Here is a 121,896-nt window from a genome sequence, read left to right as displayed (position 1 = left end):
TAGCTGTGTGACCCCGGGCAAGTCGCTTAACCCCCATTGCCCTGCAAAAAACAAAAAACAAAAAACAAAACAAACAAACAAAAAAAATGTTGAGTTCTGAATTTTCTCCCTCCTTCCCTTACATCCCTCCTCCCTGTGGTGGTAAGCAATTCGATATAGGTTATACATGTTCAAACATGCAAAACATGTTGGGATATCAGTTACATGTTGTTGTTGTTTGTCCTTTGTTTTTTTTTTTGGTTTTTTGGTGGGGCAGTGAGGGTTAAGTGACTTGCCCAGGGTCACACAGCTAGTAAGTGTCAAGTGTCTGAGGTCAAATTTGAACTCAGGTCCTCGTGAATCCAGGGCTGGTGCTTTATTCATTGTGCCACCTAGCCGCCCCCTGTCCTTTGTTTTCAAAGAGGACCATGACATCAGGTTGATGCCTTGACTGGCACTGAATTGGATTTTTTAAGTGAGGGAGGGCTGTGCAAGGTCATCAGCTTCACTCTCTCCTCTCCAAAGCCATCTGGGTCCAGTGGCAAAATATATATCAGGACAACTAGAGCTGACCCTAGATGTTTAAGGCAATTGGGATTAAGTGACTTTCCCAGGGTCACACAGCTAGCGTCTAAGGTGATATTTGAACTCAGATCCTCCCCACTTCCAGGCCAGTGCTATATCCACTGCACCACCTAGCTGCCCCAGTCACATGTTATACTTTTTTTTCCTTTTTTTTTTTTTTTTTTAGTGAGGCAATTGGGGTTAAGTGACTTGCCCAGGATCATACAGCTAGTAAGTGTTAAGTGCCTGAGGCTGGATTTGAACTCAGGTACTCCTGACTCTAGGGCTTGTGCTCTATCCACTGCGCCACCTAGCTGCCCCAGGTGTTATACTTTTAAGGAAAGAAATGTGCTCTCAAGACTTAATTGGCCCTAGGGGCTAAGGCTTGAGCCATTGATGGGCTTCTTAGTCACCTGAAGCATAAAAAGGCCAGCCAATGAAAAATCAGTGCCCTTCACACTTGACAAATTTTTCACTACCATGTGAGATGACCGGGAACAACCTTCCTGAACCTGGAGTGTATATGTGAGAGAGTGGGCTCCTCTACATACTGGCATAGGGTCATCTTAACCATAAGTATGGGCTGAATTCTATTGTCCAGGCTAAAAAGGGTACTTTTCAAGCATCCTTTCCCTGGAACAGAGAGGAGGCCCCCACTGATCCAATGGGATTAGTCCAGTGGTTACTGTAGATCAGGGATTCTTGACTGGGAGTTCGTAAACTTGTTTGTGGGTTGGGTTCTTTAATTTATTTGTTTTTTTAGTGAGGCAATTGGGGTTAAGTGACTTGTCCAGGGTCACACAGCTAGTAAGTGTTAAGTGTCTGAGGTCGGATTTGAACTCAGGTCCTCCTGAATCCAGGGCCAGTGCTCTATCCACTGCGCCACCTAGCTGCCCCTGGGTTTTTTTTAATATTTTAAAAACTATTTTAATATAATTGTTTTCCTTTGGGTTTTATTTTATTATGTGTTTTACTTTATGTGTTTTACATTATGTATTATGTATTATGTGTTTTACATTATTCTGAAAAGGCATCCATAGGTTTGTAAAAGGTACCCATGACAAACAAAAAAATTGAAAACCTCAGACGTAGAGGATAAAGATACCTTGCACTGGCCCTGGATTCAGGAGGACCTGAGTTCAAACCAGCCTCAGACACTTGACACTTACTAGCTGTGTGACCCTGGGCAAGTCACTTAACCCTCATTGCCCTGCAAAAAAAAAAAAAAAGATACCATGCCCTTAGCACAGTACATAGCATATAGTAAGTGATTAATAAGTGCTAGTTGACTGACCGAAGAGGGAGAGTTCCCTGTTTGTTTGGTTTTTGTTGTTGTTTTTGTTTTTCTATTATGAACTTAATAACATACATACATTTCCAGATACCAAGTGGAGTAGAAAAGAAGATTGTACATTTTCTCTAGTTATTTTTAATGGTTTTAGAAAAGCTAGATCATTCCACTCCTTGGGATCTACCCCATCAGGGTACTGAGGTCTTCCAACCTCACATGGGCATCCCCAGGCAGGTTCCTGTAGGTCTCCTGCCCTCCAGGGTCAAGGTATTATGGTCCTCTAGCACCCGTCTGGTATCCCCAGTCAGAGTATTCCTGTAGGCTTCAGGTGTGTTTACCTGAGCTCCTGCTAGCTTCCCTGGTAAGAGCCCTCTTCCAGTGCCAGTGGCCTCTGGCTGTCTTTTTATGCAGTCCTGGCCTGAGGGAAGGAGTCTCCTGGATTTCTCCTTGGATTTCTAGATTACTATTCAAGCTGGTGCTCTTTTTTGTTTTTGTTTTTTTGGTGAGGCAATTGGGGTCAAGTGACTTGCCTAGGGTCACACAGCTAGTAAGTGTTAAGTGTCTGAGGTCAAATTTGAACTCAGGTCCTCTTGACTCCAGGGCCGGTGCTCTATCCACTGCACCACCTAGCTGCCCCCTGGTGCTCTTTTTAGATCTCTTCTGGAGTACATTTGGAAGAGCTGGGCCTCTCTGTAACTGTTCACATTTCCTTTTTAACCTGAAGTTCTAGTAGACTCCTTTCAGACATAATTCCAGTTGACTCTTCCCAGCCCTTCCTTATTCTGTCCCCTGAGTGGAGTCACCTGAAGTCTTGAGGTCTCAGCCCCCTCAGTGGGCTCCATAAACCCCAGGGAAATTATTCAGGGGACAGGTCTTCTTTTCCCAGAATGACCTGGAAAACTCCTCAGAAAGGGCTGGGGGGGGGGGGGGCAGCTAGGTAGTACAGTGGATAAAGCACCGGCCCTGGAGTCAGGAGTTCAAATCCGGCCTCCAACACTAAACGCTTACTAGCTGTGTGACCCTGGGCAAGTTACTTAACCCCAATTGCCTCAAAAAAAAAAAGGCTTGGGGGACTGAGGGGGAAACTGTTTAGAAGTGTGATGCTTTCTTTTTTGAATTTATTTTTATTCTCAAGTTAACAAACACCCAATCAAACAGGCATTTTTATCTATAAAAAAAAAACAGAAAAAGAAGATTATACATCAAACCTCAGGTCTCTGTTACATACAATTAGTTGACTTCATTTTTTAAGTCTATAGATAAATTCAACTTGTAGCTTTCAAAACTGTCCTTATTTGTATTGGTAGCTTCCTTTCTAATGACACAGGAGTAGCAAATCAGTCTCTGCATATAACTTTGAGTTCAATGAGTGGGCTGAGTTCAAATCTAGTCTCAGACACTTATTATCTCTGAGACTGTAGGCAAGTCACTTAACCTCTGTCAGCCTCAGTTTCCTTATCCATAAAATGGGGATAATACTAGCACCTACCTTCCAAAGTTGGTATGAGAATAAAATTAGATATTTGTAAACCTTAAAGCCCTGTATTATTACTAGTTTGTTGTTGTTCAATTGTTGTTTTTTTTTCAGTCATATCCAACTCTTCATGATCCCATTTGGGGTTATCTTGGCAGAGATCCTGGGGTGGTTTTGCTATTTCCTTCTCCAGCTCATTTGACAGATGAGGAAACTAAGGCAAACAGGGTTAAGCAACTTGCCCAGGGTCACACAGCTAGTAAGTGTCTGAGGCCAGATTTGAATTCAGGAAGATGAGTCTTCCAGACTCTATGATCAGTGCTCTAACCACTGCACCGCCAGCTACGATCTTACTGCTGTCGCTGCTCTTGTTGGATTTTTTTGTTTTGTTGTTGTTGTTATATCACCCTCCTGTACTTCCCTATCGTTGTACTCCCTTTTGGCTGGTGGGTTGGGAAACATCTACCCAAGGAGAAGGATCAGTGTCAGTGTCAAGCCAGACAGAAAATGATAAGGCAAGAAGGTGATAATCCCCTAGCTGCCTTACTACCAAAGACTCTGACCTGTGATGAGGATTGGTGACTGTACCAGTAGTGTCATCAATCATGCTATGGCCCTGACAACCTTTTGTCATTCTCAAAACAGGCCCCCCCCAAAGTATTCTTGTTATTGTTAGTTCTGAACATTAGATATTCCTGATGCTGTTATTACTAATTTCACCAATTTACCATTGGAAATTGCCCCCTGACATCACCGACCACATACACCAGGTTGTTAAGATCTGAGACTCAGTCTTCCCAAAATAAGGGAGGCAAAGCCTAAGATTTCTGGTCTTCATTCTCTTCCATATTTGGTCAGTTCGGTACTGTGCTCCATCAGGAGGTCATTACATTGCTTATTGTCTTTTTTGCTATCTTTCTGGTTTTGTTATTCTTTTACCTACACTAAGCTCCTCTGCCAATGCTGCCTATGTCAGGCTTCTCACATCCCCCAGTTCGGGGTTGATTAGTAATGGCCCTATAGCCATTTACGTGATGGAAAATTCCCTAGAAGAATTTTAACCTCTTATCACCAAGGGGTGAGATGTGATAGGCACGGCATCTATTCCACATAGGCTAGGCTAGTTTTCCCCTAAGGAGCCAATGAAATTATCTTTGACACTTAATTGATTCTAGGAACTAAGGTTTGAACCCTTGACATAGCTTCCTGGTTGCTTGTATCTAAAAGCCCAGCACACAAGGAGTTGGATACTCCTCTGACTTGGTAGACTTTCCAAGTCAAGACATACAACATACCCTTCTGACTGGACATGTCACTTGTGGCAAATGTGGAGAGATGTGTCTGTTTGTACCAGTGCTTCGCCCTTGCTGAATATTCTTTCTAATCCTGAGTGTAAAACACTGGACCAGCCTGAATAAGGTCTGGTCCAGAATATCCTACTACTAGAATACCCGATCCTAAAGGAGCAGGTAGAATTTCCCCACGGTGCCCAGCATAGTTCTCTGCATAGGAATAAAGCATTTAAATGGTTGGTGCTGGGAGTAGAACAAACAGGACCCTAAGCTGTGGGGAATTAAAAGTGTATGGGGGGGAGGGAATTGTGAAGGAATACTCCCACCTCCCCAAACTAATCTGGGGCACTGGGAGGTACTAGAGACATAAAAACTCAGGGTAGCAAAAGCTGGGGACCATCTGTAAATGTTGTTCCCTTCCAGCCCGAACTGTTCTCTCACATGTAGCCTGGAGATTGTTCTGGACTTTGCCAGCAGTCAGCAAAGCATCATCAGAGAAAGGGAAAAGAGAAAGGAGGTGACCCGGAGTTACTAGGAAGGCCAGAGTTGATCCTGGTTGGACAGAGACTAAATTGGGGCCTTTGTCCCACTAAAGCCATTCACACAATGGGGTTATGTTGGTATGCTGAGTAGGCATCCCATGGGCCCAGAGCTGAGCTGCAGATCACAGGGGAGGGAACCTGGTATGGGCAGAGTGTCCCTACGCTCAAGAGCAATGTCCATCCCACTGGCTCCAGCTCCCATCTCTAGCTTCTCTGAAGGATATAAATTGTCCTCCTTGCTGTGACATTCAGTCTTAATGAGGCAGCCGCCTCAGGTAGAATCTCCTACCTTTTGAAGCCAGTGGGGTCATTGGCATAAAGTGGGATAACCTGTACTTTGAGGGATATCCTGTACCACCTTATCAAGCAACCTAATGGAAATGTTCCTTAATCGCTTGGTGGATATAGTATGACCAACTTACACATTCACTCTCACATACTTATACGCCCCATACTAACTCCTAAAACATAAATAAATAGGCTATTAGAGATTTTTAAAGGGTCTTTTAGAAAACATTTTGTTCAATCCTCTTATCTTAGAGATGAGGAAACTAATGGCCAGAGAGGCCCAAGGTTGTCCATCTCTGAAGTGATGGAAGCAGAATTCAAACTCTGGTCTTTTGGCTCCACATCCAGCACTCTTGCCATGATGGGATCAGTTCATGCTTGCTCTGCATCATTTAAAGTCTGCTAGGGAGCGTAACTGAATCATGGAATCAAAAGATCTGGGTTCAGATCTTGCCTCTGCCACTTGATACAATCACATTAACCTTCCTGAACCTCGGTATTCTTTGTTGTTGTTTGTTTGTTTGTCTGTTTGTTTTGCAGGGCAATGAGGGTTAAGTGACTTGCCCAGGGTCACACAGCTAGTAAGTATCAAGTGTCTGAGGCCAGATTTGAACTCAGGTCCTCCTGAATCCAGGGCTGGTGCTTTATCTACTGTACCACCTAGCTGCCCAAACCTCAGTATTCTTAACTATTAAAAAAGGAATGATAGGGCAGCTGGGTGGCACAGTGGATAGAGTGCCTGCCCTGAAATCAGGAGAACCTGAGTTCAAATCCAGCCTTAAACATGTATTAGCTGTGTGACACCGGGCAAGTCAGTTAACCCTAACTGCATACCCTCCAAAAAGGAATGATAGTACTTGTACAACCTACCTAATCAAATAAGACAATGAACACATCAAGTTATTTGGAAACTTTGAAGTGCTATGCATATATTTTAAGTTCTTATAATCACACAGTTGGGTACTGGGGTGGGGGTTCACACAAACAGACACACTACTTATCTCTCTTTTATTCTCTACTTCTGCAATGGTTTTTCAGTCTTTTATGGGATGGAAAAGAAATTACTTTGGCAACCTTTATAGGCTGTCCTGTATGTATGACCTCTACTGCTTTTGAAATTTTTATACTTTTAGATTCAGGTAGCTAGTTCAGTCACCAGTGTGGCCCAGGGACCCACTCAGGTCCAGGTTGTTCAATTGCTGGAAATGGATGGCCTTCCAAGGACTATATTCTATATGTTCCTTTCCAGGGCCTTGGATTATAGGACACTGGGAATATAACTGAACTCTTTTTTCTGCTGTTTGGGCTGAGATCTGTTCTCCTGAAACACAAACCTGGAGAGGAGATTGAGGAGTGAGGGACTTTGTCCCTGTCTCCAAATCTCTAAGTTACTAGAAGCCAGAAGCCTTGCTCAAAGTTTGTTGCACTTAAAAGGTTCATTGGATTGAATTGAATAAGCAAATAATCGGCCTCAAAAAAAGATGATTAGGTAGGGTTCCCTTTTCAATCCTCTCCTAGAGCTCTTACCCTAAATTCACCCAGGAGAATCTGGGGCTGGGAGGGCAAAGAAGAAGGGAGCAGGTAGGATTTGTGGAGAAAGGAGCAATAGTTTCCTTGGGGAGTAACAAAATTGAAGCCAGGGCAGCTAGGTGGTGCAGTGGCTAAAGCACCGGCCCTGGATTCAGGAGGACCTGAGTTCAAATCTGGCCTCAGACACTTGACACTTACTAGCTGTGTGACCCTGGGCAAGTCACTTAACCCCCATTGCCCTGCAAAAAAAAAAAAATTGAAGCCAGGGGCAAGGGGAGGGGGCTAGGAGGTGTTAGTGAAGAGAATGAGGCTGCTTTCCATTGGCTGAAGAAAGGAGGATGAATTAGTGTCAGAGGAGATGTATAGTTCAGACTTGTCTCCTCTCTCCCTCTGACTGTGGTATCTGAACTACTTGGCTTCCAACTTCACCAGTCACTGATCTCTAATCCATCTAGACCTAAAAGAAGATACTTTGATCTGGAGAGGGGAGATCCACAGAGATGCCAAACCACAAGGGCAGAATGGGAATCTGGGAGGTAGGATGAGTGTGTTGGGGAGAGTGAAATAAATGTGAAGGGAGAGAAATGTGACTTCCAGTCTTTTCCCAGTGGTTCTCTCCTTCTCATAGAGCAAAGGTTCTTAACCTAGAGTCTGCAAACTTGTTGTTTTAATATTTTGATAACTATATTTTAATATAGTTGGTTTCCTTTGTCATTCTGTGCATTTTATTTTATAGATTTAAAAACATTATACTGGGCAGGGGTCCATAGAGTTCATTAGACAGCAAACAAACAAACCAAAAAAGGCTTGCTTTAGAGAGCCCAAACTTCTCTGGTTTTCTCCATTTCTAAGTCTGGGTGGTATTCCTTTCTTCAACCACTATAAGGCACCAGCTGTATACTGAGCCTCTAATCTCTTTCCCAGGATCTGAGGAGCCAGCAGTTCTGGAAGGCACTGTTTGCTGAGGGCCTGGGCACCCTGATCTTTGTAGGGGTGGTGCTTGGGGCCTCTTGCCCTAACTGGGGCTCTGTTCCAGGCATAACCCTAGAGCCCCTACAGCCAGCCCTGGCAGGAGGGTTGGCAGTAGTGGCCCTGGTGCAGGTTATGGGGGAGGTCAGTGGAGCCCAAACCAACCCAGCTCTGACCTTGGCACTCCTTTGTGCTCAACGACTCGATCTGCTCCGGGGAGCTGCCTTCATTCTGGCCCAAAGCACAGGCGCCATTCTGGCCTCTTCCATTTTCTACCTGGCACTGCCCCAGACTGCTCTAGTTCAGCTCGTGACCAGGGTGAGTAACAGCCTCTTCCTTGTGCCACTCCCCATTGGCTGGTAACAAGCAGGACAGAAGGGATGGGCAAGGCCTGAGAGACCTAGAGGAGAAAAGGAAAGAGGGAAAGAAATAAGAAGAGATCTTGTTCTCATTGTTGATAAACAGCATGTTAATGTGCAAATAAATAAATATTTCTCTAAATAAATGATTTATGGAGTCAACATCTTTGACAAATTATCTTCAGGTTCTCTCCCCAAGGTCATGATCAAGAAGGATCACACACATTCTCTGTCTCTGTGTGTGTGTCTCTGTCTGTCTCTGTTTCTTTCTTTCTTTTTTTTTGACTTTTTTGTTTGTTTGTTTGTTTGGTTTTGGCCGGGCAATGGAGGTTAAGTGACTTGCCCAGGGTCACACAGCTAGTAAGTGTCAAGTGTCTGAGGCCGGATTTGAACTCAGGTCCTCCTGAATCCAGGGCCAGTGCTTTATCCACTGTGCCACCCAGCTGCCCTCTCTCTTTCTTTCACATACACACAAGTCCCAGTCTCCTAACCCTGAGCATTCTCCGTCTCCTCCAGGTAATCAGTGGAGGTCATGCAGGCCAAGCCCTGGGGATGGAGTTTTTCTCCACCTTCCAGCTAATTCTCACTCTTTGCCAATACTGATCAGCAGGAACAGAAAAAGACAGGTGGGCTGGGCAGTTTGGCTGCGGGCTTTTAGATTTTGAGCACAGCTCAATGTGAGAGAAAGTTGGTTTCATTTTTAATAGACTGAGTTAACCTGTGAAAAACAATAAAATGCAAACAACATGCAAATATATGCAATCATTTCAAATGAGCACCTGGGCAAGCTATATGATCTATTGTTTTATTGATCTTTATCACCCTCATTTCCCGCCCCCCATTCCAGTAAGCCATCCTTTGTAATTGACTTCAAAGGAAAGACAAAAAAGCATTTCAGTAAAAGCAGGCAACACATCAACCACTCTGACAGCATATTCAGCATTACACACACCTGATCTTCCACCTTGATAAAGAGGAGAGGGAAGGTTTTTGTTTAGGGGTTTTTTGTTTCTTTTTTTTCCCCCATTTCTTTCTAAGGCCAAGCTTGGTCATTATCTGATACCTTTTGAAAAGAACACTTAGATGGAGGGAGAGGCTGATGTGAGAAGGAGTGGCTTTTGGATTCAGTGATCAGACTCTAGGGTTCTTGCTAAGACTTGACCAGGAATCAAAAGGGAGAGGCTGATGACACATGTACAAATCGACCCATTCTACTCTGGGGCCAGATGGCCTTGAGTCCCCAGCCCCCTCCGTATACTTTTGTCATGGTGGGATGGAATTTGGATGGATCTGGGGGCATGGGTTTATATCTCCCTGTAATTTGTTTCATGCAGGGCACTTTCTCTGGAGGTAGTATGAATCCTGCCTGGTCCCTGGGACCTGCTGTAGTGACTGGCATCTGGGACCATCAATGGGTGAGAAGGCCTAAGAGGATGAGTGCTTGGGGGCAGCTAGGTGGTGCAGTGAATAAAGCACCAGCCCTAGATTCAGGAGGACCTGAGTTCAAATCCTACTTCAGACACTTGACACTTACTAGCTGTGTGACCCTGGGCAAGTCACTTAACCCTTACTGCCCCACCAAAAAAAAAAAAAGAGGATGAGTGCTTGAAGCTGAGCGCTGGACAAAATTAGGGTTTGTGCGGGGGGGGGGGGGGTTGTCCCTTGGAGAGGTCCCGAGTTGGGACCTTCAGAAAGTCACTTTACTTCATGTAGAACCATAGGGTCACACACTTAGAACTGGCAGGGACCTTAGATGTCATCTAATCCATTTTCCCCATTTTTCAGATGAAACCTAGAGAAGTCAAGGCACCTGTTTAAGGTAGTAACACAATGGATAGAGCATTGGGTACTGGAGTCAGGAAGACCTGAGTTCAAATGTTGCCCAAGACATTTACTAGCTGTGGGATCATGGGCAAATCACTTAACCTCTGTCTGCCTCAGTTTCCTCACCTGTAAAATGGGGATAATAATAGCACCTACCTCACAAGGTTGTTGTAAGGATCAAATGAGATATTTGTAAAGCACTTAGCACAGTGCCTGGCACATAGTAGGCACTATATAAATGTTTATTCCCTTCCCTTCCTGATGTCTAAGCTCACGCTTTTTTCATTGCATCATTGCCTCTCTAGTCCTCAAACTAAATAATCCTTTTCATCTTACAGAATGATTCTGTGATCTTTGAGCTCCTTCTCTTAGAATTCCCTATTCCTGCTCCACCCCGCATCTGAGTGTATTAATTTACCTTAGAGCCTTTGTGTCTCATTCCTGTATCATTCTTGACTACTCCCTTTCCCCACAGGGGATTAAATTAGATTGATCCTGACCTCCCTGTATCAAGTTAGAAGAATGTATTAGTGTCTACTAGTACCAGGCACTGAACTAAGAGTGGGGGATGGGAAGAAAGGCCCAAACCAGCCCTGCCCTCAAGGAGCTCCCAATTCAACATGATTGTGTAAATCCCAGTCCAGATTCTGACTCCTAGCTCTTCTCTCCTGACAGGTGTACTGGATGGGGCCCACCCTCGATGCCATTCTTTTTTTTTTTTTTGCGGGACAATGGGGGTTCCAGGGTCACACAGCTAGTAAGTGTCAAGAGTCTGAGGGCGGATTTGAACTCAGGTCCTCCTAAATCCAGGGCCGATGCTTTATCCACTGCGCCACCTAGCCGCTCCCTCGGTACCATTCTGGCCGGCCTCTCCTTTGAGTTTCTCTTCTCATGGGGGCTTCACAGAAAAAGCTTATCGTCTGTGTAACCTGTCCTGATATGGAAATGGTGGAGGCCGCCAATGTGTCGCACTCCTCTATCTCCACTGCGACACAGCACCCAACACCTCGCCCCAAGCCTGAGCACAACTGAGCCCCATTCCCACCAGTCTCTCCCTATCTCCTCTCTCTCCCTGCTCCCCCAAACCACCCCCAAAGCCTTTCTCTGGGATGGAGGCAGTATGGCCCTGCTTGGATCTGCGATTCAGAATTTGGTGTCTCTCTAGGTGTCTTCTAGACCCCCTACAATCCGGTGACTCAGTTTCACTCCCCCTTCTACCTTGTGTTATTGAAGTCTTGAGTTAGGATAGCGGAAAATGTGTGTTGATTTTAAGGTAAAATTGCCAACATCTCACCTCTACCACCTCCCTGTCCTGGCTCGACTTCCTCCCCCCCTGAAAAGCACCCCATGGTGCAGGAGGCCAGGCTGGGGCTTGGAATGGAGGGGGCAGAGGGAGACCAGGGCTCAGAGAAAGGCCAGACGCAGCAAAAATCATTCCACCCCAGGCCTGCAGGGTTCACAGATTCCAGCCCCGGGCCAGCCAATAACAGTGGATCCGCTAATCCTCCTGGATGGGGCAATTCACTCCTTTACGCACTCTCCCTGCCATCCCCCAATTCCCACCCCCAATTCCTGAAGCTGGCTGACTCAGAGTAGCCCGAGGCCCCCAAGAACACTGCCTTTGACCCCAAAGACTTTCCCTGAGCCTGACTTCCCTATCCCAAGCAGAACTGAGCAGTGTTCCTCTATCTATGACATCGGTTCAGGACCCTGGACCGATTCAAGCCACAAAGCTCCCCTCTTCCCTCCCCTTCCCAGAATCTCCCCAATGTTCAACCCTTCTCTGTTGATTCTGCTCATCCCTCAACTGGGAGGAGGGAGGGGGGATGGGAGAGGGAGGGAAGCAGCTTTATAAGGTGTGGACAGTGGGCCCATCCCTCCTCAGCAGTGATGGGGTTAAGAGGCTGGGCCATGGTAGCCTTTTGTCTGCCCCTCCCCGTGGATTAAGGGCTCTTCTATAAAGGAAGCTGTCCAGTGGGGCCAGGCCAGGGGGGTAGCAGGGACCCAGGAACTGTGTCCACCTCCCCTGTTGCCCCCATTCCCCCCTTTGCAATGTGGGAACTCCGCTCGGCCTCCTTTTGGAGGGCCATTTTTGCCGAGTTTTTTGCTACCCTTTTTTATGTCTTCTTTGGGCTGGGGGCCTCGCTACGCTGGTCACCGGGCCCCGTACACGTCCTGCAGGTGGCCGTGGCTTTCGGACTAGCCTTGGCCACATTGGTGCAGGCAGTAGGCCATGTCAGCGGGGCCCACGTCAACCCAGCTGTCACCTTCGCTTTCCTCGTGGGCTCCCAGATGTCCCTGCTACGGGCCCTCTGCTACATTGTAGCCCAGTTGCTGGGGGCCGTTGCCGGGGCTGCAGTGCTGTATAGTGTTACCCCCCCAGCTGTCCGTGGGAACCTGGCGCTCAACACGGTAATGGCCACCGGGAGCTGTAGGGGAACCTAGACATCCATATTCCTTGCCCCAGGCTGGGGGAGCGGGGTGTGCATCAGAGTGGGGAAGTTGGGAGGGGGATTCGGAGAGGAGAGGAACGTTTCTTCCCCAGCAGCTAGGGCAGAGGATCTAGGAACCGTGGACTGAGAGTCGAGACGTTTGGGGTCACGTGACTCCTAGCTTATTGTGTAGCTTTGGAGAATTTAACATCTCTGGACTTCGGTTATAAGTGGGCATAATTATACTCATGCATCCCCTCTGGAGTATTACTGAAGCTAAAATAAAATAATGAATACTAGTATCTGAGTGGTTCATAGCCTCCATCTCCCCCTGGGAGGATGCAAACTATTATTCATGTTCTTTCTGAGGAGGGGGTGGGGGTTGAGGGATGGGGCAGTGCTGCTGGACCCTTCACAAGTGGATCTCCTCTCCTCTCTTCTCCCTGCCCAGCTACACCCCGGGGTGAGCGTGGGTCAGGCCACAATCGTGGAGATCTTCTTGACCCTTCAGTTTGTGCTCTGCATCTTTGCCACGTTTGATGAAAGGAGGAATGGACGCTTGGGTTCTGTGGCATTAGCTATTGGTGTCTCTCTCACCCTGGGGCACCTGTTTGGGGTAAGCTGTGGGTGGGTGGGGTAAGGGAAACCCCATATGGGCTTGAGGGATGCCAGGGCCCTGAAACCTTTCCCAGTCCCCAGAAGAACTTTCTGCATTCTGAAATCTCCTACAAATCTATATATTGATTTCTTGCCCTTTGGAGCAGGGAGAGCAGGGAGGAGAGGAGGGAACAGTTTGTGTGTGTGTGTGTGTGTGTGTGTGTGTGTGTGTGTGTGTGTGTGTGTGTGTGTGAGTGCACGCACACACCTACCCCTTCTTACATCTAAGGTAGAGGTCCACTAAACAGGGGCAATGGAGGTATGATTACTTTCAGGTTAGGAGTGACTGGTTTGGCTCCAATGACCTACACCCCATCCCTCTCAATTCCCTCACAACAGCTGCCTTGCCCATGTACCTTACCCTTGTTTTGCCAACTACATGGAAATTGGGTCATCTCTGGCTGGGCCCAAATGGTGCTGGTGATGGTGGGGGGGGGGGGCGGGAGGGGGTGGTAGGGGGGTTGTGGGGGCTTCCATTACAGCCGTGTCTCTTGCAGATGTATTACACGGGTGCAGGCATGAATCCTGCTCGATCCTTTGCTCCTGCTATCCTCACCAGGAACTTCAGCAACCACTGGGTAAGGGAAAGGGGCAGACCAGTGAAGTACACAGAATTGGTGGTGGTGGGGACCCAGGCATCCAGGGATTCCAGCAGAAGCTCTTAGCTACCCTCCAGTGGCCTCTCCTGAGTGGGCCTCTGAGAAGGACTGTCCATTTGCAAATAGCACAAACCTAATCTTGATCTCAAAACAAGTTTTATTTACATGGATTCTTTTTTTTTTTTTAGTGAGGCAATTGGGGTTAAGTGACTTGCCCAGGGTCACACAGCTAGTAAGTGTTAAGTGTCTGAGGTCTGATTTTGAACTCAGGTCCTCCTGACTCCAGGACCGGTGCTCTATCCACTGCCGCCACCTAGCTGCCCCTTCATGCATTCTTTTACTGTTCAAATCCATACTCCTCCAGTTCATAGATTTGGCATCTTTAGTCCAAACTCCCTCATTTCACTGACAAGGCCACTAAAGTGGAGAAGACACGCTCTGTACCTAAAGTTATGTAAGTATTCGTGGCAAAGTCAAGGAAATGAATCTAGGGTCTGACTCTAAATTCCTCACGTTTTTCACTTATCACTTAAAAGCTGCTTCTCAGACCCACTGTGTGCTGAGAAACTATGACAGACATACGACTAAAGTTGAAGAGAATGTTCCCTTATCCTCAAAGAATTAGTAGTCTTGTTGGGAAGACAGTGCACAGAAACCTGAAAAAAAGAAATGTTTTAAATGACATGAACATATGACTTCACAAATATGCAAATATGCTGAGACCATGTGGCTTCAAGAATTAATAAAAGTAGGAAAGCCACCAGGAAAGGAAACATTGTCCCTCTGGACTCAGTTTCTCTATCTGAATAAGTGGATATGGTCACTTCTACACTCCCCCCCTACAGCTATCAGCTTGCTCATATCCTCTTCTTTCCCCAGAGAGTGGGACAATTGGAGGGGTGGCGAGTTGCTAGTGAAGCAGCTTAAGCTGGGTTTGGTTTGGTTTTATTTTAGTGAGGCAATTGGGGTTAAGTGACTTGCCCAGGGTCACATAGCTAGTAAGTGTGAAGTGTCTGAGGCCAGATTTGAACTCAGGTACTCCTGGCTCCAGGGTCAGTGCTCTATCCACTGCGCCACCTAGCTGCCCCTTAAACTGGGTTTTGAAGGAGAAAGGAGTGGTTCTGTCTAGGGGAAGAAAAAAAAAAGAGGTTCCATTTTGGGTCCTGTCCAGTTCCACACCCTAATCCCAGACTTTCTATGTTCCAGAATGTCTGTTGGGGGGCAGCTAGGTGGTGGATTGGATGGAGCACTGGCCCTGGAGTCAAGAGGATCTGAGTTCAAATCCAGCCTCAGACACTTTACACTTACTAGCTGTGTGACCCTGGGCAAGTCACTTAAACCCAAATGCCTCACCAAAAACAAACAAACAAAAACAACAACCAGAATATCTGTTGGGCTGGGGGTTGAACAGTGAGTGGTCTTTCTTCTGTACTCTCCTCCCCTTCCCTAGCTCAAACTTCCTTTCCTCTGCTTCTAGGTGTACTGGGTAGGCCCGATCATCGGGGGATCTCTGGGTGGCCTCCTCTATGACTTCCTCCTCTTTCCCCGGATCAAGAGTGTCTCGGAGAGACTAACTATCCTCAAGGGGATCAGGCCCAATGACTCTGATGGGCAACCAGAGGTCACTGGGGAGCCTGTTGAGCTAAAGACCCAAGCCCTATAGGGGCCTTGATAGGACTGAGGTGGGCAGAGGCTGTTTTGTTTTGGTGGCAGGGGGAAAGCCGGTCCCCAGGGGGATGGGGGGCATGTACCTCTTTATTTTTTTATTTATTTGTGGGGGAAAGGTGTTTGTTTTTTTGCTGTGTGAGATCTGGTTAGTGCAGATACCACCCCCCACCATGCCATGGTGACATGCTTGTGCATATGTATGTGGATGTGTGTGGCCATGTATCTGCTTGTGTTTAGGGGCATGAAAGTTGGGGGAAGGAAAAGGGGCCGGGTTCGTGTGTCACCCTATGCTTTTCTTGCCTCTCCCCACAACCCACTCAGGGTGTGCAAAGGGTAAGGGCAGACCTAGCACCCGAAATTTCCCCTCTTCATTGTTCCGCCAGCTGTGTGTGACCCTTGATTTCCAACTACAGGGGTGGGGGGGGCTGCTCCCAAAGGTGAAAGGCAACTAAGGACCAGTGCATTCCAACGGGGAGACAGCTATTTAGCCTAGCAGGGAATTTTGGGGTGGAGAAGCTCAGCATCTCTATAGGAATGAGGCTGAGACTTTTGCCGATGAGAGGAATTCCAGGAAGAGGATGCAACAGAAGCTTCAGACCAAGTCGTAGCTGGACCATGTAGAGCTAGAGAGACATGATAGGTGAAGACAATGAATTCTCCCCAACTCAGAGCTGCTTGCCTGGTGGGTAGGCTGGCTGCTTGGGATGAGGGCATATTCGTCAGGTTTGGGTTATTTTGTAAAGCAGCATAAACCCCTCTACACAAAATGGCTGGGTTGCGTTTTCATTCTGGGCAGGGGTGGGCGGATGCCAGGGCTAGCTCTCCACTTTGGTCATAGGAACCTAAACACGTCCAACACCCCCTGTCCCCCCATCCTGTGGCAAACGGCGTGTGTATCTCAACACAGAAAGCCTAGGCCCTGGTCAAGGCGGGGGGCCAGTCAGTGGAATGGGAGCAAAAGGAGGAGCTGTTTTAGGGGTTCAGCCTACCCAAGTTAGAGGAACCCCTATCATCCTTCAAATGGTACCTTTCTCTCCCTTTGGTTTCCTGCTTTCACTTCTATCCCTCTTTTCTCTTTTCTTTCCCTCTATTCTTTCAAATAAATCTTACCCTTTTTTTTTGCCTCCTGACTCCAACACCAACTTCTCATCCCCTCTACTTAAATGTCTTAATTATGACCAACATTTATACAATACCATAAGACCTGTGCAATCTATTTCAACAAATCCTCCCAACAATCCTGGTGTCATAATCCCCATTTTACAGGTGAAGAAAGATGAGAGGTGAAATTACCCAAGGTCATATAGTTAGCAAGTGGCTAAGCTAGAACCCAAAGCTCTTCTACCTTCGAATTCAGGAGTCTTACCAATACATGAAAACTACTTTCTAAGAGCCAAAGAATTCAAGCCAAACTTAAAAAAAATTTTTTTCTTCCACTTTATTCTTTGTTTTTTGTTTTTTTTTTTAAATAAACTCAACAGGAACAGGTCCCTTAAAAATGTTATTGATCAAAAAAAAATGTTATTGATCCCTTCTTTTGTGAGCCTTGTCACATCCATATGCCCAGATTTAGATCGGAAACTACGAACTCCAAACTCATTTTACCAATGAGGAAACTGAGGAATAGACACTAGGGTTTTCTTCCACACCAGAGAGATTAAGTGACTTGTCCAGGGTCCTGGGGTCAGTCACTCAATAAACAGCTATTAAGCAACTATTATTATGTTCCAGGCACTGTGCTAATCGATGGGAATACAAAGGTAAAAGAGTCTCTCTTCTCAAGGAGCTAACAGTTGAATGGAGAAAACATGAAAACAACTATGCACAAGCAAGATAAAATGGACATAATCAGCAGAGGAAAAACACTAGAATTAAGAAAGATGGGGGGAAGAAGATGGGGAAAGACTTCTTGTAGAAGGTGGGATTTTAGCTGGAATTTGAAGGAAGCTAGGGAAGTCAGGAAGCTGTGATGAGAAGGGAGAGAATATCATGCACGGAGGACAGTCAGTGAAAACTCCCTGACCCAGGACAGGGAGTTTCTTGATAGCAAGACCAACAGTCACTGGATCGCATATTTGAGGAATGGAAGGTAAGAAGGGAGACGATGGCAGAGTAAGGTATAAGAAGCCTAAAGGTTAAGTGACTTGCTGAGGGTCACATAGACCATGTAACGTTCCAAGGTAGAATTCGCACTCAGGTCTTCCAGACAAGTCCTGGACTCTGTCCACTACGCCACCTAGCGACAGCTCGTATAACATCTCATTTTACCACTTGAGGTATTTAAGCCAATGATTCTACTTCCCCCCACCCCAAACAAACAAAAAACCAAGGGTGAATAAATCTTGGAAAACTTCACTCTACGTGGGGAAGTCCCCCGAGGACTGACAGTCACTTTCGTGAGTCAGTTTCAGCCCCGCACAGAGGCGCAGCAGCAGCTCGCGCTGGACCAAACCACTCTTCCGACGCGATAGACTAGTCTGGCCCCGCCCCTTCCCCCCTCCAGTAAATGGATGGTCCCACCTAGTCTAGTGGCGGGAAAGAGCGCCGGCCCAGCGGGCTCCGGGAGCCGGCTCCTTCTCGGGAGCTGGGGGACCCGAGGCGGAGTGGTGAGTGCGTACAGCGGAGGAGGTGGGCACTCGACAGGAGTGTGCTTGGCCCCTGGTCTTGTCGATGCCCTTCCTGCGACTGGGGGGTGCAGGGGGAACTCACCCTAAACTATTGCTTTTCTACTATTTCTCTACTTAACCGGGGCGGGGGGGGGGGGTTCACGCATGCGTAGCAGCGTGTGGTTGCTCCAGCTGGAGCGCTATAGAATGGGGGCGGAGATTCGCGCTTGCGCAGAAGCCTGTGGTTCCTCCTGCTGGCGCTCTGGTTTCTTTCCTGCCAGTATTTCTCTGCTGAGGGGTGGTGGGAGAAACCCCTGAAGAGGGGGAGGGGCGGGGGAGGAGGGCAAAAGAATTCACTCTTGGCCTTGGTGGGAAAAGGTTTGGAAGAGCAGAAATGAACCCCAGGAAGCCAGAGCCTGTCTTCTCGCGTCCTTGGAGCTTGTTAAAGCGCCTGCCGCTCGCTAGATAGGGTCCTGGGACAGAGAAGTGTCACGGCACAATAAGCACCTACTATGTGCTGCGAACTGTGCTAAGCCCTGGGAATTCAAAGAAAGACAAAAGTCAGCCCCTGCGCCGAAGGAGCTCACAGTCAACAAACAAGAGCTAGATAGGATAAATTGCCTGTTCACTCGACTTTGCCCACTTCATTCAGATTAAGGCTTGATAGACCTTGTGGAGGGGGTCGGGGTGGGGTGACTCTGTGTTTCTGTCACTGTCTGTGTGTGTGTGTCAGAGTCTGTCGGGAAGACCTGAGTTGGAATTCAGCCTCAGACATTCATTAACTATGTGACCCCTGAGCAAGTCACTTAACCTCTCTCAGCTTCAAATTCCTCATCTGTAAAATGTTGGTTAAATAACAGCATCTCCCTGGCAGTGTTATTGTAAGGTTAAAATGAGATAATAATTGTAAAGTGCTTTGCGAACTTTAAAGTGCAGTGCTACATAAATGCTAGTTTATTATTATACTGTACAAATTGCTATATAAATGTTGGTTATTATATGACTGTAAGGGAATATGATTATGCTGTAAGACATGACCAAAGGGATGGATTCAGAAAAATCTGGAAAATTTGTAGGAACTTATTCAAGTGAAATAAAAAGAACTAGAATTATTACTATTATCATCTATGGAGAGGTTATGGGGAAAGTATATTGTAAACTTTAAATCAGTGTGTTTAAACTTTGAAACAGTTATATCAGTGTGAGTTCTGTGAATTAGACAATCATTTAATTATCTTGTTCTCCATTTCTGTCCCTGTCATTTCAGATTTGAGGTGCCCCCAGCAGATGAAATTGTTACCCCAGTTGAAAGGTCATTATAAAGAATGCCTTTACTAAGCACTGAATGTGTGTGGGCCTCAACCAACAGATTCCCATGTTAATTTTTTTTTCACATTGATTTCCAAATATGTCCTTTCTCTTTACCCTAGTCAACAAGTCATTCAATTACTCCTGGATAAACAACAACAACAAAAAATCAAAACAGAGAAAGTTGTCAGTTTCTTAAATGTTTCTAACCTTTGCTGGTATAGACACATTAGCTCTGTAGACCGGAGGGCCAAAGGCAATTTTTGTCCAGATACAGAGCTGGATCTTTAGAGTAATTAATGCTTAGGTAGTGAGCAGACTTCTCATTTTTCCATCATCAGAAACTCTCCCTCTCCTCTAAGAATAGACCATTATTTTAGGACTCGTACCTCTAGTTGCACTCCTTCCTGTTTCAGTCCTCATCCTCCTTCTAAACTCTTTCCTGCTCTCCCCAGAGCATTCCTGTTAACTAGTGTATAAGTACAACCTAGCCTTGATTATTCCATTCCCCTGCTCAAAAATTTTTAGTGGATCCACAATCCAAACTCCTTAACCTAGTATTGGAGGAGGAAACATTGTGGAGTGGAAGGGGTGGTGAATTTACAGTCAGAGAATCTGGATTTCCCTCCTCGCTCTGTCATTTATTCCCTATCCCTGGAGCTAGTAACTTAATCCCTCTGTGCCTCTATTTCCTCAACTGTAAAGTTTTCGGTTAGATTAGATGACCTCTAACATCCTTTCCTGCTCTAAATCAGTGATTTTTATGAGGAACCTCCATAATCTGGCTCAAAATTACTTTCTTATGTTCTTCTGTTTCCCTATGTTTATCCCCTGCCCCAAGCCCCCCTCCCCCAATAATTTTATCATTAAAAATTCTCTTCAATTGTTCATATCTGGCCTTGCTCAAAACCTACCTCCTATATAAAGGCCCCCTTGATCATTTCAGTTGGAAGTAACCTCTCCCTCCTGAATTCCTATATCAACTATTGTCAAAAACACTCATTTTTGCCTTTATGATTGTCTTAGTTATCTTTTCATGTTTGTTTTCTGGTTTTTGTTTGTTTGTTTTTTGTGGGGCAGTGAGGGATAAGTGACTTGCCCAGGGTCACACAGCTAGTAAGTGTCAAGTGTCTGAGTCCAAGTTTGAACTCAGGTCTTCCCGAATCCAGGGCCAGTGCTTTATCTATTGTGCCACCTAGCTGCCCTTTATGTTTGTATATGTTTTATCCTCCCAACTAGGCAAAAATAAATCTCTATTCACTATTAACAGTGGAGTCCCTGTAGTCTTGGAAATGGGTTATATTTAAAACACTAGCCAGGATCTCATTGCTGTAAATTTGGTTTTCCTAACTTCTATCTCGAAGAGTTGGGAGGGTAGGGTGCAAGAGTCCTCCTCGCATGAAAATTGTTGCTTAGGAACCGTAAATTTTCCCTGTTGGGCAAATGGGGCCTGGGTATCTGTAGAAAGATTGGTGGAGAGGTGTAATACTTAAGTAAGTAGACTGGAAAAGTAAGAAGGGTCTTGAAATGCTTTAAATGCCAAGCAGAGGAGTTGATATTTGATCCCAGAGAAAATAGAGAACCCCTGGCGTTTATTGAGTTAGGGGAGAGGGAGGGGCATGATAATATAGTCAGACCTGCATTTTAGGAAAAATCACTATGGTACAGAGAATGGATCAGAATGTGTAAGCAGGGAGGCTACATCAATAATCCAGGCATATATGATTACGACCTGAACTAGGGCACTAGTTATGTGAATGGAGAGGAGGGGATGTATCCCAGAGATGTTATGGAGGTAGAAGCAAGATTTGGCAACTGATTGGGTATGTGGGGTGAGTGAATGTGTGAAGTCAAAGATGATGCCAAGCTTGTGAACCTGGGAGACTAGAAGGGTGGTGGTATCCTCAAGAGTAATAGGCAAAACAAACAAACAAAAAACATAAGAAGGGGGCAGCTAGGTGGCCCAGTGGATAAAGTACTGGCCCTGGATTCAGGAGGACCTGAGTTAAAATTGTAATGATTGGAATGACGCCACCTACTGGAGACTTGCTGTGGGAAAGCTCCACCATGAGGAAAATGCCTCAGAGGCATTGTGGCTTTTCCTTGGTGTCAGGAAATGACGTTTACTCATGGGTGCTGTCTATCAAGGCTACCAGCCAATCAACTTGAGGAGCCTCCTATGGTCTGGGAGGAGACAGGAAGGAGGAAAGGGAGCCTGCGCAGAGAGCGCTGGGCCTTTTGGCTTCCTGACTTGATGGTGGTGGCGGCAGAGGACTTCACAGGAAATTTGAGGAAAGATAGGAATGCCAGGCTGTTAGAATTCTGTTCTCAATCTTTTTCTTTCTATTTTCCAATAAACCCTTAAAAACCTAAACTCGTTTTATCAGTGATTTTTAGTCAGTTTCCCCCAAACTGGGGGAACAGATTAGAATCCACATTTAGAATCTTATATTACACAAAATCCATCTTCAGACACTTGACACTAGTTGTGTGACCCTGGGCAAGTCACTTAACCTTCATTGCCCCACAAAAAAACAAACAAAAAAGAGTAATAGGCAAGTGTGGGATCAGGGTGGACTTTGGGGGTAAGATAACGAGCTAATTTTGAGTTTGAGATGTCTACAGGACATCTAGTTTGGAATATTTAACGAGCAGTTCCTCTGGAAGCTCAGGAGAGAAACTGAACAGAGATTTGGGAGCTGTCTGTAAAGGTAATTGAAGCTTTGAGAGCTGGTGAGGTCGCTGAGAGCATAGAGACAAAAGAGGTGGAGGAGCCTTAGAGTACAGGGATGCTTAGTAGGTGTGACACGGATCCCGCAAAGGTGACTGAAACAAGGAGGGGGAGAACCAGGAGGGAGTGGTACCGTGGAAATCCAAAGAGGGAAGAGTATCAAGGAGCAGAGGGGGCGGAGTGGGGTTAGATGCTACCAAGAAGTCCACCAGGAGAAGGCTAATAGGTCTGGCAGTTAAGAGATCTTTGCTAATGATGGAAAGGGCAGTTTCAGTTGTGATGAGGTTGGAAACCAGACTGCACAGGGTAAAGAAGAGAGTGAGAGGAAAAGTAGAGACTGGAAAATGGAGGAGAGATCTGGGGTGATGGCTAGTGGGGATGGTAGAGAGTTTTTTTTTTTTAACTCAACAAGCATTTGTTAAATGCCTATGGTTTGCTCGGTGAAATACAGAGCTGCAGTGCAATACTTGAGGTCTCTGCCTTCAAGGAACTTACATTTTACAGGCAATACGACATATACACATAATACAACATGTTTACAAGGTAAATTACAAGGTGATTTGGGGGGAGAGGAGGTGGCTGCAGCTGTGGACATCAGCAAAGATCTCTCTCTTTTTTTGGGGGGGGGGTATTGGGGGCTAAGTGACTTGCCCAGGGTCACACAGCTAGTGTCAAGTGTCTGAGGCCGGATTTGAACTCAGGTACTCCTGAATTCAGGGCTGGTGCTTTATCCACTGTGCCTCCTAGCTGCCCCCAAAGATCTCCTTTTTTAAGGTCAGGGGAGACGAGCCTGTTTGTGGGCCACAAGGAAAGAGCCAGTAAAAAGGCCGAAATGGATGATATCAAGGGCATTCTACTGGAGAAGGTGGGAAAGGATGAAATCAAACCGGGGTTGGGGTCAGAGAATGGAGTTTTCAAGGATGAGTATTTTATTGTAAAGACAATGAGTAGCCACGAAAGGTTGGAGACAGGTTGAAAATAGTCACTGATCCCCTCCAAAAGATGGCAACTCTGGACTTTGGCATACTCACTGAGAAGGAAGCTGGGAGATGGAAACCCTGCTTAGCATCCCGGAAAGGTTCAGTTGTGAAGCTCCAAGTGTGGAGAGCAATGTGGATTCTTAGGTTAGAGCAGAAAGAAACTGCAGATGTGTGCATTTCTTCTGGAGAGGCAGACACACATGATGGGGGGGGGGGTCTGCATGTGGGAAGTCTCATTCTCCTCTGGTGTCCATCCAGTACCTAAACACCAAAGGGAACCTCTGATCTTCATGAGAACTCTGAAGGGTTGGATTATTTCAAAAGCTTTCATTTACATTGATAAAAGTGATACTAAAGATGAAAGGCCTAGAGTCTAGTAAAACACTAAAGCTTAGATCATAGGCTTTTTTTTTTTTTTAGTGAGGCAATTGGGGTTAAGTGACTTGCCCAAGGTCACACAGCTAGTAAGTGTTAAGTGTCTGAGGCTGGATTTGAACTCAGGTACTCCTCACTCCAGGGCCGGTGCTCTATCCACTGTGCCACCTAGCTGCCCCTAGATCATAGGCTTTTAAAGAGAGGGATGAGGGACGATGAGGATTCATCTACACTTGAATTGGTAGAATTATGTCTGGGAAGAGAGTAATTGTTGCCTGCCTGTCTGATTATACCGTGCCCCTCATGTCTCCTATATCCTTACTGTTCTTGCATAGAGGGATTTGTAAAAGACTAAATGTTTGGAGCCCAAAGGAAAAACGTCCAGAGACTTGCAACAATGATATTCATTCAATGAGGGGCAGCTAGTGGCACAAGGGATAAAATGCTGGACCTGGGCCTGTTTCCTCACCTGCAAGATGGGTATGAATCATAGCACCTGCCTCACAGGGTGGTTGTGAAGATCAAATGAGATACTTTTTTGTGTGTCATATAAATGTTTATCGCTTCTCCCTTCCTCCTACCCTTTCTCTGGATCTATGATCCGTTCAGTGAATCAGAATGTGAGCTTGAGAGTAGTGATTATTTCATTAAAAAACAAAATATCGGGGTGGCTAGGTGGCGCAGTGGATAAAGCACCCGCCCTGGATTCAGGAGTACCTGAGTTCAAATCTGATCTCAAACACTTAACAATTACTAGCTGTGTGACCTTGGGCAAGTCACTTAACCCCCATTGCCCCACCAAAAAAACCAAAACAAAAAAAAACAAAATACCACCTAACCCCCCCCCCCCCCCCCCCGCCCAGCACATGGTGGTGCTTAATAAATGCTCTTTGGTTGATGATAGCATGCCAAGAAGGGACTTTGCACTGAGGGTGATCTCAAGGCAGTGTTGCATAGTAGGTAGAGCTCTACACTCTGAAGAAAGGGCAAATCACTTGTTCACTCTGACCCTCAGTTTCCTTGTCTGTGAAATGAGGGAGCTGGACTTCTTAAGGTCCTTTCCACCCCCTAAAATTAATAATAGCTAATACTTCTATAGTGTTTATTATATGACAGGTACTGTATTGAGGGCTTTATACACGTCTCATTTGATCCTCACAACAACCCTAGGAAATAGGTGCTATGATTATATCCATTTTATAGTTGAGAAAACTGAGTCAAAAAGAAATTAAGTGACTTGCCCAGGGTCACCCAGATAGTAAGTATCTGAAGCTTTGGGTTTTTATGACTCTAGGCCTGGCTCTCTATCTGCTGTACCACCCAGCTGTCACTACAGTTTATGATCAGAAACTAAAGTGGCTTTAATTCTTTTTCACCATTGGATTCAGGAGGACCTGAGTTCAAATCCGGCCTCAGACACTTAACACTTACTAGCTGTGTGACCCTGGGCAAGTCACTTAACCCCAATTGCCTCACCAAAAAAAATAAAAATAAAATTCTTTTTCACCAGAGAAGATTGTGAAGATAAGCGCTCACACTTATGTAGTGTATTACAGTTCCCCATAAACAAGGTAGGGAGTACAAGTAGTATTATCTACATTTTGCCAGTGAGGACATTAGGACCCAGTAACTTGTTTGTGGTTACTCAGCAAATAAATGGCAGGGCCAGGACCCAGCCTCAGTATTCTGACTCGGGGAGCCGGTCTGGCCCAGGTGGGGAGGCAAGCACTCCAGGAACTGAAGGCTAAAAGGCTGGAGGGGCAGCAGTTGCTGACCCCCTCCCCCCAGTCGGTGGGGGCTGGGGGGTCTCCTGTCTCTAAGGCCTAGTTCCTTGGCAGTGTGCTTGTGTGGGGGCTGGAAGGCTGTAGCTACTTTCCTGCCCCTTCTAATGAATGGGGCCCAGATGTTTGAGCCGCCTCAGACTCTGTGGCCTGGAAGCTACACAATAGGCCTCATGACCCATTTCTTCCCCTATCTTTTGTTCCACAGCCTGGATTTGAAGGCACGGCAGGGGGTCAAGAGCCCATGTACTGACTTCTTACATAACCTCTTCCCAAGGCTACATTCTCCCTCCCTCCCTTCCTTTTGCTCCTCTTTGCTTCCCTCCCCCAACCCCCATCATGCAAAGTACATCTAGGGCTGCTAGGGTGGGAAGAGGTGTTGGGCACCTGAGAATTAGGGGCTGAAGTGGGGTTTATTCTGAACCCGTGATCTGTTTGAGACATTGAGTTATACAGCAGCTTGAAGGGTAAAAAGCAAAAAGTGGAATAAATATGGCTAGAAGAGAGGAAAATGCCAAATATGCGCCTCTGTTCTGGCCTTGTCCAAGGTGCTGTGAACATCTAGAGGAGTGCCTTACTGTTAATAGCTGTCCCTTGGTGATACCACTAGTAGATAGTTCTGTCCACATATATAACCTCTTCTGTCTTGGGGAGAGGGGAGGGAAGAGAGGGAGGGAGGGAGAAAAATCTGGAAGTCAAAATCTTATAAAAACAAGTGTTGAAAACTATCTTTTCATGTAACTGGAAGATAAAAAGATACCTTTATGGTAGCTCTGTCCAGCTCAATGGATAAAGCACTGACCCTGGAGGCAGGAAGACCTGAGTGCAAATTTGACCTCAGGCTTGAACTAGCTGTGTGACCCTGGGCAAGTCACTTAACTTCTGTGTGCCTCAGTTTCCTCATTTGTAAAATGGGGATAATAGTAGCCCCTGCCTCTCAGGGTTGTTGTGAGGATCAAATGAGATAATATTTGTAAAGCGTTTAGCCCAGTACCTGGCACAGAGTAGCTTCATAAATGCTTGTTTCCTTACTTTTCCACCTTCCCTATTTCCCATCCCCTGAATGCCTCAGTATCCCAGGTCTCGTTCTAAGGGAAATGAACTGCTTAAGCAACCATTCAACTGGCTCTGGTTGTGTCCTGCTTTGGGAGGAGAGAGCAGATATGGGAAGGAAACTTCTCTCTGTGAGTCTGTGAGGAGAGCCAGTGGGCCCCAGTGTCTCCAGGGCTCTGGGGTGTGGGACATACATGAGAGGAGGCGTTCATCTTTTATGTGTCTCCAGCGAATGACCCTCTTTGCTAGCTGTACAACCCAGTGGAGCAGAGCCCAAAAGTAGGTTACCACTGGGTGGGGGCAGGGGGCAGGGGGCTAGCCTAGGAAAGTAGACCAATTATATAAATGCAGGAAGATAGCATCAGGATTAATCTAGGTCCTTCTGCTACTGCCTATTTCCCTAAGGAAGTAGGTGGAGTCTGAGGCCCGAGATGGGGACAGCAGAGGGTAAAAAAAGTCTTTAGGGGACACCACTGGAAGCTGGGAGCAGAGTGACTGAAGGTGCTGAGGGGGGATGATCTACAGGTATTTCTAACTACCTCCACAGGCAAGGTAGGGAACAGGCTGGGTATATCAATGTATTTATGGTGCTGGTTACATGTTCTGAGATGTCCACAAGTCCTGATGGGTACCTGTGGATAGCCAGTGAGGTTTGGGGGACATTAGTAACAAGGGGAATCCTTCTGAAAGGGGAGATTGTCTATCTCCAACTCCCCCTGACTTTGTCTTGGGATTCCCAAGGTCTGGGAGACTAGACAAAAGATGTCTGGATTAGCTTTTGCCCTTTTTTTTTGCCCCCGAGGCAATTGGGGTTAAGTGACTTGTCCAGGGTCACACATAGCTAGTAAGTGTCAAGAGTCTGAGACTAGATTTGAACTCAGGTCTTCCTGACTAGAACTGGTGCTCTATGCACTGCACCACCTAGTTGCCCCAGCTCTGTCTTTCCAAAATAGGAGTGAAGGACCTTTCCCCATGTATCTTGCCTGCTATATTCTCTGCCCTGGCCTCCTCCATGAAGAAGGTGCTGGTACTCTATAACTCTGCCCTCTGGCCCCCAGGACACGACTAGAATGTGGTAGAGTCTCAAAGCTGAGCCTCCTGCCTAGCGTTGGGTGGCAGGTGGCAGAGTGGATTTCCCAGATGTGATAGTGAACTAGAATTTCTTACAGGGAAAGAAAACATTTTGTGATATATAACATTGATGTCTTCCCATCTTTGTCTCACAGATGCGTCTCTCTCTTAACCCAAAGAGCTTTTCTTGCCATTAAGTAGTGGTGGCTCCTGCACCTCATACCCATCTCTTCAGAGCTTGAGTTAGTTGTCAGTGAGAGTCAGGGCAAGATGCTTACTCAGTTCTTTGGTGGGGAGCCTCTTTAAACTGGACCACAAAGAGAGCCTAGGCCTAAGACTTTAGCAAGGTGCTTCTAACTCTGGCAGGTGAAGCTTTGATCACACTGGAAGGATGGATGGGGATTTGGGGGGGGGGGCAGGGCAATGAGGGTTAAGTGACTTGCCCAGGGTCACACAGCTAGTAAGTGTCAAGTGTCTAAGGCCGGATTTGAACTCAGGTCCTCCTGAATCCAGGGCCAGTGTTCTATCCACTGCGCCACCTAGCTGCCCTGATTTTTTTTTTTTTTTTATGGATGGGGATTTTAAGGCTGATTTGGGGCTTTTCTTAACCTTTCTCTGGGCCTCTGTTTCCAGTCTCTTTATTTTTTGTTTTGTTTTGTTTTTGTTTTTGCAGGGCAATGAGGGTTAAGTGACTTCCCCAGGGTCACACAGCTAGTTAAGTGTCAAGTGTCTGAGGCTGGATTTGAACTCAGGTCCTCCTGAATCCAAGGCCAGTGCTTTATCCACTGCGCCATCTAGGTGCCCCCCAGTCTCTTTCAAATGGGAACAATAACACTTGTACTACTTAGCTCATAGGATTGTTGTGAGTAAAACTCTTTGGAAACTTTAATAACTTTTGAAATATTAATAACTTTAATAATAAAATATGAATATGAGGTGCTGTGATGGTGGTACCACCGAAAAGACTTGAGTGTCTGAGTCCCAGGTATCCATCCCCCTTAGATGAGAAGGATTCTTCAGAAGCTATCTTTTTTCTCTATTCAGGCCTCCCCATTTCAGTTGGTTCTTTTGTCAACTGACCTCCTCTCTCTCCTGGCTGAGCTAGTGATTTATGGACTTGTACATGATGAACTGTGAACTTCTAGCTACGTGCAGTGCCCTTGGGTACCTTGAAGGAGACATTTACCACAAAGAGCCAGATTGCTTAGGTAAGAACCCTTAGGTATTAAGTAAGTTGCAGGGGGAGCGGGGGAGACACTTTTTTTTTTTGGTGAGGCAATTGGGGTTAAGTGACTTGCCCAGGGTCACACAGCTTGTAAGTGTCAAGCGTCTGAGGCCAGATTTGAACTCAGGTACTCCTGATTCCAGGGCCGGTGCTCTATCCACTGCGCCATCTAGCTGCCCCTGGGGGTGAATCTTTAATTCCTCTACTTGTCTTAGATGGGAAACAGGTGTGGGTTTCAGTGGAATCCTTGCTCTCAGTTCCCAGGGAGGTGTTTTTACTCCCCCTGCAGAGAGCGTGAAGGATTTGATCCGCTACCTGAAGTATGAGGATGAGACGCGTGATGTGCGGCAGCAGCTTGGGGCAGCCCAGATTCTCCAAGGAGACCTCCTGCCCATCCTCATCCAGCACCGCCAGGACAAGCCACTCTTCGATGCCGTTATCAGGTTGGTTCCCCACTACCCTTTTGTCCCCAGCCTGTGGCTTCCCCATGGGAGGGTTAGCATGGGTGTGAGCTAGTGGTCCCTGTTTTGGTGGGGGAGGGAGCCTCATAGACATTCTCTCACTTCCCTTATCAGGCTGATGGTGAACCTGACACAGCCAGCCCTGCTCTGCTTTGGCAAAGTTCCTCAGGATCCGAGCTTCCGGCATCATTTCCTGCAAGTGTTAAGCTACCTGCAAGCCTACAAAGAAGTGAGGCTGTTCTTCGGGGACTCTTGGGAATTGTTGGATTGTGCTTAATGTGGGTAGGATAAAGGGTTTGTTCTATGCCATGTGGCTCACATCTGTGCCTCTTCCCTTCTCGCCTAGGCCTTTGCCAATGAGAAGACCTTTGGGGTCCTCAGTGAGACACTCTATGAGCTGTTGCAGCTGGTAAGTGGTGTCCTGAATCTCTGCTGTTCAGAGTCCCAAACTGGGCATTGTTAGAAGATATAAGGACCAGAAGTGTGATCCTTGCCTTTAGGGATAGTATAGTCTAATCCCCTAAATTTAGCTCTTCCAAGTCTTGTGCTTCTTGGAATCCTTTGTTCAGTCGTGTCCAACTCTTTGTGACCCCATCTGGTGTTTTTTTGGCAGAGATGCTGGAGTGGTTTGCCATTTCCTCCTCCAGCTAATTTTCCAGATGAGGAAACCGGGGGCAAACAGGGTTAAGTGATTTACCCAAGGTCACACAGCTAGTAAGTGTCTGAGGCCAGATTTGAACTCAGGAATATGAGTCTTCCTGACTCCAGGCTCAGTGCTCTCTCCACTACACTGCCTAGCTGCCTCTAGAATCCTTTTCCATCTCCTTAACCCTTATGATGCCAACTGACATTTATGCCTTGTTTTAAGACTTGCCAAGCACTTTACACATTAACTCATTTGAGCATCACAAAAACCCTACTCTACTGGTATGATTACACCTATTTTATAGATAAGGAAGCTCAGAAATAGAAAGTGACTTGTCCATGGTCATACAGCTAGTAGGTGTCAGAAGCGGGATACATACCCAGGTTTTCTCCCAACCTCCCAAGCTGCTCTTAACCTGCCAAATAAGGTGAGACGCACAAAGTGACCAGGCCACCTTCCTTGTGTGTTTACAGGGCTGGGAAGAGCGTCAGGAAGAAGACAACTTGCTAATTGAGCGTATTCTTCTGCTAGTTAGAAACATTCTCCATGTCCCAGCTGACCCTGATCAAGAAAAGGTGAGTGAGGGGCGGCTAGGTGGCGCAGTGGATAGAGCACCGGCCCTGGATTCAGGAGTACCTGAATTCAAATCCGGCCTCAGACACTTAACACTTATTAGCTGTGTGACCCTGGGCAAGTCACTTAACCTCAATTGCCTCACTAAAAAAGAAAAGAAAAAGAAAAAAAAAAAAGAAAAGGTGAGTGAGGGGGGGCGGCTAGGTGATGCAGTGGATAAAGCACCAGCCCTGGATTTGGGAGGACCTGAGTTCAAATCCGGCCTCCAGACACTTGACACTTACTAGCTGTGTGACCCTGGGCAAGTCACTTAACCCTCACTGCCCCGCCCCCCCCCCCCCCCCCAAAAGGCAGCCGTGAGAGAAAAAGGGAAAAAGGATGCGCTGCTGCCCACCACCTCCTCCCCGCCTCTCCTGCCTGGGAGACAGAACATTCAGGTGAAGAGACAAACTCCAGTTTTGACCCTGTTTCTCCTGACCATGCCTGCCAAGGCTAGAGCAAGGCGTAGGTATTTTCTGGGATGAAGAAGCATGGGAGCAGGGCTGAGGGGCTCTCTCATGACTCTGAATGCCTTCTCTTGTGCAGAACGTCGATGATGAAGCCAGCGTCCATGACCGACTGCTCTGGGCCTTGCACCTCAGTGGCCTTGATGACCTGCTGCTCTTCTTGGCCAGCTCTGCAGCTGAACAGCAGTGGAGTCTACACGTGCTAGAAATCATTTCCCTCATGTTTCGGGACCAGGTGAGGCCCTAGCCCTGCCCAGTGGTCTGGATAGTTCTGCCACTGTGATCTGACTTGGGTGCCACACTGGCCGCCTATTCTGAGGCCGGAACCCTGCCTCAAGAGGAGTGGTGTGAGAGAGGGGTAAACAACCTTAGAAATCCTTTTGACTGCCCCCAGAATCCTGAGCAGCTTGCGGTGGTGGGGCAGGCACGCTCAGCGCGTGAGCAGGGCGCTGATGTGGCAGAGCTGGAAGTTCTTCGACAGAGGGAGACAGCGGAAAAGAAGAGCCGGGCCCTTCAGCGGAGCAGCAGGTGAGCTGGGGTCTCCTGTCCATCGTGGGGTTCAGGCTCGGCCTCACAGGCTGAGAACATCTGTGGTCAGACAAAGTACAATTCATACCACTGGGGTCATTTTATTTTTCAAAATGCTGGAGACAGAGTAATGTTTAGGAGGTATGAGATGGGAGGAAAGGTTTCAGAGAAAAGGAAAAGTCATCCTGAAATGTCTGTTCTCCACAGACATTCTCGCTTTGGGGGATCCTACGTCATCCAAGGGCTGAAATCCATTGGAGACAGGGATGTTGTCTTTCACAAAAGTCTACACAATGTGAGTAGAGGTGTGGTAAGTTCTCTGTGCAGCTGCAGCTGGTGTATGGTCTTAGTGGAGGGGACCAAGAGAAAGCTTTGCTAGAAGGGAAATGCTAGGACAGGGGTGTCTCCTCCGGCCTAGGAACTAAGATGCTGTATCCTGCTCCTCTAAAAGCCCAGCACCAGGGGGAGCAAAATAGCCCCAGAGAACATGCAGAAGGAGCTGGAGAGTGAGGCACCATGAATGACACCGAGGTCCCTTCCAGCGCCACATTCATTATGATTTCTTAACTCTCTCCTAACTCCTCTAGTTTCAAACCTACAGCCCAGATGTGGGGAAAGATGCTCGCTACGTGCCCCGGCGACGTCAGCTTGCCCAGGAGCCCACCCTTCAGCGCCGTTCAGCCCTTAATGTGCGCCTTTTCCTCCGTGACTTTTGCTCTGAGTTCCTGGAGAACTGTTATAACCGCCTCATGGGCCTGGTCAAGGTGAACTTTGGAAAGAGTTTGTACAGGGGTTAGTGAGAGACTGAAGGGATGGAATGAAAACCTAGGTAGAGAGGTCAAGAAAATACAGGGGGAGGGTGGAGAGGAAATGAGTATTGGGGGGGGGGCAGCTAGGTGGCACAGTGGATAGAGCACCAGCCCTGGATTCAGGAGGACCTGAGTTCAAATCCAGCCTCATGGGGCAGCTAGGTGGCGCAGTGGATAGAGCACTGGCCCTGAATTCAAGAGGACCTGAGTTCAAATCCAGCCTTCGACACTTGACACTTACTAGCTGTATGACCCTAGGCAAGTCACTTAACCCCAATTGCCTCACCAAAAAAAGAAAAAGAAAAAATCTGGCCTCAGACACATAACACTTACTAGCTGTGTGACTCTGGGCAAGTCACTTGACCCCAATTGCCTCACCAAAAAAAAAAAATGAGTATTAGGAACTTGGGCAGCTAGGCAATGCAGCAGATAGAGCGCTGGGCCTGGTGTTAGGGAGACTCCTCTTCCTGAGTTCAAATCTGGCCTTAGACACTTACTAGCTGTGTGCCTCTGGGTAAGTTGCTTCACCCCGTTTGCCTTATTTTCCTCATCTGTAAAATGGCAAACCACTCTAGTGTCTCTTCCAGGAAGACCCCAAATGGGGTCATGATCCAGACACAACTGAAAATGACTGAACAACAACACACCTAGGAACTCATGGGGATTTGCTTTAAGGATATGGACTTAGATGAAAAAAAGCCCTGAGAATATCTCTGACGTGAGAGAGGGGTTGGCAGGAGATGATAGGACATTATGAGTAGAAATGACTAGAAGGAAGAAACAGTGATGAAAGGACAGGAAGATGTGGAAGGGTGACCCTAGTACATGTATAAGGAGGTATGAAGGGACCTCAGAAGACCAAGAGAGTCAGGACCCTGGGTGCTCTCAGTTATTTGTATTGGGTGCAGAACAGGCTGGTACAGTGACGGCTATTTTCTCGTGATGGGGTTTCCTTTTTCCTGGCTTTAGGACCACCTGCTCCGGGAGAAGGCTCAGCAACATGATGAGACGTACTATCTGTGGGCCCTGGCCTTCTTCATGACCTTCAACCGTGCCTCCAATTTTCGGCCTGGCTTGGTTTCTGAGACTCTCAGTGTCCGAACTTTCCACTTCATTGAACAGAACCTCACCAATTACTATGAGATGATGCTAACTGATCGGAAGGAAGCTGTCTCCTGGGGTCGCCGGTGAGTTACACAGAGAGAATTTCTTCCTGATCGTCCTAGATTGCTAGGCTCTGGCTGTGTGACCTGCAGGATAGCACTCCATCTTTGCTCAGGATTCTGGTCATCAGAATGAGGAGGTTAGGGGTAAGGTCAGGGCAGCTTACTGCTGGTCTTCCAGCCTCTAATTGTGAGAAGTTTGTTGCCAGATTCCTACGTTTTCTCCTCTTCATTTTGTGCCCTTCCTCTCAAACCCTTCAGGATGCACCTAGCCTTGAAGGCCTATCAGGAACTTCTGGCCACAGTGAACAAGATGGACACGCACGCAGATGAAGCAGTGAGGGAAAGTAGCCGCATCATCAAGAGTAAGCAGGCCTTGGTCCCTGAGTCCTCTCCCTGTCACCTTAGCAGCATCTTGCTCTGTCATCTCTATTTCTTACCCTTCCTTCTTTAGCTCTGTAGAAGTCTTTAGACCAGTCCTCCTTATCTCTGTGTTATTTAAATTATTGTGGGACTAAACTGGGTTTCCTAAAATATTGCTACTTAGAAATTAATGGTTATTGCACCAGTTTGGCAGTAAACATTATTAATATCACACATTAATAAAGTATTGACCATGTGTCTCCCTGACTTCCCCATTAGTCACAGGCTTACAGGCCTAAAAATTACATACCCAGCATGGAGAATAAAAGAGAGTCCTGGGAAGAAGAGAGCCAAGAGACAAGAGAGAGACCCTGTCATGACCGGGGATTTTATCTTCTCTTTGGTAGAGGCGGGTCATCACACACTGGTCCAAGCTAATTGATTAGCATCATTCAGCTCCATTGATTGACATGACTTGGGAGGTGGTCTAGAGATCAAATTGTAACTATCTAGGTGTGCCTCTTACCCTAGCTAATCCAAAGGATCAATCTGCATTCCTTTTGTTAAACTGAAGGCTCAACCCTGCTGGTTTCTGGTGAGGGGAAGAGAGCAGCTAACACTAAACACATCTGGGTTTCTCCTAGAAATTCATTATTAATAATTATTTTCTCATATCTCTTTGCTTCTTTCTAGACAATGTCTTCTACATAATGGAGTACAGAGAACTATTCCTGACTCTCTTTCGGAAATTTGATGAAACCCGTCAGCCCCGCTCCTATCTTTGTGACCTGGTGGAGACAACGCATCTCTTCCTTAAGATGCTAGAGCGTTTCTGCCGAAACCGTGGAAATCTAATGGTTCAGGTATTAGGGGTTGGGAGGGCAGTGGTTTAGAGGAAGGAGATCATCCTTTTTCACTTTTTTTTTCCTCCAAAAAAAGTTTTAAAATTATAAATTAGAAAATCATCACAAACAGGAACATTTCCATATATGAAGAAAACTAGGAAATAGGGATTATACATGAAAATGTGAATCTACTACCTGTAGCATCTTCTTTTTTTCTCTCTTTCTTTTTTTTTGCGGGGCAGTGAGAGTTAAGTGACTTGGCAAAGGTCACATAGCTAGTAAGTGTCAAGTATCTACAGCCGGATTTGAACTCAGGTCCTCCTGAATCCAGGGCCAGTACTCTATCCACTGCACCACCTAGCTGCCCCCTCATCTTCTTTTTAATATGTTATGAATTGAATGGTAGTCCCAACGTTAGTAGTACCTGCTTGTGTGTGACCTCCACTTTGGTCTCCTCTCTATTTTTTCAGTGCTTCATGGATGTTTCTTTTTTCCTCTCTTCCTTTTTTTTTAGCATGATTCGTACTCTCCTCTACCCCTTGCCTTTTTCTCCTCCATCTTCCCTTGTAATAAAAGTATAGTCAAGAGGGCAGCTAGGTGGCACAGTGGATAAAGCACTGGCCTTGGATTCAGGAGGACCTGAGTTCAAATCTGGCCTCAGACACTTAATACTTACCAGCTGTGTGACCCTGGGCAAGTCACTTAACCCCAATTGCCTCACACACACACACACACACACACACACACACACACAAAAAAGTATAGTCAAACGAAACAGGTTTGTGTTGTAATGGAAATATATATATATATATCTCATTCTGCACCTACACTAGAAGCTATCACCTCTGCTGCTAGAAGTGCTTGGCATACTTCATCAGTCTTCTGGAGTTGGGATTGATTGTTCCATTAATCAAAATTCTTTTCTTTCACAGTTGTTCTCCTTTAAAATGTTGTGGTTATTATGTAGTTAGTTCTCTTGGTTCTGCTTACTTTATACTCTGTATTAGTTCATATAAGTCTTCCCAGGTTTCTCTGAATCTCTCTCTTTCATAGGGAGCTCATCCTTCTTACTTTCTCTAACAATCCAAATCCAACCAATCCAGAACTCTGCACCTTCTCTCTCTCTGAGTGAATGTGGCAAGGACTTGTTAGTGTTCCAAATCACACCAAACTTGCCACACTGTTCCCTCCCTCCTGCCCTACCCCACCTAATTCTGGCTAACCCAGTCCAAACATACTACTGAAATTTTATAATTAGATTATAGGGGGCAGCTAGGTGGCGCAGTGGATAGAGCACCAGCCCTGGAGTCAGGAGGACCTGAGTTCAAATCCAGCCTCAGACACTTAACACTTACTAGCCGTGTGACCCTGGGCAAGTCACTTAACCCCAACTGCCTCACCAAAAAACAAACAAAAAATAATTAGATTATAATGTTTCTATGATTTGTCTCTTGGGAGGCAGCACAGTCTAGTGGAGGGAGTGCGTTGTTCCCAACCTTGCTGCGCCTGGAAAACTTTTTTAATATCAAAATTTTTTTGTGTGAACTTCCCCATGATAGTAGTTGTACTAAGTATCCTATGCTATGTATTCAGTAATGCATACAAATGAATGTGTATGTTATTAATCACAGCAGCTTCTCCAGAGACATTTTTTAAAAAAAGAACAGTATAGGGGCAGCTAGGGGGCGCAGTGGATAGAGCACCGGCCCTGGAGTCAGGAGGACCTGAGTTCAAATCCAGCCTCAGACACTTAACATCCCTGAGGGTCAGTTTCTTCATCCATCAAATGAAGGCATTGAACTTATTGACCCTTCTATCTATTGTACCTGAGACTTTAACAGAAGAGTAAGCTGAGGCAGATCTCCACGCCAGATTACTTTTAATAGCAGGGGCATGCTACTTGTTAATAAATGGGCCAATGGCTTGTCCCCATTAATGGTGAGGAGAAGGACAGTTCCCCTTTAATAGGGTTTGGGGGGGGGGTCCAGATCAAAGAACAGAGCAGGGTAGGTGACATCATGGGATTAAGGGCAACATGATTGGTTATAGAGCTGAGGCACAGGGAACAACATGATTGGTTGAAAATTTCATAATGAGCTAGCAATGACCCCATTTCTCTCATAAGACTAAGAAGTGCTCTTGTTTGAATCCAGGTGTGAGATAGCAGCCTAGACTATTGGACAGCAAACCAGACATCCTTGAAGTATAGCTTGGTGCCCTAAAGACAGGAGGCCTAAACCCCCTTGCTCTCTCACACATTCTCTAAGGTCAGCTACATTCTTTAGGCAGGAGAGCTGTATTTTTTTTTTCCTGATAAAAGTATTTTATTATTTTCCAGTTACATGTAGAGATAGTTTTCAACATTTATTTATATATATAAGATTTCCAATTTCAAATTTTTCTCCCTCCCTCCCCTAGAGAGCAGGTAATATGATACAGGTTTTATATATATGTATAATAACATTAAATATATTTCTGCATTAGTCATGTTATAAGAGAAGAATAAGAGCAAAAAGGGAAAACCTCAAAAAAGAAAAACAACAGCATCAAAAACAGAAGAAGTAGTATGGTCCAATCAGCATCCATATTCCGCAGGTTTTTGGTTTTTTTTTCTAGATTTGGAGAGCCTTTTCCATCATGAGTCCTTTGGAACTTTCTTGTACCATTGGATTGGTGAGATGAATCTAGTCTATCATAGTTGATCAACACATAATGTTGATGATACTGTGTATAATGTTCTGGTTCTGCTCATCTCACTCATTATCAGTTCATGCAAGTCCTTCCAGGTTTCTCTGAATGCCTCCTGCTCATCGTTTCTTAAAGCACAATAGAATTCCATTACATTCATATACCACAACTTGATCAGCCATTCTCCAATTGATGGGCACCCCCTCAACTTCCAATTCCTTGCCACACAAAAAGAGCAGCTATAAATATTTTTGTACATGTGGGTCCTTTTTCCTTTTTTATGATCTCTTTGGGAAAAGACTCAAAAGTGGTATTGCTGGGTCAAAGGGTATGCACAGCTTTATAGCCCTGTGGGCATAATTCCAAATTGCTCTCCAGAATGGTTGGATCAGTTCACAGCTCCACCAACAATGCATTAGTGTTCCAATTTTCCCACAGCTTCTCCAACATTTATTATTTTCCTTTTTTTCTCATATTACCCAATCTGATAGGTGTTAGATGATACCTCAGAGTTATTTTAATTTGCATCAGGAGAGCTGTATTTTTAAACTTAACCCATTTCAGGCCAGATGAAATGTGAACTAAGTTCAGAGACAAAGAACCATGATTTAAGCAGTTAGAGGACAAAAGAATTTACAGGGCAAAATCAATTACTTGTAAATAGGATCAACAAGAAAATTGTATGGTTCTTTTCCTGGTGGCAAATTGAGGGAGTGCCTATCAGCTGGGGCATGGCTGAACAAGCTGTGGTATATGAATATAATGGAATACTATTGTGCTGTAAGAAATAATGAGGGGAGGGCAGCTAGGTGGCGCAGTGAATAAAGCAACAGCCCTGGATTCAGGAGGACCTGAGTTCAAGTCCGGCCTCAGACACTTGACACTTACTAGCTGTGTGACCCTGGGCAAGCCACTTAACCCCCATTGCCCCGCAAAAAAAAAAAATAATAATAATGAGGGGGCAGCTAGGTGGTGCAGTGGATAAAGCAACAGCCCTGGATTCAGGAGGACCTGAGTTCAAATCCAACCTCAGGCACATGACACTTACTAGCTATGTGACCCTGGGCAAGTCACTTAATCCTCATTGCCCTGCAGAAGGAAGGAAAAGAGAAGTAATGAGCAAGCAGATTTCAGAAAACCTGAAAAGACTTGTATGAACTAATGCAAAGTAAAATGAGCAGAACCAGGAGAACATTGTACACAGTGACAGCAACATTGTGTAATGATCAACTATGAATGACTTAGCTCTTCTCAGCAATACAGTGATCTAAGACAATTCAGAAGGGCTCATGATGCAAAATGCAGAGAAAAAACTGATGGATTCTAAATGAAGATCAAAACATACTATGTTCACTCTTTTTTTTCTTTTGCTTTGTTCTTTCATGACTATAACTAATATGGAAATATGTTTTAACATGATTGCACATATATAACCTATATCAAATTACTGTTTTAGGAAGAGGGGAGGGAGAAAATTTGGAACTCCAAATTTTGTAAAAAATGAATGTTAAAAATTGCCCCCAGACACTTGACACTTACTAGCTGTGTGACCCTGGGCAAGTCACTTAACCCCAATTGCCTCACCCCCCCCCAAAAAAAAAAATTTGTCCTCACATATAATTGGGGGAAATAATAAAATATTATTAAAAAAGTAAAATAAAGGACAAACAACAACAGAATGATACAAGATCAATTTTAATCTTCTCAGCTCTAAATCTGATCCTCTTGTGCACTTCCTATCTATCAAGGTATTCTGATAGGCACTGAGGGTGATACAAAATAAATAATATGCATGCCCTCAGGGAACTCACAGTATAGTAGGAGAACCATAAAGAATTATGACACGGAAAGGAGCTGTGATTTCATCAGTTTCTTGTAGGCACTGAGACAAATCATAAGCTTTCTATGACTTAGTAGATAAGACCCAGTGGGTGTTTTGAGACATAGATGGCAAGTGACTAGTCAAAGGTCAAAGAACTTGTTTTCAGTCATGTCCAACTCTTTGTGACCTCATTTGGATTTTTCTTGGCAGATACTGGAGTGGTTTGCCCGTTATCTCATTCTTTGATTTATATCAGTGCCACAATTTAGGTAGTACAGAGGTGGCATTATCTTCAAGTGGCTTGCCTGTGTCACCCCACTAGTAAATATCAGAAGTAAGATTCACATCCAGGCCTTCCTAACTGAGCCTCACCCTCTAGTCATGATGAACTTCTGCCCCCTCAAATGGAAAAGAGGAGATGGATAGATAGGTGATATACTGGGATGTTCAATCCATTGGATTTAGAAATTGATTGGATGGTTAAGTGGGGTTGCAAAAGAGCAGTATCAAAAAGGACCCCATGGTTTGAAGCACGTGAGTGATGCTCATGTGACAGTGATGCCTATAACAGGAATAGGGATGTTCAAAGGAAGAGCAGATCCTAGGCTAAAGATGTTCAGGTGTGGAAGCACAGGGAGCTTGAGGTACCTACCAGGTAAACTGGTAGAACTGTGTGGAAATGCACTGAAGCAGGAGAGAGAGAGCCTCGCATCAGCCTCAGGTTAGCAGCTGAAGACTGTAGGTAAGGGAGCCACAGAGAAGAGGGCAGAGCCCAGGACAATAGTTACATTTTATTTTTGGATTGTTGTTGTTGTTGTTGTTGTTGTTATAGTTAGGCTTTAGAGCATGAGAAAAGAGAATGGATACCATAAGTGCAAGCTTTTTGCTGTAACGTTTTTTTGCAGTGTGACACTCTGTCAGGAAGACCTTGTTAGAAGGGCTGTCAGGAGGGGCAGCTAGGTGGCACAGTGGATAGAGCACCGGCCCTGGAGTCAGGAGGACCTGAGTTCAAATTCGACCTCAGACACTTGACACTTACTAGCTGTGTGACCCTGGGCAAGTCACTTAACCCCAATTGTCTCACTTAAAAAAAAAAAAAAAGGAAGGGCTGTCATGACTGAAGACTCAAAGGAACCTGTAAATGAGGCTATTTTCCTGATAGGGCTCTAGGCGTGTTGTCAGTCACCCAACTCGTCTGTCAGTTCAAGCAGAGACTTCTTTTTGGAGTGACTCCTTAGTTGTGTTGGCACACAGAATTCCCATTGAGGAAATTCCCTTCACTTAGGCAGATTGGCACCTTTCCTGCAACTTAGTTGTAGAATTATCCAGACCAGGCTCACACAAACAGTATGCGTATGTGACAGAGGTGAGACTTGAACCCAGGTCTTCCCGATTCCATGGCTGGCTGTCAATCCATTGTACCACATTATCTCTTGATATTATAATAAACAAACAAAATGCATATAGCACTTTAGGTTTACAAAGCTCTTTGTACAAGTATCTGATTTGCTCACATCAACCCAATTAAGGTAAGTGCTAATATTATCCTTATTTTACACATGAGGAAACTGAGTCTCAGGTTATATGACTTGCCCGGGATCTCATAGCTAACAAGTGTCAGGTGAGATTTGAGCCCAGCCCTTCCTGACTCCAGTCTAGCAAGCCACTCACTATACCATGCTTCCTCTATTCAATGTGAACTCCAGGCAGCTAGTACATATTATGTCCCATTTGTATGTACCCCATAAAGGGACGGGGGACGAATGATGAGGAGAGACTTTCAGGCATTGCCCTGAGAGGGGAGGATTGGCCACCCTGGGTGTCCTGCCAACTATGATAGAACTAATGCTTCCACCTCCAACACCAACTTTATGCTCAAAGCATTGCCTCCCCAACAGAACAAAAGAAGGAGAAAGAAGAAGAAAAAGAGGGCACGCACGCAGGCCCCAGCCTCTGCTGGAAATGTTCCCCACCATCCAGAGGAGATGGAGGCCATGTGGCCTGCCCTGGCTGAGCAGCTGAAGCACTGTGCCCAGGTGGGTGTCTACACAGACTACAACTGGGGTAAGAGCCAGAAAACATTCTCCTTCTCGCCTTCACAAGCCTGTCCTTCCCTAGAATTCTGAACTCTTGCTGGACTCCGTGGTTCCCTTTGACGCAGCTTCAGAGGTGCCCGTGGAAGAACAGCGGACAGAAGCTATGGTGCGGATCCAAGACAGTCTTCTGGCTGGTCAGGCTCCTGAGGCGCTAACCCTCCTTCGGTCAGCCAGGTTAGAGCCCTGCCCGTTTATCTTCCTGGGCCTCCATGGAGAGACACTCCTTCGGCTATAGTGGTGGTAGTCTTTTCTGGTCTGCTGCAGGCCAAAAACCAAGTCAGATTCTCTGAAGCTGTGTCCTGAGTACAGGGGCCCCTAGCGTTTGAATTTTTTTTTTTTTTGGTGGGGCAATGAGGGTTAAGTCACTTGCCCAGGATCACACAGCTAGTAAATGTCAAGGGTCTGAGGCAGGATTTGAACTCAGGTCTTCCTGAATCCAGAGCTGGTGCTTTATCCACTGTGCCATCTAGCTCCCCCTAGCATTTGAACTTTAATTCTCAAAGGTACCTAGGCCTTATTGCTTTCATGGCCAACAAAGGGAGTGATTCTGTTCATGCTCACTCCTTCCAGATACCATGTCTGCCCTGAACAGTACCTGAAGCTTTCCTCTTATTTTCCAGAGAAGTGTGGCCAGAAGGGGATATATTTGGCTCCCCAGAGTTTTCCTTGGAGGAAGAAATTGAGCTGCTGAGGCAGATCTTCTCTGCCCCACTTCCTCGTGAGTGTCTGGCTTCATATTCTCCTCTTCTCTCGGTATAGTGGGAATGAACATGAAAAAGCATTTGGTAAGAGCTGGTGACTCCTCAACTCACCCCCTGCTGTTTCCCCTCGCTGTTGATAGGGCAGCAGGAGCCTGAAGAACAAGGTGGAGGGGAGGAAGAAGAAGGAGAAGAGGAAGAAGAGGAAGAAGAGGAGCTGCAGGCTGTCCAGGTTTTGGAGAAGGAGTTTAACTTCCTGGACTACCTGAGGCGGTGAGAGAGAGAGAGAGAGAGAGAGAGCGAGAGAGATGGTAGATGGGGGAGAGGTCTCAATGGGCACAAGGAGAGGGCAGGAGCCTGTCTGACTCCTGAAAACCTCTCTCTCCTCTTTTCCGTCTGACTCTAGGTTTGCGTGCTCAGCTGTTGTCAAAGCCTATGTGCTATTACTGCAGAACTACCAGAAGAACAGCGCCCATACCAATCACTGTGTGGTTAAGATGCTGCACCGACTGGCCCACGATCTCAAAATGGAAGCCTTGCTCTTCCAGATCTCCCTCTTCTCTCTCTTTAATCGGCTATTTAGTGACCCTGCTGCTGGAGCCTATAAAGTGAGGGGAAATGGAGGGGGGTGGAAATGGAGGGAGCCATGTACTAGGGGAAAGGCGGAGGGACAAAGATGTCGGTGGAGAAAAAAGGATGAAGGGAGACGGGCCGGACGAGGGAAGAGATCTGGGAAGATAAAGAAGGGAACTGAGGGTGTGGGGGCTGGGAAGGCTGCTGCAAGCGGGGCCAGGGCTACAGTGAAGTGGGCCGAGTGCCTGACCCCGTCCTGCCCCTATGGCCCTCCCCTCCCCCCAGGAGTTGGTCACTTTTGCCAGATATGTACTGGCCAAGTTCTTTGCATTGACTGAAGTCAACCGCAAGGCCTTTGTGGAACTTCTCTTCTGGAAGAACACAGCTGTCGTGCGGGAGATGACCGAGGGCTATGGGTCTCTGGACGCTGAGTAAGTATAGGCAGGCTAAAGTGTCAGGGGTCGGGGGGTAGGGGGACAGAGAGTCCAGGGAAGCTTCGAAAAGCTCTTGTAGAGGGAGAGCTGTGCTCCTAGCTCCTAGGCAGGCAGGATCACCGCCCCATCTCAAGACTATTTGGAGAAACCTCAAGAATTCCTAGGAATGTGACTGTATCGCATTGTGCCCTGCACAAAATGGAGGGCAGAGCCTGTACCCCCTTGTCTCCAGGGCATCTTGGCTGAACTGCTTTCTCCTTATGGTCCCTTGCCCTTTCCTTCCCAGTATTCTCTCAGTCCATTTACCCTCCACCTGAAATACCCCCAGCTCCTGATGTGGAAATGACATAGAAAGATGCTGCTTATATCCTTAACTGCATCTAGGGAAGGGAGGGAAGGCAGGCAGACAGACGCATGCCTACTCTCTTCATTTGGCTCATTTTCTTTTGTACTCAAAAATCTTCTCAGGGAAGCTAGTTGACACAGTAAATAGAGCACCGGCCCTGGATTCAGGAGGACCTGAGTTCAAATACGGCCTCAGACACTTAACACTTACTAGCTGTGTGACCCTGGGCAAGTCACTTAACCCCAATTGCCTCACTAAAAAAAAAACAAAAAAATCTTCTCCTTTCTGGGTTTGGTAGGGGACCTGCATGCCTTTTACTCCTCCCACTGAGGCCAGCAATTCCATTCCTTTCCCTCCCAACCAATTCTAGGTCTTCTAACCGAAAACCCCCCAAGTGGAACCCAGAGGAGGAGAAGCAGCTACGGGAGCTGTACCTGGCCTACAAAGACGTAGAAGGTAATGTGAGAGCATGGGTGTCATTGACCAACCAGCATCTTTTGAGTGTGTACCAAATGCCAGTCGCTAGGCAACCAGAGACAAAAATGAAACAAAATGGGGAGATTCTGTGCATTCATGCATGTGGTGATCAATACATAGTAATCTTGAGGAGGGAGGAAGGAAGCAGTAGCTGGAGTGGGAGGATCAGGAAAGGCCTCACATGGAAGATGCTTGAGCTGAGATTGGGAGAAGAGTAGCCATTCTAAGAGGTGATGGTGAGGAGAAAGTGAATTCCAGGACTGTGCAAGGGCACAGAGATATGTGTGAAATTGGGCGAGAAGATTGGTTTGGGTAGATCATTGAATACATGAAGGGTGGTAATTTAAAATAAGTCTGGAAAGGTAGCTTGGAGTTAGGCTTGGGAAAAGCTAAAAACACGAAACAGAAGATGTTGTATTTGACACTAGAGGTAAAAGAGAACCATTGAGTTTTTGTTTTGGGGTTTTTTTTGCAGGGCAATGAGGGTTAAGTGATTTGCCCAGGGTCACACAGCTAGTGAATGTCAAGTGTCTGAGGCCGGATTTGAACTCAGGTCCTGCTGAATCCAGGGCCGGTGCTTTATCCACTGCGCCACCTAGCTGCCCGGAACCATTGAGATTTATTGAGCAAGAGGGTGACATGGTCAGAGCAACATGCCTTAGGAAAATCTCTCTGGCAACTGCATGGAGGATGGATTAGAGGGGAGAAGTGAGGAGACCAATGAGGAAGCTCTTGCAGTAGTCCCAGTAAGGCATGATAGAGGCCTGAACAGAAGTGGTCACTGCATGAGAAAAGAGAAGGGGAAAGACAGGAGAGATGTTGTAGAGGGAGAAAGAGAGTGAGTTCTTTTTTGTACATGTTGAATTCAAGATGCTTGTGGGACACTCATTTTGAAATGTCCAGTAGGCAACTGGGGGTGCAAGACTAGAAGCCTAGAGGGAAAGAGGCTGTAAGTACAACTCTGGAAGTCACCCACATGGAGGTGATAATTAAACCCATGGGAGCTAATGAAGTCTTCAAAAGTGATAAAGGGAGTAGGGGGGGGGGCGGCTAGGTGGCGCAGTGGATAGAGCACCAGCCCTGGATTCAGGAGGCCCTGAGTTCAAATCTAGCCTCAGACACTTAACAGTTACTAGCTGAGTGACCCTGGGCTAGCCACTTAACCCTAATTGCCTCACCAAAAAAAAATATGCCATGAGAGTAGGGAAGAGGGCCAAGGACAGAGCCCTGGATTCAGGAGGACCTGAGTTCAAATCTGGCCTCAAATGCTTGACATTTACTAGCTGTGTGACCTTGGACAAGTCACTTAATCCTCATTGCCCTGGGCCCCCCCCCCCAAAAAAAAAAAAGAAAAAAGAAAAAGGAAAGTCATGAGGCAGCTTGGCATAGTGGAGAAAATGTTTGCTGTGGAGTCAAAAGATCTGGCTTGGGGGCAGCTAGGTGGCACAGTGGATAGAGCACCAGCCCTGGATTCAGGAGTACCTGAGTTCAAATCCGGCCTCAGACACTTAACACTTACTAGCTGTGTGACCCTGGGCAAGTCACTTAACTCCAATTGCCTCACCAAAAAGAAAAAAAAAAAAGAAAAAGATCTGGCTTTGCAGTCCTAGCCCTGCCACTTAGTACCTCCTAACTTTAGGCAACTCATTTGACCTCACTAGGTTTCAGTTGGCAAAGAAAGGAACTGAACTAGATTGCCTCTATGTTCTTTTCAGGTTGTAGGTCTATGATCCAGTGAAATATATGATCTTAACAAGGCTTTGAGCCCAGAAGCTTGGGATGGAGGCCAATGAACTCTAGACCTCCCTCCACCCACCTATTCCTCCTTTCTCCCTAGGTGAGGATGTGATAGATGCCATCTTGACACACCTGAATACCACAACTCGTTCTCGGAAACAAGTCATCAACCATTTGGTTCGACTTGGACTGGCTGACAGCATCAAGGATTTCCAAAGACAAAGGCAGGCATCCTTGGGCTATTAGGGATTTTTTTTCCTCCCCTTCTCTGGTGCTCATTTCCTCCACTAATCTTTACTTTTCTCTAAACAGGAAGGGGATAAACTTGGTTTTGTGGACAGAAGAGCAGGAGTTAGAACTACAGCGACTCTTTGAAGAGTTCCAGGGTTCTGATGGTGAGATGATGGCTGGGGAAGGGTCTCTGGAAGGAGGGCCACATAATCTGGTTCCTTCTGTAGCTACTTTTCATCCTCCACACTGAGCTCATTGTAAGCTAATTATCTCAACCAATACAAATGTAATAAGTGATAAAACCATAGAATCTGAATGAATTACATTTTCAAGAGAACATGGAACTTTAGTAGAATTATAAGTTAGGTGCTTTGTGTTCTCTCGATCTCCTTCCATCTTTGTACCTTGAAAGTTTCGTTATACTCATAGTCAAAGTATGTCTTCTTCTTCTTCTTCTTCTTCTTCTTTTTTTGTGGGGCGATGGGGGTTAAGTGACTTGCCCAGGGTCACACAGCTAGTATGTGTCAAGTGTCTGATTCAGGTACTCCTGAATCCAGGGCTGGTGCTTTATCCATTGTGCCATCTAGCTGCCCCCGTATGTGTTCTTCTTTTTTTGTTTTGTTTTGTTTTGTTTTGTTTTTTTGTGGGGCAATGAGGGTTAAGTGACTTGCCCAGGGTCACACAGCTAGTAGGTGTAAAGTGTCTGAGGCCGGATTTGAACTCAGGTACTCCTGAATCCAGGGCCGGTGCTTTATCCACTGCGCCATCTAGCTGCCCCATTGTATGTGTTCTTCTAATCCTATTTTCTTCTATTTCTTTAATAAGTATTTCCATATTGATCATCTATTTCCCAAACATGGCTTGCACTTTTCCATGCTTCTTTTTTTGTTTGTTTGTTTGTTTTTGTTTTTGTTTCGCGGGGCAATGGGGGTTAAGTGACTTGCCCAGGGTCACACAGCTAGCAAGTGTCAAGTGTCTGAGGCCGGATTTGAACTCAGGTACTCCTGAATCCAGGGCTGGTGCTTTATCTACTGCGCCATCTAGCTGCCCCTCCATGCTTCTTTTCATGCTGTTTCCCCACACCTTGTATGTATTCGCTCTCATTTTCACTCACTGGATTCCTGCCTATCCTTTAAAGCCCAAATCAAATGCCACCCCTTCCACGAAGCCTTTCCTGATCCTGTAAGTAACAGGCAGATTGGCCTAGTGCAAAGAACATGGAACTTAGGAAGGACTTTTAGGAACTTAGGAAGTTAGGAAGAACAAGATACAAATTCCACTTTAGACAATTACTGTCTCTTAACCTCAGCTTCCCCATCTGAAAAATAGGAATAATCATAGCACCTGTCTCCTAGGGTTGTTACAAAGATCAAATGAGCACCAGCCCTGGATTTAGGAGGACCTGAGTTCAAATTTGGCCTCAAGACACTTGACACTTACTAGCTGTGTGACCCTGGGCAAGTCACTTAACCCCTATTGCCTGCAAAAAAAAAAAAAAAAGATCAAATGAAATAATGCATGGAAGGGGGCGGCTAGGTGGCGCAGTGGATAAAGCACCGGCCTTGGATTCAGGAGTACCTGAGTTCAAATCCAGCCTCAGACACTTGACTTACTAGCTGTGTGACCCTGGGCGAGTCACTTAACCCCCATTGCCTGCAAAAAAAAAAAAAAAGATCAAATGAAATAATGCATGGAAAGCATTTTGCTAACCATGTAGTGCTACATAAATGTTAGCAATTATGATGATGATTAATAACAACTTTTCCATCACACTTCATAACAAATGCTGTTTTGAGACTATTAGATGCATTTAGCATGCATTATTATTCTGGTTACATTCATGGGATATTCTCTCACTAGACCATTAGATCTTTGAAGCCAGAGGAAAGATTTTTGGAAAGAAAGTTTAGTTTGGGATTGGTAGATTTGTGATCCATTGGAACATCTAGGTAAAGGGATGCTTGGAGTCAGTCAGAGTTGGTCATCTAAAGTTTGGTGAAGAAGTCAGAGCTAGAAATGTAGTTCTGAGTGTAATCTACATATGGGGGGGGCAGAGTTGAAGCCATGGGAATTAATGAAATTGCCATGGGAAAGAATGCAGAGAGAGAAGAAAACAAGACCAACCTTCAGAAAGAACCAGATTAAGAGATGAGTAGAGGGGCAGCTAGGTGACGCAGTGGATAGAGCACCGGCCCTGGAGTCAGGAGGACCTGAGTTCAAATCCAGCCTCAGACACTTAACACTTACTAGCTGTGTGACCCTGGGCAAGTCACTTAACCCCAATTGCCTCACTTAAAAAAAAAAAAGAGAGAGAGATGAGTAGAGGAGAGAATATGAAAAAAAATCAGAAAATTGATGTCTCTTACACCCAAAAAGGAGAGGAGATGTGGAAGGAGAAAGGGTAGTCATCAGTGTCAGATGTTGAAGAAAAGTCAGGAAAGATTAAGCTTGAACAAAGGCCATTTGGATTTGGTGCTGAAGAACTCATTCATGATGTCTGAGAAAGCAATAGAGTGGTGGAAGGAGAAACCAGGTTGCAGGGGGTTGAGGAGAAGGCATGGGGTGAGGAACAGAGAAGTGGCTCTTTGTAAAGTGTAGGGACAGGGGAAGAGAAGGCAGTAGCAAGGTGCTGGAGGCATGAACTGAGGGCCTTATCAGAGAGCGCATATACCAGAGGGAAGGAAGAGAGATGGTGATGATACTGGGAAAAGGCAAAGAATGGACTTGAGGCTGTGTGTGTGTGTGTGGGGGGTGCTCTTCGGATGGCTTCTCTGCGAAGTAGGGGGCTAAGCCATCTGGTCTAAGTGTGTGTGGTACAGGTGGTCTTTTGAGAAGAGAAGAAAAAGTTTGGAACAGTCAGTGTGGGAAATGTGATAGACACAGATTAGAAGGATTATTCAGTAGCAGTGACAGCTTATTTTCCGCATTTTGGGAAGTAGTGGGATCGGTTCAGCCTCCTCCTGCAATTCTCTGGGCTCTTGTTCTCCTCCATCTCCTGCCTCTGGACCTCTTCCCTATCTCTGTCCCTTTCTGCAGATGTCCTGGGTAACATCATGAAGAACATCACAGCTAAGCGCTCACGGGCCCGGATCGTGGAAAAACTTCTGTCCCTGGGGCTGGTTGCAGATCGACGGGAGTTGCACAAGAAGCGGCGGAGGAAGCCTGTGGCTCCCAGTCTTGTAAGCAGCGTCTCAGGTTACTGCTTCCATGCTGAGCCATTTTCATCTCTTTGCTTCTTGGCCATTCCCATGTCGTCTAATGAAGAGCCACTCAATGCTCTCCAGCTATCTCCACTCCTCATGTTCTAGCCCAACTTATGCCTGCTTCCTTCCAGCTGGATGGAACGGATTCTCTGAAGGACCCTGACCAGGAGGATCTGGAGGAAGACAGTGAGGAGGATGAAGAGGGCCCAGGGGCAGAAGCAGCCCAAGGCACCGAAGGCCACATACCCCACAGCCTTAGGCAAATCCTGCAAGAGGAAGGTGAGAAGACTGGAGGATAAGGGCTCGGGCTTAGAGAGACTGGGGTGAAGGGCCATTAGACTCATCACTTCCCCTTTACCTCCTCAGACTTCTCAGGCCCTGTCCTCTGGCTCCAGAACTGCCTGATTCGAATAGCTGATGACCGGGAGGAAGACGGTGAGTGGGGACTATTTGAAGAGTAGGGCACTGAAGCCTTCTGGGAGCCGCAGTCGAGGCATGGAGGGGCAGTCTTTCTCCTTCAGCTGGGTCTGTCCCTTCTATTCCTAGGCTGCACCCAGGCAGTGCCCTTGGTGCCTCTGACAGAGGAGAATGAGGATGCAATGGAGAATCCGGACTTCCAGAAGCTGTTGAGAAAGCTGGGGCTTCGGCCCCCAGCCTCAGAACAGGTGAGTGCCTTGGCTTGGTGAAGGGCCAGATGGGGCACAGGGGCTTCTCTTGCCCTTCTCCCCATTCAGACTGTCAGCCTTGACTTCCCTGACCACTTAGGAGTCTTTCTGGAGAGTTCCAGCCAAGCTGAAACCCGTACAGCTGAGGAGGGCAGCAGCTTCTCTGGGCCAAGCAGGACCCGAGCCCCAGAGTGCAGACCACCCTGAGCAGGGGCCCAGCATGGAGAAGCTGGCTCCTGTGCCAGGCTCTCCCGTGGTGGCCAGAAAACGGAAGATCGATCTAGAGTCAGCAGGTAACAGGTCTGGGATTAGGGAACTGGCTAGGGGCACTGGGGTGGTGGCCAGGCCCTGCTCCCTCACTGGTGTGCCTCCACGGGCTATTTCAGAGAGAGAAGCTGTGAAGAAGCCTCAGAAGCTACAGCTACTAGACAGTGACGGCGAGCAGGAGAAGGATGAAAGCGAAAATAAAGGTGGGGGGGGGTGCGCGCACGCTCGCAATACTTTCCTCCTGTTCTTTCTTTCCACCACCCTGTGTCTGTGCCTTTGTATAATACCTTCTTCCCGTCTTCCTTCTCCATTCCCAAGTGTGTGTGTGATTCTTTCCTCCTGTTCTTTCTCTCCACCCCCCTGTGTGTGTCTGTGCCTTCGTATAATACCTTCTTCCCGTCTTCCTTCTCCATTCCCAAGTGTGTGTGTGATACTTTCCTCCTGTTCTTTCTCTCCATCACCATGTGTGTGTCTGGGTGTCATAACCTTCCTCTTATTCTTCCTCTCTGTCACCCCGCTCATGAGGCCCTGACCATTTCCCCTCTCTTCAGATCTCACAGATTCTGACCCAGGCTCCCCTGAGCCCTTGAGGTTCCACAAGAGGAGGAGGTTTCTGATCGAGGATGAAGATGACTAAGGAGCTGGCGGGCTTTTTGGTGGGACATGAGGGGATGCCCCAGCACTGGTCCTCCCAGGAGCAGCTCCAAGATGCTGGGGCAGCCCGGCAAAGGCGGCAGTGGGTGTTCCCTCACTGAAGTTTTCACTCAAGTGGACTTTGTTCCAGTTTCTTGGGGTAACAAGCCCTGTCCTCCTCTGGCCCTTTCCTTGTCCCCCAGCTTTGGAGCTTTGGGCTGGGGGGGTGAGGTGGCAACATACAGGTGCTTCTTGTTTTGTGCTTTGTTACAAAATTAAAGCCACAAAGAAAATCTGCTTCTGTTGGCCTGAATGTCAACACATATTCCCCTTTGCCCAGGCCTCTACATACATCTTACTTGGAGTGACAGTGACACAGTTGGGGTCTCTCTGCTCCTTGTATACACTGAATCTAATGAAGGTCACCATGACTGTTGGCAGGAGGGGGAGTGACATTTGCAGGGCTAAGTGACAGAGAAAGAGAGAAGACCTTTGTGAACATGGCAACAAGGCAAAGAGGTCAAAGTCCTGCCTTCAGAGAGGGAGATAAGCCCTATCTTTTTTTTTACCTCTTGAACTATCTGCTTCCCACTCCCTACTGACTAGCTGTGCACAGAACAATAGGTAGTCAGGAGGGTCATTTCTCCGGCTTTTTTTTTTTTTTTTAGAGACAATTAAGATTTCCTCACAGACCCTCAGGGGTGGTACAGTGAGTGGGACAAGTATCAAGTTCAAGTCCCAAGAGAGATGGGCTAAGAACAGTCCTTAGTTATGACCTGGCAACACTGAGCATCTTGCCATTCTCTTGCCCCACCCCCACCCAGCCCCTACCTTTTATTCCTCTCCAGCAGGACTACACCTACAGCCATTGTCATGGCCCAGATTCACCTTTGCTCTGCTGCCTCTTACTGTACCAAGTGATTATCACAAGGAAAGCCATAATAGAGACTCTGACCTCCCCTCCCTTCTCTTACTTTTCTTTTTTTTTTTTGCTGGGCAATGGGGGTTAAGTGACTTGCCCAGGGTCACACAGCTAGTTAAGTGCCAAGTGTCTGAGGCCAGATTTGAACTCAGGTACTCCTGAATCCAGGGCCGGTGCTTTATCCACTACACCACCTAGCCGCCCCCTTCTCTTACTTTTCTAAGGCTATGTTGGCCACACTCTATAGCCAACCCCAGTCCTTCCAGGATCTTCTACTTGAATTTCCTGACTTGGACCCTGGATCTGAGCCAGGGTAGCAGAGGGTGTGACTAGGGAGGAGGTTTGCCCAGCTGAATGCTTTGCACTTTGGCTCGGATTGTATAGACCAAGAGGAAAGGAAACCACTGAGACCTTCATCTTTGGCTTCCAAGGTGTTGGCAAGGCTTAAGAAGACCCCACTCTTTCTGTAGCTCCTGGGCAAATCGAAGTTGAGCTGGGGAGTATTCATGGCTCACTTGTCCCTCCAAAGAGACTACAGCCATGAGCTTGAGTGGGTGATCTATCATCTCACAGCAGTCATTCTTGTTTTCTTGGATGAAATGTAAGCTATGGAGTAACCGCCCCTTTGGGAGTGAGGGGACAAAAGCTCTTGAAATAGTTTGCAAGTGCTTTGCGTGAAAACTAGTCCAACCAATCTTCCTTATGTTTTGATGAGCAAATAAAGCTTACGTTAATTTTATAATTAAACAGGAGCAGAAACACGTTTCTTTTATGTCCAGTATGGCTTAGCTTAGTGGTTGTGATAGGTCCTTAGTAAATGTTGAATATTTCTGATTGACTAGCTAGAAGTAAAGGGTCCAAAGTTCAGAGTTCAAATCCAGCTTCAGACAGCTGTGACTTAACCTTTGTTTTCCTCAACTGTAAAATGGGGATGATAGCCCCTACTTCTCGATATTTTGAAGATCAAGTACAATAATATTTTCAAATAGGATATTTGTAAAGTCCTTAGCACCCCACCTGACACATAGTAGTTGCTATTATAATAATGTTATTGCCATTGAAGAAAAAAAGGAATATATATATATATATATATATATATACATACATACACAAGAGACTAGAGTGCGACAGAAATACCCTGGGTTCACTGATTACATGATAGATACAGGCTGTTGATTTAAGGTCCCACTCCTGACCAGTTCTGTCTTGACCTCTCTCCCCTTAGTTTCCAGACGCTTCTTTCTCCTAGTGCCTCATTCACTCATTAGGCAAATACTGGGCATGTATTTAGTCTTTACCAATATCCTCTAGGGCTTCATAATGTGGAAATTTATTTTGATTTGGGGACCCTACCTTTAGGCTGAGATTAGAAAGCCTTAGGCCCTCAGGGTCTCTCCCCCTCCTCCTCAGCTTCAGCTGAGCGGAAAAAGCCCTGTGGGCTATACAAGATGCCAGGTCAGACAGCTGGGGAGAAAAAAAAGCCCCCAGATCCCGGATCGCCTGTGCTGAGGCATGAGGCTCGAGAGCACCCCCCCCACCCCCCGACCAGCTGCAGCTCTGCCTGGCGGATTAGCTTGGTCTGTGGGGGCGAAGGAAGCCCCAAGATTTGAGTGGAGAGAAAAAAAGGTATATATAGACCTGGGAGTTAGACAGGAAAAAGAAGGAGGAGCGGGGACGGACTAGGAGAGGGGGCTGACTAGAGGGGAGCCGGACAAGGACAGAGGAGAGTTCTGTTCGGAAAAGGAGAGACAGAGCTGACAAGGTTACAGGCCTTATTACAAACCAGGGAAAGTGTAACATGGCCGGAGGCTGCTAAGGCCCTTATGGCGCAGCAGGTAGGAAAGAGACACAGTGGAAAGAGACTGCAGGAAAGCAGTCAGGTTGTACATTTTATTTCCCTGTATTTTTTTTTTTTTTTAGTGAGGCAATTGGGGTTAAGCGACTTGCCCAGGGTCACACAGGTAGTAAGTGTTAAGTGTCTGAGGCCGGATTTGAACCCAGGTCCTCCTGACTCCAGGGCTGGTGCTCTATCCACTGCGCCACCTAGCTGCCCCTATTTCACTGTATTCTTAATTTTAAATAGTATCTCATAAACTCTGCTTTGATTATTTAGTTAAGAGGCTTCTTAATATTTTGCTTATCGGGGCAGCTAGGTGGCGCAGTGGATAGAGCCCCGGCCCTGGAGTCAGGAGTACCTGGGTTCAAATCCGGCCTCAGACACTTAACACTAGTTGTATGACCCTGGGCAAGTCACTTAACCCTCATTGCCTTAAAAAGAAAAAAAATATATTTTGCTTATCAATTTGGGAGTGGAGCAGTGTGGTGGAACTTTATAAACGGCCCATATTAAATTAACAGAAGTCAGAACCAAATAGTCAAAAGTCCCCAGATGAGTCCTCTAGTCATCCATAGATCAGTTCCCCCCAAATTTGGCCTAGTCAATTCAAAAATATTTTTACAATAATTACATGGAGGAGATTCTAGGTCCTTAAAAGTTATATGAAAACAATGCAAGCTCTGACATGTCTACTACACTAGAAAGACTGCAAATATGGCACCAGTGACTGACTTGACTAAGGACCAGCCTGGTTTAGAGAGTCTCAGACTGTCCTTCCCTAGACTTCTCTGAGCAGGAAGGTGGAGATATTGGTGACAGCCAAATAGCAAGGAAGAGGGACTGTTAAGTAAAATGCTTTTTTCATAATGAGGATGAAGGTATGATGATAATAATAGCTTGTGTGTGTGTGTGTGTTTGTGTGTATATATATATATGCATATATATATATATTCCTTTTTTTCCTCAATGGCAATAACAACAACATTATTATAATAGCAACTACTTTGTGTCAGGTGGGGTGCTAAGGACTTTACAAATATCCTATTTGAAAATATTATTGTACTTGATCTTCAAAATATCGAGAAATAGGGGCTATCATCCCCATTTTACAGTTGAGGAAAACAAAGGTTAAGTCACAGCTTTCTGAAGCTGGATTTGAACTCTGGTCTCCCCACTCCAGGCCTAATGCTCTACCCACTGCACCACCCAGCTGTTGTCCCTATTATAACTGATGAAGAGAGGTTCGTCCATGTTAAATGAATTGTTGTGTCATAGAGCTTAGTAAGAAACAAGACTTGGACTCAAAACCTCTGACTCTGTGTTTGGTTCTCTTTCCTGCATCCCAAGGGGACAAGGTCTGATCTGGTGTAAGATGGACAAATATTTGCAGTGATCATATCTCTTGCCAGTCTTTGGGATAGAGTAGAAGGGGTGTGTGGAGGAGTCCACAGTAGGAGAGTCACAGAGCAGGGAGACCTACAAAGGAGAAACCAAGGGTAGCTCTGGAGCAGGTGGGTTTCTTTCTGTCTCTTGTGCTACGACTAATGATTCTCTAGCTTTCCAAAATCAAAGATGAAGACGAAGAGAGCAGGGGAAGAAGGAAAGCACAAATCCTTGAATAATTAGTCCAAAAGTTCCAACCATGGCTGTTGGTACCAAGTTAGAGAGATGGAGGTTGTGATGGGTAGAATTGTTTCCTGCTTGGGATCTGAATACTTTCAGATGGTAGGCAGAAAGGAACAGCTTTGTGTCTCCTTTGTATTTCTCTCTAGCAAGGCTGGGTCCACTACTCCAAAATGCTTGTCACGGTGATTCTTTTCGGCTTCCTGCTATACCCAGTAGCTGCCTTCCCAGATGGATCAGACAAAGGCCCTCCTCTACTTCCTCCTTTGTCCCTGGAGTCCCAACCACCCATTCTCGGCTCCCTTTCCTGTTGGAACCTGCTGCCTGAGTCTCTTCCCGACTTCGATCGTCTAGCCCCATTGCCAAGGTACCTGATTGGCCTGGCGTTGTACATAACCCTGGAGCAGGCTGGCTGTCCGACGGATGCCCGTGTCCTTGAGCAGCAGCTCTATAGACTGGGTGGGGTGAAAGTCACAGAGACCCTCATCCAACAGCTCCAAGGCCTTCGGGGGGACAGAAGAGGAAGTGAGTCCCACCAGGTTCTATTCCTCATCCTGCAGTTCCTGGGCAGAAACCAGAGGCTGGGGAGGGCCCCTCGTTCACTCTCCTCGGCACATTGTGTGCATGAGAAGGAGCAACAAGTACACAGTGTGATTCAGTTCCTGCCCCAAGTGGGAAGTTATTATAACCTTGGTATGGCTTTCTATTATGCTGCCCAGAATTGCATGGCTCAGGCCAGGGAGAGAGTACAGGAAGCTGCACTGGACCTAGGCTCTGATTTCCTTGTTGGGCTGATGGGAATAACCGGGGGCCCTGCAGGGATCCTTGTCGGTGTGCCGCTTAGGCCAGTGATCAAATCTGGGGTTCAGAAGCTTATCGAATATTATTACAGTAGTAGGGAGGGGTTAGAAAGCCCTTCCCTAGGCACATATCCAAGCTGGCAGAAGGACTGGGGAATCACCTCAGAAAAGGCCAGCAGCCCGGTGACTCCAACAATTATCAGTAGCAAACATATGGCTGATGAAGTGACAGAGGCTACCTCCCTGTGGAACTGGGGTTCATTCAAGAGCTGGGGATGGTAGAGAAGCCAGAGGCTAACTACAAGCTGGCACTGGAGCTGGGGAATGGGGGCACAAAAGTCATTTATCAGGAAGAGTCAAAGAGCTGTTGACTCCAATGGCATGTAAACTGATGTCCCTATTATTATATGTAAGTGCTTAATAAACGCCGTTTGATTGTTCTTTGCATCTATGTCTGTGCTTAATAAATGATCGCTGGGCTGAATTGCATTGAATGGGATAAACTGGACTTGCTTGTATCTTTTGGAATGAATCCGTCTCCCCGCAAGAGGAGTTTAATCCGGGGGCAGCTAGGTGGCGCAGTGGATAAAGCACTGGCCTTGGATTCAGGAGGACCTAAATTCAAATCCAGCCTCAGACACTTGACACTTAACTAGTCACTTAACCCTCATTGCCCTGAAAAAAAAAGGAGTTTAATCCTCTCTCTGCTCTTACCCCGTAAAGGATTTTGACTCTTCAGGAAACTATTTGGGGTTTTCTGGCAAAAATGGAGTGGTTTGGGGGCAGCTAGTGGATAGAGCACCGGCCCTGGATTCAGGAGGACCTGAGTTCAAATCCGGCCTTAACACTTAACACTTACTAGCTGTGTGACCCTGGGCAAGTCACTTAACCCCAATTGCCTCACTAAAAACAAAAAAATGGAGTGGTTTGGCCTATTTTACAAATAAGGAAACGACAGCAAACGGGATTAAGGGTCAAAGTGTCCGAAGCCAGATTTGAACTCGGGAAAACAAACCTCACTGGCTAGAGACCTAGCCCCCTAAGTACTGTGCCACCTAACTAGCTGCTCTTAGTCACTTCCCTGATTGACTTTGAGATTCGCTACTTTTCCCCAATAGCTCCGCCTCAATTCCCGGAAATTATCCTCGTTCACCCCGCTCAATCTTCGACTTTTCATTGGGTTATTCTTCTAGCGGACCCCCTCCCGCCGCGGAAAGAAAGGCGGTGTTTGCTCGGACCTTCCGTCCAATTATTGTAGGTGGGGGGCGAGGCTTTCCCTTTACGCTCCACCCTTTCAGGAGCGACGGGGCTCGGTGTCTTGCGGAAGCCTAGGAAGAGTCAGCCGAGCTCCCCGAGAGTGCCTAGAACTGCGCGTGCGTCCGGAGGGAGGGGTGTACGGAACTCGGAATAGCCGGGCAGCGGGAGGAGCCTTGTAGTGAGAGGAGGGGCTTTCAGTGTTTGTGGTCAAGCGTGGAGGTGAGAGCTGGGCTCCTGGAGCTGCGAGCCGGGTAGAGCGGTCCTCGCCAGGTAAGAGGGCGGGGAGCCTCCTTTGAAGGCGAAGCGTGGGTCCTATAGAGCTGGGCATGCGGTCGTAGGTTCTCAGCAGCGGGCGGATTTCCAGGAGCCCCATGTGAGAGCGCAGGCGTCCCGGGCTTACGCAGGGCCTCTGAACTTGTATGCATAACCGGCCAACTCCCCTCTCCAGGAGCCCCTACTCCCTCACGACCCCCTCGCGTCTCTGTCCCCTGACCCCCATCCCATGCCCCTTTATTCTAATTTTTTTTCTTTATTCTAATTTAAACACCCTCTCCAGGCCTTCCCCCATCTCCCCACCCCATCCCTTTCCCTATGATATTGCAATGTTTGCATCCTATTTTCCTTAGTCTGCCTATTCTGAGACCTTTCTTACCTAAAACTCACCAGGTGGTGGAGGAGGGTGCTTTAAAAAAAGAAAAAGTATAGAAAAGGCAGTGAACTCACGAAAAAAAAGAGAACGTATATAATTTATTAATTGGGGGGGGGGGAAGTTGTCGCTCTTTATAGAGCCAGACATCCAGGTGATCCATTCTGGGTGTGACTCAATTTGCGGTCTCTGGTCCTCACGGTTAATTAAACACAGCTGTAGAAAGTTGTACCTCTTCTCTCCCCACTCCTCCCCCACATGAGGCTTTTTAATTGCAGATAATTTTTTTCTCTCTTTACTGAAGAAAGAGAAGTAGTTAAACAAAAGTCCCCGGCACTTTGCACGTAGGAAGTGCTCAATAAATGTTGGTAGGCATTCCGAGAGCAGGCTCAGCATAAGCTCCTGCCGCTGGAGCAGGGACTTTGACAAGCTTTGACTTAGGTAGCTCAAATAGCAATCTGGGAATGCACTGTCAACTTTCTTCCAATACCTGGGTTGGATTCCACTCAGTTCAGTTTAGGATTTAATCTATAAAATCGGGGTCGTTCAGTATTTTTTTCTTTCTTTTTTTTTTTTTGTGTGAGGCAATTGGGGTTAAGTGACTTGCCCAAGGTCACACAGCTAGTAAGTGTTAAGTGTCTGAAGCTGGATTCAAACTCAGGTACTCCTGACTCCAGGGCCGGTGCTCCATCCTCCGCGCCACCTAGCTGCCCCCGTTCAGTATTTTCACAAATTTCTTGATCAGCTTGTGACCCCTTTCCTAACTGAATGTGGGGGTCGTAAAAATTTTGGCAACAGTGAAAGTTATGTATACCTATTTTATATACCTGTATACCCGGGGTCGAGTAAAAATTTCTCTGTCGAAAAGAGATCAGGAATGGAAAAAGTTTAAGAAGACCTACTCTAGGGGGCAGCTAGGTGGCAGCTAGGTGGCGGCAGTGGATAGAGCACCGGCCCTGGATTCAGGAGGACCTGAGTTCAAAGCCGACCTCAGGCAGTTGACACTAGCTGTGTGACCCTGGGCAAGTCACTTTACCCTCATTGCCCTGCAAAAAAAAGAAAGAAAGAAAGAAAAGAACTGCCCTAGAGATCATTTACTACATAGGGAGAAATATATATTTATATTAATATATGTAAGTATATATTATATATAAATATGTAATAATACAAATATATCTAGCCATATGTACACATATATGTACTTGTATGGGTATTTATACCTATATATAATATATATAGGAGCTTCAAACATCTACACAGTGCATGTAGACGCACGTGTACTTGTGTGCTTGTGTTTTATGTATATACATGTATATATTATGCATATACATGCCATGTGTGATGCATGTATATGTGTGTTCATGTAATTACATGTAAATATATGTGGGTTGGTACATAGGAAGAGACTGAATATTTCCAGGCTCCTGGTCTTCAGCCAGTTATTCCCATTGCACCTGACTGATCTTTTAGGTAAATAAATTCTTGTGTTCTACTTCCTCTTTGTCTTTACATCACATACCTTTCCCTTCAACTACCAATTGAACTCCCCTTATGACCAAGATTTTTGTTGTTGTTGTTGTTTGTTTGTTTTTGTGGGGCAATGAGGGTTAAGTGACTTGCCCAATGGGCAGTGTGTGCCCAGGATCACACAGCTAGTATGTGTCAAGTGTCTTAGGCAAGATTTGAACTCAGGTCCTCCTGAATCCAGGGCCAATGCTTTATCCACTGCCTTATAAACAAGATTAAAAATAGTTGGGGGAGGGGTGGCTAGGTGGCACCGTGGATAAAGCAGGGGCCCTGGATTCAGGAGTACCTGAGTTCAAATTCTGCCTCAGACACTTGACACTTACTAGCTGTGTGACCCTGGGCAAGTCACTTAACCCCCAGTGCCTTGCAAAAAAAAAATTAGGGGGGGGGGGCGCAGCTAGGTGGTAGCTAGGTGGTGCAGTGGATGAAGCACTGGCCCTGGATTCAGGAGTACCTGAGTTCAAATCCGGCTTCAGACACTTGACATTCACTAGCTGTGTGACCCTGGGCAAGTCACTTAACCCCCATAGTCCCACACACACAAAAAATTTTTTTAAAAATAGTTCAACACTGATGATGAGTGAGATGAGCAAAACTAGGAGAACATTGTACACAGTATCAACAACATTATGTGTTGATCAACTGGGATAGATTTTATTCTTCTCAGCAATACAATGGTCCAAGATAGTTCCAAAGAACATGATGGAAAATGCTCTCCAAATCCAGAAAAAAAACCTCTGTGGAATCTAGATGCAGATCAAACCATACTATTTCTATTGTTTTTTGTTGTTTTTCTTTTTTGAGGTTTTTCCTTTTTGCTCTGATTCTCTTCTCATAACATGACTAATGAATAAATATATTTAATGTGATTGTACATATATAACCTATATCAGATTACTTGCTGTCTTGGGGAGGGGGGGAGGGAGGGGAAGGAGGGAGATAAATTTGAAACTAGAAATCTTATAAAAACAAATGTCAGGGGGCAGCTAGGTGGCACAGTGGATAGAGCACCGGCCCTGGAGTCAGGAGTACCTGAGTAAAAATCCGGCCTCAGACACTTAACACTTACTAGCTGTGTGACCCTGGGCAAGTCACTTAACCCCAATTGCCTCGCTAAAAAAAAAAAAAAAATGTTGAAAACTATCTCTAAATGTAACTGGAAGGGCAGCTAGGTGGCACAGTGGATAAAGCACTGGCCCTGGATTCAGGAGTACCTGAGTTCAACTCTGGCCTGAGACACTTGACACTTACTAGCTGACTAGCTGTGTGACCCTGGGCAAGTCACTTAACCCACATTGCCTCACCAAAATAAATAAATAACTTTAAATGTAACTGGAAAATAATAAAATATTTATATGGAAAAAAAATAGTTCAGCAAAGCCTGCCACCAGAAACTACAATATTCTAGCACCATAGCACCTCAATAATGGGACAGGTTTCTGTTTTCTCAGTTCCTTTCATAGGCCAAGCTTGGTCATTCTAATTACAGAGCATTCAGTTTTTTAAATTGTCTTTCTACGTTTTAGTCTTTGTGTATAGTCTTCATGGTTCTGTGTCATGCAAACATTTTTCCCCCCAAGCAATAGTTTCCCATCTTATCCTAGCTGTGTTGATTTTATTTATGCAAAAGTCTTTCAATTTCACGTAATCAAAATTATTTTTCATCTTTAGTGATTGTCTTTTTACCTTGTTTAATAATTTCCCCTCTAACCATAGTTGTGAAAGATACTCTATCCATTTTCCTCCAAATTTTGTTTTAACAATATTTTTTTTAATATTTTTCAAATATGCATTGGTGTTTCATTCTGGTATATAGATGTCAGGCAGCTGTGTGGTGAAATGGATTTTTTTTAATGTGCTTCTTGTATGTACAAGTTATTGAATTTTGTCTTATCATGTTTATTTTTCTTTTGTTTCATTGGATTGCTTAATCCTGTCATGTTTAGGGTCAGTAATGTTTTCCTCCATTTACTTATCTTTAGTTTATTTTTATCCCTTTTCTCTTTTAATGATTACTTTTTGATTACTTTTCCTTTCTTGTACTATTTTGATACTAGTCATTTTACCACTGACTATTCCCCCCCCCTTTTTCTTTTCTTTTTTTTTTTGCGGGGCAATGGGGGCTAAGTGACTTGCCCAGGGTCACACAGCTAGTAAGTGTCAAGTGTCTGAGGCCGAATTTGAACTCAGGTACTCCTGAATCCAGGGCCAGTGCTTTATCCACTTCGCCACCTAGCTCCCAAATTCCTTCCCTTTTACCTGTCCTATCCTGAGTTGTTTGAATTTAATTAAATGTCTCTCTTTCTATTTATTTGTTAGTTTCTCCTCTTCTTTTGACCCTTCTCCCCCATAACCTTTCAGTTTCTTCCTTCTGCCTTTTAGGATCCTTTCTGGTTTATGAGTTTACACCAGGCTTTTATGGAAGCTTCTTCTCTTGATATTTTTTGAATCTTTTTCTTGTATTCCCCATCAGTGTCACTCTTTGGCTTCTCACTTTGCTCCTGGAGAAAAAAGGAGCCAAGGCTGGGCTGCTGGTAACCTCAGCCTCCTTGATTGGGTTGGGCCTTTTCTGAGGGTCCCCAATCAAAGTGTTGTTCCAGAGACCACCCCAGTATTACAGACTGCTGCGTAGAGTGCCCCAGGGAGAAAGTGTCACCAATCATTGTTTTGTTCCTTCTAAAAGTGATTCTGTTACAGATCTTCTGTGACCTCTTTCATGACATTTACTCTAATCCCATAAGGCTTCTCAGCCCTACACTTCCTCTTTGCCACCTTCAATATACAGACGTTATAAGAGAAACACAGGAGGAAGCTCTCAGGGGAAGTTTACATGACATTATAAACTAATTGAGGGCAGATTCTATACCCATTTTTTTTTCTTTTTCTTTTTTCTTTTGTGTGTGTGTGTGTGTGTGTGTGAGAGGCATTTGGGGTTAAGTGACTTGCCCAGGGTCACACAGCCAGTAAGTGTTAAGTGTCTGAGGCCAGATTTGAACTCAGGTCCTCCTGACTTCAGGGCTGGTGCTCTATCCACACTGCGCCACCTAGCTGCCCCCATACCCATTTTTTTTTTTTTTTTTAGTGAGGCAATTGGGGTTAAGTGACTTGCCCAGTGTCACACAGCTAGTAAGTGTCAAGTGTCTGAGGCCTGATTTGAATTCAGATCCTCCTGAATCCAGGGCCAGTGCTTTATCCACTGCGCCACCTAGCTGCCCCTTAATTTGATTTTTTTTCTTTTCTTTTCTTTTTCTTTTTTTTGGTGAGGCAATTGGGTTTAAGTGACTTGCCCAGGGTCACACAGCTAGTAAGTGTCAAATGTCTGAGGCTGGATTTGAACTCAGGGCCTCCTGACTCCAGGGCCCGTGCTCTGTCCACTGCACCACCTAGCTGCCCCTCCCTAATTTGATTTTTTTTTTTAAAATTTCCAATTCCATGTAAAGATATTTTTGAGTTCCAAATTTTTCTCCAGCCTTCCCTTCCCTACCCCTTCCCAAAGCCAGCAAGCAATCTGATATAGGTTATACATTACAATCATATTAAACATATTTCCACATTAGTCATGTAACAGAAGAAACAGAACAAAAGGGGGAAAAACACAAGAAAAAATAAACAACATCAAAAAAGCAAAAATAAAGGTGGAAATAGTATGCTTTTATCTGCATTCAAATCCATAGTTCTTTTTCTGAATGTGGAGAGCATTTTCCATCATAAGTCTTTTGACATAGTCTTGGATCATTGTATTGCTAAGAGTTAAGTCTATCGCAGTTGATCAGCACACAGTGTTGTTGGTACTGTGTACAGTGTTCTCTTGGTTCTGCTCATTTCACTCAGCATCAATTCATGTAAGTCTTTCCAGGTTTTTCTGAAATACATCTGCTTATAATTTCTTACAGCACAATAGTACTACACTATGTTCAAATACCACTTGTTCAGCCATTCCCTAATTGATGGGCATCCCCTGGGATATATGTCCGACATCGAGCACTCAGGGAGATAAGACTCAGGAAGAGCATATTAAATGGCACACTCCAGATCACGTAGCACACTTTAACTCCCAGATCAGGCACTGTGTACAGCATATATTGAAGTAATTCAGAAGGCTGCACCCTAGCCCTCTGGCCAACTACTGCAAACAGGTGTCACTGAAGCGTGACAAAGTGAACTGAGCTCCTTTCTCTCTGATGTTACATACTGGAGTTACACATGTTATAAAACAAGAGCCTGTGTTTGAAGTTTGGTTTAGAGAAGGTGTTTTATTTGTTTGGTTTTTGTTAAATCTTGCTTTTAGGGGGCAGCTAGGTGGCACAGTGGACAAAGCACTGGCCTTGGATTCAGGAGGACCTAAGTTCAAATCCAACCTCAGGCACTTGACACTTAACTAGCTGTGTGACCCTGGGCAAGTCACTTAACCCTTATTGCCCTGAAAAAAAAAAAAGACAAAAAATCTTGCTTTTATTTTCTTTAATAAACATTTAAAAAATTTTTTTTTTAGTGAGGCAATTGGGGTTAAGTGACTTGCCCAGGGTCACACAGCTAGTAAGTGTTAAATGTCTGAGGCTGGATTTGAACTCAGCTACTCCTGACTCCAGGGCCAGTGCTCTATCCACTGCGCCATCTAGCTGCCCCTAATAAACATTTTTTTATTTATGGTTTTGGGTTCCAATTTTTACCCCTCTTTCCCTCCCTCCCCATCTCCCTCCCTGAGGCTGCAAACAATCAGATATGGGTTATACAGGTATGATTATGTAAAACATTACCATATTTGTCATTTTGTGCAAGAAAACTTGATTACAAGGAACAAAATGAAATTGAAAAATAGCATGTTTCAATCTGTTTCATCAATATCAGTTCTTTCTTTGTATGTTTCCTTGATAGTCCTTTGGGATTGTCTTAGATCATTGTATTGTTGAAAATAGTTGTTATTCACAGTTCTTCATCAAACAATATTGCTGTCTCTGTGCACAATCTTCTCTTGGTTCTGCTCACTTCACTATACATCATTTCATACATGACTTTCCAGGCCTTTCTGAAATCATCCTGCTTGTCATTTCTTATAGCATAATAATATTCCATTGCCATCATATACCAGAGTTTGTTTAGCCATTGAGGGGTCTTTTTAATAACAAAATTCATCTGGAAGAGCAAAAGATCAAGAATATCAAGGGAACTAACAAAAAAGTGCGCAGGAAGGTAGGCAAATCTAAAGCTATACTATAAAGCAGAAGTCATCAAAACTATTTGGTACTGGGGCAGCTAGGTGACGCAGTGGATAGAGCACTGGCCCTGGATTCAGGAGGACCTGAGTTCAAATGTGGCGTCAGATACTTGACACTTCGCTGTGTGACCCTGGGCAACCCTCACAAAACAAAAACCAAAAACCAAAACCTCTTCAGAAGAAAATGTTCTCCACATCCAGAAAATAAAAGAACCGTGGATTCTGAATGTAGATTGAACCATGCTGTTTCTACTTTTGGTGTTTTGGGGTTTTCTTTGAGGTTTTTCCTTTTTGTTCTGATCCTTCTTTCTCAACGTGACAAATGCAGAAATATGTTTAATGATTTTTTTGTTGGTGTTTTTTGTTTTTGTGGTTTTGTGGGGCAATGAGGGTTAAGTGACTTGCCCAGGGTCACACAGCTAGTAAGTGTCAAGTGTCTGTGGCCAGATTTGAACTCAGGTCCTTCTGAATCCAGGGCCGGTGTTTTTTCCCACTGCGCCACCTAGCTGCCCCTGAAATTGTTTAATGTGATTGTACAGATATAACCTATATCAGATTTCTTGCTGTCTTGGGGAGGGGGGAGGGAAGGGAGAGAGAGAGAAAAATTTGGAACTAAAAATCCTGTGAAAACATATGTTGAAAACAATCTTTACTTGTAAATGGAAAATAATAAAATACTTTTGTGGTTTAAATAAAATAAAATAAAATGGGAATTCTCTCACTATCTACCACTCGGGGTTGTTAAGAAGAAAGAATTCTTGTAGAAATATGCTTATTGTGAATGTACATATACAACTTATATCAGACTGCTTTCCGTCTTGTGGGGGTGGGAGGGAAGGGAGGGTGGGAGAAAAAAATTTTGGAACTAAAAATCCTGTGAAAACAAATATTGAAAACTATCCTTGTATGTAACTGGAAAATAATAAAATACTTTATATATACATATACATATACATATACATATACATATACATATACATATATATATGAAAAAAGAATCCTGTAAACCATAAATGCTAGGTAAATGTGGATTATTATTATTATTATTATTATTATTTCTGTCACAGGAATATACGTGGCCAGAAGAGACCTTACTGTTCTGCTGCATTTGAGTCAGACCCATCTGAACCATAAAAATTTGCAGTGTGCCTGGCCCTACCCTACCTGGAAAAACTCACAGTTGGATCCTCTTCTTCTTGCTGTGGAATATAGTGTCTAGCCCTGGATGGCCATGTGGGAGATTCTGCAGGGGCTGGACAGGCCATTCCAAGAACGGCTACATGAGCTTTATTCAAACAGTCTCTTGCCCATGGATGTACGGAAACACCTAGCTTTTTGGATTGAGGACCAAAACTGGTGAGGTTCATGAGTGGTCCCTCTGCTCCCAGGGCTCCCAGGGCTCCCAGGGCTCCCAGATCTTGAGGCACATGGGCCATGAATGGTGAGAGGGAAGCCTTAACACAGCAGAAAAAATCCCCATGCTCAGGGGCCCCTAGATTGGGAGCCCTCCAAAGATTCTAACCTTCTTCGCTGTCTCGGCTGCCTAGGTACCAAGCGGTCATGAGCCCTGATATGTCTCATGCTTACTTGCTCTTCCATCATCTCCTGGACCAACTGCGCTCTCAATCCAGTGGCTATAGTCAGGATTCTGACCTGCTGCTACAGCATAACTTAAGAAAGTTCTGCCGGGATATTCAGGTCCTGAATGTGGGTGGGGTGAAAGGGTTGGAGGGGGCATAGAACAGGAAAGAGCAAGGGGTAGGGTCTAGGTTTGGGCTTTAGGAAACACTGAAGGATGGCACTAGGGGACAAGCCGAGCATCTGGAGCAGGAGGCACTAAGGGTGGCTATGAAGGAGTCATTGTATGCCCCTCATCCCCATTTAGGCTTTGTACCAGGATAATCCCACCCAACTGGCTGGGCTAATTTATAATCTGCTGCTAGAGGAAAAAAATATCCTGAACCAGGCTCAGAGGACCCAGCAGGTAAGGAAAGTTCTCTTGGTTGTAGTAGACCTGTGTTGGGTGAGGAGAGAGTGGGATGGGGTGGGGAGACTAGGAAGGCCTTTCATATTGTCCATGGAGAGCATATATATCACGTGTCCCTCAGCCACGCTAGGGTAGTCACAGGACTACAGACACTGGGTCTGTGGCCAGATATACTCATAGCCCCTTCTTTCAGAACCATGTAGATGCAGGTCCTGAGGTACCCATGGAGACGAGCCAGCAACAGGAGATTGAGTCTCGGATCCAGGAATTGAAGGATATGATGCAGGTAGTAGGGGCCAGAAGAGGGGTGGGCAGGGATCCCCACCAATCTACCACATCAGTCCCTACCTTTCCTTCCTCATCTCAGCATTGCTCATCCCTCCCATCTCTCTGCAGAAACTGGTTAAGGATGTTTACCACCTGAGTGACCTACAGGATGTCTTCTGTTTTCGGTACAAGACACAGAACTCCTCAGGTACAGTTCAGGCTGAGTGATTCTGAGGATTTGGGGCATTTGCTTGGAGGTTGCTGAGGGGGATGGAGGGAGTATAGGAAGGATGAGGCCTTGGGGAATCACCTAGTGATAGATTGAAATGTCAGTGATGGCTACCCAGGGAATTGCCTGGGCAGAGCATGCTGAAGGAGAGGGCCTGTGAGATGATGGTGGGATGTCTTTTGGCTGGTCTTCCCTCACTATTCCTCCAAGACCTCTAATACCTGATACTTTGCCTAACTTACTGGGACATCAGCCCCTCTCCCAAGATTAGGGCAAGTCAGGGAAGAAACGCAGGTATCTGAACCTTGGTTCTGATCCCTGCTTCTTGCCTCTGCTGTCCAGGAAGGACTTCTGCCATGAACTCTACCCAGGCCAAACAGCAACAACTCCTGCAGGAAACACTCAATGAGCTGGACAGAAAAAGGAAGGTGGGAAGTGGAAGTGGAGGGAGTAGGTGTTGTGGAAGCTAGGAGGGTGAGCCTGGCAGAGCCGGGGGAGCCAGCCCAGAGGGAGATACTTGGTGGGGGAAGCAGAATGCTGCCTGAACGCCTTGGCCCTGGCTTCTTGGACTATGTATAGTGTGGTGCTGTAACCCGAGCAGGCTGTAAAGGGAGGCAGGATGGATGGTGGGTATCAGCCGAGGGGAAGACTCACACACTTCTGGGCTTCCAGGAGGCGTTGGATACCTCTCGAACGCTGCTGGGTCACTGCGGCACACTGATTAAGCTGCTACTGCAGGAGCTAGAGGAGTGGAAAGAGCAGCAGCGCAAAGCCTGCATCGGGGCCCCATTGTACCAAGCCTTGGATCAGTTAGAGAGCTGGTAAGGCAGCCTTTGCTGCCTCTCTAGAGGCTTCCAGTGACTGGCACTTGGCAGCCCCACCTTCCAGAAGTGACTCAGCTTAGCCCCTGCCTGCAGCTCACCCAGTCTAGGCTTGGGTTTTCTTTTCTGTGGTTCAGAGTTTGTCCTTTTTCACAGTACATGAGTGCTCCATACACTTCAACAACAGAATTTGTGAATCCCTTCTCCATGACTGATTCTAGGACTTGGGTTTGGGCGGGGAGGGCGGGGTTTACTAGCTTGAGCATAAAGCAACTATGAGGTTTTTGTTTTGTTTTTGGCATAAAATGGGAAAAGATCCTTCAATAACATCCTTGGGGCATAGTCATAGTCACACACACACCCCTGAAGCCAACATTGTTATAACCCTTTAATTGCTGTGATTCTTTTCAAAAAGCCTGCAGGGATTCACAATGCTGAATTTTGCTATTTTGCTCTTTTTAACTGCTTGCTAATTTCATGGGCATCACTGGGTAGCTCAGAGCTACTTGGATGGGCACTTCTCTGATTATCGGAGGGTCTGAACCGTTTTTCAGAAGTTGCTTATTGGTATTTCTCATTTAGGGAAATGACTTCTTCACATCCTCTGAACTCAGCCCTCAGTGTCGCCAGCACCTACCCTTTTCAATTGGGCGAAATAGATTTAGCCACAGCCTGGTTGCTTTTCCTCTGACCAGTCTTATTTTTAGATCTTCAGGGTGATTGAAAGAGAGCTAGTTAGGGATGGGGTGAGGTAGGCTTCCCCTGAGTCTTGTCATCTCACCCATTCTCTTTCTCCATCTCCCTTACCAGGTTCACAGCTGGGGCAAAGATACTGTTCCAGCTAAAGCAACAGTTGAAGGAATTTGAGGATTTGAGCAACCTAATAAGCTATGAGAATGATCCCTTCAAAACCAAGCTGCCTTTAGAGGGGGTCACAGAATTGCTACAACATCTGCTCCACAGGTACCACCATGGAAGACACCCAGTCCTGGAGAAAAAGAGCTGTGGGAAGGAAGAGTGGGGAAAACTTGGGCGTTAGGAGGCTCGGGAGCCGGTCTGTATCATACATTCAACAGTTCTCTTGCTTCCCTCCTCAGTGCCTTTATAGTGGAATCGCAGCCTCAGATGCTTCTGCCTATCAAACGACCTCTTGTCCTCAAGACTGGGAACAAGTTTTCTGTCCAGACACGGTCGGTATCATGGTGACAATCTCTCCCAATTTAGGACTCCCTCTTACTCCCACCTCACACATAATCCTCTTTCCCTTGTGTTGAATGGATGTCTTACTTGGCGATTAAAGAGAAGTTTCTTTTTTTTTTTTTTTTTGGTGAGGCAATTGGGGTTAAGTGACTTGCCCAGGGTCACACAGCTAGTAAGTGTCAAGTGTCTGAGTCTGAATTTGAACTCAGGTCTTCCTGAATCCAGGGCCTGTGTTTTATCCACTGCACCACCTAGCTGCCCCTAAAGAGAAGTTTCTATTCTCTCTCTCTCCTCTCTCTCTCTTTCTCTCTCTCTCTTTCTCTCTCTCTCTCTCTCTCCCCCTCTCCCCCCCTTCCTCATCTCCCTCGTTTCTTTCCTCTCACTTTTACTTTAACAGAGACCATTATCCACAAAGTTTGTTCTAGATGCTGAGAATATGTATAGATGTGATGACATGGGTCCTTCCCTCAAAGAATTTGTAATCTAAAAGGGGAGAAGGATCAATTCCCAAAAATAAGGGGAGGCTTGGATGAGTGAAGAGGAAAGGTCCAGATGGAGCACTGTGAGATGTTTGAGAAGGGAGAGATGATTTTCAGCTGGGCGGATGAAGGAAGGCATGGTTGGGAAGGTGGCGTCTGAGGAGGGCCTGCCTCTTAATAGGTGGAGGTGGGGCTGAGATAGGAAGCCCATTGCAGGCATAGGGAATAGTGAGCAGAGCACAGACTGGGATCATAAATATAGAGCTGGATGCCTAGTTAAACGCCCTTGTTTTACAAGTGAGGAGAAGGAGAAGGCCTTGACCCAGATAGTAAGCGTTTGTTCTAGGTAACACAGGTAGGGAAGAGGAACGCTAGCATTCCAATCCAGAGTAATTCCTTCCTTGCCACTTTCTCTTCAAAGTCCCCTGGGACCCTTCAAGCATCAGGCCGGGCCCAGAGGCCAAGGCTGAGCAGCCTTCTCCTTTCCTCCTGCAGGCTCTTGGTGAGGCTGCAGGATGCCAACGAGCCCCTGACTGTGCACGTCTCCATCGACCAGTGAGTCGGGGAGCAGGGCTGGGGTGGAGGATACTTAGAGGAGGGAGGGGAGGGGATCCGGGCACTGGAAGGAGGATGGTCTCTTCCCAAGAAGAGGCTTCCAGTTCTAGGGGCTGTCCCATTAACTCTTTTGTCTTGTTTCACAGGAATACTCCCCAAATAAAAGGGTAAGCACCTGGGGACTCGTGGTGGAGGGGCTGTGACAAGGACAAAAGAGAATAATCATTTTGTCTCCTATTCCGAGACTCTGGAGGGGGGCTGGGCTTTGGCCAGATCCTGGCCACTTGTCATTTCCTCTACGTCCCCTGCCTCCTGGATCTTTACTTCAGAAATAGGAGCCCAGAGGCAAGTTCGGCTGTGTCTTTGTTGCTGTGTGATCTTTCGGCTTAGGTTATTGTGAGGAAAGCTTTTGTAAATCTGAAAAAAGGAGCCACAGAAACGTTAGTCATTGATGCAGTTGGTTTTGTTATTGTTTCAACTGGAGTAGCTTCCGAATGTTCAACCTCCTGACCTCAGAAAAGAAAACTTTGACACCGGAGAAGGGAAAGAGCCAAGGCTTGATCTGGGATTTCCGCTGCCTGGTGGGTAGAACCAGAACCCTAGAGTTAAGTCATCTCTTTGACATGGGTGAAGGGGAGAAATTTGGGGGCGGGGCAGTAGCCTGGAAAGACATGGCAGCGTGGTGTAGTGGTCAGAGTGCTGGACAAAGAACCAGAAAAGATGGGTTTCAATCCCGCTTCAGATCCTTACAAGTCCGGTGACCTTAGGTGAGTCACTTAACTTCTCTGAAACTGTTTCTTCCTCTGTAAAATGGGATAATAATAATGATAATTTCTTAGGTTTGCTGTGAGGATCAGCTGAGATAATAATGTTTATAAAGTTCTTTGCAAACCCTAAAGCGCTATGTATATTCCAGGTATATGGGGACCCTCTTGTAACCCCTTGCCCTCCTCTTCCCTTTCCATCATTCACAGACACTGAAGGAGCAGAAGGCATGTGGCTCTGGGAAGGGCTGCAGCGAGGTGAGGTCCGGGCAGAGTGGGAGGGAAGCGGAGGGACACCTTGGGAACCCCCGCTGACCTTGAACTTGGCTCCTTAGGGGCTGCTCATCGTGACTGAGGAACTTCACATCATTAACTTCACTGTCAAATACTCCTATCAGGGGCTGGAGCTAGAGTTGAAGGTAAAGGAGGGTGGGAGGAGGGGAAGAGGAGAGGAGGGAAGGGTGGAGCAGCCAGCCCTGGCCTCCTGCTAGCTCCCCGACCTCCCCCTGCCCCCACTGCCTCCTTCTAGACCAACAGTCTTCCAGTGGTGATCATCTCCAACATGAACCAGCTTCCCATGGCTTGGGCCTCCATACTCTGGTTTAATCTGCTCAGCTCTGATCCCCAGGTGAGGGGCGGGGAGGGAGGCTTGGGGCAGGCCTGAGTGAGAATTGTGGCAGGGGTTGGGGGGAGGGTGCCTCGGGCGCCCCTGACCTGGGCTCTCCTTCCCGTCTTGTCTCTAGAACCAGCAGTTCTTTTCCAGTCCCCCCAAGGCCCCGTGGAGGGTGTTGGGCCCAGCCCTCAGTTGGCAGTTCTCTTCCTGTACAGGCCGAGGCCTTGACCAAGAGCAGCTTAACATGTTGAAGAAAAAGCTGTTTGGTACAGATGGCTTCCATACCCTCAGTGCATTTCCCTTCTTCTTCGGCTCCCTCTGTTCCCAGTCTAGTCCCTTTCACCTTCTGTCCCTGTCCTGTGCTCCCCCCACCCCAGCCGTAGAATCTTAGGGGCAACAGAGATTGTGTAGTCCGACTTGTACCCTTGTATTCCGGACGAGTGGCTGTACAGCTTTCGGCTTGAAGACTCCCCACGATGGCCCGCCGGCCAGGTCTGCCGGCCCTGTTCCATTCCGTCCTTTCCACCTTCTGCCTGCTATTCCTGGTTCTGCCCTCAGGGGCCAAGCAGGACAGAATACCCCTTCAGATACTTGGGCATAATCAGAAGGCCCTTTGCCCAAGTCTTTTCTGTTCCAGTTGCCCAGTATTTCAGTGGGTTTTGTGCGGCGTGTTCTCCACTTGCCATCCCCTTGCCCCTGCAGCACTGTCCCACTTCCCTCTGTCCGGTCCCATAACTGAACCCAACGTTCCAGCTGGCCCTCTGTTTGAGCCCCTGTGTCCTTCTGTCCTTCAGGGCAAGAGCATAAGAAAGAGACCCAGTTGTCCTTGTCCTGGGCCGCCTTCTCCAAGGTAATGCATGCTCTTTGACAGCAGGACCCGCCCCCCATTCTTCAGGGTCCTTCCACTTTCTCTGAGCCATTTCCCCTTCCATGCCTCTCCTTTAGCAAGACAGCCCTCCTGGGAAGCTGCCTTTCTGGATGTGGTTGGACAAGATCCTGGACCTGGTGCACAGCCACCTGAAGGACATCTGGAAAGATGGGTAGGATAAGGATGCTCTGGCCCTGCCTGCCGATCGCCTTCTTGGCTTTCCTGAGGGCGGAGTAGGGCTCCACCTTGTGGGCACAGCGGGTTCTGCAACTACAGACTAGAGAAGATACGGTAATGACTGCCCTCTCAAAGTCCCTTTACCGCTTAGGAAGCTCTTTGCAGACGTTGTCTCATTTGAGCCCCAGAGCTGTGCTGTGACATAAGAATGTAGTTCCCCTTGGTTTATAGATAGGGAATAGGCTTAGAGAGGCTAAAGGAGTTGATTTGTCCCTGGGCCTCTTCTCACTCTCAGACCAGCCTTCTTTTACCTTGTGCTGCTGCTTCGAGGCAGGAAAGAAAGGGGCTTGTGGGACAGCTCTCCCCTTCCATGTTACAGGCACATTAAGGGCTTTGTGACCCGCGCCCAGGCACTGCGGTTGTTGAAGAAGAAGCTGCCAGGTACCTTTTTGCTGCGATTCAGTGAGACCTCACTAGAGGGGGGCATCACCTGTTCATGGGTAGAACATCAGGATGATGGTAAGACTGAAAGACATGCCTCCCATCTTTGGGGTTTTGTTTTGTTTGGTTTTGGTTTTCTTGGTGAGGCAGTTGGGGTTAAGTGACTTGCCCAGGGTCACACAGCTAGTAAGTATCAAGTGTCTGAGGCCAGGTTTGAACTCAGGGCCAGTGCTCTATCCACTGCGCCACCTAGCTACCCTGGCCATTTCACTGGGATTGAGGAGTGGGAGAATAGCCAGAGCCCTAGAGTAGAAGAGACAGACTTCTGCTCCTTATCCCTTACCATCCTATCCCTTCTGCCGCCTTCTCTCCCTGCCCACCCTCCATCCCAGACAAGGTGACCCTCCAGTCAGTAGAGCCATATACTAAAGAGATTCTGCAGCTAGTCCCGATTACAGAGATCATCCGGAACTACCAGTTACTGGCAGATGAGAACGTACCTGAAAACCCGCTGTGCTTCCTTTACCCTGGTATACCTAGAGATGAAGCTTTCGGACCCTATTACCGAGAGAAAGGTAGAGCCCTGGAATCTTAGGTTGTATAACCCAACCGCAGCCTCTCTTTGATGGGAATACTGTGGTGGATCAGGAGGAAGGGGGTTGAGTGAGTTGAGCAGAGTCATCCAGTTACTGACCAGACTGGGCGATATGGGGTGGAAGGCAGAAGGAGGGGGCCTGGGGCTCCTATTTGTATTCTTTAACCTTCTCAATCATTCTTCCCTTCTAATCACACACGCATGATATCTCTTCCTACCACAGTCGACCTTACGAAACACAGAAAATACTTAAGACGGGAACTCATTGTTGTGTCCAACAGGTGAGCTGTGACCTCTGTTCTTCACCGGTCAATGTCAAGCTGTGTCATTTCAACTAATATAGCAGATAAGAGTTTAACACTATTTAATGGTTTTGAAATCAATGGTTTCACTTGTAAATTTGCTAGAATGTGGAATTGTATATAGAGCTAGTTTGGTAACCCAGCACTTTGGGGGGGGGCGGGGCAATGAGGATTAAGTGACTTGCCCAGGGTCACACAGCTAGTAAGTGTCAAGTGTCTGAGGTCAGATTTGAACTCTGGACCTCCTGAATCCAGGTCCAGTGCTTTATCCACTGCGCCACCTAGCTGCCCCCAACCCAGCACTTTTAAGTGAAAGATAAACTGAGACTGTGATAGTCTTCTTAGCCTACTGTCTTACTGATTTACAAACTGATTTTAGTCTCTTTAGTTTTTCCAACTCCCTCAGATATTTCTTCTTTCTTCCTAGTCTTCTTGCTCTTCATTTGCTCCTCTATTCTCCCTTATCTGTTAACCTTCTTTCCTTTTCTAACACTGAACTATCTGGAAATCTTTGGGATGAGAAAAATTCAAGCCTATACTTCTTCCCTATTCTTCATACTGTTCCCTACAAATCTCTTAAAGGCATCATCCCTTTATCTTTACTCTTACAAGTACTAGCCTCATCCAGGCCTTTCTTACCTTGGTCTGGACTGTCACAGAAGCATTCTGCTTGGTCTCCCTGCCTCGAGCCTCTCCTCCCTCACACTTGCCCCCCACACTGTCACCAGAGTGATTTTCACCTCCTCAGTAACTCCCAGTGGTTCCCTATTGCCTCTAAGAGCAAATAGAAGCTCCTCTGTTTGCTATTTAAAGCTCTTTACAACTTAGCCTTTTCCTTGCTTTCCAGTCTTTCAACACTCTGTGGTCCAGACACACTGCTTTACTTGCTGTTCTCCATATGATTGTGTCTGTCCCCCATACTGAGGAATACTTACTGAGTCATACATACTGAGGAATGTTTTCCTCAGCCTTCAACTCCTTCAAGACTCAACGGGGCAGCTAGGTGGCGCAGTGGATAAAGCACCGGCCCTGAATTCAGGAGTACCTGAGTTTAAATCTGGCCTCAGACACTTGACACTTACTAGCTGTGTGACCCTGGGAAAGTCACTTAACCCCCATTGCCCTGCAAAAAAACAAAAACAAAACAAAAAACAAACAAAAAAAGCTGTGTGACCTTGGGCAAGTCACTTAACCCCAATTGCCTCACCCAAAAAAAAAAAAAAAAGACTCAACTTAGGCCCCAGCTCCCCCAGGAAAGCTCTCCTGGCCCTTACAACTACAGATGTCTTTTTCTTGAAGGCTACCTGCTCACTACTTTGGATTTATCTTCTATTTGCTGATTTTACGTACCTCTTAGAACTTCTTGAAGGCTGGGACTGCCTTTTTTTTCCCTTTTTCTTTGCATCTCCTGCACTTTAAACAATGCCTAGCATAGGATAAACATTTAATAAGTGCACGTGCATTGACAGTACTCTTTCTTCATGTGTGTGTCTTTAGGCAGGTTGAGGAGATGCAATCACCAGTTCAGTCTCAGCAGCCGGAAGTGCTGGACTTGAATCTGGAGCCACCTCTAGAGTGGGAGCAGGAGCCTGAGCTTCCCTTGGACCTGCAGAGCCTAGGGGAGGACCTGCTAACTCTGAATGTGAATGATATCGAAGGTGAGTGAGAGCTGCCCGTGAGCTAAGGCTGCCAAAAAATCTAACTAGAATGTAGCCTGTTGGTGAAAGAGCAGGAGGTTTTGTCCCTGGACTGAGACAGCCAATCTGCTGAGGGTTCATTTGGACAGTAAATTCCTCTCCATCCAGAGTGTGACCCTTTCAGCCTTGGTAGTATTTCCCTGCTGGTGAAGAGCCTTTGACTTGATTCACCCTTCTGCACTACCTAGCTCTGAAAAACGACGGGCTGACCCAGGATGATATCCTGCTGAGAGATGACCCCGTGTTACCCATCCTGTCCTCTGGAGATGAAGCCCCCTCCTCTGTGAGCCACTTCTTCATGGATGGCACCTCGACTTTTGATTTCCCTAGTTACTAGGAATTCAGTTTCTCCCTCTTTTCCTTCTCCCCCCATCATGATATCGCTCTTTGGTGGAGATCAAGAGCCTGCTGGCATTTGTTTGTTTGGGGGGGCGGGAGGTGGAATTAGGAAAAGGAAGAAACAGACCTTCACAGCTTCCTGTTCCCCCGTGCCCCATGTCAGGTTGTCTCCTTTCTCCCCTTGTACTTTGTGAAGTCCTGCGTACCCAGTATTTCTTTGTGAGGTAAAGCAGTGCCTGCCTCATTTTACTTGGCGAGGCTCTCTCCTAGAGTGAGGGGAGAGTGGAGAGACCCAGTGCTAACTTGGTGTTCTCTCATCATTTGAAGTTTACAAAGCACTTTTCTCGTTGCCAGAATCCACCCTGGGAAGAAATACAAACAGGGACTGAGGGGGCAGCTAGGTGGCACAGTGGATAGAGCACTGGTTCTGGATTCAGGAAGACCTGAGTTCAAATCTAGCCTCAGACACTTGACACTTGCTAGCTGTGTGACCCTGGGCAAGTCACTTAACCCCAATTGCCTCACTAAAAAAAAAAAGAAAGAAACAAAGAAAAGAAACAAACAGGTACTGACTTATCCAGGGTCATGCAGCTATGCGACCCCAACCCCAAACCTCCTGCCTCTGTTCTGTGCTCTTCCTGTGCTGTTTTCCTGTCCTTCCTTTCCCCTTGTTATCCCTGGCAAAGTCTCACATGTGCACTTTGATAGTTGAAACTACTTCCAGATGGGCAGCTGGCTGCTTCTGTCCCCTGCGGCCCAGAGCTTCAATAACAAATAGTGTTGGGGCCAAGCAGCTCCTGGCATTACAATGGTCACCCAGTATAACTGGACAGGAGTAAAAGTCAATATAATAAACTATGTTCTCTAACAACCATCTTGTCTTTTTTCTTCTTTCCCATCCCTGGATAAGAGGGAGAAGGAGGGAAGCACTGGGCTGAGGAGGGGGAGGAAAGAGCTGGGAAAAACAGTGAAACAGAGGGAAGAAAGCACTTGCTAACTTTTCCCTTATTCCCCAAGATTTCAGCTTCCCTGGGGTGATAAAATCCCCTTCAGTGGGGGCCTCAGTGTCCTTTAAGGGAGAATCCCGTTGGTTTTTAGGGGAAATTACCGTCATGTCCCTGGAACCCCCTGTAGGTTCCAAGCTAACTCTTAATATTCATTCCGTTAATGATTCTGGCTCCTTTCATTCAGTGATTTTTCAATCACTAAACCAATTGCAGAATTCACATTAAAGGAGCCCCACCTATTCTTTTCAGTTTGATCTACATCCTGTTAGCATCTACTTGGTGATGCTACTAAGAAGAATGATAAAATTTATCTTGAAGCCTGAAAGACCTAATGATTACTTTGTTCCTCCCTACCCACTTAAAATCTGGGAGTGTGATTTGGAGGGACCTACTATTTTCTATTTATCCTCCATCTTTCTGTCATTAGCCCTTACACCCCAGAAGTCAGATTCAATTTGTATATAAAAAGATTTTATTGAAGAAAATTCATACTTTAGCATAAATATCATAAATAGCTCCCCCACAACTCTTCTGTGAGGATAAATACTTTGATTTTCCCTAAATAAATATCTGTTGGCCCAGCCATTCAGACTATTGTCAGTGTTGGTAAGTTGTTGACATTCACAGTGCTCTCTCAGCACTTGAAGCATGCAACTCAGCATTACTTGGTTTCTTGCATGTAGTGATGGCCATGTTAGCTCTCCAGGTAGTATTAGTCTGTCCCCTAGGGGCTCAGAGTAGCTGCCCCATGGCTGAAAACTCGAGCAGCAAGGGCAGCAAAGGCTCTAAGTCTTTGTAAGATCTTGGGGCGAAGGAGGAGGCGCTGCCATAGCTTGCTGGGGCTAGGAACCTGCTGTTTCTTCCAGGCTCGGTCGTTGGGCTGTTGGGAGACAGAGAAACATGACCCTGGAATCTCAGCCCCCCCCAGCTTCTATGTACAGTTTGCTCTGAATCCACAGCCCTGGACCCAGGCTCCATCCCCATACCTGTAGGAGCTGGCTGAGGCCCAGCAGCGAGGAATGGAGTTGCCCCACAGGACCATCCTGGAGTAGAGAAGGTTCCCCGGTGAAAATTTCCGAGTTCAGCAAGTGACCATAAAAGATTAAGCCTCGATGTATCTTTTGCAAGCAGAGCTAAATAAAGGGAGGGAAGAAGAAGGGGGATAATAGGGACTTCTTCACTCACCCTGACTCTCCAGCCCACTTCACGCTCCCCTCCATTCCTCAATGGATCATGTCCCAAGTACCTGGCTATTGTCACTGAGACTCTGATAATCACAGCCATCACCACACTGGATGTGGGGCACATGATCCACAACCTCTCCAGTGCCTTCCTCTCTCAGCAGCTCCTGGAGTTGGGGGTAGGTGGGAAGCAAGACAGAAAGTTTTGAATGCAGCTGGTCCTTCCCATTCCAGAACCTATCTACCTAGCTCCTCTTCTCTTCAAGGTTTCCTTGAGACCTACCTTCTCTGATTCCACTTTACTGATTCACAGTTACCAACCAGCTCTCTTTCTTTCCCACCTTGCATCATCCTTTAGATAGCTAACATAATCTCCTAGTAAACTGTGATGTGGCAGAGAACAAAACCTAGAACTGAAATAATTTAGAAAAGTTTATTAAGTCATCGGGCAGAGAAGGAGAGCCAAAAAAAAGGGGGGATGGTTCACTCCTTCCAAGTGGCTGTAAGTTACACATTACATAGAATTTAAACAAAGGAACAAGGAGACAGTAGCTGACTGGCCAGCAAAGAGGCACTTGCCAGGTTGAGGGGGCAGCTAGGTGGCAAAGTGGATTCAGGAGGACCTGAGTTCAAATCTGGCCTCAAACACTTGATACTAGCTGTGTGACCCTGGGCAAGTCATTTAACCCTCATTGCCCAGCCAAAAAAATCCAATACACACACACACACACACACACACACACACACACACACGTTGCTTGAGATGTGTAGCCAGAGTTAATTCCTCACATTCTTTGCATCAATCTTAGGCTCTGACAGGGTTTCTGGACAGCGGCAATCTAGGTTCTGAATTAAACATAAACAAATCTGGTCTCTAAGCAACAGGTCTGATTTCTCAGCCACATAGGGCTAGGTTCAAACAATGCCATAAAGTTTCCCCACAACTGTTAGGCTCCTTAAGGGCCGGAGCTGTTTTTTTGTTTGATTTGGGGTCTTGGGCAGCTAGGTGTCGCAGTGGATAAAGCACCTGCCCTGGACTCAGTTCAAACCCAGCCTCAGACACTTGATACTTACTAGCTGTGTGACCCTGGGCAAGTCACTTAACCCTTATTGCCCTAACCAAAAAAAAAAAAAAGGACAATGTATTGATTTGGGGTCTTTTTGGGGGGTGGTGGCAGGATTTTGGGGGGTGGGAGAAAGGAGTTATTTTTTTGTCTGTGAATCTGTGTGCCTTATAGACTAGCTCACTCACCTTTGCGTATGGTGAGTGCTTAGATGTTTGCAGAGTTAAAATAGATCCCCAGCCTATTGGGTAAATGCAGGCAGGCTTCAGGCCATACCTTTCCACCTCTCCTTGACTACCCTCCTGCCCTGGGGCCTGGTTATCACCCTATACCTCATACCAGGAAGGGAGCTCCTTACCAGATTTCCCGTCTGCCGGTCAATGCCCCATGCCAAGGCAGTAACGTTCTGAGACAGTTCCTGGCACCGATCCCAGGCAATGCTCCTTCCACCAAGCACTGCCCGGCCTTCAGCAGTCCACAGCAGCAGCAGAAGCAGCAGCAGCATCCTGAGCCCAGACTTCATCTCCGTTGGTTCTGCAGCTTTCTCTATATAGTGCACAGCCTCTCTCTGGTACTGGTCTGTGTGACCCGTTCTGCTTCCTGTCTTATTCTTTGCTTTCCTTGTTAATTCTCAGGCTCTCTCTCTCTCTCTCTCTCTCTCTCTCTCTCTCTCTCTCTCTCTCTCTCTCTCTCTCTTTGGGTTGCTGCTTGTGTCTTTTTAAGCTCTTCACTCTGTACCGCCCTTTATGCTAGGCAGGTGACTCACAGCAGGTGGGATTTCCCTCCAGTCTTTCTCACACAGACATACACACACCCACCTTCTTGGGGAGCCCAGGTATCTAGCCCTAGTTCCAGGGGAAGTAAGTCATGTGGTTCCTGTGGCTAAAGACTAGGAATGGGACTTGTAAAGCTCTCCAGGAATCGAAGCCTTTGTGGAAAGGGAAGAAAACAAGGGTTGTCCCATTGAAGCAAATCTTGGCCACAGCCCTTCCCCCTTGTTGGCTTTTCTCTGTTCTCTTTAGCCCTCAAAGTTAAGGCTCTCAAAACATAATGACTTCACTCCCTATGTCCCAACGGAAACCAAGATGGAGAAGCATCCACCGCCACCACCCCAACCCCCAAAGCAGATAGCTCAATTTGGAATGCAGGTCCAACTCCTAGTTTGTGCCTTTGTTTGAAGCAGGAACCAGACATTCCTGGGTTCCCTATCTAAGATGGGACTAATTAGTCTTCCATCTTCTCACCTCAGAGTTCCCAGACAGTTCCCCAGGTTAACTCTGTCTTATTTTCTTTCTTATAAATACTTGCTGATTGATTTTTATATACCTTGTTGTTATATACCTTATTTTATTTTCTTTTATTTTGGAGGTAATCAGGATTAAGTGACTTGCCCAGGGTTGTACAGCCTAGTAGGTATCTGAGGCTGAATTTGAACTCAGGTCCTCCTGACTCCAGGGCTAATGCTTTATCCATCCAGCCACCTAGCTGCCCCTTGTTTGTTTTTCCCTAGAGGAGTATGGGTAATTAAAGACATTCTCTTCCTGAGCTCTACAGTAGATACCATAGTTTCTGTGAGGTTCAGAAGGAATGCTGATTGCGCTGAGGTGTCAGAATGTGGAAATACTTTTTCCTAGCCTTCTGACCCCTGGTAGACCAGGGACTAAGGCATGTGGGGACTTAAAGAGGTTTCCTGATAGTGCCTCTGGTTGGTCGATGGAGAACCTCAGACCTATCCACCCCTTCCTGACTTCTGAACTGCATTTGAGTCTGACTGATGAAGTGAGATGGTATTTGTAAAAAACTGCTCAGCCTAGTGCCTGGCACACAGTAGGCCCTATATAAAGCTATTCCCTTACTTTTTCTTCTTCTCTTTAGTCTGGGGAGGATCCTCTCTCCTGCCAGGAGATGCTACTCACCTTGTGTTCCATCTAGTTCCAGGTACATCTGAGCCCTTGACAGCAACAGGAGTGTCATAGAGCCATCACCCTGACACCCTCCCCCCTGCCAAGCATCTATAGAGATCCATACCCTGTGCACTATGACCCTGTAGCTAGTTGGATCCTTGTGTTAAAGCCGCCTGACTATTGATTTCATCACCTACCATGATGCAACATAAAGTAAAGCAACAGAGAGTGCAAGATTGGGTGTGGTGGTGGAGGGTGGAGAGTGGTGGGAAGCTGGGGCTGCCCCAGCCCCTCCGGCTACACACCCAGGCAATGCCAAGAGTCTGGAGGGCCCAGAACAGCTCTGGACGTCATGAAATGAGGCAATGGTTGACCACCAGGGATGTAGGGGATGATCTGATGGCCCTCAGGGCCTCCCCAAAAGGCTGACTCTTATCATCAGAGGACTGGGATTTGGGGTTTCCCCTTCCCTTCCCTCCCCTGAGAAGTAAGAAAAAGATTGTAGGGTGATAGAGTTAGAGCTAATCCAAGCAAGGTGACTCTGTGATCCAGCCATGTCTCGGGTGGGACTTAATTCTCAACTGCACAGGGCAGATCAGTTTTAGAGAGATGAGAAAAGGCCTTTCTCTTCCTTCTAGGGGAGCTTTTTCCTCTGCTATAAAATGCCCCTGCTTTTCCTTCCCACTTCCAGCTCTAGGAGCTATGGCCTATAAGCCCCCCGGAAGTGGGATGCTGAAGTCTAGCCCTGGGGGCGGGGTGGGATGAGGGGTGCCTTGGAATGGCAGGCATCAGGATGAATCGAAAAGCACAAGGCTCGGCAGCCTGGTTTCACTTCCTGGTACTGTGGGAACAGGATAGGAAGCAGGATCCTTGGGGCAGCTGTGGGACTATTCTAAAGCAAGAGCTTCTCCCGGGACTCCGCCCACCCTGGAGCTGCCAGGGTCCCCTGACGTCAACTAGGCCTTGACCATTATGCAAATCATCAGGACACCCCTCATCTGGCCTTTCCAACTCAGTCCCAAGGCTCCTCATCCGGCCGACCCTTCCTTCATCTAGAGATGAGGCTAAAGTATGTCTATTAGAATAATCTCTCTCATTTCAGGACCTATTCTGGTTAAGGGTGGGAGGAGTTGTCCCTTTAATTCTGAGAATCTTAGTCTTCCTTAATTTGAAACTTCATTACACAGAGTCTCAAAATTGGGGTGGGGTGTGGGGGCAGGTATCTCTGACCGGTCTAGAATCCTCCAGAGCAGTGGTGTCAAATTGAAATAGAGAGGGGAGGGATTCAAATCCGGCCTCAGGCACTTGATACTTACTAGCTGTGTGACCCTGGGCAAGTCACTTAACCCCCATTGCCCTGCAAAAAACAAAAATAAAAAACAAATAGAGAGGGGGAGGGGGAACAATAATCTTACCTGAGGATCTCCCTGGCCACATACTGACTTAGTTTTTAAAATGTAATGTTTTCTTGTGTTTTTATTTAGGGAAATATTTCCCAGTTACATTTTAACCTAGTTAAGGAGCACTCGGGAGCATTGTTGGGAGAGTTGTAGCTGTATGCAACCCCTGGGAAGAGGCAGAGGGACCTTGGCATTTCAGAGTTTGGGGGACATTCTTTAGATTGTGCTCCTTGAGGGCAGGAACTGTCTTTTGCCTTTTCTTTGTATTAACGAAGTGCCTAGTAGATGGGAGACACTTCATGTTTATTGACTATTGCCTGACATTCTAAATCAAGGTGTTTTCTCTCAGTTTGGGGACCTTTCCAATCCCAAACCCTTCTTTGAAGTCTAAATTTTAAATCCACTCCATGATGCAGTCTATCTTCAGATCACAATAGCTAGGGAGAGGACAGTTTCAGTCTGGACCCCTGTGTGTATAGATGTCTCTTTTCATCTGTGTCTCTGTGTGTTCTTTAATAACAACAGTAAAACTTATATGAACAGAGTGAGGCATAGTGAACAGAACCAGAACCACACTAACAACAATACTGTTGGATGAAGAACTATGAACTGTTTAGCTATTCTTAGCAATACAATAATCCAAGACAATCCCAAAGAACTAATGATACCTCCAAAGAAAGAATTGATATTGAACACAGACTGAAGCATGCTACTTTTCACTTTCATTTTTTCTTTTATTAGAGTTTTCTTATACAAAATGACTAATATGGAAATATTTTATATTAAAAAAGTACTTAAATGAAAAATAACAGCAATAATAAATAACACTTTGGTACTTGTCATTATAATAATAACATAGGGGTGCACTTTGGGGCTTTATTTATCTGGAACCTTTCTGTAAGAGGTATTCTGTGGAGTTCCCCTTCAATCATACTGTACTATTTAAATTAAAGGGGGTGATAGAACATCTCAGCCTGTGTCCTTTTTTTTTTTTATTTTTAAAAAAATGTTTTTGGTGAGGCAATTGGGGTTAAGTGACTTGCCCAGGGTCACACAGCTAGTAAGTGTTAAGTGTCTGAGGCCGGATTTGAACTCAGGTACTCCTGAATCCAGGGCCAGTGCTTTATCCACTTCGCCATCTAGCTGCCCTAGCCCATGTCCTTCTGAAGGGAAGAAGCCCAATTCTATATCTCCTGGGAGCTCCTGAGGATGAGGGAGTTTTCCCAGCTGCATAACACTGTCCCCTGGGAATGTTCCCAAGGCCTTTGGGGAAGGAGCAGTCAGACTGCTCCTTCCAGGAAAGCAGTGTCTTAGGAAGGAGATGTGGAGGATGCAGTCACTTGGGTTGGGCTGCCGTTTGGTTCCCACTTCTTTTTTTTCTTTCAAGTCTCTGGACACCACAGAAAATGCCAACGAAGTTTTGGGGTCAAGGGGTCAAAGAGCAGTAAGTCATAGGGTTTTATTCTCCTAGTATGCACTGGAATATAGGGGGAATAAGAAAGACAGTATGTATAGGACCCAATGAGGCTGAGGACTCAGTCACAGGATCATTAAATGTGGACCTGAAAGGAACCCTAGGCAAAATCTAGTCCAGAGGTTAACTTTTTGTCTGTGCCAATCGATTTTGACAATCTATTATTCAACTAACATTTATTAGGCTTCTACAAAGTGCCAGACACTATGCTAGGCTCAGGGAATAAAAAAAAAAAAGCAAAGGACTGTCCCTGCCCTCAAGGTGCTTACAAAGTAATGGGGGAAAACATGCAAATATACAAAATAAACTATATACAGGATAAATAGGAAATAATTAACAGAGGGAAGGCACTAGAATTAAGAGGGGTTGAGGTAGGATTTCTGTAGAAGGTGGGATTGATTTTAGTTGGGATTTAAAGGAAGCAAGGGAGATCAGTAGTCAGAACTAAGGAAGGGGAGCATTCGAGGACAGGGAGAATGTCAATCGGTGAAACTCCTCAAAATCATGTTTTTAAATGAATAAAACACATGATTATAAAGGAAACTAATCCTATTCAAATAGTTTTTTTAAAAATGTTTTTAATTGTACATATATAACCTATATCAGACTCCTTGCTGTCTTGTGGGGGGAGAGAAAAACTTGGAACTCAAATCTTACAAAAATGTTGAAAACGACGTGCGATTGAAAAAATAAAATACTATTAAGAAAAAAAATGTTTTTAAGTTTGCGGGCCTCCAGGTTAAAAACTGCCGATGTAGTCCAATTCCTTTCTTTTTCCTTTTTTTTTTTTTTTTGCGGGGCAATGGGGGTTAAGTGACTTACCCAGGGTCACACAGCTAGTAAGTGTCAAGTGTCTGAGGCTGGATTTGAACTCAGGTACTCCTGAATCCAAGGCCGATGCTTTATCCACTGCGCCCACCTAGCTGCCCCCAATTCCTTTATTTTGAAGACGAGGAAAATGAGATCCCAAGAGATTAAGTGACTTGCTGCTCAAAGATGTCGCTTTAGAACTTTTCGCACCAAATCCCGGACTCTTTCAAATGCTCGTACCCAGATCTAACTGCCAAACCTCACTGCACTTCTTGCACTACCGCTTTCCCAGGGTTAGAAAGACTCCGGGCAGCTAGGTGGCGCAGTGGATAAAACACCGGCCCTGGATTCAGGAGGACCTGAGTTCAAATTCGATCTCAGACGTGACACCTATTAGCTGTGTGACCTTGACTATGTCACTTAACCCTCTCACTGTCCCGCCAAAAAAAAAAGAAGACTCAAAAAGTTTATTTCCAGCTGCGACTACGTATGCTCTCCTTTCCTAGACTAAAAGGCCGGGGTCGACCCGCGATGTCCCTAGCGGCGCCCCTTAATCCCCCTTCTAGACCTGCAACCATCTCTTTCTCCTCCGCTCACTCCACAGGGACTACACTAAAGCGCCAACCGCCGCCCTCACCGAGCCGGGTGCTTCCGGCCCAGCCTGATTGGCTCGAGCCCCCAAACGCCACTCGTTGATTGGCCCTGAGCAAGTCTCAAGAATTTCTAGACTTAGGCAGGCCAAGAGGCGCCGGAAAGATTTGGGGTTTCCCGCGGAAGCATTTTCCTTGAACTGGCTTTTTCCCCGTCCTAATCTTATCTCATCCCCTCGATCGAAAGCATCGGTCACTCGAGACCTGGGGACAACAGACAGCGCGTCAAGCGTCTCGGGAACCAACGTAGCTCCCGGGATCCTGACGCCCTCCCCCTCCCCCCCCCACGCCCCGCGCATTCTGGGTAACCGTCCGTTCGTATTCCCCAGTGGTTTCTCCGGAGCTAATCATTTGCCCCCGCCCACTCTCTTCCCAGAGAATTATGGGTATGGCCTTTCCTATCCCCGCCCCTTCCTGTTTTTCTGCCCAGAGGGTTCTGGGTAACAAGTAGGCCCCAGACTCTGGGAAAATTTTATATCCCTTCACCCCCTTTCTCCCAGAGGATTCTGGGTAGCTTTTCCTCCCATTACTGCCCCCCCCCTCGACCCCCACCCTGACCTTTCCCAGGTCCTCCTTACCCCAGGTGCGTCAGGGCTAAGCCAGGCAGGTAAGGGGAGGGGGGTGGGGGGGATGGTGTGGACGGTAAGGACGGTAAGGAAAGACAGTGTGTGGAGAAGAGGTACAGGGAAGAAATGGGACGGTAGGAGGTGAGGGTCTGTAGAGGGTGGAAGACCCCCTTGGTGATGAAGGTTGCCTGATTTCGCGGGTTACCTTACTCGGGTACCCAGGAAGGTCCGCAGGGGGGCTCCCTTCCCGACACGAACAACTCTTCCTCTCCCCCAGCAGACCAGGATGTCCCCTCGGGGTCTATCCTGCTAAAAGGTGGGACCAGGCCACTAGAAGGGGGCGGGGCTGGAGGGTGGGGGGAACCTTGCCCGCTTGCACTGTCGTCATGAACTTTGAGGACCTGGATCCTGGCCTGACGGAGTATGCTCCAGCCCTGCATCCCACCCTGGACCCTGTCCTGGATGCCCACCTGAACCCCAGTCTGCTGCAGAATGTGGAGCTGGACCACGAGGGCGTGGGCCTGGAGGCTCTGTCCGTCTCCGAGTCCGTGCACATCATGGAAGGCGTCTACTCGGAGTTGCACAGCGTGGTGGCCGAGGTGGGCGTGCCCGTCTCCGTCTCACACTTCGACCTCCACGAGGAGATGCTGTGGGTGGGCAGTCACGGGGTAAGATACACGCCGCTTTGTGCCCATTGAAGTTGGCAGCCTGGCCAGAGGTTCAAGGACCTCACGGAGCTTTAGAGTGGATTAGGGGTAGGGAGATGACGGATACCCGTTCTGTTAAGCCAGTAAGGGAACAGTTGGGAAGTGAACTGGTATTCTTTCCCGGTTGGGTGGTTTATTTCCTGTGAGATTTACCCCAAGTTCTGGTCAGACTCCCCAAATAACTCCACCAGTCTAGGTTTTTGGGTTTTTGTTTGTTGTTGTTTTTTTGTCGAGGCAATGAGGGTTAAGTGACTTGCTCAGGGTCACACTGCTAGTAAGTGTCAAGTGTCTGAGGCTGTATTTGAACTCAGGTCCTCCTGAATCCAGGGTCGGTGCTTTATCCACTGGGCCACCTAGCTGCCCCCGCCAGTTTAGTTTTACAGCCATTTGAATCTTAATTCTTTATTCTCCCTCTCACATATGTACTTATGTAATCATAGGATTTTTTTTGGTACATATTTTTGTTATTCAGTCATGTCTGACTCATTGCGATTCTATTTGGGGTTTTCTTGACAAAACTACTGGAGAGGTTTGACATTTCCTTCTCATTTTGCAGATAAGAAAACTGAGGCAAGCAAGGTTCAGTGACTTGCCCAGGATCATACAGCTAGTAAGGGTGCCAGGTCAAATTTGAATTCAGGTCTTCCTGACTCCAGACCTGATGCTCTATCCACTGCACCACCTAGCAGCCATTTGTACATATATGTCTATTATATATTTATTTATAATTCTAATCATTTTATATTCTAACCTAAGATCCGATAATTTGTGCTGGGAGGGTAGAGACCCTAACTAACCTCTGGAAACTCCCCAATTTCCTAGCTCCAAATAATAAGTGTTTAGTAAATATTTGTTGAATTAAACTGAAGTTTTTTGGATCTTGAGTGCCCAGTATACTGCTATATTATCCTTAGAGCTCAGTAAAGGATAATATGTTGTTTCTTGTATTCGAAAATAAAACTACTGAGCCACCAACAGAGCTTTGAAGTTTGTTTTTCCAAAAATATTTCTCCTGACCTATACACTCTCTTACCCAATCCCTTAATGACTGAAGAAAAGTTTCCAAAATGGGAGTTTCCGGGGTAGAACAAAAACTAACTATCCAATGTTGGATGAAACCCATGACTAAGATCTCCCTGTCACTCTTCTAACCAACTCACATAATTAGCTAAAGATAATAAATGATGGTAGACTCATCGAAAGCACCTAGCCTTGTACTTGAGTCGCCAGTAGACTCATAGAATTTAGAACAAGAAGAATCCTTAGAGATGATCATCTAGTCAATAATCTTTTTTTCAATTAATAGTGGTTTTCCCCCAATTACATGTAAGGATAGTTTTCAACATTCATTTTTGGAAGATTTTGAGTTCTAAATTTTTCTCCCTCTCCAAGACAGCAAACAATCTGATATAGGTACAGTCATGTTAAACATTTCCATATTAGTAATGTTTAGTAATCTTATTTTTTTTGGGGGGGGGAAATCACCTTTATTTTTTTTTAATTTTGTAATAAATATTTTTATTTGTAGTTTTGGGGTCCAATTTTTATCCCTTCTTCCTCCCCCCTAGAGGGGCAAACAATCAGATATGGGTTATACATTAAGTAATCTTATTTTAAAGATGAAGAAAAAAGCCTCAGAGAAGTTAAATGATTTTGTTTTAGGTCACGCAGCCAATAAATGATGGAGTTGGAACTGAAATCCAGGTCTTCTGATTTTCTAGTTCAGAGCTCTTTTAAATAAGTAATTTCCTATTTGCTCTAAGTCATAACAAAACCACCTAAATGTTTATTTAAATGTATTTTTAAAATCTTCAGTATATAATTATTTGTAACAATTTGTCAATTACTCTTGATTTTGTGTTCCATCTTCATTCACCCGATCATATATTTTCTTGTTACATAGTCACAGTCTATGGATATACTAACCTATTTCTGCTTTCTTTGCTTAACAGTGTTTTCAGATGTCTTCCCATTTCTTTATGGTTTTCATACTTGATGTGATATTTCATTATGTTAACATTCCAGTTTTTTCCCCGCCATTCCCTAATCTTTGGGGGTTTAGTTTGTTTTCAGTTTTTGTTCTTTTTTTTTTTACAATAAAAAATGATGTTGGTATAAATATCTTCGAGCAAATAGATATTATTTCTTTTTTTTTTTAATTTTCTTAGGTCACATTGCCAATAAGGGATTATTAGGTCAAAGGATGTTTTTATTTTTATAAAATTCTGCAGTCTGCTGCCTGCCATGACCTAGTCCTTCCTTCCACCCTGAATGTATATGTTACATATACATGGGGAAAGTCTAACGCTAGATTTATCACCACCCAAAAGTGGTCTGCTTCAGTGATCAAAAACTTCTCTTTTTCACTTATTATTCCATTTCTCTCCCTATGCTTCTGTCTTCTCAACAATATCTCTAAATTTCTTCATTCCTTAGTACTCTCCCAAACTGTCACCTTGATTTGGCTGCACTTTCCTCCCTTCCCAATAATGACCCGATAGTTAACCAGTTTAAATTTAAACTATCTCCTCCTTGGCAGTCCCTTGACCCATACCCTCATTAGTGCTCACACCTTGCCAAGGCTCAGTCTTGAATGACTACCACCATCACCTCCTTTACTCCTCTTCAAATGGTATTGAATAAGTTGAAGGAAATCATGATCCTGAACTGACTGGGTCCATTACAGATTGATGTTATCTGAGCTAGGCCCCTCCCTCAATAAAACAATCCTTTTGCTTCTTTCTAATTCTTTAACCCATTCCCCACAGAGATGGTTCTGAACCTCTTCTCTTTTCAAGTGTCACCATTAGCATATGACCTCATTTCATACTTTTAGTGGGGGGGCCATGGCTTGTTATGAATTCCCTGTTTTTTTCTCTACATCTCAAAATCCTCCAGGAGGCAGCTAGGTGGCACAGTGGATAGAGCACTGGCCCTGGATTCAGGAGTAACTGAGTTCAAATTCTGCCTCAGACACTTGACACTTACTAGCTGTGTGACCCTGGGCAAGTCACTTAACCCTCACTGCCCTGGAAAAAAAAAAGAAGTTAAAATGTATGATAAGAAGTGGTTCTTCTCAAGACCAACATCTCTACATCTACCATTGATCCTAGATTACCCTTGTAATCCCCCCCTTCCACATACACACCTTCTCCTGAATCTTCACTGTTATTTATTGGTTCCTTCCCTATTGCTTAAAACATGCCTGTCTCTCTCATCTTGGGGGAAAAAAATGCAACAAAACACTAGACCCTACAAATAGAGATTCAGATCTCTCCCCTCCTTCACACCAAACTCACTTCTTGGTTCTTGCAGTGGTCATCCTCTGACTTCAGAACTAATCCTTTAACTGGAACTATTTTCTCTCCCTCTCCCTCCCCCCCCCCCATTACCAGTGAGCTTATAATTGCCTAATCGTTTTTGCCTTTTCTCAGTCTTCATCCTTTTTGATCAAAGCACCATTTGGCACTGTTGACTATGCATTCCTGGGTTTTCATAATACTAATCTCTTAGTTTTACTCCTGCTTGATAACTCTTTAGCATTCTTTGCTGGTTCACTGTCTAGACTAGACTAGACCCTCTTCTCTTTTTTTTCTATACCCTTCACTTAGTGAAACTCATCAGCTCCCATAGGCTTAATGATCATCTCTATTTAGAAAATTCCCAAATCTTTATCTAGTCCAGTTTCTTTTCTGAGCTCCATTCATGCATCTCCAATAGCTATTTGGGGGGGGGGGAGCAATGAGGGTTAAGTGACTTCCCCAGGGTCACAGAGCTAGTAAGTATCAAGTGTCTAAGGCCAGATTTGAACCCAGGTCCTCCTGAATCCAGGGCTTTAACCACTGTGCCACCTAGCTGTCCCTCCAACAGCTATTTCTAACTGGAAGCACCTCAAATTCAAAATGTCCACAAGAGAACTTGTGATCTTTCCTTAAAATTTATCCCCTTTCTAAACATACCTGTATCTAAGGGGCAGCTAGGTGGCGCAGGGGATAGAGTACTGGCCCTGGATTCAGGAGGACCTGAGTTCAAATCCAGCCTCAGACACTTGACACTAGCTGTGTGACCCTGGGCAAGTCCCTTAACCCCAATTGCATCCCACACAAAAAAAAAAGAAAAAAGAAAAGAAAGAAATCATAATACAACATACCTGTGTCTATTGAGGGTACCACTGTCCTTCTAATCACCCAGGTTCACATCTTGTCATCCTGAACTCTTCAGTATCTCACACTTCCATCTTTCTGTCTTCGTAGTATCCTTCCTATCCCTTTCCTCTCTACTTAAATGACTAACCACCACCAAGTTTAAGCCTCCACCAACTTTCCCGTGAGCTACTGCAAAAGCCTTCTAACTGATCTCCCTGCTTCAAGGCTCTCCTGTTTCTGGTCCATCTTCCAAGTATAGGTCTGATCAGGTCACTCTTCCTAGTCAGTAAACTCCATTGGTTCCCTGGTGCCTCTAGATAAAAATAGAAGCCTCTCTGTTTGCCTTTTAAAGCCCTTCACACCCTGGCCCCGACCCACTCTCCCAGCCTTGTAATAGAATGCTCCTCACCCCCCCCATATACACAATATGGGTTGGCCAAACTGGCCTCCTTGCTCTACTCTCCACATATCCATTCCATCACCCTACTCTGCTCTTCCACCTCAACTCTGCCTCTTAGAATACCCTATTTTCTTCAAGACTACTCAGGCACCACCTTCAATCTGAAGACTTACCCCCAGCCACTAGTGCTCTCCCCATCAAAAGTTTACATTGTATTTGTATATTTGTCTATATATTGCCTCATCTAATAGCATATAAATTTCTTATGGGCAGAGATTTTCGTTTTTGTCTTTGTCTCCCTCGAGCCTAGTGCACAGTAGGCTTTTGGGGGGGGTAGGCTTTTAATAAATGATAGTTAATTGATTGTTAATTTGCTTTTCTGTTCAAGGCCTTTTTCTGCTACAGCATGCTATAGTGAAGGGAAGAAGGGGGAGCCAGCTGTCATAGCCTTGTTCTTTGATTCAGTGTATGTCTCTTTCTGCCTTTTTCCTTCTTCTAGGGCCACGCCACCTCATTCTTTGGCCCAGCCCTGGAACGCTATTCATCCTTCCAAGTCAATGGCAGTGATGACATTCGGCAGATCCAGAGCCTGGAGAATGGTGTTCTTTTTCTTACTAAGAACAACTTAAAGTACATGGCCCGTGGGGGACTCATTATTTTTGATTACCTGTAAGTGGCTCCCTAGCCCTGAACTGATCAAGAAAACCTGAAGCCTTCTCGCTAGCCATCATTCACTGTGGGATGGCTCAGGGTCAAGGTTGGGGACTTTGGGCTAGAAACCTAAGGTATCTGGATCCTTAACCCTTTCCCTGCCTTCACAGCCTGGATGAGAGTGAAGACATGCACAGCCTCCTCCTGACTGAGAGCAGCACCCTACTTGTGGGTGGACTACAAAACCATGTGCTGGAGATTGACCTCAACACTGTCCAGGAAACACAGAAGGTGCTGGCCTAGGCAAGGAAGAGCTGTGGGGGAAGCTTAGGATCATCTCTTCCCAAGAGCTCAGAGGCCTGGCAGGGAAGAAAGTGCTTGGGCTGGGACCTTGCCTAAGATGGGGGTTCTGCTCCACTGCTGGGAGAGAGTGGATGATGTGGGGATCATTCTGTTTCTAGACTTTTCCTTCTGCTTCCTTCCCCAGTATGCCGTGGAGGTGCCGGGCATCACTATCATGAGGCAGTCGAGTCGCTTTTTCTTCTGTGGCCACACATCTGGCAAGGTGCCTGTTCTCTCTCATGTTGGTGTCCAGGCCACCTCTAGCCTGGCTCTTAACTGTTGTTGTTTTTCTTTCCCTTATCTACCTCTAATTTAAAAAGAAAAACAAAACTCTCTCTTTTTTTTTTTTACGGGGCAATGGGGGTTAAGTGACTTGCCCAGGGTCACACAGCTAGTATGTGTCAAGTGTCTGAGACCGGATTTGAACTCAGGTACTCATGAATCCAGGGCCGGTGCTTTATCCACTGCGCCACCTAGCCGCCCCCTGAAAAACAAAACTCTTAAAACCAGTATGTATAGTCAGGCAAAAAAAATTAACACACCATCCATTTACAAAAATGTGTGTCTTGTTCTGCTTCTTGAATCTAATCACCTCTGTCAGGAGGGGGCAGCATCATTCATCATCATTCCTCTGGAATCATGGTTCATCATTGCATTGTTCATAGTACTTAAGTCTTTCATAGTTGTTTGTGTTTACAGTGTTGTGATTGTATAAATTGTTCTGTTTACTTCACTCTGTATCAGTTCATATAAGTTTTCTCCTGGTTTCTCCAAAACCATGTCTTTCATAATTTCCTATGGCACCTTAGTATTCCATTATAATTTGTTCAGCTATACTCCAGATGGCGGTACTCCCTTAATTTCTATTTCTTTGCCATCACAAAAAGGACTGATAGAAACCTTCTCTTGATTTCCTTGGGGTATAGCTAAGGTATAAAGCACAGTTGAGTCACTTTGGGAGTGTAGTTCCAAACTGGTTTCCAGAATGGCTGGACCAATTCACAGCTTCAGTATACAGCGTAATTAATGTGCCGTTCTCCTGAAGTCCCTCCAGTCCGGGCTTCTCTCTGACCGGCTGCTTGTCTTCCTGTTGACCACTAGCCTTACTGGATCATTTTCTTCCAGATTTTGGTTGGTTTTCTTTCAGTATACCAGGTGCCATGGAAGCAAGGGAGCAGTCAGGTAGTCTCTTTGAGTTCCTCTCTTTCTCAGCTTCTCCTTTTATTCTCTTCTCAAATGGGTTCCCTAGATCTTGAGGGCTGCCTCTTCTCATTAGGAATGGGTAGGTGGCAGATATCATTCGTTCTTCTTCTTCCTGACTTGCATGATTGCATTACTCCTCTTATAGGTGTCTCTTCGGGATCTTCGGACTTTCAAGGTGGAGCATGAATTTGATGCCTTCTCAGGGAGTTTGTCAGACTTTGATGTGCATGGCAACCTGCTGGCAGCCTGTGGCTTCTCTAGCCGCTTGAGTGGTTTGGCCTGTGACCGATTCCTCAAGGTGTATGATTTGCGAATGATGCGAGCCATCACGCCACTACAAGTGCATGTGGACCCTGCCTTCCTTCGCTTCATCCCCACTTATACCTCCCGCCTGGCCATCATCTCCCAGACAGGTACACAGTGATGGGCAAAAGGGAATTTCTTTAGAGAGATGAACTGGATGGTAATGGGGGGGCGGGGGGTGGGGGGTGGGGGTGGGGGAGGTAGCAGAGCTAAACCTGCCCTAGGAGAAGGGCCTCTCTGGTGGGTTGTAAAGTCTGCCTTAAAGCTATAATACCCAAGGACACAGGAAGAGGAAGAAGATGGCAGTGTTTAGTGATAATGGATCAGGCTGCTACTTGCTATGGGGTCTCTCTGTAGGTGGGTAAATCCCTGCCCATTACCAGAGTGAGGACATGGCCCTTCTCAGCCTTGCTCATGGCTGGGTGTGCTTGGTAGTTCAGTATTTTCCATGGGAGCTCATGTCTTCACTTTTTCTTTCCAGGGCAGTGTCAGTTTTGTGAGCCTACAGGCCTGGCCAACCCAGCAGACATCTTCCATGTGAATCCTGTGGGGCCTTTGCTGATGACATTTGATGTGTCAGCTAGCAAGCAAGCCCTAGCCTTTGGGGACTCAGAGGGCTGTGTACACCTCTGGGCTGATTCTCCTGAGGCGTCTTTCAACCCCTACTCCCGTGAAACTGAATTTGCCCTACCTTGCCTTGTTGACTCACTGCCACCCCTGGACTGGAACCAGGATCTACTGCCTCTCTCTCTCATCCCAGTTCCACTCACCACTGACACTCTTCTCTCTGACTGGCCAGCTGCTAACTCTGCTCCTGCTCCCAGGTAATTGCTTACGTCTGGGTCAGATGGAGGGAGGCACCAGGACACTGGTATTCTTACTCTTAATTGCTCTGTCACTGCCCCATCTATTAGCTAGTGTCCCCCTTTTCTTTGGCATCAGTTTTCCCCTTTCTTTGGGACTTGGGAATTGGACAGTTGTGGGCCCCATGACCCCTTAAGCCCCAGAGCTATGCTGCATTTTAGGCGGGCACCACCTGTGGATGCAGAGATTCTGCGCACCATGAAGAAGGTGGGCTTCATTGGCTATGCACCCAATCCCCGAACCAGGCTTCGTAACCAGGTGTGTATGAGAGGAGATGAAAGGGAGAAGCCTCAACTCCAGCTCTTCACTTTGTGCTACCTTGTTCCCCTTTGTTTTGCTTCTCTAACAACCTTGTAGCTGCTATTTTCACTAAAGAGCATTTTTTTTAATGCTTACTATGTATGTGTATGAAGATTATAGAAATTGAATTGGAAAACCTTGAATGCCAGGGTAAAGATTTTAGACTTTGTCCTCTAAGTAGTAGACAGCTATGGAATAAAGAAGTGATGATAGGGGCAGCTAGGTGGCTCAATGAATAATGCACTGGCCCTGGATTCAGGAGGACCTGAGTTCAATTCCGGCCTCAGACACTTGACACTTAGTAGCTGTGTGACCCTGGGCAAGTCACTTAACCCTCATTGCCCTGGAAAAAAAAGAAAAGAAGTGATGATAAAAGCAGTTTTTTAGGGAGATCTAATTCCAATGTCATTATAGAGGATGACCTGGCATCAAGGAACCAGTTGGGAAATTATCAAATAATGCAATTGTGAATTGATCAAAGTCCTGAACCAAGGCTGTAGAAATAGGAAGGAAGGGTCTGAGTCAAGGGATGTTACGAAGGATGATTGACAAGATTTGGTAAGTGGTCATAAGGGGTGAGGAAGGTGATGTCAGAATCAGAGGCGATAGAGATTTCTGCCTTCACGCTTTTCCTTCCGATTAGATTCCTTACCGCCTAAAGGAGCTGGATAGTGAGTTTGACAACTTCAGCCAGGTTCCTGAGTCACCTATAGGTCGGGAAGAGGAGCCACATCTCTACATGGTCTCCAAAAAATACCGAAAGGTGCTGAGGGCAGGGAAAGGGAGGGGTGCCTGTGCTGGTATTATCCCTTGGGAGGTAGGGAGAAGCAGTACAGTAGGAAAGGATGGGAGAGGCCAGAGGTGTTAGTCTGTTACATGAGTTACCTGGGCAGGAATGGTAGGACTCCCCCTACCCTAAACTCAGAGATGTTCCAAGGAACATACAGGTTCCTTGGCAGCTAGGGAACTACCTACTTACTCCGCCTCTCACTGGAGTTATGTGTTCTTCATTCCAGGTGACCATCAAATACTCAAAGCTGGGCCTAGAGGATTTTGACTTCAAGCACTACAATAAGACATTGTTTGCTGGGCTGGAGCCTCACATCCCCAATGCCTATTGTAACTGCATGATCCAGGTACGGGCTGAGGCCCACTGACTGAGTGTGCCTACAGCTAAGTGCTACTCAGCCTATTTATTGCTAGATCCTGAATCTCTGTCGCTAGACTCATTTCCCCATGGCTTCTACTGCCCCTTTTCCTAGGACGAGAGTTCTTATCCTGGGGCCCGTGGATGGATTTCAGGGAGTATGTAAACTTAGATGGAGAAAAATTATATCTTTGTTTTCATTAATCTCTAACTGAATTTAGTATTTCCTTCAATTATGTTTCTGAAAAAGAATCCAGAGGATTCCCCAAACTGGCATAGAGGTGCAGAACCCATGTCTTAGGATATCCGAGTCTGTTGCTTCGGTGATTCTTCTGCTCTGCCCCATTGGCCTTTCCTCACTCTGGAGTTGTTGTTCTGCCCTTCCTTCTAGGTCTTGTACTTCCTGGAGCCTGTCCGCTGTCTAATCCAGAACCACCTGTGCCAGAAGGAGTTCTGCCTGGCCTGTGAGCTGGGTTTCTTGTTCCACATGTTGGACCTGTCTCGTGGTGATCCGTGTCAGGTTAGAGGCCACCCACCTAGTGGAGACATAAGGCTTCTTTCTCTGTGCCAAATTCTTAAGATTTAGAAGCCATCTTTTCTTCCAGGGCAGTAACTTCCTGAGGGCATTCCGTACCATCCCTGAAGCCTCAGCTCTCGGCCTAATCCTGGCTGATTCAGATGAGGTTTCAGGCAAGGGCAATCTGGCCAGGCTCATCCAGAGATGGAATCGTTTTATTCTGACACAGCTACACCAAGATATGCAGGAACAGGAAGGCCCGCAGGCTTACAGGGGTGCAGGAGGCAGGTACAGGACAGGAACATGGGGGTCCCCTCAGGTGTGTGGTCCTTTCAGCCCCTTGATGTACATGAGTGCCTTTCCCTAATAGCTGTTTTCTCTTTGCCTCTAACAGCTTTTGTTCATCGGGAGACTCGGTCATTGGGCAGCTCTTCAGTTGTGAGGTGGAAAACTGTAGCCTTTGCCGATGTGGCAAAGAAACAGTCCGTGTGTCATCTACCCTGCTCTTCACACTCTCCTATCCTGAGAGCCACAGTAGCGGTATAGCCCTGCTCAAGGGGTTTGGGGATGCTGCCTCCTGACTCAACAGGCGTGGTGGACACGGGAGGGGGTAGGAGAGACAGTTGGTGACCATTGCCAAAGGACTATAGAGTTGGGGAAGCAGCTAGATAGAGTGACTGACCTCATTTTTCTTCAGATAAGGGTATGAAGAACTATGACTTTGCTCAGGTATTGAAGAGAAGCATCTGCTTAGAACAGAACACACAAGCTTGGTGTGAGAACTGCGAGAAGTATCAGCCCACAGTGAGTAGCACATGGATGTTAGACTTGCCTTCCTGCCTTGTCCAGGGTTATCCATATCCTTATCCTTATTCTCACCAACACCTACACTGGTGATTCAGTCCACTCTAGGACCAAGTGGGATAACACCTGGAGGCACTAGCCTGAGGTTTTAGGACAGGAGACATTAACCTGGTTATTTATCCCAGCCCAAACTTTCTACCTTTCAGATTGTCTCATCTCCCAGTTTCCTTCCCTAGGTCCAGACCCGCAATATTCGCCATCTTCCAGATGTCCTAGTTATCAACTGTGAAGTCAAAAGCTCTAAAGAAGCTGATTTCTGGAAGATGCAGGCAGAGGTGAGGTCTGAAGCAGGGCTGGGAAACGGGGATGTGGGAGGACTTTCTGGTTTCTTCCTAACACCGCTACCTATCCCTGGGCCTTTTTGAGCAATTTGCTTCAGTAGGGTTCAATTTCTCTTTTTCTGTCCAGTTTGCCTTCAAGATGGCAGTAAAGAAGGCAGGTGGGGAGATCCCTAAAAACAAAGAGAGTGCTCTGGCTGATTGGTAGGTATTGGCCTACCATGTACTGGTGGCTGAAATGCTGAAATATTGATGACTCCTGTTATCTCAGGCAGAATTTCTAACTCCGTTCCACAATTGGTTGTCTGGCAGGAAGGACCTAGGAAGTCCAAAGGGGCGGCCTTTGTGTACTTCCATCGAGGAGCTAAAGAATGTCTGGCTTCCATACTCCCTTCAGATGAAGCTGACAAAGAACAAGGGGTTGGATGTCAGCAACTGGACTGATGGGGATGAGGTACTGGTGCTGGAAGGACTAGGAGGGAGAAGGAGGGATTCTCAAAGGAAAGGAGCCACTTCAGCATCTAAGAGGCCTCCTTGGTTCTTGCGCCATGTCCTCTGTCCTTGTTTCTTTCCATCTGTACCTTTTCACCTAGCTGAGCAACTTGGGTATTCCCTTCACAGCAGAGCCCCCTCAGGGAAGAGGAAGATAATGTCTATGTGTATGACCTAATGGCTACTGTGGTCCACATTCTGGATTCCCGAACAGGGGGCAGCCTGGTGGGGCACATCAAAGTTGGGGAGACCTACCACCAGCGCAAAGAGGTGAATTATATGGCATTGGAAGGAGGTTCTTTCATACTGTTTCTACTTTTTGGGTTTTTTTTTTCTATTTTGAGGTTTTCCCCTTGTGCTCTGATACTTCTTTCACAACATGACTAATGCAGAAATATGTTTAATGTGATTATACCTATATAACCTATATCAGATTGCTTTTGGAGGGAGGAAGAAAAATCTGGAACTAAAAATCTTATGAAAACAAATGTTGAAAACTATCTTAACCTGTAACTGAAAAACAGTAAAATACTTTTGTGATTTAGAAATAAAATTAAATAAAATAAAAAATAAAAAAAGGAAGGAGGTTCTTAAGATGGTAGCCATAGTGCAACTTTCCTCATCCCAGGGTGGACCCACTGTGGTCAGACATTTGCTGTCCCTTTTTCCTTTATAGGGTGTCACTCACCAGCAGTGGTACCTCTTCAATGACTTCCTTATTGAACCTGTGGATAAGGTTAGTCTTCTCATCTCCAACTTAGAAAAGCTCCAGCCACACCTAGGGGAGGAGGGATGGGTTTCCACTTGTATGACAAAGATTCAGCAAAGCTGAAAGTTCATGCCTTTCATCGAGAAAAAAGCAGAGGGTTGGTCCAGAGACAGTAAATGATTCTTCCATTCCACAGTGTGAGGCTGTGCAATTTGACATGAGCTGGAAGGTGCCCGCCACCTTATATTATGTCAAGAGGAACCTCAACACCAAATACAACCTGAGCAGTGAGTGGTACAGGGTGGGCAAAGGATATGGGTAGTTTAAACTGGGACCTCTGGCAGCTGTAAGAGATTAAGGACATTTCTTAGTAGTTTTTGGATTACTGTTTAATGTCAGGAGACACTGTAGAAATTCCTGCTTATCAGCTTAACTAAGGTTAAAGATACCAGGGCAAAGGTTTTACTTTGGCAAATAGATCCACAAATTTGGGCCCAAATTGTTCTCAGCTGTCCTCACCCCACAATGAGCCAAGTGATTCTCCCTTTTCACCAACCATCCAGCTATTCTGCTCCTTTTGCTTGGCCCCATTGCTTCCCACCCTCTCCACTTCCTATGAATAGTCTCAGTATTTTACTTCCTATCTGTCCACAAGCTGTGAACACCCTCCTACCCTTTCTTCTTCTCTCTTTTTGGCCCTGAGCTAACTGAACTAGGACCCTGACTTTGAAATTCTTATTTCATCCCTCAGCCCCTTCTTCAGCCTCTACTTTGTGTATTTCCTGATAACTCCCTGGCTTGACCTCTCCATCAGCCTGTCCACCAGGCTTCATTCCCTCTACTTATGTGCTTTGATTACTGAGGGGCCACGATGCAGACTCAGAGTCCCCAGTCACCCTGAGCCTCCTTCCCCTCACCACTCCCCATCCTTGCCCTGGCTGTCTGCCCCTCTGCCCTCCAGTCAAGAACCCTATTGAAGCAAGCGTGCTGCTGGCCGAGGCCTCACTGGCCCGGAAGCAGCGCAAGACCCATGCTACCTTCATCCCACTGATGCTGAGTGAGATGCCACAGGCCGGGGACCTGGTGGGCCTGGATGCTGAATTTGTCACCCTTAATGAGGTAACTGGGCCCAGACATCTATGGGGACTTGAAGCATAACTCTGAGGTGCACAGGTGGGATAGACAAGTCTATAAGAACCTTCTCTCTCCTGCTCCCATAGGAGGAGGCAGAGCTACGCAGTGATGGCACCAAATCCACCATCAAACCAAGCCAGATGTCAGTAGCTAGAATCACTTGTGTCCGGGGCCAAGGGCCCAATGAAGGTGTTCCCTTCATCGATGACTACATCTCTACACAGGAGCAGGTATCAGAAGACTTGAGAGCTTGGATAGAGGAAGAACCTGTGTTCTCTCTCCTGCCTGGGATGACTTTTTCTGATCTTTGCCTCCTAGGTGGTGGATTACTTGACCCAGTACTCAGGGATAAAGCCTGGAGACCTTGATGCTAAGATTTCCTCTAAGCACCTTACCACTCTCAAGTCTACCTACCTGAAACTTCGCTTCCTTATAGATATTGGTGTCAAGTTTGTGGGTCATGGACTGCAGAAGGACTTCCGGGTCATCAATGTCATGGTTCGGACTAGACTTTCCCTGAGTATTTGGGGGGCAGTGGGGTTGTAAAGGTAAGGGGACAGGATGGGGAGTACGTTTCTGGAGTTTGAGTTCTCCTTGTGGTACTAACGATGGGAACTGGGTGTCTCAGATTTTAACTTCCCACTTTCTCAGCCCTTAAATTCCCACTTTCATCTTTGCTAGGTGCCCAAAGACCAGGTCATTGATACTGTCTACCTCTTCCACATGCCCCGAAAACGAATGATCTCCTTGCGCTTCCTTGCTTGGTATTTCTTGGGTGAGTTGCCATGTTTTACAGTTCCTCGAGGTGAAATTGTTGGAGGAAAATGAGGAGGTGTGGGGGAGAGAGGAAGAAGAAGGACTTTGGTTAGTGACAGCAAAATATAATTGTGGCATATAATAGGAGCAAGGGACTGAACTCTAAAAAGCGCCTTAAGAAAAATCATCAGGTTCTCACTTTACAGATAAGGAACCAAGCATAGAGGAGTTAAATGATTTGCCCAAAGTCACAGGTAGTAAATAGCAGCGCTGGGATTTAAACCCAAGTCCTCTGACTGACTGGGTGCTTTTTCTTCTACTTCATGTAATGATTAAAAAGGCCCAGGAATGGTTCCATCTGTGCTGTAGGGGAGTTAATTTGCTCCTTTCCTAAGGAAACCTCAGGGAAAAGGAGGGGTTCATAGTGGTAGATCTTTGTCCCTTCCACTACCCTCTCCTCAGATCTCAAGATCCAAGGTGAGACCCATGATAGCATTGAGGATGCCCGGACAGCTCTTCAACTTTACCGAAAATATCTGGAGTTAAGCAAAAATGGCAGTGAACCAGAGGCTTTCCACAAAGTCCTCAAGGGGCTTTATGAGAAGGGCCGGAAAATGGATTGGAGGGTTCCTGAGCCTGATGGCCAGGCAAGCCCCAAGAGTAAGATTTGGGATAGGGGGAATGCGGGTTTGGTTCTGGGGGTGGGTGTGTGTGTGTGTGTTTTATATACTGAGAGAGAGTACTCCCTGTGAATGGATCCCCCACTACCTTAGAAAGAAGTTCATTCCTCCTGCAATTCCTGTTTCCCCCTCCCTGGCCTGGCCCAGACCATGCATTGCTCCCTTTTTCCTCTGCATGAAGAATTCTAAGTGCTAGCTCCTGGTCACTTAAAGGGCCATGTTCTCATCCTTGTGTCTGACAGGTTCAGCCGTCTTCTCCACAGTGCTGGCGCTCTGACTGCTCTTTTCCAGCCACATCCTTCCATCCCCCCTCCTGGAGTGCTCTGTGGCCACACAACAGAAGCAGCATCAGGGAGAGGTGGTTCCTCCAGTTGCCGGTCCTCTGCCTCCCCCTCTCCAGCACTGCCCTGGGGACAGGGCCTAGGCCCCAGGCCCCAACTCAGACCTATAGGGACTCTGCTGATGGTGCTATTATTAGAACTGTTGGAATTTCCTTGGTGCAGCTAGGATGTTACAAAATATGCAGGAGCTGAGCTCCCTCTATCCCTGTGGCAGCACACATGGAGAGCAAAACCTGGAAACTGGCCCACAAAGGAAGCAGCGGTACCATGAATTAGCACAGAATTTTCAGTCCCTAGCTGGCTAGGGACAGTAGTGCGGGGAAATGACAGGACAGGTCCCTGGTTCTGGACTTAGGTATAGAGGTTTGGAGGATGCGCGAGGTACCGCTTCAGGGGCCAGAGCAAAAAAACACAAGGGCATTGCTAAGGGCCTTTTGTGTCCCAGGCCTGTGATCATTTGGCTGCAAAGCTCAGCAGGGTTTCTCCTGCTGACACCCTCTTCCTAAGCTTTCTCTGCAATGAAATGTTTTATAAAATAAAAGCAAAAATCTCAGTGGTGGAGTGTAACTGGCCCATCTTTGCGGAGCAACGGGGCAGCAAATTCATTACTCCTCCCCTCTCTCTAACTTGAATCGGATTCTTAGTGGGGAGGGGGTGACCGAGGCAGATCGGATTGGCTGGGGCTCCCCCCCCCCTTATCCTCCCACCTCCCACCCCCTTTCCTGGAGGGTGTACGGGAAGCCCAGTGCCAGATGGCGGGAGCTCGCGTTCGGTGCAAAGCTTCTCGGGAATTGTAGTTCTCCCGTTCCCGCTGCACCTAGGGCCCGCCCCTCACCTGCTAGTCCGCACTCCTCCAGGCTCCGGCTTCGGCCTCGCCCCGCCCGCCCCTCGGGCCACGCCTCCGCCGGACTACCTCCTACCCCTGCCACGCAGGTCCAGCCGCCGCTGCTGGACCGACGAAGTTACGCTGCGAGCCGCGGGGCTGCGGCGTCCGTGTGCGCCGGGAGGCTGGGCCCCCCCGGGCGAGTGGACGGGCCGCGTGGCTGCGGGCGTGGAGTCGGGCGGCCCCGGCCGTGCGCGGCGTCGAAGAGCTCCGTCGCAGCCCGATCCGCCGAGCTCGGCGCCTGGGTAGGGGGTGCTGGGCTGACGTGGGGCGGCCCGAGGAGCTGGGGTGGGAGCGGCGCGGACCGGGCCGGGCCTGGGTCGGGTGAGGCCGGGAGGCGGGCTCAGGCGACCGGGGCCGAGTCATACATAGTCCGGGCCGCCGCTCTCAAGGGCCGCTCCTCTTCCCCACAGGCAGGCGGAGCTGCCCCGGCGCCGCGCGGACCATGGCTGGCCGCGGGGGGCTGACCCTGCTCCTGGCCGCCCTGCTGAGCAGCGCGTGTGCGCGGAGGAGCCAGGACCTGCACTGTGGAGGTAAAGGCCCAGGCCGGCCGGGCAGGGGGGGGAGGGAGAGGGGGAGAGGGAAAGGGGGCTGGAGCCGGGGAGGGGCCCGCCCCCAAGGCTTCTGGCTGCATTTGCTGCATCTTCCTTTGGGGACCCGGACACCTCCGGCAATCTGGAGAAACCTGCGGACCCTCCTCAAAATCACACTGTTTATTTAATATATAAAATTACACAGGAAACCATATCGAAATCCAGTTACCAGATTATTTTTCACGTCCAAGTTCAGGGACCTCCTGAAATCTGTCCACTGACCCTTTGGAAGTCTGTGACCCCAACTTAAAAACCGCTTGATTTATGGGGCAGCTAGGTGGCGCAGTGGATAGAGTACTGGCTCTGGAGTCTGGAAGACCCGAGTTCAAATGCAGCCTCAGACACTTGACACGAACAAGTCACTTAACCCTGATTGCCTCACAAAAAAAAGAAAAAGAAAAACTGCCTGATTTAAATGTTCTCTAAGGCTGATAATTCACGATGCTCCTCCGCTCCCCTTCCTCCAGCTTGCAGGGCTCTTGTGGATGAGCTAGAGTGGGAAATTGCCCAAGTAGACCCCAAGAAGACCATCCAGATGGGTTCCTTTCGTATCAACCCCGATGGCAGCCAGTCATTTGTGGAGGTAATTCATATTTTCTCCAAAATTAAATAGCCCCATCTATTCTGGGCAGGGCTGAGGATCTATCCCAGCAGAAGGGCTTTGATCTCATTAGGACTCAATGAGACACTGACTCAGAGAGTAGTAGGAAAGATTGGGCTATACCTAGTAACGGAGAAGATGTGTAAGGGTTACTCCCTAATGGCCAGGTTGGGGATTGGCTACTGGATGACAAAAAGAGGTCATCTTTTAGTCAGGAAGTTTACAATCTAGTTAGCTGAAAACACTGAGGAACACTTAATATTTATGTATACTTTTATTTATAAAGCAATTTATACTTTGAAATGGTTTTATACAATCATAATATCTGAGACTATTCTCCACAGGATGTATCTGCAAATGGGCCTTGGCACAAAGATGCTTGATTAGTGTTTGCTGAACTAATCCCCATCCATTAGAGCAATAAACAAAAATGAATGTTGTATAAACTGGGTCCATCGTTACTTACAGCATATAGGTAACAGAATAGTTAATCAGAGAAGACTTTCTAGAGAACATTAGTTTTGAATTAGGTTTCTGAAGGAAAGGAAGGATATGAATTTGGGAAAATCCCATCTGTGAAAGAATGCACAGAGATCAGTGGCAGCTAGGTGGCACAGTGGATAAAGCACTGGCCCTGGATTCAGGAGGATCTGAGTTCAAATCCAGCCTCAAGACACTAACTAGCTGTGTGACCTTGGGCAAGTCACTTAATCCTCATTGCCCTGCAAAAAAAAAAAAAGAATGCACAGAGATGGGAGGGATTGAGCTAGGCAGAGGATTTTTGTGTGTTGCCCTCCTAGGTGCCTTATGCCCGCTCAGAAGCCCACTTGACAGAACTGCTGGAACGGGTTTGTGAGCAAATGAAGGAATATGGGGAACAGGCTGACTCTACCACTCATCGAAAGAATTACATCCGGGTAGTGAGCCGGGACAAGAGAACTAATGAACCGGACATGGAGGGCATTCGAATTGATGGAGACATCAGAGCCAGCCTCAAGTTTGCGGTGAGAGCTAAAGACCAACCAGTGGGAGAGTGGGGGTTCAAGTGTTCTGAGATTGCCAGAGGATCCAAGGCAAAGAGTTAGTGTTGCTTTATTTTTTCATGTGGAAGTTGGGGCCTCCCTGCCAGCACCTCTCATTTTTTTTTCCCAACATGTCTTTTGTTTACTATTAGATCAACATAGTATCTTCTATGTTATGCCAAGATAAATGTACATTAATAATTATTATAACAGTTCACATTTATATAGTGCTATAAGATTTTTTTCCAAAGTCAGTTAAGTTTTATTACAACTGAGACTATAAAATAAATTCAATTTAATTCTAAAAGAAGTAAGCAGCTCTTTCTATATGCCCATCAGAATGGAAGGGGGCAGCTGTATGTAGCTACCACATAACTAGTATACATAATACTCCAAATAATAATTACAAAATGAAGAAAGTATGCATGTAATTATTTTTAAATAAACATTTTTATTTAAAATTTTGAGTTCCAAATTCTATCTGTCCCCCCCCTCCCTAAGGCGATAAGCAATTAGTTAGGTTATAAATGTAGCACCCCTCATTTTGACTTGTCCTTTGGGTTTACAGTGTGAGAGCATTGTAGAAGAATATGAGGATGAGCTCATTGAGTTCTTCTCCCGAGAGACTGACAATGTCAAAGACCGACTCTGTAGCAAACGTACAGGTAACCTTTCCCTGTCTTCACCTCTTCCTATTCTTGGCTACAGCCTGAGTTTTGTCCTTCCTTCCTTGGACACCTGGGTTTCATAATTGTCTCTTTACTCTTCACCTCCACTGTCCCCAGCTGCCAGTTCTTACTTTTTTCCTCCATCTCAGTGGCATGTCCCCATGTGGGATAAAGAGATGGGGAGTAGGAGTGGGAAGAGGTTTGGGGTAGGTTTGATATATAAACATATACTCCAAAGGATGGTTGAGGTTGCCTATGCCAACTTTTAATCTTATTTATATTTTTATGCATATATGTGCATGTCTGTCTGTGTATGTGCATATTCAGTGGAATGTATCAACATGATAGTATTTCTCTGTAAGATTTTGTTGTGTATTGTGCCTGCAGATTTGTGTGACCACGCCCTGCACATATCTCATGATGAGCTGTGACCTGTTGGAGCATTCCTTAACTCAGACCTGATGGACCACCCCCCCTCCCCCAAGGAGGGGAAAGGGGGCTTCAATGCCTTTTATATGATGTTTTTACTAAAATGAACCCCAAGAAAAGGAAGAAAAAAAAAAGAACCATCGTGCAAACTAAGTTGTGTCTTCCCACCAATCTCACTCCCTTGTATTACTTCTGGAACTGGGGGTCTATAGAAGAGGGACAGGAAAGGAATTTGAGAGTTGAGTTAGAATGAACATGGGAATGAATTATGAACTAGCTACCTCTCATGGGGGGCTGGTTTTATTCATTCATTTATTGAATGCTTACTCCATGATGGAGCTGGGTACAGTGTTCATTTGTTTCACAAAAATTACCTACAGTCTACTGTATGAGGCAGCTGAGAGACACAAACACACAGAAGAGAGGGTTTCTGCCCTTACATTTGAGTAGGCAGAATAAGCCTCTGTCATGCAGTTTTGGATTTTTTTTTTTTTTTAGTGAGGCGATTGGGGTTAAGTGACTTGCCCAAGGTCACACAGCTAGTAAGTGTTAAGTGTCTGAGGCCGGATTTGAACTCAGGTACTCCTGACTCCAGGGCCGGTGCTCTATCCACTGCGCCACCTAGCTGCCCCATGTAGTTTTAATATAAGTATGTGAGTGGTATGTGAACTCAGTTTAGGAACTTTCCATGTGAGGGATTAGGGAAGGCTTCATGGAATACATGGCATTAAGCTTTAAAAGATGGATAGGATGTCAGTAAGGAAAGATGAGGAGTAGTAGTTGGTGGGTGCACATTCTAGGCATGAAGAAGAGGTACCACAAAGGTATCAAGGTGGAAAAGCACAGGATGTGCTTATAAGGTGGCAGATAATCAGGTGTGGAGGAAGCATAGGGAACATGCTTGAGGAGTGGTGAGAAATAACACTGGAAAGGTAAGTTGGAACCAGATTGAGGAGGGCCTTGAAAACCAAGTTAAGGACTGGATGTTGGTAGGCATTGGAGTACATTAGACTAGCTGATGATGTCCATGTGCCAGAAACGCTGTGTTGGGGCAGCTAGATGGTGCAGTGGTTAAAGCACCGGCCCTGGAGTCAGTACCTGAGTTCAAATCTGGCTTCAGACATTTGACACTTACTAGTTGTGTGACCCTGGGCAAGTCACGTAACCCCCATTGCCTGCAAAAAAACAAACACAAACACTGTATACATAAACTGAAGGTGGGAAAGAGGAAAGGCACAGGAGGCTATATTAGCCTGGGTTGTGGGATGGGGACAGTAGAGTAAGAATGGACCTGGACTGGTTGAAAGAACTGAAATATCAGATGTCTGAGGCAATGGACATGGACATTGGAGAACAGTAGGAAAGTGAAGAGCAGGAATGGGACAAAGAGGGATTAATTCAGTTTTAGACATGCTGAGCTTGAGGGTCCAGTGGAGCCCGCAGCTGGAAACAGCAGTCTGCAAGGTGGAGAGGTCAGGCCCCGGAGTGTTTGCCTGGTAGTTGTCTTCTCAGGGATTCTAGGTGGGGAACATGGGTGGGATCACCAAACAAGAAGGGGAGAAGGCCAAGTTCAGCCTGTGACTGTGTAAGGGTGAGGAAAGGAGACAAGCTGTCCAAGGCAGGGACAAAACAAGGAGAGGACTGTCACAAACCAGAGAGGCAACATAAGAAAAAGGAGCTGGCTAGAGGTGTCAAATATACCAGGGAGATGAAGGAAGGTGTGGATTGAAAAGAGGCTGCCATGTTTGGGGATGAGATCACTGGGGGGTCTATGAGAGGCCAGTTTCGGTTCAGTGGTGAAGATGGCAGCCATGCTGCAGGAGTAATGGAGAAGGAAGTAGAGGCTAAGGCTTAAATTGTGCATGAAAGGAGAAGAGGTATGACCTATACAGTACATTAGCCTGTGGGGATAGTACACTGGAATGAAATTGTCTTTTTGAGTAGATAAGGCCTGAGTATCTTATGCAGAGAAGCATAGAGAATGTGTAATTAGATGGAGATGCAAAGGTGATGAGAGGAAAAGATGAGAGGTTAGACTTTGGCTCCAGGCAAAGACTTGTCTCTCTCAGGAGACCCGACTGAGTAAGGACAAATGAATGAAGAAGCTGTAGTGGAGGGAGAGGAAAGTGAGGAGGTGGGGGTTGGCAGTTTGAGGATGGGAACAGTGTGTGTTCCTTAAACAGAAGGGAAATAAGAAGCAGTACATAAAAGGACAACTGAAAAGCAGTGAGACTCCAGCTAGGGTTATTGTGAATACCTAGGGGATGGCATCCTTGCATTGTCATAGCCTCCGGCACTACCCTCCTGCAGGATGGAAGTTTTGCGGAAACAAAAGTTAAGATACCGTTCTGTGTGGAGTAGGTTGAGGAAGGCTTTTTACAGAAGCTGAGGCTTGGGCTTTGGTTTAAGGAAAACAAAGGAGGATTGATGGCCATTCCAGTAAATGGGGCAAATAAATAGAGGTGAAAGTGAATAGAAACTCATCCAGATCCAATAGTTGAGGCAGTCGGTCAGTAAGCATTTATTAAGGGCTGACTACATGCCGGGCCATGTGCCAGAGACACAAAGAAAAACGTAGCATCCAAGGAGCTCACATCTAATGGGGAAGTAACATTCCAATAACTGGATATCCAAGCTCTATACTGTGGGAGTGAAAAGTAATCAACAAAGGTTAGCACCAATTGGAGAACATGGCAGGTTAGGAAAGTACATTCCAGGCATGGGAGGTAGCCATTGAAAAGAGAGAATAGCGAGATGGGAGATGAACTATTATGTCATTTCAGCTGGAGGGGAGTCAAGTGTAAGAGAACTGGAAAGATGAAGGGGACTTGCTGTGAAGGACCTATAATAGGGAGCTACTGCAGTTTAGGAGGGAGGAGGCAGGGGACTGTCAAACCTGTGCTTTAGGAAAATTACTATGGGATTTGGCAGGGAATGGAGGGTGGATTTTCTGAGAAAAGACTTAAGACAACAGTACCAAAATAAACTATTGAAGGAGTCCAGAGTAGAGCTTAGTAAAAGGGTAGTGGGTGTAACTGGAGAAAAAGGGATGTGTGTGTGTGTACATGCACATACATACAAGAGGGATACATATATTAGAGATAAACTCCAATAACTTGTGGAACATTTCATAAAATAATATAAAGGGAAATATATTCCTGTATGTGTGATGTGCACATGCACATATTCATGAGATGCTGTGAAAGTAAGTAAACTAAGATTTGATAACTGGATTTGTGAGGAGTCCAGTATGACACAAAGGCTATAGGGGTGTGTGATAGTCACTAAGAAGTGGGGAGATTTTGGGTGGAGAAGAGCTACACATGGGACATCTGGATTTGAGATGGTTATAGATATTACACAAAAGTAGCTGGTAATGTTAGACTAATAATCAGGAGAGACTAGAGGGTGGGGAGGAAGTGACATGATCATTTTCCCAAATTAATTTCTTAAGTGTAGGCTGGGATCAATGGGGCTATAGTGTTTTGTTTATTTTTAAGAAAAAGATTTAGCGGGATGTAGGTTTAATGTAAATCAGTAGTTTGATGTGGCCACCAAAAAACCCAAATGACTCACACCTTCAGCTGATCACATTAATTACCTAGGGTTGAGAATGAAAGACATGTTTTTTTCTACCCTGGTGGAGTGGCAGCTAGAGTTGTGTTTAGTTCGGGGTGCTGTGATGTTTAAAATCTAAATTGTGGTTGCCTTAAATTAGAAGCTTCAGTACCAGTCTTTGGGCACTAAACATTTATTAAAGCATACAGGTATTCACAAGGAGTTCAGAGAGTTGAGAAAAAGCCTATCTAGCCTAGAGTTCCAGCTTAGTTGGGTTCTTCCTCAAGTCCTCCTCCACCAGCCTGCTTTAATCAGGAACTCTCCAGCAAGCTGATTGTGGAAGCTTTTTATAGGTCTGGAACAGAGGCGGTCCTTATACACTGCTTCAAGCTGATTGGTCGGCGTCATCCAAATCCATTGGTTTTGAAGGTGTTCTCAAGTTGAGTTCACAGTCTAGCTTCTGAGAACAATACCTTCTTAAGGGATAGCCAGGTGTGATTACAATCCAATTGGAACTTGAAGTAGGCTAATCAGCAGTCAGTCACTCTCACTTGATTCAATCAGTCTAGATTAATCTCCAGGTGGGTCTTTGAGTATCTGCGAAATCCCATTATTTCATCACAGTGCCATCCCTTAGGAAGGATGACAGGTTGGCATGCACCTGGAGTAGGGTGATCTGGATGGTGAGGGGACCAGAAAACATTACGTGAAGGTCACTAAGGAACTAGGAACGTTTACTCAGCTGGAAGATTTAGTTTAGCCTACTTTTTCTGAAAATCGAAAGGGTAGGAAGGGGAGGGGGGTCTTGGAGACAATGCTGGACCTAAATGACCCTCTCTCCTGCCTGCCTTTTGGGGGAGTGTTTTACATACAGTAGGTTATCTCACACCTTCCAACAACCTTGAGAGTTAATTTCTCATCCTCTCTTTATAGATGAGGTGTGATATGCTAGATGACTACTAGTATTTGAAGGGTTATTTTGTGAATTAGAGTTGGTAGTTTGGCTCTAGAAAGCAGAACTCGGAGCAATGGGGCCAAAGATACAGACAAGTTTTTACTTCATAGTAGAAAACACTTAGGTTCACAAGTGGCCTGTGCTGTCTTGCCAAGTTCTCCATCACCAGAAGAGATGGAGGGTGGGTGTTCAAGTGGAAGATGACTTCTCAAAGGATATACAGTTCATATGTGGTTTAGGCTGGATGACCTATCTGTTCTCTTCCACCTCTTGATTCTATGACCATGAAAAATATGGAGGACCTTGAATGCTGAGCTAAGGTTCTACTCAAATGCTTCTGTGCGCTCCCTCATATACAGATTGCATCCCATCTATGCCTGCCCAGCTCTTATCCATGTCCTCTCCCAAAGTTTACCATATAGGTTCCCCACAATGGAGGCCAAGGCATTCTTTGGTCTCTCTCGATACCATGAGAGTTCTTTTCCTGTTCTTTGATGACAGACCAGAATGTGTTTTTTCTCTTCATCAGAATGGATTAAGTACTTGCTTTATGCCTTCACTCTGCATCAACAGTGATGGGAAACTCAGTCTAACAAAATCCTCCTACTAGGTACATGGGGAAGACCCAGAAGAAAGGCATGGTCCTTCCTCTTTCCTTGGGTACTGATATTTTGAGTAAGTACAATTTAGATATGGGTACCAAAGGTACCTTTGGTCTAGTGAAGAGATGAGCTAGACATCTTTTTTTTCCCCTTTGTTTTTGCAGGGCAGTGAGAGTTAAGTGACTTGCCCAGGGTCACACAGCTAGTAAGTGTCAAGTATCTGAGGCCAGATTTGAACTCAGGTCCTCTTGACTCCAGGGCCGGTGCTTTATCCACTGCACCACCTAGCTGCCCAGGCTAGACATCTAAAGTGTGTGATTTGTACCTTTTCTCAAATAGAATTTTATTTTCCAAAATATATGTAAAAACAAATTTTAACATCAAATTTTAAAAACTTTGCGTTCCAATTTCTTCCTCCATTCCTCCCCCACTAGAACTCAAGCATTTCAAAAGTTATACATGAGTAGTCATGGAAAACATTCCCACATTAGCTAGGTTGTGGGAGAAAACAGTCCAAAAAACCCCAACACTTCAAATTAAGGAATTGTCAAAAAGGACAAAAAAAATTTTTTTTAAATGTGTTTCCATCTGTTTTCAGATACTATCAGTTCTTAGGGGCAGCTAGATGGCGCAGTGGATAGAGCACCGGCCCTGGATTCAGGAGTACCTGAGTTCAAATCCGGCCTCAGACACTTAACACTTACTAGCTGTGTGACCCTGGGCAAGTCACTTAACCCCAATTGCCCCGCAAAAAAACCCCAAAAACCAAAACAAAAAACAAACAGATAACTATCAGTTCTTTCTCTGTAGATGGGTTGCCATTTTCATAAGTCCTTCAGGGTTATATTGGATCATTGCCTTTGATATGGTGGGAAAATGGGGTAGGAGTTGGGGTTCTTAGGAATTCCTCTTTAAAGAATTACACCCTCTTGCACACAAAACGTAGTTAGAATAAGGTGATAGTTTATTTAGGAGCAAGGGAAGGGAAGGGAAGGGTGGGGGGAGGGAAACCATGAAAGAAATCCTTGGACTTTTCATGGGGAGATTGGCATAAAGCACATGGCTCAGAGGTACCAAATCTCCTCGAACAGGAGACTGGAAGGTACTTTTATAGAGGACTGATGGGGGTGGACCATCTGCCCGTGAAAAGTTCCTTTAGTGAGAGAGGACCATCCCCCACTGGTGGTAGCTGGGGGAATTGGGTGAGGAGTGGAGGACCATCCCTCACTGGTAGTGACTAGAGGAATTGGGTGAGGGGTGGCTACAGATCCTTCTTCAGAATGCAAAGGACGCAGCCACACCCAAACTTATTTCCCCAGAGTATGGGAGACCTGAATGAAGGGTAGGAATCCCAAACTAGCTCACTCGGATTTGGTTCAGTTTATCTCTCTAGGCGTATCTGTCCTCTGGTTTAGTTTCTCAAGGAGAAGATTCCTTGATGTGCCCCAGAGAACTTCTGGGGTGCTCTGCACCCCATGACACCTTGCTGAAAATAACCACATGCTTCCCAGCAGATCATCTTACACTATTGCTGTTATTTTGTATACAGTACATTTCACTCTGCTTCAGTTCATGTAGGTCTTTCCAGGTTTTTCTGATAGTATCCTGTTCATCACCTGTACCTTAAACTTGACAGAGAATTTTCTTTATAATAGCCCAGCAAGGTAGGTACCATATGTTTTGCCATTATAATAAATCCTCATAACTATTTCCCTCCATCCTATTCCCTTCCCATGATATTTACTCTATTTTCTATCTTCTTTTAACCTATTCCTCCTCAAAAGTGTTTTACTTCTGATGGTCCCCTCCCCCACCCTACACTCCCTGGATTCAAGAGGACCTGAGTTCAAATCCAGACACTTGACACTAGCTGTGTGACCCTGGGCAAGTCATTTAACCCTCATTGCCCCGCAAAAAAAAGGGGTGATTATACAAGGGTTTGTTGTAGCGTTCTGTCAGATAAACTCCAAGAACTTTTGGAACATTTCATAAAATAAGGCATAACTTATATGTGTGTGTGTGTGTATATGTGCGTGGCAATTGGGGTTAAGTGACTTGCCTAGGGTCACACAGCTAGCAAGTGTCAAGTGTCTGAGGCTAGATTTGAACTCAGGTCCTCCTGACTCCAGGGCCTGTGTGCTCTATCCATTATGCCTCCTAGCTGCCCCACACACCTTATATTTTCAATTGGTATAACCTCTCATGAGTTTCATACGTTTAATAGCTGTGTTAGGGAGGGAAAGGAAGAACTTACATTTATTTTTTTTTTATTTATTTTTGTTTTTGTTTTTTTTGGTGAGGCAATTGGGGTTAAGTGACTTGCCCAGGGTCACACAGCTAGTAAGTGTTAAGTGTCTGAGGCTGGATTTGAACTCAGGTCCTCCTGAATCCAGGGCCGGTGTTTTATTCATTGCACCACCTAGCTGCCCCCAAGAACTTACATTTATATAGTGCCTACTATGTGGCAGCCACCATGGTGTGATTCTTGCAAATGTTACTTCATTTGATTTTCACAATAACCCTGTGAAGCGGGTGCTAGTATTAACCCCATTTTATAGTTGAGGAAACCAACAGAGATGAAGGGATGTGCCCAAGGTCTACAGCTGTTAAGTGTGAGTGTGGATTCGAACTGGGTCTTCCTGACTCCAGGTCCAGGTCTTGTCCATTGCTCCACTGAGCCACCTCTGAAATAAGTTGATTCAACACATTTAGTGTATGCTTGTTATACACAAGATACGGTCACTTGGTGGAGGTGTCTCATGGTGTTATGGGCCTGAGCTACCTCAGAAGTTTTCTGGGTGAAATCAAGGAACTTGATTGAGAAGTTAAACCCAAGGACAGACACACCTAAAGAAATAAGCAGCACCTGATTAGGACTGTTAGCTCCAGAACCACCACCCTTCATTCCAGTCTCCCCCACCCCTCAAGATTAGGCTGGCTACAGCCTTTGTGGTGCCAGGGGGATGGAGAGATCAGAGACGCCTATCACCCAACTTCTCCCAGCCACCACCAGTGGGGGATGATCCTCTCCAAGAGATAGGTGTTATGGGCCCAGAGCACCCCAGAAGTTTTCTGGGGTACATCAAGGAACCTTCTCCTTGAGAAGCTAAACCAAAGGACAGACACACCTAAAGAGATGTCATGGGGTGCAGAGCACCCCAGAAGTTCTCTGGGGCATATCAAGGAACCTTTTCCTTGAGAAACTAAACCAGAGGACAGATACACCTAGAGAGATAAACTGAACCAAATCCGAGTGAGCTAGTTTGGGATTCCTACCCTTCATTCTGGTCTCCCTTACCCTGGGGAGATAAATTTGGGTGTGGCTGCGGCCTTTGTGTCCTGAAGAGAGATCTGTAGCTACCCCTCACCCAATTCCTCTAGTCACTACCAGTGGGGGATGGTCCTCCACTGCTCACCCAATTCCCCTAGCTACCACCAGTGGGGGATGGTCCTCCCTCACTAAAGGAACTTTCCACAGTCAAATGGTGACCCCTCCCCCCATCAGTCTTCTATAAAAGTACCTACTAGTCTCCTGTTCGAGGAGATTTGGTACCTCTGAGCCATGTGCTTTGTGCAAAGAACCCCAACCCCTGATCCAACCCGTACCCCATTTTCCACCTCCCCCATATCAAATGGAACCAGATCGGACTGAGTTAGCTTTGGGACCTCCACCCTTCATTCTAGTCTCCTTTACCCCTGGGGAGATAAATTTGGGTGTGGCTGCTGCCTTTGTGTCCTGAGGAGATAGCTTGAGAGATCTGCAGCCACCCCTCACCCAACTCCCTGAGCCACCACCTGTGAGGGATGTTCCTCCCTCACTAAGGGAACTTTCCACAGTCAGATGATCACCCTCATCAGTCCTCTCTAAAAGTATCTGCCTGTCTCCTGCTCTAGGAGATTGGTATCTCAGAGCCATGCTCTGTGCCTTGCCTTCTCCCCATGAGAAGTCCAAGGATTTCTCTCTTGGTTTCCCTTCCCCAGCCCCTAAATAAACTATTATCTTATTCTATTGGTTTTGTGTGCTAGAGGGTGTAATTCTTTAAAGAGGAATCCCAAGGACCCTTAACTCCAAACACCCCCTATTTTCCCCATGACAGGAAGAGGCTTGGTTTTTTCTTCTGAAAGGATGGGGAGCCACTGAAGAGTTTTGCTTATGGGATTGTAAGATCAAGACTATTCTGGCAGTTCAGTGAAGATTCAAAGATGGCTGGACCAGTCATGTAAACTCACTGGTTCCAGGGAAGAGCGAATGAAGGCCCAAATAAAGGAGGTTGAAATGGTAGTGGAAACGAGTGGGTGGTGGATAGAAGTTTTGCTAGCGGTGAGAGAAAGGCAGAGATAATGTGAATTGTAAATGGAGGCTCTTAATGGAATTTGTATCTCTTCCCCAGAGAATGCAAAGGCTAGTTCTCAAGATTTAAATCCTCTTCTTCCTAAAAGGGAAAGAAAGCAGAGAAAAATAATGCCTGTAAAAATTAAAAGAAAGTAAAAATTAAATAAATACAAATAAAAGAAAGCTTTATTAAGCAGGGAAGAAAAGCTAACACAATAATGGGTAATATCCAGCCAATTGCCAAATAGGACCCCATGCAATAGATTGCAAGGGTATATGTACAATGTAAACAATGGCAGGTAAGGAATTTGGAGGAAAAGGTGAGCTCCCCTAAGGGGAGGGAGTGTGTCCAAACGAAGTGGCCTTTGATACGCAAATCAGAAGGTATTCTTAGTGATAGGCTGTTCATTCTTGGTGATAGTCTTGGTTAGGCAATGTCTTGCTTGAGATTTCTCCAAAATTATTATTATTTTTTAAAGGATTATTTATTTATTTTTTGCGGAGTCATGGCGTTAAGTGACTTGCCCAGGGTCACACAGCTAGTAGGTGTCAAGTGTCTGAGGCCGGATTTGAACCGAGGTACTCTTGAATCCAGGGCTGGTGCTTTATCCACTGTGCCACCTAGCTGCCCCTATGATTATTTTTTTTTAAAAAACCATAATTGGGATATTTCCAAAGTCACATATCCTACAATCATATAACTCTTTGAAGATTGGGATGTCTTCGAAGATAGGTATCCCAGGGAGATCTATAAACTACTAAATGGCTTAGCATCTGCTTCAAAGCTGATATGAACTTAATTGGCTTCAGGGTTACTGATTATCTGCATGTCCAGCTAAGTTTTACTCTTGGTCAGCAAAAGTGATGTGGGCTGGAATTTGGGGTCAAATTGATCATAAGACTCAGTGACTCAGTTTCCCAAGTTTTATTGCAATATTGTGGGTGACCACAGGGAGAGAACCAGAAGAGTGGAAAGGTATCTCTCAAATAAGGAAAGAAAAGACAGTCTTATAGTTATTTAAGTTAGTTATAGTATGGATAAATTATCAGTCTCATTATAATAATCTCCACTTTAGGGAGGTACCGGGGAGAGGGCCTGTCCTCATTATAATATTCTCTACCTTTGGGAGGTAGAGGGGAGGGCTTATCCTAATTTGGAGGTCCTGGGGTCCTAAACCAACCCCCAAAACGGGTACCTTTTTCAGTGGAGGTGTGTTTGCGGGGTTTACATGTCAATAAGGTGAATCTGGGGACAAATTTGGCCTTTTCTGTGCATGTCTCTGATTCCCATGGCTAGTTTCAAAACATCTTCATTTTTCATTTATTCCTAGTCTGAATTTCTATAGCCTGTCATTTTATTTAAGGTCTTCACAGCCTAGCTCCCTCTGTTCCCGTTATGGGTAATGATTTCTATGGGTAAGAGAACTTAGCATCTTCTTGAGAAGACAGACACACTTAAAGAAGCAAGGGAGGGGCAGCTAGGTGGTGGAGAGGATAGAGCACCGGCCCTGAAGTCAGGAGTACCTGAGTTCAAATCCGGCCTCAGACACTTAACACTTACTAGCTGTGTGACCCTGGGCAAGTCACTTAACCCCAATTGCCTCAATTAAAAAAAAAAGCAAGGGATCTTTCTCTTCAGTTGTCTGTAAGGTGCTTGGTTCTTCTTTGGAAGCTAAGGCTGAGTTGGGGTGAATCCTCACTTCAGCAGGCGACTAGCACCACTACAAACAAGTCTCTCCTCATCGATCTCCCAATATGGCTGTCTCCGAGCCCACTTGCATCTACTCTACTGTCATCCTTCATGATAATGAGGTTATGGTCACGGAGAATAAAATTAATGCCCTCATTAAAGCAGCAGGTGTAAATACTGAACTGTTCTGGCCTGGATTATTTCCAAAGGCCCTGAACAATGTAAACATTGCAAGTCTCATCTGCAATGTAGGAGTTTGGTTGACCTGCCCCAGCAGCTGGTGGTGCTGCCCCTGCTGGAGGTGCTGCTCCTGCTAGCACGGCTGCCCCAGCTGAGAAGAGGAAGAAAATAAAGAAGAATCTGAGGAGTCTGATGATGACATAGACTTTGGTCTGTTTGACTAAATATATATTTTTGAAACATTAAATAAAAAACTTAACTAAAAAAAAAAAGCAAGGGAGATAAGTGGTACCCTCTCTCAGGACTGAGTTAACTCCAGGACCACCACCTTTCATTCCAGTCTCCCCCATCCCTCAGAGAGATAATCCCATTGGGCCTGGTTGCTGCCTGATTAGGGCTAGGGGACAGAGATAATTCCAGAAGTCAGGACCACCTCCTCACTCAGTCTTCCCCCACTCCCAAAAGGAACTTTCCATTGTCAGGTGGTGATCACCCTATCTACCATCTATAAAAGTTTTGCCTTTTGGGGCAGCTAGGTGGAGCAGTGGATAAAGTACTGGCCCTGTTCAAATCCAGCCTCAGACACTTGACACTTGCTAGCTTTGTGACCCTGGGCAAGTCACTTAACCTCAATTGCCTCACCAAAAAAAAAAAAAGTTTTGCCTTTCTAGTGTTCAGGGAAATAGGTATCTCAAAGAACCATATCTCTGAAACTCCCCCTGAGACTTCTCTTGAGGTATCCTTTCTCCAGCACTGAAATAAAATATTATTTTATTCTAATTGGATTTGTGTGCAAGAGGGTATAATTCTTTAAAGAGGAATAACTAAGGACCCCCACACCAACCATTAAAAATTTTTTTTCCCAGGACATCTAGGTGGCGCAGTAGATAAAGCACTGACCTTGGACCTGAGTTCAAATTTGAGCACTTATTAGCTGTGTGACCCTGGGCAAGTCACTTGACCCTCATTGCCCATGCAAAAAAAAACAAAAATTTTTTTTCCCAATTACATGTAAAGATTTTTTTTGTTCCAAATGTTTCTCCCCCCTCCCCCCTCCCGAAGCCAGCAAGCAATCTGATATAGGTTTAAAATTACAATCATGTTAAACACTACATTTATTTTCTTTAACAAGCATTTATTTTCTCTCCCTCTGACTTCCTCCACCCACTAAAAAAAATAATAAAAACAAAACCCTTGTAACAAATATGCTAGTCAAACAAAATAAATTCCGTTATTGGCCATATAAAAAAAATCATATTTCTCATTCCATATAGTCTCTTTCAGCAAGTGGGAAGCATTTTTCTTTCTTTTTTTTTTTTTTGTGAGGCAATTGGGGTTAAGTGACTTGCCCAGAGTCACACAGCTAATAAGTGTCAAGGGTCTGAGGCCGGATTTTAACTCAGGTACTCCTGAATCCAGGGCTGGTGCTTTATCCACTGCGCCATCTACCTGCCCCAGGAAGCATTTTTCATCATTAGTCTTCTGTAATCAGGGTTGATCATTGCATTGATCAGAGTTCTTGTCTTTTTAAATTGTTCATTTTTACAATATTATAGTATAAATTATTTTCCTCATTTTGCTTACTTTATACTGCATCACTTCATACAAGTCTTCCCAGGTTTCTCTGAAACTAGAACCTTCATAATTTCTGTACCTATGTGTGAATATGTATACTTCCCTCTTATGACTAGTCCAGATGAGTAAGGTTCAAGGGTTAGCCACTGACCCTACCCCACCCTCCTTTATATAAACATCTACTTGTTCACTCTGTTCATGTTAGATAATTGTCCTCATCCTCTCTCTTTTCTCTTACCCCAACTCCCAATGTATTCCTTTTCCATTCCCTTTCCATTGTTTGAAGATCTTCAAGACACAGTGGAATTTCTCCCAGGATTTTTGTTTAATTAGGCTTCCTCTATGCCCCGCCCCCATGATGATAAGATTGTGAGGTGATGTATATATCATCTCCCCATGTTAGAATATAAGCAGTTTATCTTTGTTTAGACCTTTATGATTATTCATGTTTACCTTTTAATATTTCTTTTGACTTTTGTGTTTGCACTACAAAGTTTCTACTTAGCTCTGGTCTTTCATCAAAAAATGTTTGTAAGGGGGGCAGCTAGGTGGTGCAGTGGATAGAGCACTGGCCCTGGAGTCAGGAGTACCTGAGTTCAAATCCGGCCTCAGACAGTTTGACACTTACTAGTTGTGTGACCCTGGGCAAGTCACTTAACCCCAATTGCCTCACTAAAAAAAAAAAAAAATGTTTGTAAGTCCTCTTTTTCATGACAGGTACATTTTCCCGCCTGTAGAATTATGCTCAATTTTGCTAAGTTAGTTTTCACTTGGTGATTTCTTTCAAAAGATGACTGGTGAATTCCTTCTATTTCCATTTTATTCTCTGGTTCTAAGTGGTCTAGGAAATGTTCTTTTAAGATTTCTTGAAATATGATTTCTAGGCTCTTTTGGGGTCATAGCTTTTAGGTATTCTAATGTCTTTAAAATTTAAATTTATTTTAAACATTTTTTTTCTTTTTTAAAATTTCAAGTTCCAAATTCTCTCCCTCTCTAGTCCCTCTCCCATCTATTGAGAAGATAAGCAATATATGCAAAACATTTCCATATTAGTCACAAAAAAGCGCAAGAAAAACAAAGAAAGGGAAAAATTACACTTCAATTTGCACTAAAAATTCATCAGTTCTCTTTGGAGGTAGAGAGCATTTTTTTAAAAAATCATGAGTCCTCTTGGTGAAGGCTAAGAATTGAGAGTCAAGGGAATGTTCATCAATTGAGGAATGATGGAGAAAGCTGCGTTGTATGATTGTGGTGGAATAGTCTTGTGCTACAGGAAATGACAAACAGGATGATCCCCGAAAAACCTGGAAAGACTAATGAACATTGATGTACAGTGAAGTGAGCAGAGCTGGGAGGACATTGTGCAAAGTGACAGCAGTATTATTCAATGAGTGATTGTGAATGACTTAACTACTCTCAAGGGTGCAATGATCCAAGACAATCCCAGGGAACTAATGGGGAAGCTTGCTATGCACCCCTATAGAAAGAACTGATAAAAAGAACACTTGTAGATTGTACATATATAACCTGATTGTGATCTTGTGGAGGGGGGAGGAAAGGGAGGGAGGGAGTGGGGGGAAAAATTTGGAACTCTAAATCTTATGGAAATGAATGTTGAAGACTACCCTTACATGTAACTGGAAAATAAAATAAATGTTTGTTGTAAAAAAAAAAAAGAAAATTTAGGTGTAAGTGGGAATCAATGCTTTTTTACTCAAAGGTGTTGCATGAATCAAACACTTCTCTTTGTTCTACATTTATTGTGATTTTTGGAAACAAGATATCAGCTTTTACAGTTGGGTGAACAGGTTTTGTCCTGCAGCTGTCCAGTTTATTTGCTTTTTAAACATTAGCCTATGGTAGTAATTTATGTAGAATTAAAAAGTATTGAAAAGAAACAAAAGGGGGGCGGCTAGGTGGCGAAGTGGATAAAGCACTGGCCCTGAATTCAGGAGTACCTGAGTTCAAATCCGGTCTCAGATACTTGACACTTACTAGCTGTGTGACCCTGGGCAAGTCACTTTACCCCCATTGCCCCGCAAAAAAAAAAAAAAAGAAAAAAAGAAAAGAAAAGAAACGAAAGAAAAGAAAAGAAAATTTAGGTGTAAATGCTTGCAAAGGAAACTGAGTGTGCCTACTGGGAGGACCTAGCCATCTTGGGGAGATGGAGATACTTATGCTAGTGACTTCTCAGTGAGTTGTAGCCCTAACAATGAGGAAGCAGCAAGCATGTGACAAGTCTAACTCACTGTAGGACTTTCCTACTTTGTCCAGTGTTTGTCTTTGATCAGAGAACACCTGCTGAATTTTGTGACTAGCCCAGAGGATGAGATCATCCAGATAATCGCAAAGGATTGTTCCCTGCCACACTCAGGGCACAGTTGCTTGCTGGGCCTTAGCTCTGGAAACAGGGAGTCTAAATTTTACTTTGTCAGCATATACATGTACACACAACACAAATTGTCTCCTTTCTCTATGGAAAGTAAGCGCCTCGAGGGTATTTCTTTTGGTTTTGTATCTCTAGTACCTAGCATAGTGCCTGGCCTTTATAAATGTTTTTTGATTGATTGAAGTCATTGATATAGGTCTTGAACAGCATAGGGCCAAGGACAGATCTCTTGAAACATTCTGATGTAGGAGGTAAAGAAGGGGTTAACAAGGGGCAGCTAGGTGGCGAAGTGGATAGAGCACTGGTCCTAGATTCAGGAGGACCTGAGTTCAAATCCAACCTCAGACACTTGACACTTATTAGCTGTGTGACCCTGGGCAAGTCACTTAAACCCAACTGCCTCACCAAAAAATAATAATAATAATAATGAGTTAACAGATAAACCTAAGACCCAAACTCTGATTTAGATCTGAGTTCTAAGAGAGATTCAGACCCCAGTTCTGAAAGGGATTAATGGATAACAAGACTTGGGCCCTCATCAAAGTCAGGACCTAGGTTCTTGTTAACTGGTACCCTGGCTCCTATTAATTAACCCTATTAATCACCACCCACAACAAAAAACAAAAAGAGACAGGTCACAGAGATCCCAACTACAACAAAAACACAAAGAGACAGATCACAGAGACCCTAAATGATCAATGTTAATAACCAGAAATTGGGCCTAAAAAAAGAAAGATCAAAAACACCAAGGTACTCTTACCATGGCAAGTTGAGGTATATATATATATATATATATATATATATTTTTTTTTTTTTGCAGGGCAATTGGGGTTAAGTGAGTTGCCCAGGGTCACACAGCTAGTAAGTATCAAGTGTCTGAGCTCAAATTTGAACTCAGGTCCTCCTGAATCCCAGCCCGGTGCTCTATCCACTGCGCCACCTAGCTGCCCCAAGGTATATTTTTTATGAACATGCTCAGAAAACTCCAAATTTGTCCTCAGATTCA

General features: G+C 45.8%; 7 protein-coding genes across 12 annotated transcripts; 6 read left to right on the top strand and 1 right to left on the bottom strand.

Moving 5' to 3' along the window:
* Window positions 1-12,164: 12,164 nt before the first annotated feature.
* Window positions 12,165-15,463, top strand: LOC122729708 (major intrinsic protein of lens fiber). The gene is made up of 4 exons (XM_043968711.1): window positions 12,165-12,524; window positions 12,996-13,160; window positions 13,699-13,779; window positions 15,278-15,463. The coding sequence occupies exons 1-4, from the start codon at window positions 12,165-12,167 to the stop codon at window positions 15,461-15,463; spliced, it is 792 nt and encodes a 263-aa protein (XP_043824646.1).
* Window positions 15,464-18,000: 2,537 nt separating this feature from the next.
* TIMELESS (timeless circadian regulator) lies at window positions 18,001-50,650 on the top strand. The gene is made up of 29 exons (XM_043966929.1): window positions 18,001-18,074; window positions 28,418-28,581; window positions 28,888-29,041; window positions 29,174-29,288; window positions 29,406-29,468; window positions 30,179-30,280; window positions 30,864-31,019; window positions 31,179-31,312; window positions 31,520-31,607; window positions 31,900-32,076; window positions 33,091-33,308; window positions 33,546-33,649; window positions 34,341-34,510; window positions 40,901-41,038; window positions 41,121-41,272; window positions 41,719-41,816; window positions 41,940-42,069; window positions 42,203-42,404; window positions 42,655-42,800; window positions 43,520-43,605; window positions 45,464-45,587; window positions 45,676-45,758; window positions 48,631-48,773; window positions 48,929-49,076; window positions 49,164-49,232; window positions 49,344-49,462; window positions 49,563-49,755; window positions 49,849-49,932; window positions 50,281-50,650. Exons 2-29 carry the CDS (start codon window positions 28,485-28,487, stop codon window positions 50,364-50,366), a joined length of 3,579 nt encoding a protein of 1,192 aa, XP_043822864.1. The 5' UTR covers window positions 18,001-18,074; window positions 28,418-28,484; the 3' UTR covers window positions 50,367-50,650.
* A 3,865-nt stretch (window positions 50,651-54,515) lies between these two features.
* APOF (apolipoprotein F) lies at window positions 54,516-55,984 on the top strand. 2 transcript variants are annotated; one of them, XM_043965118.1, is made up of 2 exons: window positions 54,516-54,632; window positions 54,898-55,984. In XM_043965118.1, the coding sequence occupies exon 2, from the start codon at window positions 54,918-54,920 to the stop codon at window positions 55,824-55,826; it is 909 nt and encodes a 302-aa protein (XP_043821053.1). In that variant the 5' UTR covers window positions 54,516-54,632; window positions 54,898-54,917; the 3' UTR covers window positions 55,827-55,984. The 2 variants fall into 2 exon arrangements, with proteins under 2 accessions (XP_043821053.1, XP_043821051.1); XM_043965116.1 differs by having other exon boundaries at window positions 54,517-54,632; window positions 54,894-55,984.
* Window positions 55,985-56,916: 932 nt separating this feature from the next.
* STAT2 (signal transducer and activator of transcription 2) lies at window positions 56,917-76,394 on the top strand. 3 transcript variants are annotated; one of them, XM_043967310.1, is made up of 24 exons: window positions 56,917-57,071; window positions 65,257-65,545; window positions 65,737-65,887; window positions 66,075-66,173; window positions 66,370-66,462; window positions 66,573-66,651; window positions 67,015-67,100; window positions 67,345-67,493; window positions 68,304-68,456; window positions 68,591-68,683; window positions 69,668-69,727; window positions 69,874-69,894; window positions 70,215-70,308; window positions 70,702-70,749; window positions 70,827-70,910; window positions 71,021-71,119; window positions 71,235-71,370; window positions 71,899-71,954; window positions 72,050-72,144; window positions 72,529-72,590; window positions 72,983-73,165; window positions 73,409-73,466; window positions 74,985-75,145; window positions 75,373-76,394. In XM_043967310.1, exons 2-24 carry the CDS (start codon window positions 65,415-65,417, stop codon window positions 75,519-75,521), a joined length of 2,340 nt encoding a protein of 779 aa, XP_043823245.1. In that variant the 5' UTR covers window positions 56,917-57,071; window positions 65,257-65,414; the 3' UTR covers window positions 75,522-76,394. The 3 variants fall into 3 exon arrangements, with proteins under 3 accessions (XP_043823245.1, XP_043823244.1, XP_043823246.1); XM_043967309.1 differs by having other exon boundaries at window positions 72,529-72,668; XM_043967311.1 differs by lacking the exon at window positions 72,983-73,165 and having other exon boundaries at window positions 72,529-72,668.
* A 670-nt stretch (window positions 76,395-77,064) lies between these two features.
* On the bottom strand, window positions 77,065-80,795 carry IL23A (interleukin 23 subunit alpha). Its single transcript, XM_043968604.1, has 5 exons — window positions 80,692-80,795; window positions 79,134-79,703; window positions 77,777-77,878; window positions 77,517-77,663; window positions 77,065-77,410 (listed from the first exon to the last, which is right to left on the bottom strand). Exons 2-5 carry the CDS (start codon window positions 79,296-79,298, stop codon window positions 77,255-77,257), a joined length of 570 nt encoding a protein of 189 aa, XP_043824539.1. The 5' UTR covers window positions 79,299-79,703; window positions 80,692-80,795; the 3' UTR covers window positions 77,065-77,254.
* A 4,625-nt stretch (window positions 80,796-85,420) lies between these two features.
* PAN2 (poly(A) specific ribonuclease subunit PAN2) lies at window positions 85,421-101,968 on the top strand. 3 transcript variants are annotated; one of them, XM_043966625.1, is made up of 25 exons: window positions 85,422-86,247; window positions 91,331-91,500; window positions 91,653-91,773; window positions 91,970-92,047; window positions 93,173-93,440; window positions 93,812-94,154; window positions 94,356-94,452; window positions 95,138-95,257; window positions 95,511-95,630; window positions 96,033-96,161; window positions 96,247-96,446; window positions 96,553-96,698; window positions 96,856-96,962; window positions 97,199-97,297; window positions 97,431-97,504; window positions 97,613-97,754; window positions 97,925-98,062; window positions 98,469-98,528; window positions 98,698-98,788; window positions 99,463-99,620; window positions 99,722-99,865; window positions 99,954-100,133; window positions 100,317-100,410; window positions 100,854-101,051; window positions 101,314-101,968. In XM_043966625.1, the coding sequence occupies exons 1-25, from the start codon at window positions 85,966-85,968 to the stop codon at window positions 101,346-101,348; spliced, it is 3,594 nt and encodes a 1,197-aa protein (XP_043822560.1). In that variant the 5' UTR covers window positions 85,422-85,965; the 3' UTR covers window positions 101,349-101,968. The 3 variants fall into 3 exon arrangements, 2 of the variants coding, with proteins under 2 accessions (XP_043822560.1, XP_043822559.1); XM_043966624.1 differs by having other exon boundaries at window positions 97,922-98,062; XR_006353261.1 differs by lacking the exon at window positions 101,314-101,968 and having other exon boundaries at window positions 85,421-86,247; window positions 97,922-98,062; window positions 99,954-100,183; window positions 100,854-100,871.
* A 449-nt stretch (window positions 101,969-102,417) lies between these two features.
* CNPY2 (canopy FGF signaling regulator 2) lies at window positions 102,418-105,761 on the top strand. Its single transcript, XM_043967903.1, has 6 exons — window positions 102,418-102,540; window positions 102,709-102,828; window positions 103,356-103,471; window positions 104,290-104,493; window positions 105,080-105,176; window positions 105,567-105,761. Exons 2-6 carry the CDS (start codon window positions 102,741-102,743, stop codon window positions 105,608-105,610), a joined length of 549 nt encoding a protein of 182 aa, XP_043823838.1. The 5' UTR covers window positions 102,418-102,540; window positions 102,709-102,740; the 3' UTR covers window positions 105,611-105,761.
* The last annotated feature ends 16,135 nt before the right edge of the window (window positions 105,762-121,896 follow it).

This window comes from Dromiciops gliroides, chromosome 5 (genome assembly GCF_019393635.1).
Source record: "Dromiciops gliroides isolate mDroGli1 chromosome 5, mDroGli1.pri, whole genome shotgun sequence".
Classification (NCBI taxonomy): Eukaryota; Metazoa; Chordata; class Mammalia; order Microbiotheria; family Microbiotheriidae; genus Dromiciops; species Dromiciops gliroides.
Note: the sequence above shows the minus strand (reverse complement) of the source record. Positions and strands in the feature narration are given on the sequence as shown.

Bases quoted from the DNA above. Each gene is read 5' to 3' on its own strand.
- TIMELESS (XM_043966929.1), top strand. From the start codon at position 28,485: ATGGACTTGTACATGATGAACTGTGAACTTCTAGCTACGTGCAGTGCC. The intron at 49,077-49,163 runs GTGAGAAGACTG...TTACCTCCTCAG, and splicing joins GCAAATCCTGCAAGAGGAAG to ACTTCTCAGGCCCTGTCCTC. The intron at 49,756-49,848 runs GTAACAGGTCTG...GGGCTATTTCAG, and splicing joins GATCGATCTAGAGTCAGCAG to AGAGAGAAGCTGTGAAGAAG.
- IL23A (XM_043968604.1), bottom strand. From the start codon at position 79,298: ATGAAGTCTGGGCTCAGGATGCTGCTGCTGCTTCTGCTGCTGCTGTGG. The intron at 77,664-77,776 runs GTACTTGGGACA...CCCTTTATTTAG, and splicing joins GTCTCAGTGACAATAGCCAG to CTCTGCTTGCAAAAGATACA. The intron at 77,411-77,516 runs GTATGGGGATGG...GTCTCCCAACAG, and splicing joins GCCTCAGCCAGCTCCTACAG to CCCAACGACCGAGCCTGGAA.
- APOF (XM_043965118.1), top strand. From the start codon at position 54,918: ATGCTTGTCACGGTGATTCTTTTCGGCTTCCTGCTATACCCAGTAGCT.
- PAN2 (XM_043966624.1), top strand. From the start codon at position 85,966: ATGAACTTTGAGGACCTGGATCCTGGCCTGACGGAGTATGCTCCAGCC. The intron at 96,963-97,198 runs GTGAGTAGCACA...TTCCTTCCCTAG, and splicing joins GCGAGAAGTATCAGCCCACA to GTCCAGACCCGCAATATTCG. The intron at 97,298-97,430 runs GTGAGGTCTGAA...TTTTCTGTCCAG, and splicing joins TCTGGAAGATGCAGGCAGAG to TTTGCCTTCAAGATGGCAGT.
- CNPY2 (XM_043967903.1), top strand. From the start codon at position 102,741: ATGGCTGGCCGCGGGGGGCTGACCCTGCTCCTGGCCGCCCTGCTGAGC. The intron at 102,829-103,355 runs GTAAAGGCCCAG...CCCTTCCTCCAG, and splicing joins CCAGGACCTGCACTGTGGAG to CTTGCAGGGCTCTTGTGGAT. The intron at 103,472-104,289 runs GTAATTCATATT...TTGCCCTCCTAG, and splicing joins GCAGCCAGTCATTTGTGGAG to GTGCCTTATGCCCGCTCAGA.
- STAT2 (XM_043967309.1), top strand. From the start codon at position 65,415: ATGGCCATGTGGGAGATTCTGCAGGGGCTGGACAGGCCATTCCAAGAA. The intron at 66,174-66,369 runs GTAAGGAAAGTT...CCCTTCTTTCAG, and splicing joins AGGCTCAGAGGACCCAGCAG to AACCATGTAGATGCAGGTCC. The intron at 71,955-72,049 runs GTAATGCATGCT...CCTCTCCTTTAG, and splicing joins CCTGGGCCGCCTTCTCCAAG to CAAGACAGCCCTCCTGGGAA.
- LOC122729708 (XM_043968711.1), top strand. From the start codon at position 12,165: ATGTGGGAACTCCGCTCGGCCTCCTTTTGGAGGGCCATTTTTGCCGAG. The intron at 12,525-12,995 runs GTAATGGCCACC...CTCCCTGCCCAG, and splicing joins GGAACCTGGCGCTCAACACG to CTACACCCCGGGGTGAGCGT. The intron at 13,780-15,277 runs GTAAGGGAAAGG...CTCTGCTTCTAG, and splicing joins GGAACTTCAGCAACCACTGG to GTGTACTGGGTAGGCCCGAT.